A 144,179-nucleotide genomic window follows, 5' to 3' on the forward strand; every position below is an offset into this window, starting at 1 on the left:
TGATAGAAGGTTCCAGGCCGGTCAGACAACCTCCCCCCCCCCACAGGTTAGGACCCCTCAAAGAGGCAAAGGCGGATAAGCAGGTACAGGAACTGCTGGAAAAGGGACTGATCGAGCCTGCCAATGGAGCGTGGAGTTCTCCGGTCGTTATGGTAAGAAAGAAGGATGGTGGGTGGAGGTTTTGCATCGACTATCGACAGCTGAATGCCGTCACCCAACAAGAAGCATATCCCATTCCAAAGATCGACGAGAGTCTGGACGCCCTGGCTGGGAGTCGATTCTTCAGTACGCTGGATCTAACCAGTGGGTACTGGCAAGTATCGTTAGATCCAGAAGCCCAGGAAAGATATGCCTTGGCCACGAGAAGTGGATTGTAGAAGTGGAAGGTACTGCCCTTCAGGCTGACGTCGGCCCCTGCCACTTTCCAGAGACTGATGGAGTCTGTACTCCAGGGGCTAAACCCTTCTGTTGTACTTAGACGACATAATCCTCATAGCTCAGGACTTCGAGACCCACTTGGCCTGTTTGAGGGAGGTCTTTCAGAGGCTAACCGCTGCTCAGCTGAAACTGAAATCCTCTAAATGCGAGCTCCTCCAAGAGAATGTGCGGTATTTTGGTCATGTGGTGAGCCCAGAAGAAGTGTCCACGGACCCAGAGAAGGTAAAGGCAGTTGCCGAATAGCAGATTCTTCGAGACATAAAAGAACTGCAGGCCTTCCTGGGGACCACGGGGTACTACAGGCAATACCTGAAATATTACGCCACTGATGTCAAACCACTCACGCTCCTGACCAGCAAAGGAAAGCCATGGAAGTGGGGAGAGGAAGAAAAGCAGGCATTCGAGACCCTCCGACAAGGCCTGATCTCGGCACCCGTGTTGGGATATCCCAACCCAAAGAATAAATATATTCTGGACACCGATGCCAGTAATGTGGGAGTGGGGCCGTCCTGTCTCAGAACCAGGGAGGTAGGGAGACCGTGGTGGCCTATTACAGCAAGACTCTCAGCCAAGCAGAACAAAACTACTGCGTGATGCGTAAGGAGCTCCTGGCAGTGGTAAAGGCTGTCAAACACTTCCGGCCCTACCTGTATTGGCAACAGTTCGTGCTCCGCACGAACCATGCTTCCCTGAGGTAGTTGTGTAGGAAAAGGGAGCCGTCGGCTCAAGAGGCTCGGTGGCTGGAAATTCTGTCAGAATTCTCGTACCAACTAAAGTTCCGGCCAGGGGCCAAGCACGAGAATGCCGACGGTCTGAGTAGACAGGTCTGCCCAAACGACTGTCGGCAATGTATCTGAATAGAGGAACAAGACGGGGCCCCTAGCAAACAGGCATTGCTGAAAGGGGAATCTGACACCGTGGCAGCAATTAAGTTACCGGGGGAACGAAACTTTCGACAGTTGGTGCAGAGTCAAGTAGAAGGAACACAAGCCGTGGCTAGAATGTACTGGGCAATAAAAAATGACCAGGAACTACTGGAGGAGGAATTAACCTTAGGGAGTAATGAGCTCCGGATCCTACATAGAAGACGGGAAGCCATGAGGTTGTCAACTAACGGTGTCCTAGAAGTCAGGCTAGCGGCAAACGGCCACCCCAGATTGTGTACCCTATGCCCCCGGGCAGATCGGAACCAGGTGATTTGGGAGACGCACAGACTGGCCCATGCAGGGGTACACAAGACCGTAAAGAGGCTACTGTTAAATTGGTACTGGCCGGGACTGAATGCCGACGTAAGACGACTCATCAAGACGTGTGAGATCTGTCAGGTGGCAAAGACCAGCAGGAACCACGCGGCAAAGAGCAAACACCGACTATACGCCGGGCGACCCTGGCAAAAATTGGCGGTCGACCTGGTGGGCCTCATGCCAGAGACGGAAAGGAAAAACAAATGGATACTGGTGGTCAGCGACCATTTCTCCAGGTGGCAAGATGCCTTGGCCATTCCGGACGCGACCGCCCCGTTAGTGGCCACAGCCCTGGACAAGAGAATTTTCTGCTACTTCGGCCTGCCAGAAGAATTACACTCTGATCAAGGGGCCCAATTTGAGTCTAAGCTCATGGGCGAATTATGTGGTCTATGGAACATAAATAAAACTTGGACTACACCGTACCACCCCCAAGGAAATGGCGTCGTGGAAAGAAATAACCGGAGCCTAGGAGATTCCTTAAGGGCCCTGCTCCTGCGCCGTGGACCTACGGAGTGGGACTTGTTACTACTTCAGATAATGAGGGCCTTCCGAGGCACTCCCCACTCTGCCACGGGTGAAACTGCGAACTATATGATGATTGGCAGAGAACTGAGATTGCCGGACCAGCTCTCGGAACCCGTTGCAGTCGCTAGTCAGGCGGTACAGCCCTACGTACTGAGACTAGCCTGCCGGCTGGAAGAAACCTATGAAATCCTCAGGAAATGCCAGATGAAGGTCCGAGTGGAGAATGAAGAGGAGCTCCCGTTGGGAGACTTGATGCTGCTAGTCAATAAGAGACGTCGACGAGGGGAAAACCCCAAATTACAGCCCAAATATGTGGGACCATATACCGTCACCAGGTGTAACTCTAACAACACCTACCAAGTAGAGAGACAGGGCCAAGTATCCATACAAAACGAAGAGAGACTGAAACCATATTATGCGTGCCCGGAAGCCGATGGGAGGGCCCCGGCCACCAAGAAGCCTTCCAGGAGACCAAACATGAGAGGTGCCACTGGACGGAGGGAAAGGAGGCCGGAAGGCCTGGTAGAGATGTTGCCCACCTTGGAGTTCACTAGGAGGGAGCTCCCTCCGCCACCACAAGGGGAGATAAACCTTTCCCCCTGATATGGACAGTGACACATTCAGGAGACAACTCCTGGAGGTCCTGGCCAGGGAAGGAAGGCCTACTCTGGGAGGTCACGATCCTACCAAAAGGACCAGGGAGGCAACGGAGCAACCCGGTGTCACCAGCATGGAACCGGAGGAACCGAGTCTCGAGCCCTGTCCCGAGCCCTCGGTGGAGTCCCCCAGGCAAAACCTAATGGAAGAGGAGGCAGACAACACCCCAGTCAGTGAGACCTCCACCTCCGGGGCCACGGAGCAAGGGGATCTACTCCAACCTGACACCTCTAGACCAGCTCCAGCTGGAGAAGAGGTACGGGTAAACCCAGAACCAAGGGGAGCAGAAAGCAATATTGGAGGAAGGCGGGACGGGAGACTCCGATGAACGGTGGATCCACCCATCAGATACGGTCAGGCCAATAGCCATCGGATTGATCCTGAGGACGAAGGGTCGGAAGTAAGGGAAAGACAGGTCGAACTCATGGAACGATACCAGTCCACCAAAGTTATGGTGGAAAAACTGGAAACATTACTAGAGAGGGAAGACCTGAGGACGAATCAATAATTGATGTCCCAATACGCAATCCTAAAAGAATCGATCTCTAAACTGGAAGGGATGTTGGCCACGAATCAACACGTGGAAGAACAACCGGAATCAATTACGCTTGGTCGAAACATCTCGGAAAAAGAGGCGGAGGCTGAGGCGGACGGAAAAAATCGAAAGGTAGGAGAACAGTCCGGCATTGAATGCTTTCGGCAGAGGACTCCGGACAGCGAAATTTTTCAGGAACAAAGGCACGATGGGACCGGAAAGTGGCCATCTTTTGGAATTGACACTGCTTCCAATCATTTCACATGCAGTACGCTGACGAACAACAAGCTCCCTCTACCTCTGAAAACTTATATCACTAATATCAACATAAAACTGGCACAAGACGATACCGGAGTTATCGAGGATCGTGAACTGCAAGTACTATTGGCAGAACTGGATGGTATTCTGGAGGAAACGGAGGTACCAGCAGGAAGACAAGGAGTCGATCGAGAGAAAATATCCGTGAATAGCGAAACAAGGAGAAACGCAGTACCCAATGCTTATAAGGGAGAGTGACTGGGGGAACCGGTAGCAACCAACAATAGAGTGGTACAGTTGGTAGAAAACAGGGCGCCTCGGAACAAGGTCAAGTCAAACCAAGACAGGCCTAATTCCGGGGAACAGAGTTTTTGAGGCAGGAGCGGAGGTGAACCACCCAACGGTAGCCCTCCGCTAGCGACTAGACAGATACGCCAATCACACACTTCGCTAACAACGAACAAGAGCAGACCAGGGCCGATGCGGGCCTGCTCGATAAATCTACAAACAATTCCAGCCAACAAAACAAAAGAAGACGAATTGTTCGAGATAATAAAAGACCGAGAAACCGTTGAGGGAATATCAGAAGACATCTGGTACTTCCCCGCCTCCTACGAAAGGATGGAGGCCACCGAAGACCGCCAGAAAGGGGAATGCCGGCTCTGTGGTTTCCAAAATGAAGAAAGCCGTGTAGTTAGGAGGCACATACGGCAGCACTATTGGCGCTTCTGGTGCAAATGCCAAAAGAACTCCTCTTCATTCTTCAGCATATATAAACATCAGAAGAAAGCCAAAAATCCTCAACTACACCCCAGCGTCGTGTACCAGATAGACCAAGAGTGGTATGCTGATTTTTGCACATATATGAAATGGAAGGAATGCCCCTCGTTTGGAGCCTGCCTTCCAGTGAAGGATGGAAACGGATGGACACGAGGCAGGAGGGCTGGACAAAAATGGTCAAGGGCCGATTTACCGGAAGGGGAATTCAACCGCCAAGAGGACGGGAAGAGTGGCCAACCCGACCTCCGCGTTCATCTGAACCCCGAGAGTGAGTCAGAAGCAAACGATACCCATCAGTCGGAGGGTAGACTCATCACCTAAGGGAGCTCTCGCGGAAAGCCGAGAGGTAACAGGAGTAGGCGAGGCCACCCTAGAGATCCATGTCAACGCTGAAGACATCGCTGGGGTCTATTCTGAAACCGGTGCCAAGGCCCATGACCCTGTCAGCAGAAAGGCAGAGAGAACCAACAAGGACCCACGACTCTGACAGGAGGAATATACCCGCAGGGCAGAACGGGAAGAGGAACGCTACCAACGATATAGCCAAATGGCCGATGAGTGCCGTAAGGAGGCCCAACGATTGAGAGCCCACGCTCGACGCTACCAATAAACACTTCTTTAATTGTTCATCCCTAGGCCAAACAATTGCGCATGCAATTACGCACATATATATATCCTTACTAGCACTTGCCTGAATTTCCTGAACTTCCTTTCCATTATATAATCGTATTCCTGAACTGCCTTTTTATTATATAATCGTATTATTGAACTGCCTTTTTATTATATAATCGTATGTTTATCCTGTGTGCAAATCCTATTATATCCTGTGCATCCTTTGTGTTATAAATAGACTGGTGGGCAGCTAGACCGCTATATAGGTAAGTCAGCGCAGTGAGTACACAAGTTGTGCCTGGTATCACTCGATCTTGTGAACGCATGTTGTTAAAGCTATCATTAACAAAACTATTACATACTCGCAGGAACTGATTATATTGACGCCTGCCTGGTTGGCTCAACGATTACACAAGCAGGCTCATTGTAACCATCAGACGGAACTGCCAGGGTGGCTCTATAAGGCTAGGGATCGATCCCCGGCTTTGTCTAGACTTGATCGGGTGTGCCATGGCATAAGAAATCAAGTCCTAAGGCAAGCCGCTAGTGGATCCAGACTAGCCTGAGATAGAGATCCAGAGGGCAGGCCGAGGTTTGGTTTCGGAGCAAGCCTGACTACCAGGTTCTTGTCTTGGACTGACTTTACCGCTCTTGGTGGGTCAATCAGGCCTCGGACAAGGCAGGCCAGTAGCTCAGGTTGCGTCTTCCTTGTTAGGAAGTAAAGCTGACTCAGCTACCGGAGTCAGATCCTTTACAATATTCAAACTTGGTAGCATATGGAGAATAGAGTAATATGAAACTCACAAAGAAACCTTCCGAATACGACGCTGGCCCGTAGTAGTACTCGTAGGTCAAAGCATCAAGAACAAACTGCACGCCTCCAGGGCTGCCGGCTGAGTTGGTCAGTAAGCTGCCATCGGTATTGAGCTGGTAGCAGTAACCTGTAGTATAAGCTATGTATGGCATTTTCACAAAGCAACGAGGCACCAAGTCTTTTCTAATTCCTCAATTTACTCGCATTTAAATTCTTCAAACTCCAGATTTTTTTCAATTTTGCCTATGAAAACTAATTGATAAAATTATTTAGTAAAAGCAATATTATTTTCTATTATGTAGCAACCTGCATCTGTCTTTACTTGAACCAAAATCTGCCCGCAGTCGTGTAGCTTCCCTTTAATGAAGCAGAAAATGAATGTCTCACTCAGTCCATGCGCAAGCTGACGAAGGATCATCTCGGTCTCAGATCCTTGTAAGCTCAGCATCTGTGAGAGCACTGGAGAGCTCCAGTTGTATCTGTATTGAAACAAATGCTAGTTGTGATAAGAGCAGGACAATATCAATAAGGTGTATGGATGGTATGATATTAGTATAAAGTAACATAAACATCACATAACTTAAATATAAGAAATAAGTTGTAACTTTGAGCCGGCTAAAAAACTAAAGTATTCAGTTTCATCAATTTGATCCTTTGAAACTTTAAAGAATTTGCAGGTCAACTGAGTAGTCACATATTACCTATACAGCAACCTCTGATTAATTGGTTTGACTTGTGGATACCCTTTGCTTAAGGGTATGTGATTAAGGTAGACTGTCTTCCTTAATCATGTACCACAAGTTTTCATGTCTTTGAAAAGTTCAGATTCTGATCACATATCCATAACAATTTTAGGAAAATTATGACAGTTTGTGTATTGATTTGGATGCAGAAAAGTTCATGATGTCAGGTAGGATATGTTGAACAAGGGCATGATTAAAAGTTCAAACCCAAGATATTTATAATTATTTTAATATTTTTATGGTACGATAACTGAACGTTTGTTTTATAATGAATACATTCATCGCAAGTAAATTTGTTTTATAAGTTTGTTTTCGGTCTGCAATAGATTAATAATCGTATTAGTCATATATAGCTAAATATAATTGTGGAGAGGATAACTTCAAGGCTTGTTGAGGACTACATGACTGCTTAAGAAATATCCTTATTCAACAGGAGATATTTGTATAATTTCTTATGGGCATTAGTTTTCATTAACAAAGTGATGTTTTTCATTATACGCCAAAACAAAAATGTGAAGACAGAAATTATTAAGTGAAAAAGTGCTTAAAAAATTGGTAATTTAATAGTCATATATATATAGTAATTATATATTGTATTATTTTAGTATATTGTGAATTTATATTATATTATTAAATTATATGTTACAACTAGAAATTCCCCTGTCATACAGCTCATGACCAAAGTGATATTAGAAAAAAGAAAGGGTACTGTTGGTTGAGAAATGCAATATTAGCAGTCAAATGGCACTGCAGTGCAATAGGATAACTGCAATGGTAGTTGTAATGTACTGGGTGTGGGTGTTATTATGTACAACAAACAGAAGTAATGAAAGGAAAAGATTATATGTTTATATCTTTCCCCCGCAATAGGAGAAATGCAATATTAAAAGTAAAATGCACTGATATTAGAATAACCAATATTATTAATATAGTAATACAGTAATAATAGCAAACCAATGCACAATTTTGTTTACATTTCAAAACGTCATAGCTAACAATATCAAGAAGTTGTGATATTTATATAGATTTTTAGAAAATCTATTTGACAAAACTATTTAGAAAAAATAATAACAGTAACATATTGCCCATCATCGATGTTGTTAGTGTGACTATAACACATCAATAGTCATCCAAACTTATAATTAAATATTGTAATAATCTCATAGGAATCATTAAAAAAGTATCATCGTCATTTCCTTTACTTTCACTGCTTTGGACATCAGTTAGAATACCAAAGTACTCAAAAGTTTCCAAAATGTCAGTTACTTTGAAATTGGCAAAAAAGAAACGATTATATTTCAGCACTTCTCCGTTAATTACAGAAACCTTCGGCAATTCGACAATGCTATAGGCTGGTGAAATATGCACGTTATTTTTTCGCGAAATGCGCACGACTTAATTGTTCTATTCTCTGTCGCTCAGCGTTTCGTTTGCCGGTCTTAATTTTGATAAAAATAAGGCTTGGCAAGTTTTAATTACGATTTTCGGCCAAATTAGTCTGTCTATTTGTGTATAATCCGATCAGACGGGTAAGTTTTAGGATATTGCCAACAATTTACAAAGACTTGGTAACATATTTAAATAGGTTTTTATGTGTTTTGTATCGTTATTATACTTAAACGACTCTATTGTAAAATGGTTAAATTTTTTGATGAGATTTCGGAACAAGGGTTTGCGACGTTGTTGATGAATAATTTTCGTTAGTTGTGTGCGCATGCATTTATCATAAAACTCACAAACAATCACTCCGCTCGTGTTTGGTCGTGGGATTATATATTATTATATATGGCAATATTTATTTTACATTACATCACGCGCACCCATCTGATGTACATGATAGAAATCTGAAAGCATTTCAACTTATGCTCAGTTGTCAGATATGTTTTTGATCTGGCAGAGATTCTAAGCTGATATCCAACTTTTTCGATGGTCTCCTTTTAGAAAGCAATATTTTAAATCAATTTGGTATAACAAGAGTATTTCAAAGAAAACTACCAGTTACTCAGTTGAATTTCAGAAAAAATTATTCGATAGGAAATCAACAAATCTCTTAATCTGATACTATAAGAGCAGTAGTGAGTTATTGTACACTTTGGTAAGAATTTTTTTTTCTTACTTGTCAGGAGGTGGAGGCAGCTTTTTATGGGGTTCAAAGAGGTCAGACATGAGCTGCCGAGATATCTCCAGCATACCAGGAGTGGCTGAATAGACCTTTTCTGATTCTGATCTCTTCCAATTATTATGATTACAAATTGTCACAGTTGGAAACTGGAATGTAGAAGATAATCTAATATGTTACAGATGATGACATAGATAATATGTAAGCCATTCCTTTTCAACTAATGGAAAATAATATGAGCTTAAAGATAGCCTTCATGTAGTATATTTACCTTTACCTGTAAACGCAATATTAAAATAATTTATATTTGACAAAAGAAAAGTAAATCAAGGACAAAAGAAAAGTAAATCAAGCATTTTTATTCAAAACAAATGCACTCTTCTAATTACCAATCCAACATATTTAATTTAAATTACTGGTACATACAGTACTTTTCGGACTATAAACCGCACCCCTATATAAGACGCATATGCTTTATTTTCCAAAAACCGATAATAAAACAATACATAGGCCGCGCCTTTGTATAGGCTACAAAACACAGAACGGCGCTTTTTAACACAGCAGCAATTTTCCAGTTTAAAACGGAACAGGGCCTAACGGCACTGTTTCTTATTAACCGACGCTTTTTAATCTAGTGCCTAGTGGAACAGTACCGTTAGGCATTGTTTCATATTTTCTTTTACCGCTAGAGGTGCTCTAACCGGAGAATCTGGTTAATGCGCCCTAGCGATGAAAGAAAAAGCCACAGAATAACCTCACTCTTATATAAGCCACATGGCTCAAATCATCAGAAAAAAGTAGCGGCTAATAGTCCGAAAAGTACGGTATATATTGTATTTGTTACATCTTGTAGCAAGAAAGAAGCAATAAGCAATGTAACATTACAATTAGACAGCTTTATTAGCAACTGAACCACAGTTAACGCTAGCCAACTCAACACTGAACAAGGTCAGCTGACCAGCTGGTAAGTAAGACAAAAGATAGGTGGATGACTCATCCTAAGCTATTTATAGGGCCCCAGCTGCACCTGTCTGGACAGGAACTGAACTGAACTCTCAAGATAGTTCGTACCTATCGGTATTTAAGATCTCCTATGTTTTTATTTCATATTTTATCCAAACATTTAACCCTGGCAGTACAGTGTGCTGGGAGAGATAATCAGTTATGAGAATAACTATGAGATTAACTATGTTCACAGTTATTCTGAATACCAGAAAACTATAAAAAGGAAACTAATCGCTATGCCATTTACTGCCATATCGCTATTCTTCTGTGATAATTGCTTGTAATGTTTTGCATGTAAGCTGAGGTTGCCGTGTGGTGTTTGTTATGAAAGAGAGAGCCCATAGTTCCATTGAGCGCCTTCCTATTATATTTAATATATTCTAAGGTCTCATTGGTAACCATATAACATGGTTACGGATTAAAGCTTGAATTACTATTGTTAATGATAGCAGTGCCAGATATATAACAAACTTTGTGGTGTGAATTCAAAAGGTGAGTTTTAAAAAGCAAAAAGCAAAGAAAAAGATGTATATTAAGGTATATCATTTTCCTTTATAGTAAAAAACTTTTACTTGCTAAAAGTAGGTAAAAGAATCTTAATATGAAGACCTCATAATTGTTTCAAAGAGAGGTGAAGATAACTCCCAGTTTTGTTATATTCTATTTTTAGGTTTGCGTATATAAGGGTCGCCAAAATGAGCTGGTAGACTCCTAAAAAGAACTATAATCAAAATCAAAATAGCGTAATTTGCTTCCAAAAAAATGTTGAATAAGATCCATGTTTGCTTTCACCTAAATATCTGTATTTTCACTTCTATAAGCAAGCAGATGGACAAAAAAATACAAACTGGATAGTTTATATATACAGATAAAAAATAAACAGAGAATAGATAGATGTGTTATAATATGTTATTGTAACTATCGTTCTTTGTCTGGGTGAATAATGTAGTAAGATGGTTGTTAAATGCAGCTAGCAATTGCTATATACCGTTGCTATATCAATGTTATAGCAACGGTATATACCATCTATGGCTAAATGGCGAATATAAGTCCGGATCTGTGTAGCTTTTTTGTGGATCTTTCAAGTTAGCTTTCAAAAGAATTCGTTGTACCTTTTTCTTAGAGTTTTTATGTATAAAGTCAAGGTTTTCAGCAATGAATTTTGTGAAAAACAATCATAGGACAGACTCACAAATAGTCGTCTTCATAAACTTTAAGAGTCGCTAGAAATAGCAAAAAACCGCGTTTTGATAGTATTGTGCAGTCAAATCCTACTCATCATTTTTTCCACTGATATCAGACATATTTATTATACCATTCACTGATTTTTAGTCAAATACAAACAAAGTTTTTTTAAATCGTATTTGACGCCTTGTTTTAAGGTGTACACAAATAATCGCATGTTGATGTATGGTAAAAAAATGTACATTTTCAGCGCGTTTTGGATCTTTAATTTGTCCGATTTGGCTGTAACGAACCATGGCCAAAGTCATTTGGCTATCCCTGGTATATACCATCATTATCATATATAACTAGTAATGGTAATAACGCCAAATACCATTGTTATTTATGTATACATGTACATCTTCTGATAAAAGTTTGTAAGTTTGTTTTAATACTTATTCAGTAAAGTTAAGGAGAACCAACTATCTCTGATTATCAGCCAGTTCATAGCCTAAGAACTTTAATGTTACGCTTTATGACACGATCGTCTACACATGTAGGTTTTCTTCTAGAGTATCATATTGAAGTAACACATAAAGGTACCAAATGATACCTGTGATGGAAGGGCTAACAGTAGCCCGAGTACCAACAGATTTGTAGCCTTAAAGACAATAATTCTGATTTGCCAACTTACGTGGACCTTCACAAGACTAACCGTCAAATTGGAGGCATTTTTAATTTTAATCTTAGTTTTGACGACTTTCTTGGTATAATCATCTAAGAAGCGGTAGGTGGCGATGATAAAGTACACGAGGCACCCAAGAATCACGGCGCTCCAAATTATCCTGCAAAGAGTACAAAAGATTTGAAGTATTTGCAAAGGTCCTTCACTGAGGTGATTGGAGTCCAACTCCGGGGTGAACCTATTGAAACAAAGAGCATAGTCTCCTTCCAGGTCAGGACCTTGATCAATGTATTCTACTTGCTGGTCACTGAATAATTGATAGTGTAAAGGATATTGCCCGCTCCTTTACTTCTCACAAGACAGTCAAGCAACAAATAAACACACTGAGTATAATATAGCCTACTCACCAAAAATTATATACCGGTAGCTTAGCCCAAATACACATAAATTCAAATGTGAATGCAGCAATCATCAGTTATGCAGAGAGCCTGCGTTCCCAGGGTTGATACTCCCCCCCCCAAAAGGGCCCATTAGGCTCGGCCCAAAATCCCGTTTTAGGAGGGGTTTCAGTCCATGGGGCACTGTCAGTGAATTTGCTACGTTAGGGGGGGTTTCCACAGCCAAGCCAGTGAAAGGGCCCATGTTTGTCATAGCTTTCTTCAAACTGTTCAAGGGTGATTTTGAAGTCAAAAACAAGCTGAATTATTAAGTTTTGCTGAACAATTATTTCTTTCATTGATTGGCCTGATTAGGTGTTCCCTAGATGTATAGGGGATACATACGCTTTAGGCTTAGTGGAAATTATTTTTATAGCTTCTGAACCATATTGGATGGTTAGCGGAGTGTGGAACCTGAGCGCCCTTAGGAAACTCCCAGTGTTTAGGGAGTGTATTTCAAATTGACCAACCAGGTGGTTGGGGAGTACAATATTCAAGTCTGGGCCTAGCCAGGTAGGTGTTTCTTTCAGAGTATCAACTCTGGGCCTGCGCTGCTCTGCTGGAAAGATGGCATTAGGCTAGGATTAGGCTAGGCCAGAGCCGTATAGTTTCACAGAGTCTCGCGACCAACAGAAGCGTATGCCGGAGCCCGCTCGATTCCAAACAAACAGGCCACGCCTACTATTTTTATATAAGTTATAATGGAGAGGCTGCAACATTAATCAACAAAAACTACTCCCATTAGCAGTCGCTTTAAAATTGATTGTTGTATCATAAACCATTTGAAAGAAAACAAAATTCCCTGCAAGAAGTTACTAATAACGTTTTTGTAAAAACTTAAAGTAAATGCAAAAAAGAGCAGTATTGAGAGCAAGGTAGGAATATTCCATTAGAGATCAGTATGTTGATCGGGTTTGTTTGGAATCGGACGTTTTTGTTTCCGGCTTTGGTCACGAGACTTTGTAAAACCATATGACTCTGACAGTACAGAGCTGTATAATTCACATAGTTTCGCTGCTGACGGATGCGTATATCGGAGCTCGCACGGCTCCAAACAAACAAGCCGCGCCCACTATTGTTTTATATAATTTATAATGAAGAGGCCGCAACCCTAACCAACAAAAATTAATCCCACTGGCAGTCGCTCTAAAATTGATTGTTGTATTATACACCATTTAAAAAAGACAAAATTCCCTACAAGAAACTACAAATGATTTTTTGTAATGAAGTAAAGTAAATGCAAAAGAGTGAGATGTTGAGAGCGAGGTAAGAATATTCCATTAGAGATCAGTATGTCAATCGGGTTTGTTTGGAATCAAGCGTTTTTGTTTCCGGTTTTTGGTCACGAGGCTCTGTGAAACTATACTACACTGGGCTAGGCTAGGATTCGTTAGGCTCCGCCCACTTTTGTATTTGTTCATCTCTTGGATTTATGATTATTTACTCGATCATCCAAGTTTAGTTATCGGTAACCGAGCCTTCTCCGATGGCAAGAAGGCTCGGTCCAGTGACCACGGTGACCACGGTGACCACGGTGACCAGGGTGTCGGTCCCTATGGCTCTGATCATAGCGCTCTGTGGCAACACTAGTTCAACTGCTATTGCTATTTAAGAAATAATTGAGAAACAGGCCAATCAATACATGAAAGAGAAAATACATACTTCAGCCCAGGAGAATAGTTTTGATTTTTGTTGTTTTAATTTAGCTACTTGGTGGGAAATGCAGTTATGCAATACTGTGGAGGACGGGACTATTCTAAACCTAGTCACTTATGTATATTTCTTAACCTGTTAACATTATGCCTAGTCACTTATGTACATTTCTTAACCTGTTAACTGTTGACCATAACCTGTTGTATATGTCTTAACCTATTTCTATTTCTACTGTTATATAATATTACATTTTTGGGCCTGCTTCACAGGCCTGCTAGCACCCCATTATGCCTATTGTCTGGGCCTGCCTCACAGGCCTGATGTGAAACAATGAATGTTATATAATTGTGGGCGGAGCAAATAGTATAAAAGGAGAAGGCATAGGCCAACTCTTTGGGATTCTTCTTACGGATTTGATACTGTCAAGACAGAGTTGTACATGTGCTGAGATACGTTAAATACACTATATACTTATTCTTACAAACTGTCTGCGTTTGATGCCTGCCTGGTTGGCTGAATAAGGATCCTTCTGCCAGAACTGATCTGGCTTCAAGCACGAACTGCTTTAGGGAGACACCTAAGGAAGGCTAGGGGTTGGCTGCGTTACGATCGGACCTGATCAGAAATGCGATAGCATTGGAGATCAGGCCCTCCAGTAAGCTAGCCGGGACCTAAATTAGCCAAGATAGGGTCTCAGAGAGCAGGCCGTGCTAGCCTTCCAAGTGAGCCTGAACTGAGGACAGCCCGCCGCGGCCTGATCCGACCACTAGGTGTGTCAGGCAGGCCGACGAGGGGAAGGCCCAGTGTTCAGACTGCACTGCCTTGCTAGGGAAGTAAAGCTGGCTCAGCTACCGGGGCCAGACCTTTACAATACTTGGTATAGTTTACATAGTATGTTATAGTGTTTATATCTTATGTGTAATGTCTCACAAGAAGCAGCTGCCGGCAGCCATGTGCTGCATAGAAGGTCATAAAAGGTTTAGTAGTTTTATAAATTGAGAAGCAGAAGACAACAGCTGGTATGAGTCCTGGTGTTTAGTTTTTTTCCAGCTGTTTTAGTTCTTTTCTGCACAAACGATAGCAAATTCTACAAAAAATAGGTTTTATACTTCAATTACCTTTGTGACTTGTTAAGGATTCCAGCTTCAAGATGTTTAACAAAAAGTGCACTAATTACATATACATGTAATTTACTAGTAGTATTTTTACAGTCTGGTGTGTCGTAAGAGTGTCAGTTGTGTCAACCATAGATATAGTAAACCATTATAGTTTACTATATCTATGGTTTCGGGTTATAACCCCTATACTATATCTATCTTTGAATGATAGATATAGTATAGGGTTTACCATAATATCTATGGTGTCAACAAAGCGCAGAAAAATATCTATAGATACATTGTTTTTTATTGATTGCTTGATTTACAACAATGTTTACTATAATAAGAGCCGTGTCCGTCAGCCACGATTAAAAGTTGAAAGAAAAATGATTGCACCATACAGGGTTTGAACCCATGACATTCATCTTCGCCCCTGGCACACTACCACCGGCACTAATCTTCACCTTCCACGATGTTAGATTTATTGCGCACATAATGTACTTGTTCTCCGTGCTAGACAATATCTCGCGGCTCGCAAGATGCCCAGGCTGTTAGTATACATAGTTGAGTTGCTTCCAGTCTAAATGCAGATTTGTGGTTCAGAAAATAGCACAAACTCAATACATGTCCCACAAGCATATGTAGTCTTGTTGAATCAAAGAAATAATGTATATGGCTTCTTAAGAGCGAGGAGTACAACTTTAGTACAAAGGCTATCCTGCAGGGTTGTATTATATTGAGCTAATAATGGATAAAAAGTGTCCTAGTTTACATATCTTAGCATGTGCTCCAACGAACCTTAAAACTATGGGTTAAGGACTCACGGTTGTTCTTAAATCAAATAGACTGCTCATGAAAGACAGAACACCACAATTTCCAAAGTTAAAAGATCTTATCAAAAGTATTGTTAAAATAAAGGACAACGTATTTAATAAAAATATTCCGAGCCTAGGATGACAGCAAAAATGTAAAAAGATGTATGAAAAATAATCTGAAGGTACAGCATTTTTAGTCAATTTTACCAAAAAATTTGGCAGCAATCACTTTAAAAAAAGTTGCTAAGAGCAGCTGTGAAGGGCTCATATACCTGATAAAAAAGCAACTGTGAGATTAAGTCAGCAATACATTTCAAGTTGTTTTACTGATAGCATCTTGGAATTCCTTCAATGATTTTAACAAAAAGACTCTGTCTACTTGTTTTAGCTGTGGAATTACAGGACAAAGTGATGAATCATGGAACATCAGAATTCATGTCAGTGCTCATCTTAGACTCTCTCAAGATATGAGTTTCTGTGAGTTATCTCTACTAGTTGCATCTGCTCTAGGCAGAACACTTACATTTTTTTAACACGTAAGGTGTAGACCATCTTAGAAATCTAGGCATTCATTTGTCGTTGAAAGGCCTGATCTGCCTTTTTTTCAAAAAATCATGGATCAATGCAAATTGATGTGTTGAGAGCAAATCCTAACTTGAAATTTTTATTAATAGTAATTTTCTGCAAAGTCTTACAGAGAAAGTTCACTTCTTTTGCATAGACTAGACGAGTCTTTCTCAAACTTTTTCTCATTGCATAACTCCCATTTTCTTTTCGTCGCACTGTGTACCATCGGGCTCTAAAATAACTTATGTTGCTCAACTACTAGCATTTATTATACCATAACACGGATAAATAAACTAACTAATACAATTTAATGCGATAGATGTAACTTTGTCATTTGCACAAGCTCGTCTATTGAGCCATAACCTTACAAAACATTTTAAATCATGCTCAGACACTGTTAGGCAATTTCGGCGGTTAGATTTAACGACCTTTACAGCTGAGAACTCTTGCTCACATTCTCATGGGCGCCGAAAACCAGTAGCTGACAAACAAGAATTTCGGGTTGACGTTGGATAAGTGGAACCCACAATCAGCCAAAAATCTATGAGAGCATTCCTTGCACAGTTGAAGTTGATGCCACATTTTTGTTGTAAAATAACATGACTCATAGCAGTGACTCATGGCGGTGACTCACAGCAAAAACTCATAGCGGTGATTCATAGCAGTGACTCATATCAGTAACTCATAGCAGTGACTCATAGTAAAAACTCATAGGGGTGATTCATAGCAGTGACCCATAGCAATGACTCGTAGCAGTGACTCATAGCAGTGACTCGTAGCATTGACTCATAGTAGTGACTCACAGCAGAAACTCATAGCACTGACTCATAGCAGTGACTCATAGCAGTGACTCATAGCGGTGACTCATAGCAGTGACCCATAGCAGTGCTGAAACTTACAAACTTCTATTGCTTCTAATTGGTTTGTCACAACGATTTCGTGTTCCTTAAATTTATAAATTTTTAACTTGTTTGGGAATAGAAGTGAATAAATGGGACACAACTCTTGAATACATAGAGACTGTGGTAAAGCTGGTATGCTTTTCTGAGTCAAAAATGTTCTAACAAAGAACGCGTTGTAAAAAGGCATACTGTTATGATGTAACATCCGGATTTCTTTGATATGGAATGTCATCTGAAGCATCTATTTCTACAACTTTGCAATTACATTTATGTAGAAATGTCCATTGGCGGTCTGTGCTTTAGGGACATATTCTTTATAAATGATGCAGTTGCTATCAAAAAACCAGATGGGTATTGCCTTGACCTTTTTTGTTCGTGCTAGCTTTTGTAAGTTTACACGAGTTGGCGAAGTGCTATTTATGACTTTGCCATTTTGTTTTAGAGTCATACTAAGACATTCATAGTTCATCACTAGTAACAACATTAAAGAGGGACCTTACGATTACTATTAAGTTTTTCTAAGATCACAGTAAATGACTCTTTTGCTTTTGTTTTGTTCAAAAATGAGATTTTTTGGCTCAAACTTATCAGAAAATTTTCAAATCATTAAAACTTGGCAAACTGCCTTTTGGTTCAGCAATAAACCTCGTAGTAAAATGAGTGTTAAATTAAGCATGGTCTCCAAATTCTCTCAACACCCTCATCATTTCTCACAATGTTTCTCCTGATTGAGGTACATCTACAATAGTCTTACCTTTAGAAAATGCATTAAACCGCCTAAAATTTGTGTTTTTAGAGAAGCAGTTTTTTCGCATTCCTGCTGAATTGCTGGGTAAGTTTTAGAGAAAAACAAAAGCTTTTAAATACGTTTTCTCCGTCACAAAAAACACATGTTTATTACATGCTAAAGAATTTTGTTGCTCATTTCCAAATTTGGGCCCTCTTTATAAATGTCTCAGGTGCTGGTAAAGATTTTTTCAGTTGTTCATTAATTTTGAAAACTTCTTATTTTATAAACAGCCCACATAGCCTTAGATCCTTATGATAACATATATGTATATAAATGAAGAGGTAGTAAATCCAAACCTTCTTACTATAGAGATATTTTTGGTGTTTGCTTGTTTTAAGCCATGCATAGTTGTGTCTTCCGTAAACTTGTGCCAGCTTGGCTTTCGCTCCTTTTCAGAAGCAGACATCTCTCAGTTTTGCCTGGAAAAATTGTAATAATATAATATTATTATATCTGGAAATGTGTTGTGCATTAGCACTTATGGCAATGAGATCAAGATGTTCCTAGACTACAAGAAACAAGCGCAATTGGGTGAGTTGGTTGTTTAGGCTATGACAACAAATTCACCAATACCAATATAATGCAAGAGTACGTATAGATACATTTATCGAGATATATAAAAATATCCAGATAAAAGATTTATGCTATCTTTTAAATTACTACGCTGATTCGTGCTTGCACAGTTGTCAACAGAAATATATAGGCACCCTTTTTGATAAAATTTATTATAAAAAATATTTTTGGACACAGAAAAACAAACATTGAAAACTTCTAAATTTTTAAAGGAACAAATAGCTAAGATGTAGGTAGAGAACTTACCTGTATTACCTCGGGTTGCTACGCAAGGCAGGAGTACCCGCTGTGTAATTATATTAGCGAATGTTTATTCCCACCAGCTCCCCCAGCATCTTCTACGCTTTTCCAATGTTTAATTGCTTTTATTGTGCATGAATTGGCCTGGAGTGCAACGATCTTTATCCACAAATCGTCAAAGCGTACAATTGGGAGGCAAGAGATACTTGTGTCATTATATAAAATAAATTGGGTTATGAATGCAACACAATGAAGTCTAGTGCTGGTCAAGAAGTAGGTAGTTGCCTTCACATGCCCACAACTATTAATTTCACTTGAGTGCTTACATACAGGCTTTCCTGAGATCCGCTACAATTAGATTATTTCTGACTAAATTTGTCATCTCATATGGGACCTGGTGAAAATATGAAGCGTAGTGAAGTTAGGGTTCCTCTTCAATGCTTTTGTATAGACTATCTGAACTGTAGAATGAAGCAGGATCGGAATGAATGATAATACACAGCTTGCATTACAAAAGAACAAGAACACAGAACCACCCATAGAGTTATCTCCCCCCTAGAGTGATAACTGTGCCTTCAACAACACGAGCGTTTCCGGTGCCAACAAGGAGCGTTTAGGCCACGCCCCTTTTTTGAGCTAGTCAATCGTAGTGATTGACAGAACAAAAACATCAGCCATGAGAATGATCATGAATTTCCACAATTGAAATAGTAATTATTGCTCATATTAAAGAAATGATGATTATAGTTTATTACTCTAATATATGCTTATTATTTAAAGCAATTCAATACCTATATGACTTACAAAGGCACGGAATAGATAGTGTTAAGTGAGTTAATGCAATCAGTTACTCCAATGATATACAGCCCCCACACATGGGGGGCTGTATATCATTGATTACTCATAAATAAGATAGATAGTCATACTGGGGTTGTATTACATTGGTGTGATGGGAAGCTAATCGACTGCTGTCAACTGAAAGTATTGACATTGTATGGTGATAGAGTGATTCATTGACACCACAGTCCACAAACAGCCCTTGCATGTAATATTAGATTTCAATACATATCAATCAAATACATAGACTATCTTAACTGGAAATTCATGATCCTTGTTTAACCATTTTCATGGCTGATGTTATTGATCTAGTCAATCACTACGATTGACTAGATTGACAAAAAGGGGTGTGGCCTAAACGTTCCTTGTTGGCACCGGAAACGCTTATGTTGTTATCACTTTAGGGGGAGATAACTCTATGGAACAACCAGATCAACTCAACCTTTTGAAAATGAACCCTAACTACTTTACGTTGCGTTTAACGGAATGCATAACGTCAAGCCTTACCCAGTATAATGGAGAAGCGAGAAGCAATAAATGTCACATATACAATTAGTGTAAAAATTCTTCATACGTACAATATAAAATATTTCACATGAACAATCATAACTACAGATAGTATGTGGTTTTCGAGATTCAAAATTATTTCATCTAATTAATTGTGAATATGAAGTTGTCTACCTTATGTAGGAAACTGTTTTTACAGAATGGTGTTGTTATTGAAGACCTAGGACTTATTGCCCGGTATGCATACCACTAGCTGTGCTACCCGGCTTTGTCCAAGTAATAAAAAAGTCTTTGGAAAAAAATTAATTTGTATTTAACATATAACAACATCTGTCATACTAACTTTCAAACTACCCATCATGGAAAAAGTGTTTTGCGTAATTGAAATAAATTAAGAGAGAAAATAAAATCAATTGTAAAGGTTTTCAAACTTTGTCAAACAACTTCTAAACTTCACACCATGAGAAAAGTGTTTTGTGTAGGTCAAACCAATTAAGAAAAAAATGAAATGATTATAAAAAAGTTTAGATGAAAATGTGAAATAATTAGCAAGTAATAGCTAAATTAAATCGGTTTTGCTCCTATTACAATATAAGATGTTTTGGTAATGATACAATAATATAAACTGAGAAAACAAAATAAAATCCTGAATAGGCCTATTTAGAATTAATAATAACAATTCTTGCATAGAAGTGCGTGTGTGTGTGCGTGCGTGCGTGTGTGTGTGTGTGCGCGTGCGTGCGTGTAAAAAAGACTACTGTTCCAGCAAAAGCTACCCATCAAACCTTTTAATACGATGATACTGGTACCTTTCGACATTGGTACAAATGTAAAAATGAGATATCAGACTGTCTTTGTCTGATTGAACAGTGAGAGAATGTAGAGGCTCTTTCCACGGAGACGATACAATTGTCTGCGAGAGAAGAATTGGCCTTGATCCCAGATCTAGTCAGTAAACCTTATGGAAAATATTTTTTAACAGGGGCCCCGTAACGTGTGGCCCCATTGGTAATATAATCAGCGTGCGCTATAGATATAGTATAGCGCACGCTGATAATTCAATGCAGTTAGCTATAGCCAGAGTGACAGACAGATCCACATACACACACACATATATATATATATATATATATATATATATATATTCCAAAGTAGTGTGTTAAAGCTGCCAAATAGTGCTCAATGAGTGATCAGAGCTTAAATATAAAATTTATTCATGTAAAACCTTAGATAAAAACAACTTCATTACTATTAGTTTCATGTCTGTTACGCAGACAATCATACGCAGAAGGATGATTGTCTGCGTAACAGACATGAAACTAATAGTAATGAAGTTGTTTTTATCTAAGGTTTTACATGAATAAATTTTATATATATATATATATATATATATATAGTACTTTATTGGCAATAATTTCATTTCACAATTAGAAATGTTTTTCAAATTAGGCCATACAACAATAGTAAAACAAAAAAAACAAAAAAAAGGGAAAATAGCAACAGTTAGCCATTAAAATTGAATAAATAGTCTGACAAATAGTGTTTAAAATGCCTTTCTCTGCTAAGAGCACGGATATTTGGTGGAAGATTGTTAAAGCAGCTGGCAATGACATTTTCAAAATGATTGTTAGTGATTGTATGCAATTTGTTCACATCACTTAAGTTGAAATGAGTGTAAAACCTGTAACTGTCATGTAAAAAACGAGGACACAAACCATGAAAAATCTTGAAACATTGAATTGAAGTAAAATAAATATTTAGCATAGGCAGAGTAAGAAGACGCAGAAATTTGGAAAGATCATTCGTTGGAATAATATATGCAGGAATATGATGTAGATTTGCAATGAGTCGAAATGCTCTTTTTTGCAACAAAAATAAATCCTTAGTGACATATCTTGGAGCTAGATTATAATAAATGTGAATACCATAAATAATATGGCAAAATATAAACTGATAATAAAATGCAATAGCAGATTTTGAGTTCATGTATGGCCTGCAAAACTGGAGCAGAGTCAATGACTTTGTGACCTTACTACAAATAGTGTCGACATGATTATTCCAAGAGAGTCGATCTGTCAAAACAAATCCTAACAATGTTGTTTCATGTCTACAAGTGATGGATTGACTGTTAAACTTAAGATTAAAGCTATTTCGAAGGTTTTCATCAGTATTATAAAGAAGAAAGTGTGATTTTTGTAAATTGATTGTCATATGATTTGATGTACACCAGTTGCTGATAATTTTCATGATGAAATTGCAGTTCGTCTCAAGAAGTTGCACATCTTTGTGATAAGTAACAAAAACAGTATCATCAGCATAGGCAAAGCCTTTTGGAATAAGTCTAAGAAGATCATTTATATATATTAAAAATAATACTGGCGCAATAAGTGACCCCTGTGGAACGCCAACATCTATTTCTAGTGTCAATGATTCCTGGTCATTCATGACGACCTTTTGGCGCCTTTTGTGAAAATAGGGTTGAAGTATTTGCAACGATTTATTTTTAAAACTAGCAAGTTCTAGTTTATGATATAATAATTTGTGATTGACGCAGTCAAAACCTTTGCTGAAATCCAAAAACATCAAGCAAATCTTTTCACCTCTGGTTTTCAAATCCAAACAATCTGAGATTAGTTTATGAACAGCATCAGTGCATGAATGACTTTTTCTGAAACCACACTGATAAGGATGTAAAATATTATTTTTGGACAAATGAGAGTAGATGTGAATATTTAAGTGCTTTTCAAAAACTTTAGATAAAATAGGGAGTACTGAAATAGGGCGGAAATTTGATGGGCTGCTATTATCTCCTCCTTTAAACAATGGAGTAACTCGTGCATGTTTCCATGCTGAAGGAAAACAGCCATCAATCAATATTCTGTTAAACATATCAGTGATAATAGGTACAATGAATGGAAGAGTTGCTTTTATCATTTTTACAGAAATATTGTCTACGCCTGAGGCTTTGGAATTAGGTATGTTACTGATATATTTTACAATATCATGAGGAGTAAATTTTGGAAACTCATTAAATGTGGTCTTCGACTCAGTGTTTTGATAAGACAAATAAGGATTAGATGACGGCAAAATTGAATTTGAAAGTTTACTTGCAATAGACACAAAATGTGAGTTAAGTTCTGAAGCTGACAAACAAGTGTCACAGCTTTGAGGTTTCTTATTTTTTACATTCAAAGCTTGCCAAAGCTTACGTGTATCACCAAGCATTGACTGTTTAACAAGTTCGTCGATACATTTAGTTTTTTTTCTTTTAATGAGATTTGTGACAAAATTGCGATGCTTTTAGTAAGCAGTCTAATCTTTGCAGTTTTTCAGTTTTTCTCTCAACTTGATATTTTGCTGTACCTCTTTGTCAAGCCAGATAGGTAAAGATTCTGACTTGACTTTTCTAGTTTTAAGAGGTGCTAACTCATTGACAGCTATAGAAAACTTTTGATTAAATAGGTTAATCATGTCATTAGTGTTCTTTTCAATCAAAATATCATTCCAACAGATTAAGGAAAACTTATTTGAAATCTTGTCAGGAACGAATCTGGAGTAATCTCTATAAGTGATTTTCCGAGGAAATGATTTATGTGCAACACTAATTTTTCTCACAATAAATACTAAATTATGATCACTCATAGACAATTTAACTACTCCAGAAAACTTGGCGTGATGAGAAAAATTTGTACACACATGATCAATTAATGTCGAGGAGTTTACAGTTACTCTTGTGGGTTCGCCAATCAGCTGTTTTAAAGACAGCGAATTACATATTTTCCTGTTCCAATTGGAACTTTCTTTGGTGTTCAACAAATTGATATTGAAATCACCTAGTATCAAAATTTCTTCCGTGTTGCTGTAACACTCTTTCACGAAGTCTGAAAATTTTGTTATCCAATCTACTGTAGAATTTGGAGGTCTATAAACAAAACACACTATGTAAGGTCTCAAAATAACTGGAATGATTTTAATAGAAAGACTATCTGCAGCAATTTCGTTAATAGCAAATTCCCAACGCTTGAAGTTAATGGAGTTGTGAATATAGCACAATAAGCCATCGCCCTGGTTATAGCTCCTATCATTTCTTACCATATCGTAACCAGAAATTTTAAAGTAATCCTCACCATGTCTAGCTCTAAGAAATGTCTCAGAAAAACAAATAACTTTAAATTTATACTTAAAAATCAAATACTTAACTTCATCCATTTTGGAAGATAAACCTCTTATATTTAAATGGGCAATGGAAAATCCTTTAGAGAGATCCATCATTTAAGAGGTTCAGCATGACATAAACAATGAGTTGATGGTATACTTATTCCATGTGAGATGGCATTTCGGTAGAATAGGGAAGAGGAGAATTTCATCTTCAAGGACCTCAATCTTTTAGCATCTTTGAACAATCTTTCTATGAAGGCATCAGGGTCAGTATCTTTGATATCTTGATGTATTTTATTGTCATCTGCATCGAGTGGGACACTTTTAACAATAACTACATTCTCTTTAAGAGAATCTGGATCAATGGACAGTCTGCAAGATGATCCATCAAACAGATCAGATTTCCAACAATCTGTAACTCCTTTAGCGATGTCCCGGGATCGGAATCATAATTCTAGGATTGTTTGATTTGAAGTTGTAACGAGTAACGAGTTCATTGATGGTTGGCCAGTACTGACTGTTTATGGCTTTCCGTACCGTGTCTTGATTAAATGATTTATGGAGAGAAGAGTTTGGTCGAATTGAAACCACAATGTTGTTGTTTCCAACAAAAGCAGTCTTCTGTTGTTTAGATTGAGCTGGTTGCTTGACAGCTGTTGCTGGAATACGCTGATCAACATCCATTAGGGTAAGATTTGAAGCTGACGGCGTATTTTGTTTGTTGCACGATTTACTTTCTGGGTTTGCACACTGTAGCATTAGCTGAATGTTTCCTTAGCGGTTGATCTTGAAAATAAAGATTTTGCTTTGTTGTCTCAGCATAAGAACTTTGTTGTCTCAGCATAAGAACTTTGTTGTCTCAGCATAAGAATTTTGTTGTTCCTTGAGCTTATCAGATAATGATTTTTGCATAGCTAAAAGTTTGTTATCAAACCGATTTGATAACCATGATGAATACCTAATGAATTCATCCTAAAGATTTTCTGTAGAAATAGATGTTGATAGTAACTTGTCCATTTTTGTTTCCAAATCCGCAACTCTGGTGATTAAGAATTCTACTGTAGTACTCAATTTTGAGCAGTTTTTACATGTTTCCGTAGCTTTTTCGGAAGTAGTGTATGAAGCACTTGTTGAGGCTTCATGATTAATTGTAGACAGACACAAAGGTACTGATTGAATATATGATGGAGAATTAGATGAAGACTGCGTTGAAAGCTCACCAATGCACTTTGTTTTTATTTGCACATTAAGAGCCTTCTCTTGATCTTCTGTGAAGGTGGTTAATATCTGTTCATTGTGGGAAAAGAAGATGTCAAGATTTGTAAGGTTGTTCACAAGTGTTCTACTCGTAGTGTTGTAAAGATTTACAGTATACAAGGCTGAAACACTCGAGTGCACTACTAGACCAGAATGGTCTATATTCTCCTTGGTCGATTCCACTTTATAGTTAGCTGATAGGTGAACCACGAAACTACGTTTGAAAACCTCATAACCGGCAGCAGTACAATTTATTACTATCCGTGGGTTTTCAGGCTTACCCAGAATGTTGTAGGTAGTTTTAGTCCTTTCGGCATTATCTATTTTCTTGTGAAGAGATTTGATCCTGGACAAGATGTATGGCAGCTGATTGGATTTTAATACTCCACTTGTTTCTTCTTCAGAAGTCTGACTGTCCAGTTCGTCTATCTGCCCTTCTTTATTAGTTTCAGAAGATGGCTTTTTCCTCTTTTTTGACTTATTACCCATTGCTTTTCAGAATTATTTCAAATTTTAAAAAAGCAACAGAGAGAGCACAAATTTTGCAGCCTGTCGTGACGTTGCGCCCAAAGCAACTCAACCACATACTTTGAGAAATATATAATTACATAGATAGAGATGTATGTAGATATGTCAACTAGTAATTAAGCTTCTTTGGAATTATCATTTCTTGAATAATGGCTAAAAATTCAACGTAAATCTCTATATTACTGCTTTGTCATGGTAGTTCAATTCTCTTACTCACCTCCGTTATCTATTTTTCTACAAAATTTTTACATTTTCGATAAACCAGCCAACATCAATATGATTTTTAGCAGTCTTTTATTTCAATAATATCTGTCATCCATAATTACATAACATGTGGTCTGACCAATTACTTAAAGCTAAAGTAATCTCCACTAGTAGGTCGATGACTGGGTAGTCTGTGATTAAAGTAAATTTAATAGCTTTTGTTTAAGGATAGCTACCTGTTTTGTACAGCAACGTGATACCTTAACATACGAGCTTGATGCGTTCCAGGACTGAGCTCGTACATGTATGTCAATGTTCTCTATCTCAAAGCAGTATCTGCTATACAAAATACCTAAATACAAATTAATCTGTTATTATCCTCTGAAAAAACATCTAAAAACAAGATATCGCGATGGGAAACGTGTTTTAATTGTTCTAATTTACTAGCTATGCTCACAAAGTAGCAAATACTTATCCTATGGTTGTGATCTGCTATAAAATGTCACATTACTATGTACAATATAGCCTGTCTTGACAAGCTGTTGTTTTTGCGTAGTTGTCCCCCCGTCGAGCGGCGAGCAACAACAGCTTGTCACAAGACGTACTGCACCTGATGCATCAGCTGCACTTATAAGGAGTTGTTCTCTTCCGTCTACGCGGCTCGGCTGCGATGTTATTCCGGTCGCTCCATTGGTAATCATAACGGATTTTGCGCAAAAATTTATGTAGAAAAATTAAGATAAGAACGTTTAACTGGCGACCCCTCTCTGCAGTAAACTTTATTAGAATTTGAGAACTTAGGCAACAACAGCGACTAAACATGTCGTTATTTGTGCGCTCAGTAAGTTTTATTTCTATTTTTGTATCAGTCAGTTTTATTTGCTCTCATGGATTTTATTTTGAGTTTATTTTATTCTTAAGTTTTACTAAAGTTTATCACAAAAACTGGTCTTTGGTTAAACGTTGTAATCTTGTTTTTTTTTTCTACATAAATTTTTGCGTGAAATCCGTTATGATTACCAATGGAGCGACCGGAATAACATCGCAGCCGAGCCGCGTAGACGGAAGAGAACAACTCCTTATAAGTGCAGCTGATGCATCAGGTGCAGTACGTCTTGTGACAAGCTGTTGTTGCTCGCCGCTCGACGGGGGGGGGGGGGGGGACAACTACGCAAAAACAACAGCTTGTCAAGACAGGCTATGTACAATACTGTATGGAGTTCTCACCAGACAGATGGTAGTGGCTAACAGCGGGGGGAAAGAGACTTGATGGCGACACGTTTGGTACTCTAACATTTGTGACGCTACGTAAAATGATATAAACTTTAAATTTAACGTAAATTAATTTGGCTTACTAAACGCAGCATAAAACACGTTTTAAACTTACAATAAACTTAGTTCTAAATTGTTTCCATTTTAATTTTTTTATTATTCTCTCCTGGATTGCTTCTGTTTACTTCACTATTGGTTTGCTTTTATATTCGCCTTTAGCGAGCCTCTTTAAAACTTTTTTAAACTGATGCGCCGAGAAATGCCGAGCGTTGCTGTTCTAGCAAACAGTTTCCTGCATACTCGGCCACTGAGCGGCCACATCAAAAACCATCTCGTGTGTTTGTATCTCAAATTTGTATCGTATCTCAAAGCCAAACTGCTTAAAATTTTGCTTGTACCTGTAATTTCTAGGATGTTGAGGAACGACTGTACAATCTTATGACTTGCTTATTTTGAAGTGTCGCAAATGAATCTCTAAAATGCTTGGGTGTGTGGGTGATCTATGATTAAGGTGAATTGCTTGGGTGTGTGAGTGGTCTATGATTAAGGTAAATTCATTGGCTTTTTGTGTAAGGATAACTACCTATATTGTCGACTGCAATCTTTAAAGTGTTGAAAACAAAGCTTATGTTTTTTTAATGAAATTATTTTGTCTTGAGTTCATTAGCTACTAATTTAGATATGATTGCTTAATATGATGTTTAACTAAAATTTCAATAAACTTGATTAGTCAAATTTATTGAAAGTTGAATGTTGAAAATTAAAATTTGTTGAATGTTAAAATTTGATTACTCAAATTCGGTTACTCAAATTTGATTACTCAAATCAAACTCTTGACAGTTTCAACTACGTTAATTAAGCAAATTTTAAAAATTTAATTTAAGATGTTTAAGGCCTTGTAATCCTACATAAGATGCTGTAACACACAAACCTTTGAGATAGCAATCATGTAATCAGATGAAAGAATGTCATTATAATAAAGGAGTTTTTTCTATATGCTAAAGGAAAACAAAAAATAATAATTTGACTGGAAAAAGAATTGGTTAAAATTGATTGACAGCCTTGAATATTTGGAATTGACAGCCTGGCATTTTATCCATTTTAAAACTTCTAATAAATCACTCTTTTTGTTCTTTTAATGCATTTATTTCCAATCTGAAGTTTGGTATTCAGTTGATAATCAAGCACACATAATTCTTTACAACTTCAGCCTTGCTTTTGCCGACTTACATTCACAGACATTTTCAAGCTTATGTTTTATAGAGTTTGAAGTTGAAATCTGAGGTTTTATTTTTCTGTTCTACAAATAAATGCACCAATATACTGTACAAATATGATTGGTTATTCAGTTTTACCCAAATCCTTGGCAGGGGGTGTACCGCTGCAACTGTAAGCTAACAGCTCAGCAATAAAGCTGTTATCGTTAACAAGCTTTAAAGCGAGGAGAGCCTTTAATAAGCCATCAGCAAGCCTGCAAACTGTACAAAAGTGGTCTGTATACTACGTGAAACCTTTGCTTGAAGTTGGTATTCGCTGATGTTCTGGTTTGAACTTTTATCTGGTTGTCAAGGAAATGGCGTCGAAGTTTCACTTACTGCTCATTGCCAGGTATGTACTTGCGAACACAATAAATAGTTTTTACAGAATAGACTTAGGTTCATACTGTGGTAGTTATTATCGAAGGGAGGCGGAGGCATGCCCTAACACTGAGAGAAAAAAGTCTACCAACTACTTTATGGTTAGTTTAAGTAGTAGAGAGTTTGTCCAAATCAATTTTATTCCGTGTATAAGAATAAAAATTGATGGTACAGTGAAAATTACTATCTTTCAACAGCCTGTCAAAACCAAATGAAAGTATATATCCTGAGGGTGGCTATATAACAAATTAACAAGTTATAACAAGTTATAACAAATTAACGGCGTGTTACATCCAGAGCACAATTAAGTATAACTTGTAAATCTTTTACTTTATCATATCACTCATTTTTATTTGAGCAGTTAGTTTGATGCAAAATGTGAACTACAATGCATAAGGATGTAGTATTGTTTTTGCAGATTTTCTTCAGAGTTTGGTCATCTGTGTGTAGCACAAGCTTTCTACGAAAAAATTAAATTAAAAAAATTAAAGATACAACCGCCTTTTAGGTAGATTCATCTGGATAGTTCTTTCTCATATTTGACTATGAGAATGTTCACTAGTTTTGTAGAAGTGTCAGCCATTATCAAGCGAAACATTAAGTTATGAACAGTCTTCATATACTCTATGAAAAGTGATAACAGTAAGTAACTAGGCCATAGACTTAAGACTGAATCTTCCTTTTAAACCAATATTGATGTATTCCCAAACGACAGTTAGTTCAGCGGTGTCTGCATATTGTGGTGCATTTAGAGAAATAGGTCAAAATAAGTACGTGTTCTAGGGACAGGTCAAAATCGAGTGTTTTCATATATTCCTGTAATTTTTCGGCATTAATTTTATCTCTGTTGTTGACTGACTGACTGACTGACTGACTGACTGACTGACTGACTGACTGACTGACTGACTGACTGACTGACTGACTGACTGACTGACTGACATAGCGGTCGGTTCGAGATGTCTGCATAATCTCGGGCCACAATATAAAAGTCGAGCAATAATACGTATATTATATTAGAATATAGCGTGCATGGGTATAACCCCCATGTAGGCTGTTTAAGTGCCTCACTAAATTTGTTAAGTGAAAATGACACATGAAGTCAGTATTGTATTGTTACAGCTGTTGTGCATCACGTAAGCCAATTATTGGTGAAACACTTCATCTTAAATTGCGTTTTTGTAAAATTATGGATTTTAGCTGCTTGAGTAAAGAACATGAAGTTATAGTTAAAAGTGAATAGATGCCACATTATTTGGGAGTTGTAATTTTTTTTACCAGGAATCTTATCAAAGGTAGTGTAAAGATTACCTATGTAGTATTCTGCTCATTTCTCATAAACTCAACCATTGAAAGAGTTATATTTTCTCTTGTTCATCAATCACATTGCATCATCATTTCTAATGAGGATTTTCAGCGATCATGAGTTCAGGTTGCTTGACACGTGCATCAGTTTACAGCTTGCTAGGCCGTCTGTTGTTGTTATCGCATGATTGGCTGGTGCGAGTGGCCCATACTTGTTAGCCAGTGATATGCGATATCAGGGCTGGTCGTTGACCTGTGAACTCTGTTTTAGCAGACGAAAGCTGTACTCATTCAAAATGAACCGGTGCGCGATCTCTTGCAGCCGATCACGTATGTAATTACTAAAGTAATTCTTGCTACACAAGGTCTCCAAGTGATTGAGACTTAGTAATATCAGGCATAACTGATGTTACCTTTTACCAGGAGACAAAATGTGAATCACATTTTGTGATAGTTATGAACTTTTATATATTACATTTTTATCTGTTATGTTCTTGTTCTGTTGTTTGTCTATGTTATACTGTACGGGTAGGCCTACTGTACAAACCTGGTGATGTTGCTACTCATTCAACTAGTTTTAAACTTTTGTATTAATTACTTGTATTTGTTTTTAGACATGGCGGTGTTGTGGTTTAAAGTCAACGCTCAAATAAAGTTTATTACAATCATACACATCAGTCAAGTCCCAGCCTCTTGACAGATCAGTCCTAACTGTTTCCACATTGCTAAAGGTAGGTCAGGCTATTCATAGTTCCTGCCATTAGTTCTAGTGTACAGTATTCAGAGCATCTGTTAGTTTTAAGATGAATGGTTCAGCATGCTTTTAGTAGTGTAAATCTATGGAGAATTTAGACTAGCTTTCTATAGAAATGTCATAGGATTTTCAGAGGCAGCGGGCATTTGCTTTGACCACCAAGCGCTTTTGTGTTACGTTCACTTGTCAGCTAATGCAGTGAAAAGTGCTACCTAAGCTCTCTTCACAACACAGGTCCTGTAGGCTCTTTAAGCATTTAGTTTGTTAGTATTTCGCTTTCGCTCTGTTTTTTTACTACCATGTTAAATATGTCCTCTCATACTTATACTCGACCTTGGCCTTCTGTACAGCGGACCAGGTCGCATTTAGACTGGTGTTTTCTAAAAATCCTATGTGGACAACTTGAATTTGTCACCCATGAAATGTTAATTTTTAAAATTGCCATGTGATATCCAAATGACCATTTAAGGAATTGCTGCAGTGTTGAGGGTTTTTCTTGATTATTTAGACTTCAATAAATATTGTCGAAAAAATGAAGCCCAGGATGCAGATCGGTGATTGAATAGCATTCATCTGATTGCTCACGTGATTGAATAACTTTAACCGTTCACTGTCAGATGATGACAATTTTTCTTGTGTAACCAGTAATCTGTATGGGTCATTCCTTTTGCTGGTTAGTGTTCTGTATGGAGAGCCTTTAGTGTATTAAATTTTTTTCATGGGGCGCATCTGCTTTCCGAGAGAAAGCTACCCGAGACGAGGCAAAATTGTAGAGTAACTTTAGCATATGTGTTAAGATATGGCATAGGGTGTGACTTGTTATTTTTATTCATATTACGCTTAGGAACACTTTCGGCATTCAATGAGTAAGAGAAATGTTAGAGCGCATGAGAAGCAGTATTGACTTCCCTATATAGTTTCTAACGATATAATAGTCAAAAGTCAACTAGTGGCATTCCGGCATACTTAACAGCTAAGCTGTCGATTATACCGGAATGCCACTAGTCTTTGATAATAGGAATAGACTTAAGACACATAGACACACTTTGCTCGGACTACTCAACTGGTTAATTGCAATTATTACCATTGTCAAAAATCAATCCAAGCACACCTGTACAATAGCTCGAGAGCCGACTTCCTACTGGCTCTACTTTTTCCAACTAACATACCTTGTTTGTTACACACCTGCAGCAGCTTATGAAAAACAAGCCTCTAGTGAGTGAGGATTTTCAACCATCGACTTCTGACTCAGTTAAGCATAGTGATGCTGATACCAATATGTCATCTAAGAGTGACTATCCGGACTTGTCGAGCAGTTTGTGCCACACAGGCTACTTCTTGCTCTCTGACCAATACACAGCTAGGTTGTTACAACAACCTGTTGCCATAGCAACAGGTTGTTGTAACAACCGCAGCAGAGTGTTACAAGTCACACTAGCAAGCTTCCGTTTAACCTTCTTTAACTGCTTATGTAAGTCACATTTGTCAACCTTGAAACAATTGAGCATGGAATACAGCGACGAGCACCTTGGCATATATTTTATTAAACATGCCAAGGGCGGATTTACTGTGGTGCATATGGTGCAAATGCACCACCTCAAATATGACAAAAAAAATTAAAAAAAAGATTTAAAATCCATCAAGAAATGAGTGAATTACATTTCATTGAGAACTTTCTTTGGGAGGAAACAAACAAAAATAGCCTAGTAGGGCTCGTTATAACATCAAGTTTTAATAACTTCGACCTGAATTTGTTTACCTTATAAACAAATGAGGGTGGTCCCAATAGACATTCCTAATTGAGCCACAACTTTTTTGAAAGAAGTACAAGGAATTTTAAAAGCAAATTGTCGCAAGAGAAGGGCAAAAAACCAACTTTAGATTATTTCTTTCAACAAAACAATTCCAAAAAGTAGGCCTACTATGTCTGTTTTTTTAAGATGGTTGTCTAGCTAATAGCTAATTTTATTGCACAATTGTTTGTTAACTTTCTGTTTACATGTGGTCTTGATATACATAGTATAATAAACCTTATAAAACACCAATTTGATTAATCATATTTAATGTCAATTTTTACCTCTTAACTTGCTGTTTGCTGCAAACAAATGATTACACTTTTTGGACGCAAACACACCCCTTCATTCTAAGATGTCTAAATTTCAAAAAGTTCCGCCGGCGCGGGGCCAGGCGATTAACACAAAATTTTGCACCACCCACTTTTTTCTTAGATCCGCTCCTCCATGCTGTCAATACAAAATTGTATCAACGTTGAGTCGGCAATGTTTAGAGTTGCATCTCCTTTGTCACTCTTAACCGCATTGTTTGAAACAAGTTGGTTCTATTTTATTGTATTGTAAACAGGTATTTTATTGTTTGTACATTATAATGAAGAGTATTATTAGCCGTAAAGCTATGAAACAAAACGATATCTGCATTGCGATTTGTTTCCTATGTGCCACATTAAAATAGCGGTAATAACAAACACAACAATAGATATCCAACATCGGTATGGATGTCTCCAACGCACTACTGTTGTGCTATGTATCATTTCAACCAATATTGGTCTATAAGGTGTTCAATCTTCATTCCTAGAAGATTAGAGGGTGTGAAGGTATTACAATTTATAGCTGTATTGATAAAAAAGCAGCTGGGTACAAAATAAAAAGCTGCGATGATACGCATAAAATAATATGTATTGAGAGTACATGAACAACAACGGCAAGAACTGTATGTATGCCATATATGCCATAACCGATCATGTGTGTGTATATATACATATAGATATATACATATAGATATATACACATATGTGTATATATCTATATGCATATATATACATGTGATAACTGATCATACACATGTAAAAATATTTTTTATGTAAATCTGTCACTTCGTAGCAAATAAAATAAAAATGCATGGCTATAAGAGGAATCATAAACGTTAATGGAAAAAATGCATTAAATTTTAAAAATGCACAAAATATGCAAAATATGGTTTGATGATAATATAATTACAATGCTGATTCGTCTAGCAAGGTTGAATAATAAAATACATCATACGCCATAAAATAATATTGCAACAAAAGTTTTTATGTATACAGGTAGGCCCTATATGTAACGCAACTGATTGAATGATATGAAATTTTTCATAGTGTGACTTTCATCATTCCTGGATTTTCCATTCGGTAGCTAAAATATAGGAACAGGAAATATTAGCATCACTAAAAGGTAGTTCAGCAACTCTAAAGCGATATGTAGAGTACAGGAGATTATCAGTGATGAGTAAAGAGCAAACCTCGAGTGAAACAAAGCATGTAGTAAGTAAGACAACTTCTTGAAGTTTATACCCAAGCCTACTGTTAGACATCGAACACATTCATGGGAGGCTCCCACAGTATACATACACTAAGTTAGCTACAACAACTTCATTGCCAAATGAAATGAGAATATCTTAACCAGTGTTGGAGTATTAAACAAAAATAATTGGGTATCTGCAAACACATTTATTAACTATTGTTGGTTTATTACAGATATAGAAGATGGTTGCCAAGACCTGATTGTGAACATGAAGAGAAACTCGTCTGTATGTAAGGAATTTTAAAATATCAAAACTTTGCTGGACGGACTAGAGTAGTTATAATGATGTAAGTACGTACACTGCCCATGTCTGACAAAACACTATCTGATAAATTGCAAACTTTCGGTAAATGAGCAAAACGTGTTTAGCATCAGCCGCGGCCTACGGTTGCTCGAGTCTAGTAAAGTTATATACCATTCTATCCAGAAGAGTGCACTCTACTCACTGAGAATTTTTAAAATTTTGTCCAAACTCTTTTCTTGCAAAAAAATAATGATAAAGTGTTTTGCCCGACAATCACTAATTGCTGTACTTTATCCCCATTGTTTGACATAACAACGCATCACTCTGATGCAGTGTTTCTCCAGACAATTAGCTATTTATTAGATGATGAACATAACTGACACAACACTTTATATTTACATTTAATGGTTTGATGCAGCTTACTACAGACCAAATTCATGTACAACTATTTATTTTCAACAATTACGATGTAATATGAAATGACTTGTAATAAAAATAATAATAAAACACAAAAATAACTTGCAATTTTTGTTCTGCAGTTTGTCGTACAATGTGGTACAAAATCTAGTTGGTCATGCCACGTTGTGCACTTTTTTAAACTATGTTTTCAACAATCATCTAATGCATGTAGATCAGGGTGTGTCAGCAATTAGTCATCCCGTGAGATAAGATCGGGTACATCTGAAGCATTAAGGTTGGACCAAAATCTATGTCTATTCGTTGGCATCAGTAGGCAGAGTTTTGCAACAATGTCAGTTTTCTTCTCAGCAGTAATGCCCTTGGCCTCTCTCTCATCATTAGTGGTTCGTCAGTTAGACTGTGCTTTTTTTCAAGAAATCCAACTCTTGAAACTGAGATCGATCATGCGATTTCTTGAGCCAAACTGATGAGCTGTTCTTTTGAAACTGAATCACTCTGCATTCAGCTAGGCGGGGGCAATCTTTACTTGACTTTGTCCTCCGACAAAGCAACGAAAATCTTCATTGACAGGAACCAGCACTGATATTTTCGAAACCCTGCTCGCACCCTCTATGAAGTCATTAAAGTCGTATACATTTTTCACTGCCTTCATTTCTCTTTCTACACCAGCATGCACTGTTTCTGCTGACATGAAGATGTGCCCAGCCTCAAGGTACTTGAAGGTGACTGTGTCAGCTTGCGTCTTTCCAGAATTCATAAGAATTACCATCGCAGTTATTAAATTCCAATTTTTGTTTTGCGCAGCACAATTGTCCATAAAATGAACAATAGAATCATAATCACCATGCGATTGACGGTAGAGCGATATGCAAGGATTGTATGACCGTATATGTGATTTTATGCGCTCAACATCGCTATCAGTCAAAGCATGGTGAGGAGTGGTCTTGCCTCGCTTGTCGGGTGTTGGGGCCAACAGGTATGGATCTGATTTTGGGAGCTCTTGTATGACAGAGCTGGATGTAGGATAACCGAAAGTAGCTAAGAAAAAAGCTTTGCAAACTTGGACTTTACTTCCATTGTCGGCAATTAGGTTGTACTTCACATACCAAGATCTGGAGGTACTTGAACAGTTTGTAGGTTGACGATCTAGCAAGCTCTACAACACTCCTTTTCGGTCATTCTAGCATTTTGAGACACCACTTTGGGCTGTATCACTCAAAGATCGTTTGTGGTTTACAGATATATTTGAATATACCATGTTCATGAAGCTGTGTAGTTGACTACTCGAGCCACATTTACCAGCTGACGTGGTAGAGGAAAACATAAAATATTAGTATTGCGTGTTTCTAACAAGCTTCAAATTGACACCTGAAAATCTCTTCATCACCAGAATTGGTCTGTGGAATCTTGTATCGAACCAGTACGGGTAATCTTATTAGACCCTAACATGATAGTTCTAACTGAAAGCAGTTAACACAATCATAGTGAGTGCGTTAAGATGCATTGTTTTGTCAGACATAACGTCTTGACGCAACAGTGATGCATTGTTTCACCAGGGTTGAAGCTACCCTAATGAATGATTTTTGAGCCAAAATATTTTAGGGCAAGAGAGGGAACAGTATTTAGATGTGAAATATGTAAAAAAGTGAAAATTGAAAATTTTTGAGATACAGTGTTTTGCCAGACATGGGCAGTACAGCCAAATCTCTACATGAGAAGTTACTTCATTCCGATGTATGTTTTGTATGTAAAGTGCATTTTATAGAATGCAAGAAGCTATATTATATCCAACACTGAATTAATAAAGTAATATTCACTTATTAAAAAAGACTTTCGGAGATATTTTACTTGAAATTAAGTGTAAGCTAGGAAATGTGTAAGTTCAGAAGTAAAAGTGGCAAAGGACTTTTGAGACAGTTGGATATATCTTTATTATATTATTGTTTTATTGTTAATTTTTCACAGCTTTATCACTCATATGAAACTTTCGATGTTTAGAAAAACCAAATGCCATGTATTGGAAACTACTTAGGACGTAGAGTGACACGCTTTTTTAAATTCTAAATTAAAAATTAAATTTAAATGCTATATCTTATGTTGAAAACTTTGTGTACCGAGGTGAGGACAAGGAGAGTTTTAGTTGTATTGTTAGTCTTCCAGATTAGAAGTGATTTTAATAGGATGATCAGTCGGTGAGAACTAGCTAGCACACTCGATCAGCATGCAGCAGAAACAATCTTCAAGTTTTTATGTCAATAAATATCTATGTCATAAATGATATCATGACACCAATTATATTGAACAGATTTGATAATGCTTGATTTGCAACATCAGCGCATGCCAATGCTTTACATTAACACAACATGCTGAAAGACTAAATATTAGCTGCAAGCCACGACAAGCAACTAAAAACCACCGCTGCCACCATGTTGTGTTCAACAGTTGAAAGTTATTCACAAGGCCTGAGTTACATTTACAAAATTTCAAACTCAAGTCTAATCTTACATTCTATAAAATCATGTCATGAATTATTTCTTGTTTCATTGTTTTGTTTTACGCCACCAGATATGCGTGTATGCACATATATGAGCATAACATGTTGGTGTTCGCTTCTGGCAAAAATGATAGGAATGAACAAGAAGTTTCACAACACAACAAGGCGTTAATCCTCTCTCACCGCATGATCAGCTTTTGCGTCTGATTTTATGCCTGCATCAAATATTCACAGTAGATAATTTTCCAAAGTCCTCAACTTTTGCAATAACTTTCTCATTGGAGAAGTTAAGTACAGGGTTACAAATGCATAATACATTTATTGCAGCACTGTTAATGTGTTTGTATGATGTACAAAAGAGCTATGACAATTGTATACCTATTTGACAGTACATGAAATCTTATTTTAGAAATGTCAAGTAGAATAGTGCACCAAGGAAGCTAACATAACTCTCGTTCAAGAAGAAACTGGACTGAGGATGGAATGCTCACCATATTTTGTTTCTGATAAGAAAATTTTCAACAGCCTGCTTTATTCTGGAGACTCCATTTTTACTCCTGTTCCCACGTCCAGTTATAACATTTACGTACTTTCTCGTTCCTTCTGCAAACCAACCAATCAAGGTAAGGCAGCTAGCAAGTATTAGGCTTGCTAGCTTAAAAAATAGCATGAACAGCAAAAGTGGTTGGTTTGATCTCATTTCAAACTTCACAACGCCTAGTTGCAACAAGACGAACAGGAAATCTTTCAAATACTTGGTAATGCTTTAATATTGAGATGAAAGATGAAATGCCACTCACACTCCACTGATAAAAAATACAGATAAAGGAAGCACTTCTGAGTACATACCATTGCGTAAGGTTTTGATTATCTCACTGACAACTTGTACAGCTTCATCAGCATGCAGACCATGAAGATCTACCTCTTCTTTATTTCTACTTGCATTGCTGTGGTTAAATATTTGGGTCGCTGCTGCCAAATTAGCTTCTCTGTACTTCTGGTAGTGAAGCTCTGCCTGAATGCAATAACCACCAATGAGTATGACTAGGGGAAGACGTCCATCAGAGAGGCACTCTTGTCTTGGATTGACATGGGTGCCGGTATTGTATCATCGGTTAATTCGGTATCAGTAACGGATAAAGATCGGTCAATTCTTATCACTTCACAAATACAATTCTTCCTGCCTTTAGGTCAAAATGATTTCAACCAAAAACTCATAAAAATGATGTAAAATTGGTAACATGATGCTACAGTAAGGTTGCTTGCTCACATAGATATCTCAGGCCTGCAGCTTGTACTTAGTGAGTGATATTTATATTCCATAGCAGATGAGTTATTGGCATTAATTCACTTAAGAGTTGGCATACCTCGCTGATGCAAACGTCCAGCAACAACAGAACCTAATTTTTTTGCTGCCGAAATACAAAATGTGCAGATTGTTGAGCCTATATTGTATGCTCTTAGAACTATTTCATTCTTAGTGTGAATTTATTAAACGTTCCACATAAACCCCTACTATTACTCGTATAATCAAATATGACTGAATGGTTGATATTAAAATGAGAAAGAGTTGTGGAAAGACTGAAAGAAAATTGTACGTGAAGCAACATCGAGTGACCAAATATGGACAGAGATTTTTAACATGTGAGATATGCACAGAGGTTAGTTAACCAGATGACAGTATTCAAAGTTAAACTTTTTCAACTCTTCCCTTGTTCTTTTAGCGACTGATATTGAATTCAACTGGTAATCCCGATGTTTACAGACTAAAAGATATCGATGCAAAGCAACACAGAAAATTTAAGCATATGCTAGAAATTCCCCTGTCATACAGCCCACGACCAATGTAATATTGGAAAAAAGAAAGGGTACTGATGGTTGAGAAATGCAATATTAGTAGTCAATGGCGCTGCAGTGCAATAGGATAACTGCAATGGTAGCTGTAATGTAGTGGGTGTGGGTGTTATATGCAACAAACAGCAATAATGAAAGGAAAAGATTATATGTTTATATCTCTCCCCCTGCAATAGGAGAAATGCAATATTGGCCAATATTAGAAGTAAAATGCACTGATATTATTAATATAGTAATAATAGAAAACCAATGCACAATTTTGTTTACATTTCAAAACGTCATAGCTAACAATATCAAGAAGTTGTGATATTTATATAGATTTTTAGAAAATATATTTAACAAAACTATTTAGAAAAAATAATAACGTTAACATATTGCCCATCATCGATGTTGTTAGTGTGACTAACACTTCAATAGTCATCCAAACTTATAATTAAATATTGTAATAATCTCATAAGAATTGTTAGAAAAAAATATCATCGTCATTTCCTTTACTTTCACTGCTTTGGACATCAGTTAGAATACCAAAGTACTCAAAAGTTTCCAAAATGTCAGTAGTTACTTTGAAATCAGCAAAAAAGAAATGATTTCAGTACTCCTACGTTAATTACAGAAACCTTCGAAAATTCGCTAATGCGAATTGGTGAAATGTGCACGTTATTCTTTCGTGAAATGCACACGACTTAATGGTTCTATTCTCTGTCGCTCGGCGTTTCAATTGCCGGTCTTAATTTTGATAAAAGTAAGGCTTAGCAAGTTTTAATGATTTTCGGCCAAATTAATCTGTCTATTTGTGTATAATCCGTTCAGATGGGTAAGTTTTAAGAATATGTCGACACTTTTCAAAGACTTAGTAATATATTTAAATAGGTTTATATGTGTTTTGTATCGTTATTATACTTAATCCTTTGACCAGGTATAAGCCCCCTAAAAACAACCGAAACTCGTGTAATTTATTTTCGAAAATTCAATAAAATCGGTATTTTATGAACATGCATAGCTCAAATCTTAAATTTATTTCTATGAACAAAAATTTTTGTACGTAAAAATTCATTCACATATCTACTACTCAAACAAAATACAACCATGTGCAATTGTCCCTGTATGAAATGCTTGGAAGCATTTTTTTCGGTAGAGTCAAACACTATAACGTAGCCGTGCGAGCCACCATAACGATCGTTTTCTCTGTATATTCCCAAGTATATTAAAAGTCCAAAAAGTTTACATCACTTCTATCATTTGAATTATTTTTATTCTGATCAGACAAAAAATCACTAACGATCGCAGGATCAAATAATCTTTTATTTTACCGTTTTGAAAGTCGAGCCGATGTTGACTGGTTTTTCCAACTTTTATTCTTTTCCAAAGAGGCACGATTTGTTTAGCTTTTAGCACAAAGCAATGCCTCTCAGATAATCGTTTCATATTGTAAATCATCGACCGATATCTTGTTGATGATATTTAAAACTTACTAGTGTTTATATCCTTTGTTTAACGTTACTAGGCGACAGCTTTATAAACGTCTACCGAAATCGACATAAATGTCGTTTCCCCACGCAACTGGTAAACGACATTTTGGTCGTTTCCCCTGCCAAAGGGTTAAACGACTCCACAGAAAAATGGTTAAATTTGTTGATGAGATTTCGATACAAGGGTTTGCGACGTTGTTGATGAATAATTTTCATGAGTTGTGTGCGTATGCATTTATCATAAAAACTCTCAAATATTCGCTTCGCTCATTTGGTCGTGGGATTACAGGAGAAGTGTTAATTAAGCGTAACGCTATGAATTCTTTAGTTATACAAGAATACTACATGTATAAGCTTGGCAGGCTATAATTATTCTCTCTTCATAGAAGATAATTGGAAAGACTATATAGTTACTTCACACTAAACAGTAGCGAAAAAGTCTCCATTTGCTGATATAACGAGCGTTCAAAAGCAAGTACAAGAAGTCGTAGCCTTACGACTGCGTTTGGTTCCAGCTGGCCGATCGTAAGACGTATATTCTGTCGATTCTGATCTAACCTAAATGCATATTGGCTTACTAAACACATACTTGAAGGCAGTTTCAGTATGAATTTTTAGTAAACTTTCAACTAAGATTTTACCATTTATCTGTTTGCGAATCCGGTTTACCATAACGGATAACGCTGAATTCGCCATGACGAGCAACATATATCTCTTAATAACGTATATAATCAGTACACAAATCGCCAAATTTTAATTTCGAGAAAAATTATTGTTGATATTGTGTGGCAGTCAAAATTTGCCATAATGAAAAGAATGTGGAACGGCTTTTGCTATGCCTCACACTGAGCTGCCTGACCTTTCGACGGACATATTCGTAAACTCAGGAAGACGATGTCGCATAGATCATAAGGCTCATAAGATACTCACTGTATAAATTTTCATCACTTGTCAATGATTTGAACGGCATCATCAAAATTTACTACAATAAAGAGCTGAGCATGCCTGTCCATCTTTCTGAAGCCAGACACAGTCCTCCAATACGTGAGCCAATAGACCACCTTACCGCATTTTAGAATAATTGTGCACGGTACTAGATTTATATAAAGGGGAAAACACGCACCAAGCTGACTGTTTTCTTACACTGAGCGTTATTTTATATTCAAAGGAATTTAAAAAATGTCTGACACTCGAAGAATGAATGTCATCAATAGTGTTACCCAGTCTTTACTGAAGTAAGAGCTCTATCTGTCTGTCTGTCCGATACTATGCTAAGAGTGTTAGGAAAAAAGATTCCCTCGAAGGGCAATTGAACTTAGGCATCCAAGTTTTGCAGCCAAGCACACTACCAAAAAAGTCATTAGTAGTGAACCAAAGAATAATTTTGCACATAATTATTACATGTGCTGATATCTCTCAGCACCCAGGACTACTAGCATCCTAGTCATCGTAAAAAGCAGAGAGAAATGTGAGCCCAGCTAGTTTACCTGCTCTGCATAATAGCTGCCTACTGGGAACTTTCTTTTGCTGTTTGCTAATGCTGCCTTCTCCAGAAACTCCTTTCGCTGCTTCATGTGTAAGTTGGCTTCGGCTCTGTAGTCCACATAGTCAGCATTGCTTGCATACTCTTCCACATCAAACCACTAAAATAGTAGCGGTGCATGACAGAGTGATTGCTGCATTCCAAAGCCTTGCGCATGGCTTGATGCTTGACTGCATGTACTACTTGAACCAGCATTGCAGGGCTTCTCATTCCATGAAACACAAAAGTATCGTTGAATTGAAATTGCATAAACCAATAATTATAAAAGGAGCACGAAACAAAGATGAGTGGTTATCAGCTAACACATTTCTTAACTACTTTTTCTGTATAACAGATAATACGCTGGTTGACAAGACTGGATTGTCAATATGAAGAGAATTCCATTTGTATGTAAGTGATTTGAAATATTTAAACTTTGCTGGACAGTCTAAATGTAAGTATGATCGCAACTCCATATATGAAGTTAATTTGTTTCGAGATCCGTTTTGTATGTTAAACCTATCTTATGTTGAAGCAAGTATTCCCATAGCAATACACTATAAGCCCTTTAATTTGTTCAACAGCCCAAACACTTATGATACGTTTTTAATATATACACAGACAATTAGACAATGTATTAAAACAAGTGCATTATATAGAATTATGCAAAAGATTAGCAATTTTTTATTGAATGTTTTGGTAATGAAAAATGGAAATGGCATTCGCAAATGATGCACAAGAAAATGTCGTGCAAGCTACTCCATTTTGAACGTTCTTCCATACTTCAGCCGTTTCTAATTTGAAAGCATGCCGCTAACAGAGACAGGAGTGCGCCGCTATGACTTGTAGCATAGAATTCGTCATCTGTTTTAACAAAGTGCCAGCCTCAATCCGCAAAAAGTTAATGTCCTTCAAAACACTTCACTCAGTAAGTCAATGTGCGCACAACTCCAAATCTGTGTCATGGAAGCGTTGTGAATTAGCAGTGTGCTCTTTATGCTCCTGATGTCTATAATGACTGAACTGAATGCATTTGTTCACAGCTTGACTTAAATCAAAATGATCTCAGATTGATGCTTTGTGCGCTACGCAGAACTGAAGAATGGAAAGACTAACTTCTGCCCTCTAAATTCATAAAGATGCAATATACTACATCAAAACAACACTTTTATTTATGTCCATATATCACTGGTGCTATACAAGCAATCCAAGAGCAACGATATCATCTCAGCCTCTTCAGTGCTTCTGCCTTCCAGATATTAGTGTTAGCCTGAGCTCACCTGATCTTCATGCTCCGAGGATGACACGTCCCTCCCAGGGGTTGACTCCCTGCTACTCAGGGTACCATTAGACAAGACCCGAGGAGGGCTCTCATTTGACCTCCCTACTAGGTTGTACCTTCCTTTAGTTTCACTGGCTATGGCGGTGCTAGCCAAGGTTGGCCCTGCAACAGGAAATAGCAAATTGAAGGTGAGAGTGACATGAATAGCCATCAATCGTAAAGAAGCAGCAAAAAGAAAGGTGCAGACACTATCAGTTGGATAAGGAATAGGGAAACTGACAGAATTTCCTGTTTTTGTTGTATATATACTTAATAGTCTTAAAATAGTTTTATAAAAAAAATTATTTTGTATTACTAAAAAGCATTTACAGGGTGGTTAGCTTGTACTCTATGCGGCAGCATCATTTTAAAATCCTTGTTATCCTAGCAAGCATAAATAATTATATCAAAAAGCCAATATTTAAATACTAAAGATCTTAGCCATGTGATATACTAAAACAAATCCAGTTAGCGTTAGGGGTTAAAAAAATTACTCTGATAAAAAAATTTCAAACTGTCAGCAGGATGTCACTTGATAATTGCGGGTTTCATTAGCATACTGCGTGTAGAGGTAGGCTTACCTACTGCCCCTCAAACGACATTAGGGAGGTTAAGCCCTAGAGATATAATGCATCAACAAACAACTCACTAGAGCCCGTGTGAAGTACTCGTGACCTCAGTCAGATCTATGCAGCAGGGCTATAATAATAGTGGTGGTAGCAGTTCATTTACAACACTTAATAAAAAGTGGCTGGATGCCTGTATGAAATGCCACCCTACGCCATCAGAGACGGTCATGAATATGGTTTGAACTGCCGACTTCACAAACCTAAGCCCACAACCCACCCACCTGCACCATTTTGTCAGCAAATTTAGACTAGAGTGTCTTTCAGCAGACTCAACAGCGTAACCCATAGAATAAGTGTAAAAGATACGTGTTCCAAAAGCTCTAATAGTTGACTTTTAAAATAAAGCAGTAATAATCGTTATTAAATCTGAAACTAAAACATAAAACAACTTCTGCAATCACTGGTTGATTCTATTTCTTCATCGATTGACTTCTGTCAGCACGAATTTGACAATTTACATTACACATTACTAGTAGTTGTCTTGTTTTGAGACAGATTATTGAAAATTTCTTCAAAATTTAAATGATGTTCATTTTTAAACATAAGTAATTTTATTACAAGTCCTAAATTTGCATGAAATGTTCAATTATCAAGTCCTTATATAGCAACTGGATGATATATATATAGCAACTCACAGAAGAGAACACACAGAAGAGTTGTAAATCTACCTCTGTATTTAGTATATTCAATTATGTACAATTCATACACATGTATATAAGTAGGAACTAATTATATACATGTGTATGTAACAAAATCTTACAGCTAGCAGATATACATAAAACATGGCTAAAGCTTTAATATTTGTTAGTAAGACTGGTAGGGATCTGTAGTATACAAATAGAATTATTGGCTGCGCATGACAATATACTAATTAGGTGTGTGTGCGTGCGTGTCTGTGGTGTGTGTGTGTGCATGCATGTCTGTGGTGTGTGTGTGGGGTGTGTGTGTGTGTGTCTGTGGTGTGTGTGCGTGTGTGTGCGCGTGTGTGCGCGTGTGTGAGACACATCAACTTATGTTGTCCATCTACTTGGCTAAGTACACTATATGTATTGGATACATTTCGATAGATGTCTATACAACAGATTCCTATAGTGGCCATCTTAGATTATGAGAGGTCTATAAAACTCAGAACTATGGACGCTGACAAGATATAATTTAACAGCTCGTGGTTCTGTTTGTGCTAAATCTTATGCGCACATAAAACAAGAAATATCTTGTTACCTTGACCTTGATGGGCACTCAGGAATTCTACTGTCTGCTCCAGATTGTATCTAAAACAGACATGGCCACAGTAGGTTAGGTTTATAGAACTAAAGCTACAAGGTTTTGCTCACAGTTTGAATGTGATTTTCCTAAACACATAATTCTTAAAACCAACCATGTAGATACCTCAACTAATGACCTATATGTAAGATCCTTACATTACATTAAACTTAATTCTTATTTTGTTCCAATTTCAGTCTTTTACTTCTTTGCTTTCAGTTTGGTCCTTTTTGTCTCACTTTTTGACCCGTTTTCACCTTCACTTTTAGCCGACCTTTTTAAAACTTTTGAAACTGATCCAATGAAAAAGACCGAGTGATGCTGTTCTCGTAAACAGCCTCTCGCATACTCAGCCAGCTAGCAGCCGCATCAAAAACCATCTCGTGCTCTTATAGCTCAAATCAGTCTCGTATTTGATGGCAAAAATTTGCTCAGAATTTTCTTCATATCTCAAATTGCTCTTATGTTGGGACACTCAAATATCAAGGTATGACTCTATTGGTCAATGCTAAGTATGTGTCGCAGTTATTGCCACTATTTTTAGCCTGTTATGGAGATGCTAACCACTAGACCAGATACAGCTTACAGCACATTCTCTCGTTGAATTTCAAAAGGGCAAAACAGCTATTTGTAAGTATGAAGAAAAGTGAGGTAGTTGGTAGCCATTGGTTAATGTCAAATGGTAGCAATTCGTTTTTCGAAAACACAGAAAGAGTTACAAACTAACAACAAAAACACTGGTGGGGCAGGAGGTCAGTGCGCTGTGTGGTATGATATGGTCTGTCAGTTCAAGCTGTCTCTCGAGTGATTTATTCTTGCAGTATGACAAAGACATTTCGTTAGTAGATGTTTGGAACATAAAATTCTACTGGAAATTAAAAAACACAAGCCCTAGTGGCACACAGACTGCTACTAAACCTTGCCTCGAGTTAACACATAGATTGACCAATAAGGATTGGTCTCAGTCGTATGATGCCATAATACTCTTGCTGGATTTATCAGTGCTGTGGTTAAAGGTTAAAGGTTAAAGAATTGTGAGGATGTGTATTGTAACACGGATAATCAACGATTTGTGATAGCAACATCATTTGTGCAACTATTTGCATTGCTATAAGGCGCTCAAAGAAAAAATAAATGCTACACATTAAAGATAAAAACAGTAAAATATACAAGTATTATAAGTTAATGATATATAGACGTTAACCGATACAAAAAAAGATCTCAACATACTTAATTACGAAAAATATTATCTCAAAAGTTTCATAAACAACTTCAATCGATATAAATGGCTTTCGTACACATTTCGCAAGGGAAAATATATTTGTTCACATATAACAGTTGCTTGGGCGAAGTTCTGCTGTGACCATCGTTGAAAAGTTAATCTTGGTCGCAACTAGCAAGCGTTTGAAACTAATAAAATAAAACAGAGATCATTACAATCTACTATTTTAGCCAATCGCAGATGCAACAGTTTTATTTTTCCAAACGTAGAGCAACATGTTCGTTTTGACACGACGCATCAACAATGCATGGCCAAGACATGATCATCGAGTAAGCTATGTAAAAGGCATATTAGGTGTGAAGCCAGGTGTTTAGGCTTACACATTATAAATACTACCAAAAGAAAAGCCCTCATTTGTCCAAGATTTAGATTAAAATTCGAGTAACTTAAATTACAACTGTGAAAGATCCCACTAGTCTATTTCTCATCTGACTAGCGCTTGAGAGAATGTGAAACCACATCTGATGAGAGCTTGAGAGAATGTGAAACCACATCTGATGAGAGCTTGAGAGAATGTGAAACCACATCTGATGAGAGCTTGAGAGAATGTGAAACTACATCTGACAAGAGCTTGAGAGAATGTGAAACTACATCTGATGAGAGCTTGAGAGAATGTGAAACTACATCTGATGAGAGCTTGAGAGAATGTGAAACCACATCTGATGAGAGCTTGAGAGAATGTGAAACCACATCTGATGAGAGCTTGAGAGAATGTGAAACTACATCTGATGAGAGCTTGAGAGAATGTGAAACTACATCTGATGAGAGCTTGAGAGAATGTGAAACCACATCTGATGAGAGCTTGAGAGAATGTGAAACCACATCTGATGAGAGCTTGAGAGAATGTGAAACCACATCTGATGAGAGCTTGAGAGAATGTGAAACCACATCTGATGAGAGCTTGAGAGAATGTGAAACCACATCTGATGAGAGCTTGAGAGAATGTGAAACTACATCTGACAAGAGCTTGAGAGAATGTGAAACTACATCTGACAAGAGCTTGAGAGAATGTGAAACCACATCTGATGAGAGCTTGAGAGAATGTGAAACTATTTTCATATGAAAGAGCTAGGGCTGAAGCAGACTGGAGGCAGAATGTGCTGTGAAGTGCTGATACTATCATCCGCCATGCAGTATATCCTCTATAAAGCATACAGTAAGGATTAAACATAAATGTGAGTGTAATGTTTCTTTCTTGACTTTTATACAAATAAGTTTTATTATTTTCGAAGTATTTCTAATTCTGAATAATGCAGTATTTTAAGATCAACCAGTTTTTGTTAAAAGTCAAACTATTTCTATTTGGGTTCCATTTTGAAGCACACATTTTGACGATCCTCCACCCAATCATGACAACGCAGCAGGCATAAATATCAAGCACTCCTGATACACATGGTTATGCTAGTAGTGAACACTAGCATCAGCCGCAGCATCCACACCCGTTGCTTCGCTGTCGAATTTGCATGATATTTTTCAAATACGTTTCAGCCTTAGCGCTAAAAGTAGCAAAAACAACAGCAATTCCCATAGGGTGGCATGAAAAGGTCGCTTACCTACAGCTCTTGAAGACCTCATCCACGAAGGCCTTGTCAACACCAGCAAACATCTCGTGAAGTTTCTGAAGTTTAAGCTTTGCGGAGAGATTTGGCTTGTGCTGTTTTGATACTTCCTCTGCCATCAGAGAGCGGGCATACTGCTCGTCAGCTATAATGGCAAGCTTCTGCTTGGACGTTGATTGGCTGGCCTTAATGACATCCATCAAGTCTTCAGTCTGCAACCTACGAGCCAGCTCCTCATCTGCGAGGAACATTCCAAAACATTCGATAGGTTCGCTTTTAGGAATATTTAATGTTGCAAAGTTTTCAAACAGCCATAGTGTAACAATGGTGGCACCAGTGCCGAGGCACTACTTTAGGCTAACAAGCAAATCATGTTTCCATAGGGCGCTATAGTAGAGCAATGGTTGTGCGACGCCCTATGTCAAGGTTTAAGAGGTCAAAGACAAAACAAACCATGGATTTTCAAAAAAAAAGCAAGACCTATGCATAAGTGTGACGTCGTTTTCATAGCACAAAGATGGAGTATTTCATGGATGTTTCGCTTTTAAATAGCGACATTGAATCACGACAAAATGATAGCGACACGGTTGTTTCCATGAAGGTATTGCAGCACGACATGGAGGTGTGTTGCTATGCTGTATCCCTGCATGGAAACTTAGTATACGCATGTAGCTTGAATAACTAAATACGATTGAACTAATGATGGGCACACTAAACAACTTAAATTAACGTTCTGATGATGAAAATAACCACGTATTTATTGATTAATATAATTATCGCTCTTGCCTGGTCTTGCTAGTAAGAACAGAGTTAAAATATACAGTAGACACTCCAATAACGTACACATTTTAAAACGTAAATTCCAAATAACGTAAAAAATTTATGCAAAGTTTTTCGTACTACTTAAAAAATTTCATATAACGTAACGTGTCAAGTAGGGGCAACTTCATAAATTCGATTTGAAAGGCAACGTATCTTACTGCACTTGTGAGAGAAAAAATGACATACGTATAGCGTTACACGTGTTATATATACAACTTCCACGACATTCTAGTTCGTCGTGATAGATCGTCAGATGTTTTGACAAAACGGAGAATAGGTAGCTGCGCATTTGTAAGAAATATTTGAAGGCAATCGATTGGTGTATGTGTTACAGCGTCGGTCTACCAATCTGTTGTCATTAGTTGGGAGTATTGCCGAAAGTTATCTTTTATCCTAACGATAACCCCTAGATACAAAAAGACGACTGACAGGTAGACACCGCTCTTTTTATAGTAAAAATATCTTTTTGTTTTGCTTTATTGTAGGCGTTTAAAATATTTGTTATTAGTATTACTTTGCAGAATAGACTTTGCTGTCTAGAAAGATGAACAAACCGGCATATATGAATGGCGAAAATGTGCGCTCCCCATAAACTTATTGTAAAATTACGCAATCAGAGTCTATAAAACCAGTGAAATTGATCAGAAAAAGGAGACAAGTTGTTGATGCAAACTAATAATGCTGCAGTGCAGCCAACAAATTAAAAAGTCAAGTCTAGTTTTTTTTGTATGGCCAAAGGTGTGAGTTTAAAAAATCTTCGAACGGATTAGGCAATTTACATTAGTTTACTGTTTGTATAACCTAAAATCCCTACAACATAAACGTTCCTGGAACGGATTATTTAGGTTGTAGGAGCGTCTACTGTATATGGATTCACACAGCACAAGGTATAAACGACTCTCAATTTCATTGTAGCTCAAGATTCAACAGGTTGAGCTTCACAGTGGGTCCTCCATAAAACTTTTCTCATTGCGGATACTAACTGTACAGATGGCTGTTAATGACATGTATTTTCCGTGCAGCTGTAGAGAAAGAGTCTATCGTATGTTCTGCGAGCCTATGATCTACGGCAACAATAATTTTACTCAGTTCACAGGCTAGTTATGTAATGAATTATTTATATTTGCCTGCAGATCCAAAGTCTATCAACTCACCCTCCTGCGCATAAGCCGGAGGAGCATCAACATTGTCCACAATGGTCCAATCAGCACCTAAAGAATTGATGATGTCACCAGTAACCAAACCGACCGGCCCTCTAGAAGCCTCAAGACCATTAGCTTGGTGAACTTGAGCATCAACAGAGACGTGCGTATGTTGGGCACCTTGCTGTGTGCGTAGTGATGCTTTGGGGCTCAAACGTCTCTTCCTCTGACGCCGAGGTGGTCTAACAGGGAGCACAGGCCGAGCTGTGGTTAAGAAGAAAATAGCCCATGAATATTATAAACAAACCAGCTATCAGGTTCACAGGCTAGCTGGAACTGTTAACAGAATTTTAGCATTAGTACGATCATGTCAACCCATTAGTTTTATAAATTGGTAACAGCACCTTTCAAGGAACTGGGCAATAAAAATTAGATGCCCTAGTTATAGGATGGGCAGTTTGAATACTATACGTATACACTGTACACTGCATGATATCTAGAAATACCCTTGAAATATAAGTATATAAGTATAATAATATATAATATCAGTATCGCTGTACGATTCAAGATTCTGAAATATGTAGTGGTATAAGCACTCTGTGATATAGGTTGGTGATATTAACCTAAAAAACATTTTCTTCGTGTAATTACCTTCTCTTGACTTTGATTTGATCTTAACTTTCTTTCACTGGCCAATGCTGCCAATGCTGCCAAAAGTGAATCAGACTGCGAAACTAATAAAAATAAACAGTAATTTAAAAAGAAACTCATATGATACAAGGACGCTCTACATATATAAAAATTTGAGAATTCAATGGCATTTAAAAAGAATTCTCATTGATATAGGGATGTTCTAAATATAGGATGGACAAGATGCTTGTCTAGTGTCCTCCACTGCAATTGTTTGCAGGGTTTAGCTATCACATGGTTAGTTAGGTATACGGGATAGTGTGTTAGGGTACTTTTGACAGCAGAAATTCAGAAATATCGAAAGTTTATTGAACCGAGGATCTCCGAACATTGGTCACAATTCTCTTTTTCATCTGACCGGATGTAGTATTATTTTTTTTGAAGAAAAGATTTTCACTAAGAAACGATAACAGCCATTTGAGACGTAATAATTTTTGCTTGTTTGATGGGGAAGATTAAAAGAATCTACAAACTACGAGTATAAATGAACCATTTTAGCTAAAGAGCTAATGAAGCTAAAAACATACACAATGTTTGGAGTATACTATATGCTTCAACTTATATTATATTTGATTAAAGAACATATTTATAGTGAAGAAAAATGGAGTGATTAAACTCATTGTATGTAAAATTATCGTTGTGCGCTTATTTGTGTGCTTTAACAACAGCAGGGCGTAAATTATTCACTGATCATTTTCAAGCTTTCTCATCAGGGTTAATATTTTGTGTGTATATTAAATATACATTAATATTTCCCCAATAATATACTCTTATGTATATATTTAAATATATACATAAGAATATCTACTCTTATCCTTGTGAATAACAATATTCCTATTGTTTTACACAAGGATAAGTAAACCTAGGACTAGAACCATCTCTTCTCGCAATGGCTGTAATTATCTGCTCTTTACAAGAATAGAATGTAATGTAGGTTTGATTTCGTTTGTTTTGTAAGTGATGAGACGGAATCTATTGGCTAGCCGCAGTGATTTGTTATGTTCTCGATTTTGCAATGTAAGCATTTCTTTTCTGTTAACACTTTCTGATGAGTATACTTTTCTCTACCTAAACATACCCTTACATAGACATTTCTTACATAGATAAGTCCTTACATAGACATTTCTTACATAGATAAGTCCTTACATAGACATTTCTTATATAGATAGGTCCTTACATAGACATTTCTTATATAGATAAGTCCTTACATAAACATTTCTTATATAGATAGGTCCTTACATAGACATTGCTTACATAAGTCCTTACATAGACAGGCCATTAAACAGACGTATATGTAACAGACGTTTAAAGACATGCCATTATATAAACATCACATTTTAAAGATATTGTCATAAGCCAGCATCCCCTTACTGAGAGAATCCCTGGCATATACTTTCCTTTACATAGACATTCCCTAGTACACATTTTATACATAGACAGTGAGATGTTTTTTGCATGATTGTGGTATATAATACAGAAACACACAAACAGATACAGATAGTCGTGGCAGATAGACATACAGACTATACAGACAGGCGTAGTCTAAATCTGCTGCATTCTCACCTGATGGAACTGTCACCTTATCAGGGCCTTCAGCAAGAATTTGGTCAGTCATACATCTGTATATCTTATGAGCAATCCATCTAGGCACATCAACAGTCACATCTCCTGCAATGGGATATATATACCTCAGTGTTTGTCCGCCAATCGCCTGTCCGGTTATAGCGTTAAAGTTTTAGCAATGAAAAATCCCCTTCGTACTAAATTTTAACTCACGAAACTCAAATCGCAAGTCTACTAACAACTAATCAACTACTAACAACTAGTCTGTAACCACAAGACTAAACTGTTCTTACCACACCTATAGCTCTTACCATATACTGTATATCCTTTTGCACCTTCCGCTAATGTGCACTTTTTATTGTTAATTAATACAGTGTGCCTTCGGGTTACGATGCTTCTGTTATATGATTTTTTTGCCTTACAAAATGGGGCATGATGTTTCCCGACCGCTCCATATGAGGACAAATATTTTTTCGGCTGTTTTCCACCATACAATATCGACACAAAACTTTCTCAAAATTAAAATTTGGCAGTTGATTACATCGAAATAACAAATATGCCAATATGCAAGTCGCCAAAATCCTTCTCGCGACGCCTGTAAGAAATACAATGCTCGCTCTCTATCTCAGTTCAGCGTTATTCATTATAAGTTATAGTGAAAACGAACCCGAAGACAGATAAATGATAAAATTTCAGCTGATGACAAAGTCTAAGTTTAGTAAAATACACAATGAAATGTAGCTTCAAGTATGTGTTTAGTAAACTAAATTCATTTAAAGGTTGACTTGCAACAAAATTCACATTAGAGTTATTTGGTATCAAAAGATTCACCATGTCTTACTATGCTGCGTTGTAGGTGCAAATTATGTGCAAATATGACTACAAGCTCTTAAACGTTCAAAAACGAACAATTAATCACAGCCATCACGAGTACGCCGTAGGTTGGATCAATTTACTTTGATGACGTACTCAAACATTGTGGTTTTTGTTTTGACACGTGATGTTATCATGTGGATTGAAAGGCCAATAAAAAGCTCGATATAAAGCGTCTCGAAGCATTAGTTTATGACAAGCACTTCGGGTTCCACAGAAAAACATGTATCAAATATAGATGCTCGCTACTTTACAGTTTTGTTTTGGCTTGGTCTAATCGTCTAGTCGTAATCTGATCATGTGACCCATACTTCCTGCCAAACAGCGCAAATAATTTCTGCAGCATTTTTCGACTATCACAGGTGACCAACAGGCTTATCATGTTTATCAGAGGATGATATGCACTCCTTCAAGCTAAGGTTAAAAAATTAAACAAATTTTTACGGTAAGTTTTGGGATATCAGCTGTACTCAAAGTGACAGCATTACAATGATGATGAAATAGACGCGTATGGACAATAGACATGGTTTAAGCGAATGCGTGAAGTATATTTGAGAAAATATTTTGACGAATGAGGTTGCATGAAAGTGTAAACAGAAGCTATCGTGTTCAACTACGTCACATTTAAGCCATTTTGGAAAGAGAATCCAAACTACGGCGCTTTCGTGATGGCTGCGGTGAACTGTTCATTTTTGAGCTTTTAAGAGCTTGTAATCACATTTCCACATATTTGGCACCTACAACACAGCAGAGTAAGACATGGTGAATATTTTGGTACTAAATAACTGTAATGTGAATTTTGTTGCAAGTCAACCTTCAAGTTAAATTCAAGGTTTATGTTATACGTCTGTCTCAAAGGTAAACACTCCCTATGATCCGTACTGCGCATAGTACATTATAATGTTACATTTTCTTCCTGATAATAGCTACTAAATACACTAAGGTTATAGTAGGTAACTACAGTTACTAAAGTTAATATACTATTGTACATTACATTACTATTGTACATTATATACTATATACATATATATGTATATATATGTATATATATATATACATATATATGTATATATATGTATATATATATATATATATATATGTATATATATGTATATATATACATATATATATATATACATATATATACATATATATATACATATATATACATATATATGTATATATATATGTATATATATGTATATATATATATATATATATAATAATTTAAAAGAAGATAAAAATTTTGACTATTATATTTACACTACTAATAGTTTCGTGTTAAAAACACTCATCAGACCTGATGAGTGTTTTTAACACGAAACTATTAGTAGTGTAAATATAATAGTCAAAATTTTTATCTTCTTTTAAATTATTTTAAATTATTCTATATGCACTGCCTTTATGGCATTGAGCACTTTTTAGTCAGAAGATTTCCACTAGATATATTAGTATATATATATATATATATATATATATAATAGATAAGTTGTCAGGCTAACTGCTAACAGCACTCTACGCTCTACGCTCTACGCTCTACACTCTACGCTCTCACATATATATATATATATATATATATATATATCTATGTATATATATGTATATATATATATCTATGTATATATATGTATATATATATATATATATCTATGTATATATATATATATATATATATGTATATATATGTATATATATACTGTGTATACACTATGCACACAACATATAAATATTTACAAATATACTAGGTGAATACCCGGCGTTGCTCGGGTAATAAAAATATCTTTGAATGGAAAATTTATTCTCATTTAACATACACAACATTTACCATTCTAACTTTAAAACTCTACACAGTACAGAAGGACATACCCACAAACAAATGAAAGCCGTATATATACGTGTAAATGTATATACTAAAAGGATATAGAAAAGGTATATGCGAATCATTACCATTGAGAAAAGATGATGGCAGCTCAACACCCCGTCCAAAAGCAGTGTGAAGGTCGGTAGCCTGCTGCTGAGTTAGACTGAGAGTAACATTATCTTGTGTGAGCGGGTGAAGGGGTGTGTCCATCTTGCCGAGACAACTTGTCACTGGCACTATAGCTCTATTGAAGCGTTCAACGATAGAACCCTTGCCAGACCTGCCCTTGTGTATCAAACCTATTCAATAGAGCCAATTCATAGGATGGAGTTTGACATGGCTTATCAAATAGATATTTACATTTAGGATTAACTGTAGTTTCCTTAGCTACATAGCAATGTACCTTCAGACCATTGTTGTCATTGATACATAACAATATATACCTTCTGATCACTGTTGTCATTGCTACATAGCAATAGACCTTCAAATCATTGTTGTCATTGCTACATAGCAATAACCCATGCTACAAACGGCGTTAAAGTGTAGCCATAAATGTAGAAAGTAATCACTACGAAATATATGATTCATAAAATAAATAATTTATAAAATATATAATATATATTTTGTAAAATGCATAATTTATAAAAGTTGATTTAAACTAAATAATAAAGCAAAAGTCTTAAAATAGACAACAACTATGAAAACAAAAGCATTTTCGCGTGAAGTTGTCTGTCCACATAATCGCACATAAACAGCTTTAGCGAATTGCAAGAGCTGCTAGATGATACTACCAGTTATTCCTTGCTTTTGATTGGCTATGATGCATTTATAAGCTATAGTATGGTTAGCACAGAAAAAAAGTTGGCCACACCCCTACAACCAGCCATTAAAAACAAGAAAGACAACTTCCTATTTATTATGCGCAATATACGTTAACAGACACGCGCGTCTAAACTTCATATAATTTCTATAGAAATAAATTAAATACTTTCTGTACATTTATGCCATTTCACTTTAAAAGCTATAGATCAGATACAATCTGATTAGCAAGCCGACTCCTCACGAGGGTGCAGTCTGCAGAAACTAGGCCTAGTTCTACTCACGCTTGTTTAGTCCAGCAATACTCAGCGCCGCAGCAGCTCTTTTACTCTTCTTAACCAGGGAGACTTTGTTAGAGTCTAACAGAAGGTTGGTGGCCCATGTCTCATCCCCCTTGCAGAGATCTAGAAACTCTGACAGTTGATGCTTGGTCAGCTGCAAAAAGCATATAGGAATCCATGAACTTATAATAACTGTTAGTATTGGGTCGCTGCTGACACGGAGAACAGGTTGATATTAGGTTACATGGCATCACTTTGGTTGAATCTATAGGTTTTATTAAAGTATTCCCCGAGATGGGATTTCTCTTGGATGGGATTGCCAAATCATGCCATCTTGATTCAAATGTGACTTTCCCTTCGAGTGAAACCTTAGGTTATGTAGAATACTTGTGTCACATACAACACGAGTCATGACAACTCAGCGGTGATGTCATCAGCCTACAAAATGCATAAAGCAGGCACAGATACTAGAGAAAGCGACTCGCCTGGGGGAAGCAGCTGTGAAGCCGGTCAAGTTTAGCTTCAGCAGAGAGGTCCTGGGAGGAAGGCATGTCGAGAGGTATGTCATCCTCCCCTATTGCAGTACCTTTGTCTACAAGAGAACATGGCTTATTCTCGCTAGAAGACAGCAATCAACAGCAGCTATTGACTCATACGAACTTACAGAAGCTGATCGAGAAAGCCACTATACTGCTACTACAGTATTTTTACAGAGTAAAGCTGCATTCGCACCAGCTGATTTACAAACAGAATTTTTGTGTCTGATCTCTGATAGGTTGTACGAGTGTTATCTGCACAAAAATTCCAGCTCCCACCAGAACGAGTTTGGACCAAGAGTGGGTGATCTTGTCATTGTTTATTTGCAGGGTCAGATAACTTTAGCTGATATTTGTTTAGAGAGTTAAGCTTAATGTTTTGTTGACTGTTCTCCGCGAAGTTTCTCGTGAACATTTTTAGCAAGTTTACAATTACTTTGCACTGTCTAGTTCATCACTAACAATAGATAACTATAGTGAGGACGACCTTTAACTATAACTATAGTGAATATGGTTTTTGCTAATAACAGCTGCTTCAATTATTATAGCAGTGGGATAATAATTGAAGCAGTTATTTCAATTATCATCCCATTGCTATAATAATTGCACCCGAGCAATGCTTTTCTCGATAAGATTATTGCTCGGTCGATTAATTAAAACTATCGACAAAATTATTGCTTATTGCGACATAATTATCACTTATTATTAATTATTGATTGGGTTCAAACACTAGTAATAATTCTGTTGATAGCGCCCTTTCAGTGAGCTATTAACAGAATTATTACTAGTCTTTGAAACCATGACAAAAAATGTGGAAACAAATATGTCATTCACTTTAAATGACAATGTGTGATTCGCTGTGAAGAGTGATTTTATTGGCTACTCAAATTAAAAATAAGTCTAGAATCGTCCATCAATCAGGCAAAGCCCAATAAAATTTATCTCTGGAAAAAGATAGCCACGGGCTCGCTCACTCGTTTTCACATGAGGCGATTCTTGGTCAGTGGGTCAAATGGTCCAGACAATCGGCATGAAATCGTCTGGTTAAGCGATGCCGAATGTGAGCCAATTGTGAAGTATTTTTAAACCCAAGAAAAAATTGAAGCTCTATGACAGCTTCTTTATACAGTTGAAGAGCTCATCCCTCTGTACAGCAATGTACAGGTCTTAAAAGCCTAACCCGGCCTTAATACAGTTTATTTACAGATAATTGAGTCTAGCTATGGTAAGACTGCTATAATAACCTATGGTAAGACTGCTATCATAACCTATGGTAAGACTGCTATAATAACCTATGTAAAACATTAATTTACTATTCTTGCATGTATATATGTACTATAAGACTGTACAAATATTCTACCAGTAAAAACAAGAGCATCCACTCTACAAATCTACAATTAAATTATGCTTCTCTGAACTAGTTATATCACATGTAAAATTGTCTCTTCTATAACTCTCATTTCGTGCTTTGACAACATCTAATCATGTAAAAAATTTAAAAGACTGAATCTTGTTGAAAAGGCTGTTACGCTCCTCAGACGTCCCCACCATAATATAGATAACTGGCAATGTACAGGCAGCTTGGTTATATAGAGATGTATAACATACCGTGTGTTATGACAGAGGAGTAAGGAATGGAGGCTGGTAAAGGATACGGGTCTTTTGAATGGCCTGATATCTTCACCCAACCTACAAAAGACCGATGTTATTCAGAATCTCTGTGTGATATAATAAAGGATATATATATAATATATATATATATACAGTCAAACATGGATAACTCGAACTTCACGGGACCGAGCGAAAGTGTTCGAATTATCAGAGCGTTCAAGTTATCAGAGCACTGCCACAAGTCCATGTATTTACTTATTTATTAGTAGATACATGTACATATACAAACTATAATATAAATAAAAAGCACAAATGGCTTGTTTCAAATTAAATGCTTCTAATGTAAAGTTTAAAACGTTTTTATCAAAAAGTATAGAGATTTTTCTATCACTTGAGATTGGTTTGTTGTTTGAGGTGATGTTATTGCCAGGACGTTTTTTAGATTGACATTGGCAAAACTTGATCGTTGTTGAAATGCTCAAAAGAAAAGACATCATTTTCTTTTGAGCGTTTTACCCACGATCAATTTTGCCAATTTTTCTTGAAGTTTATGCAAAGATTACCTCACTTTACCTTGCTTCCGAAGGGCAATCGCTAAGTGGATGTTTGGTATAAACCAAATTTCACCAAACCTTTAGAAAAGTCGTTGACAAAAATATTTTGCCGATGGTGGTAATAACGACGCTTATGAATTACGAAAAGTTGAGGTTTACCTTTATGGCTTGCAATAAAGTGATTTTCTAAAGCAATAACAACCGTTTCGGAAGCCGTTGGGCAAAAAACAGTTCGAGTTAACAGTGTTGAGTTCGAGTTATCTATAGCAATTTATGATTACGTGGGAACGGACCAAAGAAACCGTTCGAGTTAACCATGTGTTCGAGCTATCCGTGGGCGAGTTATCCATGTTTGACTGTATATATAATATACATATAATATACATATATAATATATATAACATTATAATATATACATACAATATTATAATATATATGTATATATTGTATATACATATATGTATATATTATAATATTATATATAATACATATATTATATATACATATAATACTATAATATATATATATGTATATATTATAATATGCACATATAATATTATAGTATATATATGTATATATAATATATATATGTATATATAAATTATATATATATACATATATATATATATAATATATATACATATTATATATATGTATATAGTATATATGTATATGTTATATATGTGCATATATATATATATATATATATATATTATATATACATATATATAATATATAGGCCTACATATATATAATATATATGTATATATATTATATATATATATGCATATATATATTATATGTATATATATAATATATACATATATATTATATATGTGTATATATTATATTTATACATATATATGTATATATATTATATGTATATATAATATATATGCATATGTATATTATATATATCCATATATATACATATATATATTATATATATGTATATATATGATATATATACATATATACATTTAGTATATGTATATATATCACATATATATATATGTATATATATATACATATATATATTATATATATATACATGTATATAGAAAGGCAAAATTCAATCTTTAAAGGTCTGAGAGTTCATGGCAGACCTCATCAGACCTGTCAGCAGACCTCATCAGACCTGTCAGCAGACCTCATCAGACCTGTCAGCAGTCAATCTGTCTGGAAGATAAGTGTCACACCTACAGGTACATGTCTAACCACGCTGACTGTAGCACAGTGGATTAGTAACAAATCTAATGGATAAGGTTACACGTTGTAAAGACTTGTCTCACTGGGATAGACGAGGAATGGTGTACGGAGCACTCCTGTTAGAGAAACCAAACTCTATGTCGGTGATGTTGAGTGCCCTTCACACTAGGCTGTCTAACGTGAAATGACTATTGTGAAATGATTAGACAATCTGCAGCGGGTGCCTCCACCCCTCCCTACTTAACAACCTGCAACTGCTCAGTGCACACACTATGTTGGAAGTATTCTTACATGGTTGAGTAGAGCTTCCTGCAAAGATGGCATAGAAAAACACAAATAGAGTAACACTGGCTGTTAAATTTGTGACAAACACCTCATACACAGCTATATAGTAAATATTCAAAACTTCATTGCATGGTTACGATTATATATCCATGACAACCCTCTACAGTGGTAAACTAACACAACCTTTGTTTCCAATTAGGTGAGACAGATATTCGACAGACATATGACAGATATTTGACAGACTCATGACAGATATTCGACAGACTCATGACAGATATTCGACAGACTCATGACAGATATTCGACAGACTCATGACAGATACTCGACAGACTCATGACAGATACTCGACAGATTCATGACAGATATTCAACAGACTCATGACAGATATTCGACAGACTCATGACAGATATTCGACAGACTTATGACAGATATTCGACAGACATATGATAGAGCGTTTCAGGATGATTAAATACACATGATAAATCTTAGTATAATTATAGAGAAAGGATCATTGATGAAACCTCTATTTAAAGTGTGTAAGAAACATGTACATTGGTGCAGGAGAAGGATTCATAACTTCTCCTGCACCTGAATGGTACCTGCACCTGAATGGTACCTGCACTTGAAGAGTTAAGAGAAGATAGCCTATAGGATTGACTAACTCAGTATCCTACAATTACACTTCTACAGGGTACACCTCTGTAAAGTCTACACAGTTCAATATCTGTATGTTTTCAGCCAATGATTCTTTAGCTGTTATGTTACTAACAGCCACTTGATTGACTGCCTTTAAGAGATCAAGCCCGCCCCCACCCCCCTCCCAAACGTGAGCCATAAAGATATAGTGACATACCCTCAGGTAACTGATGGTTGTATTGCATGGCCTTGTACGCCATAGCGTAGTCACTTGGCTCAGTCAGTGTCCAGCTCTCCTTAGTCTTCACAAAGTTGTGACAGCTTACAACAGGTGCCCTTTCACTGCTTTCACTCTCATCGTATGGAGGAGGAGGCTCTCTGAGTTCGCCTGCTGTCAATATTGCTGCACTTGCTGATGATGCCATAATATCTAGTGATGACGTCACAGTGGTTGATGTCGGTAGAGCGGCGTTGGCTGATGTGATAGAATTGGCTGATGCTAGGCTAGAGGTCATCGCATTGGTTGTAGACGCTGGGGATGCAGTAGGAACTGGGGCAAAGCTAACGACTGAGGCAGAGGACTGAACAGATGTAGAGGGATATGGTGGTGCAGCCCAGTCATTGGACAACCATCTGAAAAGGTAATATTAAAGCTAGGACAGCAACAATACACTGACTTATCATAGCATTAGATGAAGTAAGAACAATAACGAAATGAATACCATTTGTCATCTTACAAGCAAACGCACCTGGGGAAATAATACAACCTGAATCTCTAACTTTATTTCTTTCCTGTAGTAAATTTTAAGCAAATACAACAAATAAATAAAAAAACAAATCTATAAATAGGAGAAACAAATAATACAGAAAGTTTATTAGTGTTTTTTAATGATTAAGCCAAGTCAAGGATTATAAATACTTTGTTTTTAATATATTCAGGATAGAACTTCCTTGCACCATAATATTTGTTGTCTATTCTCAGCAGCCTGTACTATTACGAAATCTTATTTGGCCTCATTTTCATTCACAAAAATGTCTTGTGTGGCTCTAACGTCCCTCACGGTAGTGGCCCAAATAATGCCCTTACAGGTAGTCACCCAAATAATGCCCCTTACGGGTAGAAAGCAAAATAATGCCCCTTACAGTTAGTGGTTCAAAAACATCTAGACCTAAAACCAGGCGGAGTATCAGAGAAAACCGCATGCAAAATTTCAGACTGTTCTGTTATCAAGAACTTGGTTTCTGTCATAGATATACATGTATAAACCTAGATTGGCCAATAGGGAAAAAGCCTGTCAGACTTAAATAGCATGAAGTTTTGTCATTGAATTGTACCTAATGCTTGACTGCACTGTTGTTAACAATGGAGCTAATGAGGAGAAGGTGACAAAATCACATTTATTTCCGCATAAAAACCTTCTTGGATACATAATCCATTAAACTAAAGCGTTTCTGTGATAATATCTGATAACCACCATAGATTAAAACTATAAAAGTTTTGAAATGTTGCACACAAATCATGAGCAATCAGGGCTTTATTTGCCCCGCTCTCCTATCCCCCTTCTCTCTTTTCCCCTTCCCCCTTCTCCTAAGAAGAAGTTGGAAGGGAGAACGGAAAAAGAGAGAAGGGGGAAAGGAGAGGGGGCAAATAGCCCACCCACCCGAAGAGCCAGACCCTGGCTAGGTAAAAGACTAATATCATGCTGAACTAAACATGACTAAATATGATGAGCCTATGAAGTTTTGATCTGATCAGGGAAGTGGAATCAGTGGCTTTCTTAGCTTCATAATGTGCCTATTCGAAATATATCTCTTTGCTATCTCACGAGCTCGGCTACTAGCAAGATGATTATACTTAAACAGTAGCATGATGTTGAACCTCGGCAACCCTTCCATGGTGGCAATTAGTGCTAGCCTGGGAAAGTTTGTCACCAATCCAGCACTACTAAGCAACACTCTCATCGCTTTCTCACTGGTTGCAAACCTCAATCACCACAGGTGAAGACAAAGTCAAGGCACCACGATTCTTAAAGGTTGACTTGCAACAAAATTCACATTACAGTTATTTGATATCAAAAGATTCTCCATGTCTTACTCTGTTGTGTTGTAGGTGCAAAATATGTGGAAATGTGATTACAAGCTCTTAAAAGCTCAAAAACGAACAGTTAATCGCAGCCATCACAAAACTGCCGTAGATTAGAATATCTTTCTAAATCGGCTCAAATGGGATGTAGTTGAACAATATGGCTTCTGTTTACACTTTCACGCAACCTCATTCATCGAAATATTTTCACAAATATACAGTGCTGGACAAAAGTTTGGACTCATTCTTAAATTTCTCAAGGGCCTAACGTGCATTAGTTCAAATTGTCATATACAGATCAATTTTTATTCTATAAAGGCCATTTTCGGTTCAAAATGATGCTGAACTCTTGCTGATTACACAATGAATATTAAATAATAATATACATATTACATAATATGATTAAAGTATTAAAAGATTAAATGACTATTTTATCCAATTTCTCGCAAAAATTGGCTTTATTAAACACTCCATGAAACCGAAATCCAATCGTGATGAGATTTTTCTTTTTATTGTTTATTGAATTTGAGGAATGTTTGGCATTTTAACAAAGAATGTGCAACATACAAAGCCTTCCATAGCATATAAAGGTTGCATCAAACAGTGGACTTCACACATACACTAATTTTCTGTTACTTTATACACTACATGTACACATCAGGCCCGCCATACTTTCTGAAGCTAAACAAGGAGTTATTCTGCACTTGCACACAAAAAAGATGTCTGCTAAAAAGATAGCCCAAAAAGTTGGATGAAGTGTGAAAAGGGTAAGATCAACTGTGAAGTGCTGGAATGAGACTAAAAACCCTAAAGCACGTTCCAGATCAGGAAGACCTCAAAAATCATCTGAGCGCTATGACAGAGCACTTGTCAGGCTGTCTTTTGCTGATCGTCGTAAAACCAGCCAAGAATTGGCTAAGAACTGGAAGGAGAGAACAAGTGGTAATGTTGCCACTTGAACAGTCAGAAAGAGACTTTTAGCCAGTGGTCTTAGGGAATGCAAAGCAAAGAGAAAACCTTTGCTGACACAAAACCATCAATAAAGAGTTTGGAGTGGGCTAAGTTGCACTTGTTCTGAACACATGCTCAGTGGAAGAGAGTTTTGTTTTTTGATGAATCAACTTTCACTACACAGAACCATGCAAGTAACGATCTTGTGCGTCGAAGACCAGGAGAGGAGTACCAACCAGAATGTATCTTCCCAACAGTCGAGCACCCAATATCAGCGATGGTTTAGGGACGCATGAGTGCATCAGGAGTAGGACAATTGAAAGTCTGTGATGGTATGATGAATGGAGCAAAATACATTTCAGTGTTTGAAAATGCTAACATGTGCTCGAGACATCTTTACTGAATGAGAATTGTGGTGGTTCCAAGATGACAATGCGCCCTGACACCAAGCAGAAAAAGTCAAAGAATGGATGGAAAACAACAGAGTGTGTTCCATCAACTGGCCTGGACAAAGTCCAGATTTAAACTCCCTAGAAAATCTATGGCAGAGGATTGGGACAATTATCAGAAAGACAAGCCTTCAAGCAAAAGTGAGCTGATAAAAAAGATAGTGATAGCCTGGAACCATGTCATCACTGTAGAAGAATTGGACAAACTTGTTAAAACCATGCCAAAACGGTGTCAAATGGTTATCGAAGCCAAAGGCGGTGCTATTAAATACTAAACCCATTCAAAACAACCCCAAGGGCTCTTTTCAGGACCACCAACCTATAAAAGAGTTAATTTTTAATCATATCTTTGTCACATACCAAGTCTTTGATCAAAATTAATGTTGCAAAACTTAAGTCAGAATAGACGATTTTCATTGATGACATATATGATTGCAGAAATCCTTCTTGATCACCTTTGATATGTTTATAATAAAATTGAAACCTATTTCATTGTATAGCCAGCATGTTTCTGAACAGTTTAATATATAATTTGCCATGGTTTGAAGAAAATTAAAACCAATAACCTCTAACACATTTGCAAAATAGTCAATAATGCGTGATGAGTCCAAACTTTTGTCCAGCACTGTACTTCACGCATTCAATAAAACCATGTATATTGTTCTTACGCATCTATTTTATCGTCATTGTAATGCTGTCACTTTCAGCACTGATATCTTATAACCTACTGTGAAAATTGGTTTAATTTTTTAACCTTAGCTCGGAGGAGTAAATATCATTGTCTGATAAACATGATGAGCCTGTTGGTCACCTGTGATAATCGAAAAAGGCTGCACAGATTATTCACGAAGTATGGGTCACATGATCAGGTTATGACTAGATGATTAGATCAAGCCGAAACAAAACTGTAAAGTAGCGAGCATCTATATTTGATACAGGGTCTTCAATAAAACCCAGTGTTTGTCATAAACTAGTGCTACGAGAAGTTTTATATTGAGCCTTTTAATGGCCTTTCAATTTACGTGAGAACATGACCTGTCAAAACAATAACCAAATATAATGACTACGTCAGAGAAATAAACTGATTCCGATCTACGGCGGTTTCATGATGGCTGCGATCAACTGTTCATTTTTGAGCTTTTAAGAGCTTGTAATATTTTTGCACCATATTTTGCACCTACAACACAGCAGAGTAAGACATGGTGAATCTTTTGATACCAAATAACTGCAATGTGAATTTTGTTGCAAGTCAACCTTTAACTGTGATTAGGGAATTCGTTGCTTGGTTGACATCATAGTTGGTAACATCCACGATGCTAGTAATACAATCATTACACTTCAGCTTTAGTGACCGAGATACATGGCCAGCTGTAAAATAATCATTCTGTCTCATTTTTGACTTGAGACATACTTGCATACTCATTATTTTTAGTCATGTTTAGTTCAGCATGATATTAGTCTATTTACCTAGCCAGGGTCTGGCTCTTTGGGTGGGTGGGCTATTTGCCCCCCCCCCTCTCTTTTCCCCCTTCTCTCTTTTTCCCTTCTCCCTTCCCACTTCTTCTTGGGAGAAGGGGAAAAGAGAGAAGGGAGATAGGAGAGCGGGGCAAATAAAGCCCTGATGACTCATGATTTTTGTGCAACATTTCATAGCTTTTATAGTTTTAATATATGGTGGTTATCAGATATTATCACAGAATTGCTTTAGTTTACTGGATTATGTATCCAAGAAGGTTTTTATGTGAAAATAAATGTGATTTTGTGACCTTCTCCTCATTAGCTCCATTGTTTACAACAGTGCAGTCAAGCATTAGGTACAATTCAATGACATAACGTCATGCTATTCAAGTCTGACAGGGCAACCAATGGGAATAGCTATTATTGGCCAATCTAGGTTTATATATCTATGGTTTCTGTAAAGAACATACCTCCAAACATAAATGAAATTTCACTTTTATATATAAAGATATAGAACTTATGATGCCAAAAAGCAGTTCATAAAAAAACAATGATGATTTGTGAATAAGCAGATGTAAATGCAAAATAGAATCACACAATCTGCTGTTTGAAGTATGATGTGCTGGGACGAGCATGGGGAGATGAGATCTTTGACTCAAGCTTCAATGGTTTTTATACAAACAAATGGTGGATCACATCAGGATTTTTTTTTACATTAAGAAAATTGTCAACTCGGGCCCTGCACCTTGATTAGCCCTGCTACTGTGCACGTGGGCCTTAAAACTCCCTATTGTATTATGATTGTTTATTCATATATGCATATTTATTTAGTTTATGTCTCTGTGTGCATCTGTTTTTATGATGAAAATAAACTAACATAACAACATAACATAACATCACCCATCTCCTTATCTACTCCCTTTGTAATGAACAAACAGAACTGTCCACTTCCTACTAAAAACTACGGCCACCCATCTTCCCATCTGCTCTTAAAGAATAGACAACCACCTCTCCATCTGTTCCACAAACACTAAGGGCCACCCACCTCTCCATCTGCTCCACAAACACAAACAAAGACTAAGGGCCACCCACCTCTCTATCTATTCCACAAACAAAGACTAAGGGCCACCCACCTCTCCATCTGCTCCACATCAGCATTCAGTATGCTTGTACTTGTCGACCTTTTGGAACTAATTTTACTTCTTGACTTGCCTTTGCACCGTGGCAATGAGGCAGTTTGTGCTGGAAGCAGCATCTGTTCTCGATCTCCCATGGTAAAAGAATGAGACAGCGTCGTTGCACCCCTTACCTCGACACCCGATTCTGTACTGTCACTTATTATTGATTGGTCCTTTTGATGGGTACTAACAACGAGGTGGTCCTTGTTAGACTCGCTCAAACCGGTATCCACCGAAACAGACTTGTCAATTATGGAAGCTGGTGATGGAGTAGCAAGGGGTGGAGTAGCAAGGGGTGTGACCACAAGTTTTGGCTCTTTAGTCATTGATTTTTCCACGACATCTCTTGCATTTTTTGCCAAGCTGGATCGATTCTCAGACTTTTCTGTCTTCTTACTCGGCAACTGATGTTTTTCCATTGCAATTTCCTTCTCATTACCTCGACTCGACAGGTCATCAGCCATATTGGAAGCACCGGCAATGCCTGCATGAAACTCCATAGATATTTGAGTTGAGTCTTCAGGTTTGGTTTCATCAGTTTTAGGTTTAGTTTCACGGGCTTTAGATTTAGCTTCATGGGATTTAGGTTTGGAATCATGAGTCTTAGGTTTGGCTCCGTTAGCTTTAGTCTTTTCACGGTTAAGAACTTTTAATGTTGAGCTCTTTTTCAGCATACTGAGAGTCGCTGCACTCGGGTACATGATTTCAGTTTCTCCCTGACCATCCTCTTGCTCGATTTCCTGCTTCTTGGGAAGGTCGACGGTGAGCTCCATCTAGCCATAAGGAATTATACAGATAGATATCATTTATGTTAACAGCTCAACTTAATAAGATGGAGTTACACAGCTAGATATCATCCATGTTAACAACTCAACTTAACAAGATGAAGTTACACAGCTAGATATCATCCATGTTAACAACTCAACTTAACAAGATGGAGTTACAGAGCTAGATATCATCCATGTTAACAACTCAACTTAACAAGATGAAATTACACAGCTACATATCATCCATGTTAACAACTCAACTTAACAAGATGAAGTTACACAGCTAGATATCATCCATGTTAACAACTCAAGTTAACAAGATGGAGTTACACAGCTAGATATCATCTATGTTAGCAGCTCAACCTAACAAAATGGATTTACACAGCTAGATATCATCTATGTTAGCAGCTCAACCTAACAAAATGGATTTACACAGCTAGATATCATCTATGTTAGCAGCTCAACCTAACAAGATGAAATTACACAGCTAGATATCATCTATGTTAGCAGCTCAACCTAACAAAATGGAGTTACACAGCTAGATATCATCTATGTTAGCAGCTCAACCTAACAAAATGGAGTTACACAGCTAGATATCATCTATGTTAGCAGCTCAACCTAACAAGATGGAGTTACACAGCTAGATATCATCTATGTTAGCAGCTCAACCTAACAAAATGGAGTTACACAGCTAGATATCATCCATGTTAACAACTCAACCTAACAAAATGGAGTTACACAGCTAGATATCATCCATGTTAACAACTCAAGTTAACAAGATGGAGTTACACAGCTAGATATCATCCATGTTAACAGCTCAACCTAACAAGATGGAGTTACACAGCTAGATATCATCTATGTTAGCAGCTCAACCTAACAAGATGAAGTTACACAGCTAGATATCATCTATGTTAGCAGCTCAACCTAACAAGATGGAGTTACACAGCTAGATATCATCTATGTTAGCAGCTCAACCTAACAAGATGGAGTTACACAGCTAGATATCATCCATGTTAACAACTCAACCTAACAAGATGGAGTTACACAGCTACATATCATCTATGTTAGCAGCTCAACCTAACAAGATGAAGTTACACAGCTAGATATCATCTATGTTAGCAGCTCAACCTAACAAGATGAAGTTACACAGCTAGATATCATCTATGTTAGCAGCTCAACCTAACAAGATGGAGTTACACAGCTAGATATCATCTATGTTAGCAGCTCAACCTAACAAGATGGAGTTACACAGCTAGATATCATCCATGTTAACAGCTCAACCTAACAAGATGGAGTTACACAGCTAGATATCATCTATGTTAGCAGCTCAACCTAACAAGATGAAGTTACACAGCTAGATATCATCTATGTTAGCAGCTCAACCTAACAAGATGGAGTTACACAGCTAGATATCATCTATGTTAGCAGCTCAACCTAACAAGATGGAGTTACACAGCTAGATATCATCCATGTTAACAACTCAACCTAACAAGATGGAGTTACACAGCTAGATATCATCCATGTTAACAACTCAACTTAACAAGATGGAGTTACACAGCTACATATCATCCATGTTAACAACTCAACCTAACAAGATGGAGTTACACAGCTAGATATCATCCATGTTAACAACTCAACCTAACAAGATGGAGTTACACAGCTAGATATCATCTATGTTAACAACTCAACTTAACAAGATGAAGTTACACAGCTAGATATCATCTATGTTAACAACTCAAGTTAACAAAATGGAGTTACACAGCTAGATATCATCCATGTTAACAACTCAAGTTAACAAGATGGAGTTACACAGCTAGATATCATCCATGTTAACAGCTCAACCTAACAAGATGGAGTTACACAGCTAGATATCATCCATGTTAACAACTCAAGTTAACAAGATGGAGTTACACAGCTAGATATCATCCATGTTAACAGCTCAACCTAACAAGATGGAGTTACACAGCTAGATATCATCTATGTTAGCAGCTCAACCTAACAAGATGAAGTTACACAGCTAGATATCATCTATGTTAGCAGCTCAACCTAACAAAATGGAGTTACACAGCTAGATATCATCCATGTTAACAACTCAACCTAACAAGATGGAGTTACACAGCTAGATATCATCCATGTTAACAACTCAAGTTAACAAGATGGAGTTACACAGCTAGATATCATCCATGTTAACAGCTCAACCTAACAAGATGGAGTTACACAGCTAGATATCATCCATGTTAACAACTCAAGTTAACAAGATGGAGTTACACAGCTAGATATCATCCATGTTAACAGCTCAACCTAACAAGATGGAGTTACACAGCTAGATATCATCTATGTTAGCAGCTCAACCTAACAAGATGGAGTTACACAGCTAGATATCATCCATGTTAACAACTCAAGTTAACAAGATGGAGTTACACAGCTAGATATCATCCATGTTAACAGCTCAACCTAACAAGATGGAGTTACACAGCTAGATATCATCTATGTTAGCAGCTCAACCTAACAAGATGAAGTTACACAGCTAGATATCATCTATGTTAGCAGCTCAACCTAACAAAATGGAGTTACACAGCTAGATATCATCCATGTTAACAACTCAACCTAACAAGATGAAGTTACACAGCTAGATATCATCTATGTTAACAACTCAACTTAACAAGATGGAGTTACACAGCTAGATATCATCCATGTTAACAACTCAAGTTAACAAGATGGAGTTACACAGCTAGATATCATCCATGTTAACAGCTCAACCTAACAAGATGGAGTTACACAGCTAGATATCATCTATGTTAGCAGCTCAACCTAACAAGATGGAGTTACACAGCTAGATATCATCTATGTTAGCAGCTCAACCTAACAAAATGGAGTTACACAGCTAGATATCATCCATGTTAACAACTCAACCTAACAAGATGGAGTTACACAGCTACATATCATCCATGTTAACAACTCAACCTAACAAAATGGAGTTACACAGCTAGATATCATCCATGTTAACAACTCAACCTAACAAAATGGAGTTACACAGCTAGATATCATCCATGTTAACAACTCAACCTAACAAGATGGAGTTACACAGCTAGATATCATCTATGTTAACAACTCAACTTAACAAGATGAAGTTACACAGCTAGATATCATCTATGTTAGCAGCTCAACCTAACAAAATGGAGTTACACAGCTAGATATCATCCATGTTAACAACTCAACCTAACAAAATGGAGTTACACAGCTAGATATCATCCATGTTAACAACTCAAGTTAACAAGATGAAGTTACACAGCTAGATATCATCCATGTTAACAGCTCAACCTAACAAGATGGAGTTACACAGCTAGATATCATCTATGTTAGCAGCTCAACCTAACAAAATGGAGTTACACAGCTAGATATCATCCAAGTTAACAACTCAACCTAACAAGATGGAGTTACACAGCTAGATATCATCTATGTTAGCAGCTCAACCTAACAAAATGGAGTTACACAGCTAGATATCATCCATGTTAACAACTCAACCTAACAAAATGGAGTTACACAGCTAGATATCATCCATGTTAACAACTCAAGTTAACAAGATGAAGTTACACAGCTAGATATCATCCATGTTAACAGCTCAACCTAACAAGATGGAGTTACACAGCTAGATATCATCCATGTTAACAACTCAACCTAACAAGATGGAGTTACACAGCTAGATATCATCCATGTTAACAACTCAACCTAACAAAATGAAGTTACACAGCTAGATATCATCCATGTTAACAACTCAACCTAACAAGATGGAGTTACACAGCTAGATATCATCCATGTTAACAGCTCAACCTAACAAGATGGAGTTACACAGCTAGATATCATCTATGTTAGCAGCTCAACCTAACAAAATGGAGTTACACAGCTAGATATCATCCATGTTAACAACTCAACCTAACAAAATGGAGTTACACAGCTAGATATCATCCATGTTAACAGCTCAACCTAACAAGATGGAGTTACACAGCTAGATATCATCTATGTTAGCAGCTCAACCTAACAAAATGGAGTTACACAGCTAGATATCATCCATGTTAACAACTCAACCTAACAAGATGGAGTTACACAGCTAGATATCATCCATGTTAACAGCTCAACCTAACAAGATGGAGTTACACAGCTAGATATCATCTATGTTAGCAGCTCAACCTAACAAAATGGAGTTACACAGCTAGATATCATCCATGTTAACAACTCAAGTTAACAAGATGGAGTTACACAGCTAGATATCATCCATGTTAACAGCTCAACCTAACAAGATGGAGTTACACAGCTAGATATCATCCATGTTAACAGCTCAACCTAACAAGATGGAGTTACACAGCTAGATATCATCTATGTTAGCAGCTCAACCTAACAAAATGGAGTTACACAGCTAGATATCATCCATGTTAACAACTCAACCTAACAAGATGGAGTTACACAGCTAGATATCATCCATGTTAACAACTCAACCTAACAAAATGAAGTTACACAGCTAGATATCATCCATGTTAACAACTCAACCTAACAAGATGGAGTTACACAGCTACATATCATCCATGTTAACAACTCAACCTAACAAAATGGAGTTACACAGCTAGATATCATCCATGTTAACAACTCAAGTTAACAAGATGGAGTTACACAGCTAGATATCATCCATGTTAACAGCTCAACCTAACAAGATGGAGTTACACAGCTAGATATCATCTATGTTAGCAGCTCAACCTAACAAGATGAAGTTACACAGCTAGATATCATCTATGTTAGCAGCTCAACCTAACAAAATGGAGTTACACAGCTAGATATCATCCATGTTAACAACTCAACCTAACAAGATGGAGTTACACAGCTACATATCATCCATGTTAACAACTCAAGTTAACAAGATGAAGTTACACAGCTAGATATCATTTATGTTAGCAGCTCAACCTAACAAGATGAAGTTACACAGCTAGATATCATCTATGTTAGCAGCTCAACCTAACAAGATGGATTTACACAGCTAGATATCATCTATGTTAGCAGCTCAACCTAACAAAATGGATTTACACAGCTAGATATCATCAATGCGATTACTAGTTGTGCACTATCAAGCTCAGTGACTGTTTTAAAAATGTTAAATTTAACAAATGTGCATAAGGGAAATTATGAGCTTCAACCAACTTTTATAGTTGGACCCTTATTTTCATCACTCACTAATCACCTAGTGTGAAAATACTTGGAACTAAAAGCAAACCTACCTTCTTATCCTTGAACTTTTCTACAGTGTCCTCCTGCTTATTCCTCTTGATTGTCTTTGAGGTTGGCTTTTTGCGGGAGAGCTTGGAAGGAGCGGAGCCTGACTTTACCGGCTCAGCCATAGTCTGAAGATGTGGATCTTTACTAGAAAATATTCATGACAAGACGTCTATAAATAGACCGCATTATACGCCCGTACTAACTGGTTAGCAAAAAAATCATTAGAGCTCCCAGAGGCTTGATCATCCCCACTAGAGAGGCTCTTCAGCAGACGTGCTACACTCGATGATAATAGAAGTGTTATTGCTTGAGCACCTCATGTATCAGATACACCAACGTGCAATTTGTACAACAACATAACAGACACGCTTGGTATACTCTGGGTGAACTGACTACAAGAGCTATTTCGCTGCCCAGTATATTTCATAGTGTGGAACTATAGTAGTGCTGTCAGGCAAGTCTCGGGAGAGTCTGTAAAATTGAATCACATGACGTATTAACAGTGGAAATAAGGCTATGTTTTCTACTACTCAAGGGGCATGGCCTGTTTGTACTGGAGTTTTGTCTAATTAGCGAGTCCAATAAACTAGATTGAAACTGCGGTCTCCGCCTGGACTTTCACCGAAAGCCTTGACATACGAGGAACTAGTCATTAATGTGTGTTTAGAACGGCATTAAAGTTTCCCTTAAAAACGATCTCTTCCCAAATTTTAGTAGATTTTATGAGAAAATATTGGAATTTTTTATCATTCGCGATTGTTTTTAATGTTTGAGATGATTTGACTGCCGAAATGTTTCAAGTTTGCAATCGAAAAAATTTGATCGTGATTAAAACACTCAAATCAAGCAAAAATTCACTTATGATGTCTATGATGTTTATGATGTCTATGATGTCTATGATGTTTATGATGTTTATGATGTCTATGATGTCTATGATGTCTATGATGTCTATGATGTCTATGATGTCTATAGTTGTAAAGAAACCGGACAGAATAGAGACACATAACGCTACAACATGAATGCAATAGCTGATATCAATTATACATAGCAACGAGTGATGCCATTTCACACATATTTTTCTGAGCGTTTTAACTGCGATCAAGTTTTGTTGTTTTTAATCTGGAAACATCTTGGCAGTCAGATCATCTCAAACATTAAAAACAGTCACAAATGATAGAAGAAAAAAACAAATACCTTCTGATAGAACCTAGTAAAATTTTGTGCAAGTTCATCTTTCATTGCTTCCAAAGTATTTGATTAACAATCCGCATTAGAACCACAAAGAAGTTGTCCATCCCATACAGTGCAAGGTAGCATTGAGTGGTAATGCCCTGAGGTTCAAGGTTGGCCACACAGTCTCTAAGATTACATAATGAGATCGATTTGTAGGAATAAGCAAGGCTAAAAATGGCCTCTTGATATCCAAAAATTAACTTTTAAAAAATGTCCACTTGGATTACAAATCATTTCTTGAGGAAAAACACTGAGGCCTAGCTCTACCCATCTATCACATGAACACAATGACTTCTCCTTTATTAAAACAAAGGCAAGGTAAAAGATGCGACGAATGCTCCGATGAAAGCACTCCTCGCATCTTAAGTTCACTAAAAGTGAACTTAAGTCTCTTGGAAGCCTGTCTTCTTCAATGAGACGGGCTCCCAAGAGACCCACCCTCAACATGTGCAGGGTATCTACAGCAATTCAATATAATAACATACCTGCTGACCCTCTCTATAAGCTGCGCTACGGTTATTTTATGTTCAAACCTCTCCAGCATCAACTTTATCTTGGCAAGGGGCACATGATGGGTGTTCTTCCTACAAGACGCACCCATGTAAACACTAGCCTGTACACACATGTAAACACTAGCCTGTGGTTATTCTAGACAACAGGCTTCCCATCCCTTTCTCTTAGTTTGATAATATCTTAACCACACAAAACATATTCATTTGTTCGTTGTTCATTGGCATTTACTGCTACAGCCAGGTCAAAGGTGATAAACCTTCTCCGAACTGCCTCAAAGATCTCCTACAAACATCTCCACCCTATATCTACAAATATCTGTATTAAACATTTAGTAAAAATAGCCTCATCTCACATTTACAAAAAATGTCCATCTCACATCCCGTCCCATCTTATTTCCTTCAACTATTCCCAGATCACATCTTCTACAAGTATCCTCAGGCCACATCTTGACGAGCTTATTTTGTTCCACGCAAATCTGGCAGTTTTAAACATGATAAAAACTGTCACGAAAGTTGCCAGGCAAACACAGTCCGCCATATACATGTCTTAATTTGGATCTAACAATCACAGATTTAACATTGTAATCTCAGCTTTTCATGAAAATAATGATAATGATAAGAACTATAATACATTCTCTTCTCATCGTTCAATCACTTTATAACACTGAAACTCATGAGACATTCTAATCCTACTTAAAACTGTATTCAATGTAAAACTTAAATTAATAGCTTAAGTTTCCAAAATAGTTAAGTGAGCCAAGCCACAAACTTAGTCTAGACAAGGAATTCTTGAGCCTCAGGCCAAGAAAAGTGTCAAGAGTGAGGGGGTATATAAATGTCAAGTATTATAAACAATCTGCAAAACTTATTACAACAGAACCAAAGCATGCCCGTAACTGGAGTAGTAACTGGCTCTAACATATGCATTCTTCAAAAAACAATCAGAATTTCAACATGTGAAGTTAATTTGTACTGATATTTGTGTCATATTTGGTGACCACTGTATGTTGGATCACATAATCTTATAAGACTATATTGTATTTTGTTCAATTCATTCTAGAGCCTAAAAGACATCTATGAATATTTCAAATAATTATTTATAGCGCTAACACAAATGCACTAAATAAAACTATGTTAAAAATAAAGGCAAAACTTCAGCTGTGTGTAAAAACTATATATCAATAATGTGGTAATCAGTAATACGAGGTGTGTATTTTTAGAGTCATGTGAAGGTAAGCGTTGGCTTGCCAGTACATAGGGTGGCTAGTAGCATGGGTAATGGAAAACTCATTATGACTCACACTAGATATACCTACATTTAACTTCATTTATATGTAGTTTGATTGTTTTTTGTTTCATTTTTAATTTTTACAAGTATTTTTTATTTACAAAACTGTAATGATCCATAAAATTTTTAATGAAATATGTTTAAAATGGCATCGAAGAAAATACTTGCTTAAATTTTATGTTGTACGCCAAAAAAATTGTAGTAGAGATCACGGTAAGTCGAGGTTACATAAACGCAGCTCAGAGTCTTATGATGACTTAGATGAGCCAAGGGGTTTCCATCTCTGCTATGTGGTAACGCAAAATGAGCCAATACAAAATGTTACTGAGGATTAAATAAGTCAGAAAGAGTGTTGTTCACTAGAAAGAATGTTTCTCCAATACAGTAAGTCGTTGACTTACGACCTATGCGACATATGTCCACCCGACTTTATGACCACATCTGTGGGAAAGTCAAGCAGCTCAGTGCGAGGCGTAGTAAAAACCATTCATCGTAATTTTTGATAAGCTTTTTCGTTATTTTTTCTGCTACACGATATCAACTATAATTACTCTCAAAACTAACATTAAGCGATTTGTGTACTGATTACATACGTTATTGAGAGATATATGTTGCACCCCATGGCGAGTTCAGCGTTATCCATTTTGATAAAAACGGATTCGCAAACAGATAAACTCTTAGTTAAAAGTTTGAAGTTTACTAAAACACATACTAAAACTTCCTTTGAGTGTGTGTTTAGTAAGTTAAATTCATTTAAGTTAGACCAGAATATACAGAATCGACTATCGTCCAATTCGTCTTACGACCGGCCAGAACCAAATGCGGCCGTAAGTCGGCGACTTGCTGTACTGTAAGAAACTGACTTAGATACACACACAACTACACGCTGTTGATCGCCTAAGCTTGTACATATTGCAGAGTCTATGCTAACCTGTAGCAATATGATGTGTATATAGGATTACCAGGTTCGAACTGATCTACAGGTCCGGAGGCTCCTCCGCGAAAAAAAGAGTGTACAAGCGAGTAGTGATATAGTCAGCTGCTCAACAGCGTCTGTGTGAGAGTTGTCACGCTGAACATGTGTCGGTGCTGACACGACAGCGTGAGATTTCATAATACTATATAATCAATACTCTCTACAATTTGCATAAAGCCGCAGTATCATCTCTTTTCAAGGCATAGAAATAAGAAAAGGCATGGCTCTGAATTTCAAAGATCAAGAAAAGAAATTTTCTATCAGCAAAGAGACACTGGCAACAACTCACCTTCATGAACAGATGAACGCTTGAGCTGAGTAACGGGGCCATGAATATGTCTTAAGCCAATACTAATCAGATTACCAGTACTCACACGTGCAGCTTGATAACCTCGCAAGGCTAGCTAGCGTGTGGCGTCGTGAACAGCGATTGAAAACATACTTAGCCAGTTGCTAACCAGCTGTGAGATGCTAACATATGATGTAGAATTAAACATTTGCTGTATAACAACTACATGTATGTTGTTCTACAATAAATGCTCGAGGTATAGCAACAATAGTTTTGCACCGGGGATCCAGTACGAAAAAGTTGTCACAAAAAAGCATGCAGCAAACAGACAATGTGGTGGGAGAAATAACTGGAACCTTGGTTGAAAAACTGAATTTCTCATTGCTCATTAGTCAACAGTCATAAATTATATTATTAAATTAATCCGTATTTTGTCCTGATTTTAAATATGTAAAAAGACTGTAAAATTAAGTTTTTGAATTTCAAGTCTTCAAGTCACCTACAGTATGACTTAAAATGACTTAAAATGAGCAAATAAAAATGTATGTGGTGTGATTATATCTGTACAGATTGTTATCTTCAACCATTAAAGACTAAGTGTTCAAAATTTAACCTAAATAATTATTTAAAAGCATAATCCTACAGTTGTTTTGTTTACAAATTTGAAATCACAACAAAATGAGGATTTAATATATAATTTATGGCTTTTGACTAAATTCACTATGAGTAACAGTATTGTAAATGAGAATTTCAGTTGTCCAACTAAGGGGTTCAGTTCAATTCGCACACCAATGTAGGTGACTGAACATAAAAATGAAATCTTTGGAGTTGCCCTACAATCTGATAGAAAACTTTTCACGGATACGGGTTTCTCAATGTATCAATGCTACTAAATCTACTCATCCGTGTGTAATTATTTGTTGCCTACTTAACTTGTTTAGTAGTAAACTTCCAGAAATATTTTACAAGCACTTGTGGATTAGGATAGTCTATTTACAATCTCAAAATACATACAACTGAATTGTACAGGTTCTTGAGATATTGTCAGTTGTCCTCGGGACACAAAATAAAAAAGGAAAAAAAACGTCATTTGAGTTTTTTGCTGCAACAAAAAAAGGAAATAAAAAAGAGAATTGCAAACCTGCAACAGTATTATTGCAAAAATCAATATTGTATTATTAGGTTCAATAATCTCATCACATTTCAAGTGACTATTATTTGATCAAAAAATTACAAGCTGAATACCTATATGTAAGAAGCAAATAAACTCAACGTTCTTTCCTAGTAGAAGTTCATTAGTTCAACATGGCTGCCAAACCATGGACACCGCAGACCAAAGTTGTGATCTTCAGCAAAAAGGAAACAAATAAAAAGCTGACACCCAACATACAAGTTGTATAAACATTATGTGATATTTTCCATAATAATAAGCAAGCTTCCCTTCTTTCTGTCTGTAGGAACTGTAAAAGTTGAAATGTGGTAACCAGACCGATTTCTACCAACTATGGCAAGGTCTTGGAGTTATATAATCACCTCAAAGCCTGACAGTCTGGCAGCCAGAGAGAATTGTCCAACTGATCTATTGCTACTTGGCCTCTATTTGCAATTACTACAGTGAGTCCTTTAACGATCTTATATAAATCCTTCTTGAACTTGCGCTTTCCTAGCTAGACATCAAATTGAGTGACAATGACCTCGGTGGAAGTACTATCATCTAGTTTATATATTGTTACATTTAGTGCCTAATTACTGCATACACCTTTTAACTATTTGTTAATAGGTCTAATTAGACCTACTAACAATACTATTAAAGTATATTTAATAGGTCTATGGATTGCTGTTTAGAAATTTAAAAAAATAATCCTTCAGAGCCGCTAAAACGTCGCTTACATAAAAACTGAAGACAAAATATTTCAACGATTGTGAATGGAAACTCCTATCTAACACGAGATCTTTACTGAAACTACACAATAATTTATAAAGTGTCGCCACTTTCACATTTTCGTTGAAACTGTGTTCCTGTGTTGAACATACTGCATAGCAACACGACATAATTACACAGTATGGAAAACAAAGTACATTCGGTGATCTCACGCTACACAATCTCACATTCCAAATATACCGTTCTGAATAGACCATATAGAAAGTCACCAGTAAACAATTTAAAACGTATTGTTTCCACTTTAATGCTCAGTAACTTCCAAACTACCACTAGCAACCTTAGGCACCTTCCTTTATATACAAGCATAACTTTCAGCTAGTGGATACCATTCTTTAAAAGTTATCCTACATGTTGGCATATTGTCTACAGAGAGTAATGGGGACCTAATGGGAATACCTTTATATAATAACGGAGGACTGCATTTCTTTGCTACAAAAGTGAGTATGAGGGAAACCCGCAACACTCTTTGACAGGTCTTAGTCGGAGTAGCAACAGTTGATCTGAGAACAGATGCGTTTCCTGTCACAACGAGTGGCCTTTTCAGAAATCGAACCAAACCTGTTGTTACCAAGTCAGGCGCTCTAGGTGGTTGTGCCAAGGCTGCCTCCATGACAGTGATTATAAGAATAACAAGTTTAAGTATTATTAGCTTATTAGCAAAAAAGTTTTTAAATGCTTTAAATGTTTTTAGCATCAGTAATTGATAACTTACTTTTATATTAATTTATCAGCTGCCTTCCTGATGAATGAACAGTAATCAGCATAACTATATATTATATACTAGGTGAATGTCTGGCGTTGCACAGATAATAAAAATGTTTTTGCATAGGAAATTTATTTTCAATTGGCCAAGTATACTTTAATGCGAGCTGTGTTCATCCCTCTGAAGCCCGCATTAGGAAAAAGATTGCATCATGATCTCTTACGCAATCATGATCTTTAAGCATTGCAGATGAAGCGTGAAGCGTGCTATCTTATCCGATCAGCATTAAATATTTGCAGGTGCATAGGCATGTTCACAATTATTTCACACCAATGCTATTTGGATGCGTAGTGTAGGGGTTAGCTCGTCTGTCTGCAGAACTGGAGGTTCTGAGTTCAATTCCATAGTGAAGCAGATTTTTGTTGCAAGATTTTATCGCTATAACTCGACATTACGAATGACAGATGACAGACACTCGCATATATATATATATATATACAGTCATACTTCGACTTACGAGCTTAATGCGTTCCGAGACTGAGCTCGTATGTCAATTTACTCGCATGTTGGTGCAATTTTTTATATATAGAACAATTAAATATATATTGATTGGTTTCCATACTCTAAAAAATTCAAATAAAACACTCAAAACAAGATATTGTAACAGAAAGAACGTGTTGGTTATTGTCCTAACTTAGCACATGCTTTCAAAAAACAACAAATAAAAAATAATGCAAGGAAATGTGATTAATTAAAATGTAAAATTAAATACCTACAATAGCAGCTAACGCTAGAATTTGCCAGAGAGGGCGATATAAGTTATCCTTCATTACAACAGTTGACTTTGATAAATTTGGATTTAATCAAAGTCTTAAAAGACAAACTTAGAAGCAAACCTAAAAGCAAACTTTCATTTTTAACTTAACGTAATTAAAATTTCTTCGGCATTCATAGTTTTAAGTTGCTCGCTAGTTAGCTAATTTTTCCTTTGTTTCGCTTTCACGACTAGTCGGCCGTTTTAAGATAAACTTATCTAAGGACGTTTGTTTTTGTCGCCCTTTCAACATGTTGCGATTAGGGCAAACACAGGTGTCGTCACAAAGGGTTAATGCACGACCACTAGCCAACTTGCCCGAATGTCTATTTTTAGTTTTGATAGATAGCACCGGCCTTTTCACATAGCATCGTTTCAGTTACGTTGTTACCATTTATCATTTATCCAATGCTTGAGCAGTCCCTCCATCAGCGGTCGTGAAGATCGCTGCGCCGTTTAGAAACTATGGTTAGTCCTTTTGCGAACTAAATGCCCTGAATATAATCCTCCCGTTTGATCATTGTGGATATATTTCGGTCACATTGCTGAGCTAGCTCAATCATGCATACACATTTCACATATTTTTCAATAATTTTCCGTTTAATATCAATTGTTATCACTTGCTTTTTTCTGCATTATCTTTCATTTTACTGGCAAACTTTCGGTCTACGCACAGTACTTTTAATTCACATACTTCTGCACTGAAAATCGCACACAAAAACACGGTACAAACGTATTATAACCTGAGCAATTAAAAAATACGGAGTGATGCTGTTCTCATAAAACACCTCTGGCATACTTGGCAACTGACTCACGTGCTCGTATCTTAAACATGGCTCGTATGTTAGTGCTAAAACTTGCTTAAAAGCTGGCTTGTATCTCAAGTTTCTCGTACGTTGGAGCACTCGTAAGTTGAAGTATTACTGTAGTTGATCATAACTATTTGTGAATATATAAGCATAACTATCTATCATATATAAGCATTACTATCAGTAATATATAAGCATAACTATCATAAAACCTCTATTTGAATGTCCCTTGTATTTGAGCCACTTCTGATAGAACGCCACTATAGCAGAATAATTGAATGCCATCTCTATTTGCCTGCCACTTCGACATTCTTTGATCTTTACGAACCCATAATAAAAATTGATCAGTAGAAAAGTGTCCCCAAAATGGTACTAATAATGATTCAATTACATCAATAAAAATTAACCATTTCATTGTTGCTGTAGTGGTTGCCAAGATGTTAGTGAATGTGTACCTGAGAAAATTGATCGTCTCAATCATCAGAACTACAGTGTGATTCGAAGTCACTAAGGTTTAAATCTTATCCATTTTTTCAGAGTCGTCCATAATATGGTTTACAATTTCACCTGTAAACTTTAAAGTGTTTTGATGAACCATGAGAATACTCTTCAGGAACATCGTATGACATAATAGCAGCCAGTATTATGGCGTATTCTAACATTAAAATATTAAAAACGTCTTCACAACTTGAGAGCGTTGTCGTTTTTTAACTCCAAAGCTCTGCGGTTTTTCTTAAAAACTTTGAAAGCATCAAAACATCAAACATCAAAAACATCAAAATAATCAATAATGGTCTCCTGCTAATATTTTATAATCCAAGTAGTTCCTTGTTTAACTCGGTCCGATACTTCAACGTATATGATCATTGGTTTGGCAAAAATGCTTAGACCGATGGTATTAACGTTGATGCGCTGGAATGAGAGAATAAAATATAGGCAACATTAGCATCGCTCCGCTTGTAAAAGGGTTTTACAAAGGGTAAATTTATCTTCTCAAAATTCTGACGAGTTGAAAAATGCAGAGCCCCCTCTTTTTGAATGTCACCTCTAATAAACGCCCCTGTAGAGGAAGGGTTGACAAATATAAGGCCATGACATTCAAATAGAGGTTATACCGTATCTGCAATATTTAATCTATAACAGGTGGAAAATAGTCAACCTTTGACTTCTTGTATATACTCCATTAATATCTAGCGATACTATGCTGCAATCTTATTCAAATCCTTTGGTGACAGCAACACTTCACAGACAAGCTTTAACTATTGTCACAACTAGAAACTTTGCCTACATGCTATGATATTAAGGCTTTGAGAACACAAGAGAGCTTTCGTTATGACATGATATCAGCTTCATGTTCATTGCTTGCACAGGAGTGTATTCTTTGACATAATAAACCTTCTGTAAATTTTTCTGTGGCATAAAAAAGGGATGTTTTCACCTCTCTACTGCGCGTAGAAGACTTACCCATAATTCATTCCTTTTAACCCAGGAATATGAGAACAAGATATCGTTTAGTACTTTTACAAAAAGAATAACTATAAGTTCATATGTGGAGTTGCCTCTTCCCTATGAAAACTAACTGCGGACATCTACAGCAAAGGTGAAACTGCAAACAGATGAAATTATGATTTGCCCTGTTTTATAAAAGAGCTCATGGATTCCTCGACAACGCTAATCATTTTTTTCATGACTGGTTAAGTTTTGCTGAAAAACTGAAAATTATTCTACTTACTTGTACAACTCTTTAGCCTTGTATCTCCATGGAGTGTTGGGTTCAGCCAGCATGGGGCGATAGGCATGTTGCAGGCAGAGTTTAATGCAAGGCTCGAGTTCCCAGCTTTGCAAATGAGTGTTATCAACCACGATGGGGGTCAGACCAGCCTCACAAGCCTTTTGTACTGCAAATAAAATGAAAGGTGAATCCATATCCTTAGCTGTTTTCTAAAGCATGCACAGAAGCTAACAAAAGTATTGGAAAACAATTCCACGAATCTTGACTGAAAACATAAGCATCTTTTAATTTATGTAATTAAATTAAGATTTGCCTCTCTTGACTTGCCATTTGCTCAATAAATTCTAGTGATACCATTTTACTGCTGTTCATGCAATAGTTCATATGGATCTCCATGGAAAAATTTTAACGGGCTGCTTTCATATTTTTGGTCTGCTAAAAATGGGCAATTCTACATTTACTTGCACAATACTTAACCCTAAAAATGGGCAATTCTACATTTACTTGCACAATACTTAACCCTAAAAGCCCAGGGTTGCTTCTTTAGAAAATAATATCAAAAACCTTGTAATCTTTTGGAAAGAGCAAACAATTGCTACAAAAGACAGTAAATTTAAATTGTCGGGAGTCAGCATACCACAATTCAGTGGTAGCACCAATAATTATTTTATACGATTTTACATCTCTAATGCAGATTAAGAAGATACAAAAACATATAATCTGTAAATATAGCCATGGAGTGTCGGACAATGCAAACAATTTTTAATTGAAGCAGACTATAACTTCAATGACCTGGAACAGTCAGTTTAATTTAAGTCCTGATAAAGTTTTAGCAACAAAAAACTTTTGTATTGGATTTGAACTTGTGACATTTAACTAACAAGTTAACTTGTTAGTTAACTAACAAGTTAACTAACAAGTTAACTAACCAGGGCGTGTAACCGCAAGACTAAGCTGTTCTTATCATTCCCATTGCTCTTACCATCTACTGAATATCCTTTTCACGGTTGCGTACGCTAAATGTGCATTTTTTTATTATTAATGAATATTATCTTTTGCATTTGACATTTTTTGAAATTCTTTTAAAGAAGTTTAAAAAATTTTTAAATTTTTTTTTTTTTAATTTGTAATTTTCAAATGTGCCGTTACACTCATATTTCCAGTTTCGATAAATCTGTAAAATCTAAATGCTTTTCACCTAGGGAATGATGTTATTTGGAGTAGGAATTGTCTCCACATTCTTTCTCCATTCGGTCAAACAAAGTATCAGACAAAGAATGTTCAATATTTAGTTTTTATGTTTGTACCAGTATCGAGAGGTACCAGTATCGTCCATTGAAACTGTAAATACAAGCTTCTGCTGCAACAGTAACCTTTTAATACAAACACTTCCATGTAATCATTGCTTATTTTTTATTTTAAATTGTTTGAACCGCAAAAAAGCACTTTTCTCATGTTTAAAGCTAAAACGGTAAATGTTGTAGATGCTAAATAAAAATAAATTTTCTATAAAAAAGTAACCTTTTTTATACACACAATTCCGTGTACTCATTGTATATTTTTCTATTAATTTATTAGAACTGCACAAAAACACTTTTTTTCAGGACATGAAATTTAAAAGTTAGAATGGCTAATGTTGTATATGTTAAAAACAAATAAGTTTTCTGAGCCTACGACTTTTTTATTACCTGAGCAATGCCAAGATTCACCTAGTTATATATACAAATTGAATCGTAGTAAATCTAGTTTTTTCAAAGAATACATATCGGTTTTGTATGCATTGCGTTATAATTAAAAAATGAATTTGTCTAGCATGAAAGGATTTGTTGTCATGACTATTAGATGCCTGCTATTCAGCTTATGAGCGCATCAGTAAAAATGTTCACTATATTTTTATACTGTGTAATTTCTTGATAATACCTCGACTTCTATTCCATGCGTGCGCCTCTTGTAACTTGACAGGATCCCAACTATACTGTCCATTGCTATCTGTGAAAAAATCATCACCACTAAATATCTGACCTTCGCTCTTTCCTATCAGTGACCTACAACAGCCAAATGAAGATGTCACAAGCTGCTGGATGGTTTAGGTATGTAGTAGACAGAGGACAGGGTTATTATAAGAGTGTTGCTGGATGGTTTAGGTATGTAGTAGACAGAGGATAGGGTTATTGTAAGAGTGTTGCTGGATGGTTTAGGTATGTAGTAGACAGAGGACAGGGTTGTTGTAAGAGTGTTGCTGGATGGTTTAGGTATGTAGTAGACAGAAGACAGGGTTATTGTAAGAGTGTTGCTGGATGGTTTAGGTATGTAGTAGACAGAGGACAGGGTTATTGTAAGAGTGTTGCTGGATGGTTTAGGTACGTAGTAGACAGAGGACAGGGTTATTGTAAGAGTGTTGCTGGATGGTTTAGGTATGCAGTAGACAGAGGACAGGGTTATTGTAAGAGTGTTGCTGGATAGTTTAGGTATGCAGTAGACAGAGGACAGGATTATTATAAGCATGTTGCTGGATGGTTTAGGTATGTAGTAGACAGAGGATAGGGTTATTGTAAGCGTGTTGCATGTAAGGAGCATCAGCAAGAATATATGTAAGAGGGTTGGTGTTCCATAGAGGTGGAACGAGACAGGTTTTTTAGGTTCGAGACGAGACTCGAGACACTGTCTTGTAAAAATTCGAGACACGAGACAGTAAAATAATGAGCATTTGGTGATGATTTCACTACACAAGTACTAGCGTACTTGGTAGATATAAAATTGATAAACCTCTTTTTAAATTTAATTTTCACCTGGTGTAAACGATTTAAATACAACATTTTAATAGTGATATGCATGTAGATTTGTAAACAAAAGTGACACAAACAGCTCTAAAATACCGAAGTTATATATTTCTAAGAATTTTGAGCTTGATTGATAACAATTATTACAAACATATTGCTTTGTACATGTATATTTTTACCATCTATTGAATAGGTCTTACTTTTTAATGTAATGTGTAATGAAACCGATAGCCGTCGCTCTACAAAGAAATACCGCAACTAAAAGAACACACGATAACACTTTCATTCTTATCGTTTCATTAATGTTAAGTTTTGTTTGTGTATTAATTGTAGTATGTAAATTATATTTAAATTGTACTCATGAAATTATATGAATTACTGTGTACATGTACATTCTTATATTGAACTAACAATAACGTCATTGTTAACCGAACACGGACTATGGTCGACACGGTCTTTTGTTCGTTTCACCGTGTCCGGGCAAGTTTTACCCGCAATTGGTAGTATGTAAAAGAGGCCCGAATTTTATGAAGGGCAGTTGGTGTTTAGACACGATACGATAAAATACAGACATTTTACCCGCAATAGTCTTATTTATTAAATTGGATTATCCGGAGGGTAATTGGATACGACCCGGTATCTGTTTTAAGGACACAGAACCGAACTACAATATATTAACAGGGCCGTTGTCCGGACTACATGATTAGACTCGGTGGCCAACATAATCAATAGCAACAGGTAGTAACGGGACGGGTATAACTTTAAAGGCAGTTGCCCGCAATCCATTACAATATATGGAGTTGTTGCTACCGCAAGAAGCCATGTTTTAACAACCGTGCACAGGCGCTTTAGTTCTATTTCCTGTCTCGAGTTTGGCAATAGTTAAGTCGAGACGAGACCGATACGAGACAGGTCGATACTCGAGACGTCTTGTGTCTCGTTCCACCTCTAGTGTTCCATTCATTCTCCTGATTGGCAGTTGCATATCAAATATTGAATGAATGGCGTGAGGAAGAGAAGAATAATACAAATGAAGAAGGCGGCAAGCCTCCGGTGTCATCACTAAGAGCATAAAGACAAACCAAACAGATGCTGCCAGTAAGTTTAAGCAAGAGATCTGACTGGAACAAAAAGTTATTTTCACAAACATGTACATTATTCTCGCATTGATGGCATTTCTTTTGTTGGGTTAAACCTGGCCCCGCAGAGATCTGTCTTACAGCGAGTACAGCACTGATTTTTTAAAGGATCGTTTGTGGTAGAATGCTTGCCCATATACAGCATGTTGCTTGCGGTAGAATGCTTGCCCGTATACAGCATGTTGTTTGTGGTAGAATGCTTGCCCGTATACAGCATGTTGTTTGTAGCAGAATGCTTGCCCATATATAGCATGTTGTTTGTGGTAGAATGCTTGCCCGTATACAGCATGTTGTTTGTGGTAGAATGCTTGCTCATATACAGCATGTTGTTTGTGATAGAATGCTTGCCCATATATAGCATGTTGTTTGTGGTAGAATGCTTGCCCATATACAGCATGTTGTTTGTGGTAGAATGCTTGCTCATATACAGCATGTTGTTTGTGGTGTTGAAAGTAAATTTTAATTAGTTTTATAAGTTGTTATTTTGGTGACATTTATTTGCAACTCATCCAACTGCCAGACATCATGGACTTCAATAAATGAAGAATGGCACACTATTATTCTATATATATATATAAATCTCAATATTTGTCTGTCTATTCTTCCGTCTGTCTAGCAACAGCGACAAAGCTTTAAGAATGAAAAATCCGCTGCGAACTGGATTTAAACACCAGTTCTGTGGACATATATTTATCCTATACACTAAACTGTCCAGCTTGCTATACCATGGAATAAATTTGGCACATACTTGGAATACATGCCGATCTTTTATGGCTACACGTTAAGCACTGCAGCTAGCGCTATGGGTAAAGCCATACTAAAATGATCCGTGAAACCAAACCAGAAAAAATGAATGCCCAGAAGTGAAGAAAAATGTGTAAACTCGTATAGCCAACAAGACTATTGCGATCAGTACTGATTGCAATAGTAGGCACTGCAGCCGGTACGGTATGAATTACACAGGAATAAACACAGTAAACATATAATTTATGGTACAGCTCTAAGTTATGAGTCATAGAAATAGAAGTCATAGAAATAAACACTTTCATTTAAAAGTGAGAATGGTAAATGTTGATGTTGAACATGTTGATTAGAAGTAAACTTTCTGTAGAAAAACTTTTTATTATGCGTGCAACTCCGGGCATTCATCTAGTCATTTATAAAGGCAGCGCTGCTGTTCTACAGTTCATTTACATCGGCTAATAGTCTAAAGCATAGCATTCTCTTTATACAATGTACTCGCAGAAACGACGAAATACTAGTCCCGCAGCAACTGTCATGGAGGAAAGTATAGATAAAGACATCCCTGACAGTCATGCATCATCACCAAAGTGGTGAACATTGCGCGGGTGATCTAGTGTAAACCATCCATTAACTATTAGTCAAAGTTATTCAAGAACTACCAGATAACCACCAAAAATCAACCTACAATAACACATCAGCGATTGGAGTTACACTTTCTGAAAGAGAATCTCTGACACTTCTACGGTTTAAAAACATTAAGCTGTAGGTTTAGCCATGAACTTCACCTGCCCAAGGTTGATTTTCCGGAGCCAGGTGCGCCTCTCAGAATAAACATCACTTTTTCTCCTTCAGCAGCAGAGGCAGCAATTTCCATGATAGCTCTCATTTCATCAGCCTCACTGGCAGCTGGCTTTGATGGTGCTTTAGGTTTCTTGGGTCTAGCGCTTTCGAATGCTGTCGGGACAGCAGTACCAGAGCCAAGGAGCCCGTCATACGGGTAAGGCTTCTCCTACAGAAGGCGATAGTAAACTAGACATGAACACAGTACAGCTACTGTAAACATCAACTAAGGGTTTGCAGCTTGTTTCATGAAAGATTCCATACTTATGGAAAAGATGCGCTACTGCCGATCACCAATGGCATTGTCGAGGCTAGCCCCCTGCTAAATCGTAAACTAGCATATGAGTAAGGACAGCTCACACATAGACAGGTTTAAAGACTTTATATATAATTGTTCCCTATTTGTACTGATCGCATTATCAATAGTATAACTTGGATTTGTGTGCACCTGTATAGACTGGCCCATATCTTACAGAGCATGCTACAGAGATAAGTGGGCAGTGAAATCACCAATTTATGACTTAATTTGTGTTGGAAAGCATTCACTCTCAACAAATAAAGTTTAATAGACATTGTAATAACTTCTCGCTTCTTCTGAGCAAAATCCTTGCCAATCTTTAAGAATTATCTAACAAACCCTGACTGGGACTGGATGTGGCTGTGACAATCAAGATGCAAAGAAAACGGTCCTAGTATTTTACCTTGCTACTGGCTGTAGACAACATCTTGCCGTATGCTGCAGTAGAGCTATGTCTCTCCGTCAAACTGTAATACAAATACTGTCAATCAAGTCCATGGGTGAATAATAGATATATCAATGGAATCAAATAGTATCCAGCACAAATCTTAGGCTAACAAAATGAGTAAATAAAGGTGCGTAAAATTATGGTCACTTCCACTTGTTTTGCCCATATAAATCATATCTGACTATCTCTAACCTAAGAATCTCATCAAGCATTTTGAGGTTCTAAACACTTTCTGTCTATCTAATTCAGCTTAAATATGTAGTTACTGCTTTTTGTATCATCAAAAGAGTGAATACCCTGTAAGGTAAAACTTCAGTTCTGGCCCGTTACCCTCAGTACACATCAACACACCTTTTTCAGGACCATCAACATGTGTAAAAACGTTCAGTTCCCAAGTATTCATTACTTTGTAAAAAAAATTGATGTTACAGATGAGTGGTGATTGTTTCATAAGCAAGGAAGCTAAAAAAAATTGCACAAGGACTCATATTATACAGATGATATGTTAAGCATACATATCAGTGTTTCTGACAGACTCTGACAGGTTTTCGAAAAGAATAGCAAATGTAGCTTTGCATAAAGATTCTAAGTCTATGTACAGCTACTGATAATAAACTTCAAGGTATTTAAATATTAAAAGGTCGTCATAATGTAATGCCCTGCTGTACATGTGATGGTAAATATACAGCGCATAGTCGCCAGGTATAAATGATAACATAAAAGATAAAAACATATCCAGCCAATAATATATAACTGGTGACCAACCTCTAGTCAGAAAGTAAGTACAGTAGACACTCCTATAATGTGATTTCCAGATAACGTAAAAAATTTAAGTGAAGTTTTTGTTTCACACTGCGTAAAAGATTCCTTATAACATCAAGTGTCAAGTCAGGCGAGTTCTCAAGTTCGATTTGAATGTTAGTCTATCTCGCCGCACCAGAAGAAAAAACGACATGCGTAGAGAGTTATATCTATTATATATACAACTTTCGCAACATTCTAGTTCGTTGTAATAGATCGCCAAATGTGTCGACAAACCAGAGAATAGGATAGACGCACAATCGTTCATAAATACAAAGGTGGTCGATTGGTGAAGGTGTTACGGCGTCGGTATACCAATCTGAATGTCACGAGTTGGACTATCGTCGAATGTTCTCTTTTATCTTAACTTTGGCCCTTGGGTACAGATAAACGACAGGCAGGTAGAACCACTTTTTATAGTAAAGATTTTATTGTTTTGCCTTATTGTAGTAGTATTTGTTATTAGTTTTACTTTGCAGAATAGATTTTGCTGTTTAGAAAAAATAAGCAAATCATTGTAAATGAACGTCAAAGATGTGCAGTCCCTATAAACTTAATGTATAACTACTGCAATCACGGTCTATAAAATCAGTGAGATTGATCATAAAGAGGAGACAAGTTGTCGATGCAAACTAATAATACTATAGTTACGATACAGCCCACAAATTAAAAGAGCTACATCAAGTTTTTCCTTTTTGCATGGCCAAAGCGGAAATATCTTGGAACAGATCTTGGCAATTTACATGCATATTACTGGTCTTATAACGTAATCGTTCCTGGACCGATTATTTACGTTGTAGAATCGCCTACTGTAATAATAATCAGTGTGTAATCAGTTTTAACAGTTGACAGTCGTACCCATTGCTAGCTTCAGAGTTACTTGAAGCTTTGTCTTGCCCCGTAGCTCCATCAGACAAACTAGAGTCATCGTTAGCTAGACTGGCAGCACCATTAGACAGAGGGGTGGCACCATTGAACAGGGAGTGTTGCAGAGGTGATTCAACAGCGAGAGCAGAATCCCCTATCCTCCAGCTACAAGCGAGGCAGAATTAACAATGTTACAGAGTACACAGTAAATTTCTGATCTCCATAAATAGGTTTGAGATCGATGTAGTCGAGATTGATCTTTGTAAAATCGCTTAGAAGCTAGCTAAACTTCTGAAACAATATAGAGTTTTCTCCTCACAAAAATAAATCTACAAAGAGGAAACAAATCCATACAGGAAATTAAACCTGACAATATCAGGGGTTGCGCCGCCGAGGGTTATGTTGAGAAGCTTATCCAGCGTAACTAATTCCTTTAAAACAGAGGCTATGATTTCGAACACTGCTCCAATAAAGTTGACTTTCAAAAGACAACCAAATACACGGTCTAATCTCCCTGCCATAATTTTTAGAACAGTAAACAAAATGCCAATGATTGACCCAGAGTTTCCAGACTACATAAAGCAATGACATTATTCGCAAATCTGTGAATTTTTTTGAGTACTTAATAAATTGGTTCTAGTGCTGCAGAATAAGTTGAGGTGGAATTTGTGAAAAATGGTCATATTGAGAGGTATCTTATTGCCTGGGAGCAATGATCACACATCATCATTAAAAAAGCATTGCTTGGTCCTGTGAAACTTCAATTTTTTTCCAGACTTTGTTGGGCAGACAGAACAGTACAGGAAAAAAAGAAGAATTCTTCATGTATTGTAAGCTTACTCAGTTCTTGCAGCAGGAGCTTTAGCCTGTGCGTCAGAAATGCCTATTTCAGGATCTTCATCGGTAGTAAGCTGGGTGGTAAGAGAGCTAATGGCCTGGCTGTAGTCAGATATTGAGGCGCTTTGCGGCATCACGGCTACAATCAAATATGACTCCCCATTATAGAATAGCCTGGTAGAAGTACACAATCCTAAGCCTTCTCACTACCAGCCAATCATAGACCTCAGTTGTTAACGCGTCTTGAAAGACAAACTATTAGTGAATAGAAACCCAAAGAACAGGGATTTCACAAATCTAGTTTAAAGTTGGAAAATTGAGAAAAAAAACTGCAAATATAAGAAGCAATGTTCAATATCGATATCATCGACTAAGGATAAAATGAAAGTATATGCGAAGGCATAAAATATAGGAATTGATAAAATATTAACTCGCGAGCTCTAGAGAATACCGATGTCTAGGGTGTGCATGCCTGTAGCCAATCAAATCTGTGAAATAATTAATACTGCTAGAACATCTATAAATAGCGGAAAGTAGAAATGTGGATTGAAATGCAAGAAGTAGCCAGCGCAAGCAACAGTGCCCTTTAATGCTACAGAATCACAGAATCACCACATGCAGCTGAGATTGATACGTATGAGTAACAATGCTTCACAAGAAAATTTGATAAACCTTGACCCTAAACCCCGACCATAGCTTATAGTCAATCTTAGTTTAAACCCTGAATTATGGTATATTGAGATACATTACCAGAATTTTATAATAAAAATTTTTTTATCAGTTATAGAGATACTAGTAAGTTAGCAATGACTGACCCCTGCATTTTGTCAACCAAGGAGTCAATCAGCATATGATAATACCCAATGTGAACCGCTGTGACACCATCCCATAATTTCAATTTTATGAGGCAGATGAATCCCCTCTAAATGAGGTCAAACTTAAGCCTGGTACACGCTGTATCACAGTATGTCTGAGTTGTCCTTTCAGCGATTATTCGTAGTCCATTTGAACGCATTAACAATGGCATCACCGAGGCAACATAGACATTTCAGGAAATATTGGAGTTGTCAAACTTTGTTGATATTTTGCTGTGCATCGTCGACAGTCTGCGCAATGCGCATGACTTCGACAATGGTGATTGGCTGTCACAGACTGTGTGACAGCCAATCACGATATTTCCCCTTATTATATCTGCTGCAGGACTAGTATCACAGCGCATGTATTGTATGATGAGAACACGAGATGACAAAATATTCACTGATTTAAATGCAAATGGGTTTGTGATAGCGTGAACAATATTATTAAGGATGATCATCAAAGTAGTGTGAGATTACCACCGACATACTGTGATACAGCGCGTACCGTGTTTAAAAAAAGTAAATGTTTTACATCCCTCTTTTCTCTGTTATGTTATCAGTTACCAAGCAAAAGATCATTTACAAAAAAAGGCTAAACACAAACCTAAGTAAATGAACATAGAGATGAACAAATATGGCACATTCTGACAAAAGAAAGCTGATGTTTTGGCGTCTCTGCCAAAAACAAATGAGTGACATCCTATAAGATGCAGTTCAATAAGTTAAATTGTATCACAAACCCAATGACATCTCTAACACAACCAACTTTACCTGCATTTACCTGTATGTGTTGCAGGGGTTAACTCGGCCTGGGGAGTCGTGGCATCGCCATTTAACAGACTATCATATGTGCCTTTTTCTAACACAATATCCCCATGATCGAGGGGAATAAGCAATGACTCTATCGTGCCTAGACAAAGATAGTACAACTGCAACACGCGGCACACATAAGACAGATTAGTGAAAGAACAAACCTATGCAAATATAAACAGCAGACAAGCCACAAAGCTAATGGGGGTGCAAGAAGCAAGCGGAGCGGATGTAAAGAGAAGCAATTATAAACAATGAAACTCGAAATTCTAGTTTTCCTACTATATCAAATAATTTCGTAACTTGCATTCCAATTTCAGCAAAATGGTTTTCACATGAGAATGATAATTTTCTAGTTTATATTTAGAACATGGCTTTGTCTATGTCATTCCGTTACAATATTTAATTGCCTCGGCGAATTCTCGACAAAGATACCCATAATTCTTAGCAGAGAAAGATGAGATCCTGAGAAGCGGGTCAAGTATGGAGCTTAGCATATGCCTTGATTAATAGATCAATTATGTTCATGCTTTACCAAGTAGTAGTATAAGCAAAAGTTGTCTCACCCTGCAAGGGGACAACGCGTATACCTGAACTCGCTCCAACAGTGTTGCCACCATCAACTTGGTCTCTAGCGGTACTCAGTAGTAAGGCTGATGACTCAGCACTGGAGATGTCGTGCAAGGACATTGACTTGTCGAAGTTGGTCTTCTTGGGTGTGTCCACCGAAGCACTAGCATAGGTTATTCCCGGAGCTGGCAAGCACAAAGTGTGAGTGGAGAGCGAGCAGCGTTGAGCTAGGCATTGCTCAGCGATAGCATTAAATCAATGGCAACAGATTACAAGGGCTTGTGAGAAGCAACGCGAAAAAGTCAAGTAATTGGCTACTGTTTTTCAAAGGAAGATATGTAAGCCTCAAAATTTTTATAGCTGCAGGGGAGATGACCTCAATCGTTTGGCTGTGGGTGCAGGAAGGATGGCCCTCGGCACTTCAATAAGTCATTTAAAAGTTCAATCTATAGTAACAGTGAGAAGCTCACAAAACAAGTTGTGCTACATGTATGTCAAAGCTATATAGATCAAATGGAAAAATCTAGAATAATATGAGGTTAGTCGGTGTTAATTACAAAATCGAAAGGTTGGATGGCCTTTTTAATCTACTTTTGTTTTATTCATGTAATTGCGAATGATCAGAAATATTTGAGCTGCTTTCATATTTCTAAAAAAATGCTAAAATGAGAAAATATAACTACACCTTTAATATAAAATGCATTTTGGCAAGCCTTAAATGTTGCTGCATGCTGAGAGATGTGCTTTTAAGAGAATGATGCCACATCAAGGATGGTACTCTAGAACAGGAGAAGATAACCCCTAAAAATTTTCTGTTAATAAAAAGTTAATCTTTTTTTATTACAGGTAAATCTACATTTTGCATAATTATGATTCATCAAGACATCCAAAAAATACCAGTAATTGTGTGACAAACAATCGGGGCATATGACTTATGCAATAGTGTCTCTAACCAAGGTTCGGTCAAGCAGGAAGAGGGGTTACAGACTTATAGAAATAAACCAGTGAAAGTTTTTTGAGGTAGAATTTGCAGTTTTATAACTGGTTTTCGCTGATTAGTTGGAAATAATAAAGTAGGTGAGGTAGAGATTCTATGGCTTACGGTCCTGTCCAAAGAGTGATCGGTTAGACTCGAGTGATTCTGTTGAGCCAAGTGATATGTTCTTAACTGTTAAATTTCCATTCCTGACTAATGTCCGAGGAGTTGTTGCTCTTGATCTAGCCAGCCGCTGCCTGTCCAAGTCGTTGATGTCATCTGCAAAACAACAGCAAGGTCAAAGGGTCACATGGAAAATATGTGGCTGGCAACTGGACTAAATTACGTTCTTTCGTGGATGTTGCAGTGGCATGGTGAAAGCAACAAGTAAATACAGCAAGAAGTAAACCAATAGGAGTGCCAAGAAATGTTCATAACCTGTCATTGACAGTCCAAACCAGACTAACTGTAGCAACAAAAAAGTTATGACAGCTTCCTCTTTCTCCGCTCACTCACGCCTCTCTCCTATTTCTCTCCTTTTTCACACTCACACCTCTCGCCCTCATTTTTCTCTTCTCTCTCACTCACATCGCTCTCCCTCCTTTTTCTGTCATCTCCCTCACACCTCCCTCCCTCCCTCCTTTTACTCTCCTCTCTCTCACTCACACCTCCCTCCCTCCTTTTGCTCTCCTCTCTCTGGCTCACATTTCTTGCTCGCCTTCACGCTTATTCACTTTATCTTCTCTTTCTCTCCTCTTTTCTCTCTCCCCACCTCTCCCTCTCCTGTTCCATCTATCTATCTCTGCTTCTTCACCCTCCCCTCTCTCCTCTCCCTCTCCCTCTTCCTCTCTCTCTCTCTCTCTCTCTCACTCCAACATGGTATTCATGCACTTTTTCGCAAACTTAGTAGTTTCAAATTTTGCAATTGCAAACCATTTGCTGGCAGGAACACTCTCACTTGCAATGACAAGTTTGACGAATAATAAGATAAAAAAAATTAACGATATCAGCTACCTACATGAAAGAAAACGCATCTATAAAAGCTAACCTAGAAATATCATTAGCACACCCTGATACGAAGCAGAACGGGTAAATGCATCACCTCAAAAGGGATGCTATACCGCTTTGTGTTACCTTGTGTTACTCCGAGTGAAATGAGAGAAAACTACACTTCCTCTATCCTTATTTTGTTCTTATCAAACTAGCGACAAGAAAAGTCCACCAACATACCACCGTCACCTTCACTACCACCGCCATCATCTCCACCATCACCACCATACCACTAAACTAATACTATTGATTTGCTTCAAGTAAACATAGGCATATCTGTGCATTCTGCCTCTACACATTGCAAGTTACAGATAATTTAATTGTAGTATTTATATAGAATAGTGTGAGCCTCAGTTTCAGTAAAGACTTATACACATCTTCATAAATTGACTTGCAAAAGCAGAGAATGGTTGCTTTCCAAGATGTGTAAAAATTTGAATAATTAAGGAATTATTTTCTCTTCAATTTATAAAAGCATGTGATAAAACAACTCCTGTAGCTAACAACAATGGCCAACAGTATGAGAAATTGGTAAGCTACATGCAAATATATGCCTATCGAGCAGACTCCGAAAATTGGTTCCAAAAGGATCATTCATAAATAGGAATAGACAAAATGAGAAATATGAATTGCATTAACAACATCTGACAAAAACACAAATCTGGAGGGCTAACTTACAAAGACAATGAGTTTCTACTTCAGTGTGAAATAGAAACTGTGTTACGCCACATACAAGAAAAAGGCTGGTCTGGTGATTTGGTAAGTATGACATAATTACAGCTGACCACAAACAACATACGACTAGTTTGCACTCAGTCTATTTCCTCACTTATCTGTTTATCTTATCTCAATGATTTTTACAAGACTATTTGAATGCAAAATGTCAGTTAGCTCCCGTAACATGACTGTTCTTTTAAAATGCCGAGAAAAATGTCATTAGTTTTTGCTCCCTGATATTTAAACATAATAACACAAGTCTGTACTGAACTGCAGTAGCTTTTGTGTTAGTGTAACAAGCATTCCATCTCAAGAGCTAACTTTCCAGCATTTGAGCAACAAATCAATAATTTCCAAAAGGTTTTCTAATCATCAATAACCAGTGCAAATCGCAACAAATCAACGTCTCGTGTAATGGGAAGAAGTTCAGATCATCAACCAACTAGAAAAGTGAATGAAATTTTTATTGTTTGCAATATGATTCGTCAAATGATTCAACTTTTTAATCTTGTCAGATTTATTCTCATTGTGTGTGAGTTAAACATTACATCAATTACTAGGCGCATCTCGTGGACCCACGACAAACTAGAAATGCAGCCAAAGGTTTACCACTATCAAGCCGAGTTCCCTAAAGCACAGCTTAGCAACAGGCTCTGATAATAGAAAACATTCTCACTCACTGCTTGTAGTCTTGAGGGAAAAAAGGTTAGAAAGAAAGGGAGTGGATGACTCATCACGATTGACAGAAGCAAGGGAGTCTTTAACAAAGTCAGTGATAATCGTTAAAGGTTGACTTGCAACCAAATTCACATTACAGTTGTTTGGTATCAAAAGATTCACCATGTCTTACTCTGCTGTGTTGCAGTTGCAAAATATGTGGGAATGTGATTACAAGCTCTTAAAAGCTCAAAAATGAACAGATAATCACAGTATCACGAAACCGCCGTAGATCGGAATCAGTTTATTTCTCTGACATAGTCATTACATTTAGTTATTGTTTTGTCACGTGATGTTCTCACGTAAACTGAAAGGCTCAATATAAAACTTCTCGTAGCACTAGTTTATGACAGACACTTCGGGTTTTACCGAAGAGCCCGTATCAAATATTGATGCTCGCTACTTTACAGTTTTGTTTTGGCTTGGTCTAATCGTCTAGTCGTAATCTGATCATGTGACCCGTACTTCCTGCCAAACTGCGCGGGCCATTTCTGCAGCATTTTTCGATTATCACAGGTGACCAACAGGCTCGTCATGTTTATCAGAGAATGATGTGTACTCCTTCGAGCTGAGGTTAAAAAATTAAACAAATTTTCACGGTAGGTTATAAGATATCAGTGCTGAAAGTGACAGCATTACAATGATGATAAAATAGATGTGCAAGGACAATAGACATGGTTTTATTGAATGCGTGAAAAATATTTGTAAAAAATATTGCGACGAATGAGGTTGCATGAAAGTGTAAACAGAAGCCATCTTGTTCAACTACGTCCCATTTGAGCCATTTTGGAAAGAGGTTCTAATCTATGGCGGTTTCGTGATGGCGGCGATTAACTGTTCGTTTTTGAGCTTTAAAGAGCTTGTAATCACATTTCCACATATTTTGCACCTACAACACATCAGAGTAAGACATGGTGAATCTTTTGATACCAAACAACTGTAATGTGAATTTTGTTGCAAGTCAACCTTTAAGGAGTGGCCAGAAGGCAGCTCAATTGTAGCTTTTTTGTCTAGGAAGCTTCAGTAGAAAGACGCAGCTAAAAGCAACTGAGCAGCTTTGGTCATTTTCAATTTGGTTAAGTCAGGTAAAACTCCAGCTCGTGTTTGATTGGACAACAAAATATTATCGATTCAAATATGCACTTTATTTCATCACAAACATCTGAATCAAAACACTACAAATGGAATTGCTAGCCCATGTGACAGGAAATAGTTGTAACAGCGTTAATCTTTTGAGGTTGCTTCTGACCTCACTTGACCTCATTCTGACCTCATTCTGACCTACAAACTTCTGCCATTTAAGTTGAGATACGCCCAATTCCGTTGTCATTAGACAACCCTTAACAGCAATGACGACACTAATTGCTCACTACAAACCTGATCCTTTCAAAAATGAATTAATGTTATACATAACCTGACCTACAGAACAAAGGTCAAAGTACAACTGGAACCGCAGCAGCCATAATTTGATAGCTATAAGTAAACCATCTGTCAGAATAATGTGTTGTGAAACCACTAATGATTATAGAGGGAAAATAAAGTTAATCCGAAAAGGTCAGGTTAGGTTATCTAAGGAAAGCTATAAACCATCGAAGACAGCTGCTAAAAAACTGGTCAGCATGCAAGGAAATGGAGTGTAAACCTTTCACAAGAAGCCTGACGAACGAACAGCAAGCAACAAATGAAGGCAGTGTCAAGAAAATGGCAGAGAGTATGGCAGGTGCTGAAGAAGGAAGATAGATCAAAGGGTTTGGGGAAACAACCTGACTTGTATGAGGAACTAAGCAGCTAAAACTGACATCGGTATGCTGACAAAGTAGTCAGTTGCAAGAAACAGCAATCAGCTGGCAGCAGTGATGACCTCAGTTGACATTAGGGGAAAGGCAGACTGGCCATGTGACAAAAAAAATGCTTCTGGAAAACTCCTTGAGCCAGCCAAGCAAATTGCTCACACTCGAACATGTGCTCTGTTCTTGTGCTACTCGATGTTAAAAAGATAAGAAAAGCTTCTTAACCACCGCTCACCAGTTTTGTTTGTAAACTGGATCGAAAGGCCAGTTTTTCAGTAATCAAAAGAAATAATATAAACAGCAACGCTACATTATCACAATAAAAACAGACTAAAGCATATCCATCCCAAAGACTTGAGATTAACAAATAAAAATTAAGTCTATGACATTTGTATGGATCACTTAAAATATCAATAGCGGCCTATGTCAAATAATTAGTGAGACAGCCATGGATTGGCTAGTTCACGGAGCCTTGAATTGACTCGTAACGATGTCACCAAGTGTTGTCAAGTTTAGCTGTAATAAATAGACTAAGAATTTTATTAGATGTATTTTTAGCTTTTATTAGCAATTTTAATATTTATAGTATTAAAAGGTATTTGCTGCCAAAACATAAACAAGTGGTGCCAAGTAACATACAAATACCTTGTAAACTGAAGTTGTATGCTGCAATGCTATTAATACCCAGTCTTGGCTATAAATGAAGGAAACAGATTCGGAATGTTACCATTACAGCGTGATAGCCTGTGGCTGAGAAAGACTCACCACCATTTCGAAGCATGTCAGCCACTTGAGAAAGGTTGCGCTGGGTCAAGTTTCGACAATATTCCATCCCATACTCATCAAGAGAGGTGATGCTTGAGGAGTAGGAGAGGGTAGGCGCTGTCGGCGTGAGGTTGTGGTCAGGGGTCAAGGTCATAGCTGCTTCAAATCCTGCATCACACCATAAATACATGGAAACGCAAGTTCCGAATCATCCCAAAGCATCCGGAAAGATAGTGACTTGTGGTGCATTTTGAAAGCACAAAACACACCACTCCCACAAATTGTAAAGAACATTCGACAGGTGCCACATCCGCTAGTCTTAGGAAAGTCAACACTAACAACTTCGTTTTAATGATTAGTAATGTCCTTGTTGAACGACTGATCAGCATCCTGAAGGCTGGCAACAAGCAACTGTTCAGCTCAGTGAAAAATGCAAAGGATTGTGGTTGTTGTATCTGTGATAGATTCTCCACACAACTAAAAAGTTTTATGTTATTAGCGGCGCATTATTCCAAGAATGAGTTCTTTTGCTTAAAACTTTTGCGTAACTTTATTTAAGATAGCCTAAAATTCATCATAAAACTACCTACTGACAATATATGGCAGCAGGCATACTGCATATCATGTTTTAAGTACATATTGCTAAGGTTTAAAAAACAAGCATAATGAATGCAACTGTCTATGAATAGAAGCAGTTTTGTATCGCTATAGCAACAGCGCAAAGTAGCAAATTTTAATATTGTTCTAAGTTGACTTTATTAAGGTGGCCTAAATATTACCAAAATTGTAATATTTAAGCCTGTATTTTAGTTGGAAATTGTATTTTAGTTATGTAAACTTTAGTTGGAAAATTTTATTTTCCAGTTTTATAACTGGCTAAAACCAGTTATAAAACTGCAATTTCTACCTCAAAATCAAACTTCAGCTGTGTTATTTCTGCAAGTCTGTAACCCCTCTTCCTGCTTGACCGAACCTTAGTTAAAGACACACCATTGCATAAATCATATGCCCCGATTGTGCCTGATAACATTACTGAAGCAACATTAAAGAAAAGAACACAACAAACTATTCAAAATCTTTGCTATATACACTCATACGAAGAACTACATAGGCAACAGTAAAAGCACAGTCTAGCAGTCATCCAGTACCACCTTATGAAAGCTGACTGCCAGATGCAAACCTATGTTGTTTGACATATATTGAGATTTGAAAGCCATAGCTGAGTAGAGTTTTGAAAATTCTCATCCGCCAACTGCAGAGCTATAGTGAGATGAGGCATAGACTATCTGTTCATGCATATGAGACATCAAGAATGACAGTCATGATCTGTATTAATGAAATCTAGTGTCATGATTGAAACTACATTCAAAGTTCTATGTTATTATATTCTATAGAGGCTGTGTGTTGTATGTACACTTAGAATATTCCATGTTTATTCAAATTCCAGTACTTTAACTACTGTTTGACGATGTACTGAACAAGACCTTAACATGACTAGCTAGTACTATAACTACTGTATGAGTATGTACTGAACAAGACCTGAACAAGACCTGAACAAGACTAGCTAGTACTATAACTACTGTATGAGTATGTACTGAACAATACCTTAACAAGACTAGCTAGTACTATAACTACTGTATGAGTATGTACTGAACAATACCTTAACAAGACTAGCTAGTACTATAACTACTGTATGAGTATGTACTGAACAAGACCTAAACATGACTAGCTAGTACTATAACTACTGTATGAGTATGTACTGAACAATACCTTAACAAGACTAGCTAGTACTATAACTACTGTATGAATATGTACTGAACAATACCTTAACAAGACTAGCTAGTACTATAACTACTGTATGAGTATGTACTGAACAATACCTTAACAAGACTAGCTAGTACTATAACTACTGTATGAGTATGTACTGAACAAGACCTTAACAAGACTAGCTAGTACTATAACTACTGTATGAGTATGTACTGAACAAGACCTTAACAAGACTAGCTAGTACTATAACTACTGTAGGAGTATGTACTGAACAATACCTTAACAAGACTAGCTAGTACTATAACTACTGTATGAGTATGTACTGAACAATACCTTAACATGACTAGCTAGTACTATAACTACTGTATGAGTATGTACTGAACAATACCTTAACAAGACTAGCTAGTACTATAACTACTGTATGAGTATGTACTGAACAATACCTTAACAAGACTAGCTAGTACTATAACTACTGTATGAGTATGTACTGAACAATACCTTAACAAGGCTAGCTAGCACTATAACTACTGTATGAGTATATACTGAACAATACCTTAACAAGACTAGCTAGTACTATAACTACTGTATGAGTATGTACTGAACAATACCTTAACAAGACTAGCTAGTACTATAACTACTGTATGAGTATGTACTGAACAATACCTTAACAAGACTAGCTAGCACTATAACTACTGTATGAGTATGTACTGAACAAGACCTTAACAAGACTAGCTAGTATTATAACTACTGTATGAGTATGTACTGAACAATACCTTAACAAGACTAGCTAGTACTATAACTACTGTATGAGTATATACTGAACAAGACCTTAACAAGACTAGCTAGTACTATAACTACTGTATGAGTATGTACTGAACAAGACCTTAACAAGACTAGCTAGTACTATAACTACTGTATGAGTATGTACTGAACAATACCTTAACAAGACTAGCTAGTACTATAACTGCTGTATGAGTATGTACTGAACAATACCATAACAAGACTAGCTAGCACTATAACTACTGTATGAATATGTACTGAACAATACCTTAACAAGGCTAGTCAAAAATCCCTAAGTTTTTGAGAGATTAGCAACAACCAACTTTTCGACAACTTATGTGTAAACACACTAGCCTGAAGATTACTAGGATTGAACCGTGGTAGGTCAATTTTTTGGCAGGTCAATTAAAAAATGCTATATGGTAGATGGGCAAGAGAGGCGTGATTGAGTGTCTAAACCAGTCAAAGAAGAAATACTATGAGCTTTCATTAACAAAAGTTAACTCAATGAAAGTGCATTAGTTTAGTTATTTCACTCTGTAGTATTTTTCATCCGAAAGAACATTTTATGGCAAGAATAGTTAGTTGTTAGGATACTGCTGTATCCGTATAACTTATGACCTTGAAGCAGAGTTCACCAGAGTAAGCTTTACGTACACTAGCTGATGTGTCACTATGTTGTATCTAATTTTAGTCAATGCCAATTTGCTTCGAAAACGATTACATTGAATAGTCTACACTAGTGATTAATATTACTGATGGAAATGAATTCGTCATTCTTATTGTTTCTTAGCACGCGAGCTTCTTCTGAGTCAGAAAATAAAGCTACACTTTATCTGCCCTGATTGGTTGTTTCGTCTGTACGATCGCTTGTAAATTGAGTAAATTCAAACTGCAGTTCAACCAAACTTTTTAACTTCTTTTAGTCCACAGAAATGAGTTTTTCGAAATTTATTAGTCAATCACCATTCTTTTCAAAATTTGTCTGATTATCGCAACGTACACTCAGCTCAAGCTCAGAATAAAGGCCAGATATGCATACCGGACGCCGAGAAGCCAGATGACTGAGAGCTCTCTTCCGGGGCTATCTGAGACAGTGTATCCAGTGCCTCATTTTCTACAAGTTAAATATAGGAAGTTGAGGGGTGTTATGTTCATAACCTTACTGCCAGCATTCTATAATCATATAACGTATACATGTATATACATTTGTGATAAAAATGTTTCGATTTAATTCCTGTGTGAGGTAGCACAGACCTTTTGGGGAAAAGTTTGTTAGTCTATGAGCATGCTATCTTCGTAATTCATACAAAATTTATTCTCTTAACAAACGTATCAGGCTTTTTCTGTCAGGTACAGAAGTTATATTATATTTTATGATACAGTGAGGTTATATTTGCTAGTTCGATAATACGGATGAGCTACATTCTCTTTTTTATCACGTAGAGAGGTTACACTATGTTTCCCCGTCAAGCAGACAGGTTAAATTCTCATTTTTTTCTGCAATGCAAGAAATTGTAGGAAAATGCAACCTAAGCAATGATGGCATAGTAAAAGGGTGAAATGAGTGAAAGGTTGAAGTTAAGAACAATGTCAGCAAACAGCGATGATAAATCTGTGTAGAACAAGTCAATTTCTAAACTGCACCAGGGCACACAGAGAACTTCCAGAACGAAGTTGGGATGCTGAGCACTGAAAAAGTATTTCATCAGAAAATTATCAGTTATACACTGCCTCTTTGTATTGAAATGCTACTATATGACAGAGACTAACTCAGCTATATACACTGCCTGTTTGTATTGAGATGTTACTATATGACAGCGACAAGCTCAGCTATATACACTGTCCGTTTGTATTGAGATGTTACGATATGACAGAGACAAGCTCAGCTATATAAACTGCCTGTTTGTATAGAGATGTTATTACATGACAGAGACTAACTCAGCTATACTGTCCATACTGTGTGTTGAGATCTTGAGAAAGCCATTACTACCTCTACTCTTCATTCCTGCTTATGTAAAGAACATGACATGGGCTTGCAACCTCAGGACTATAAAAGACAGCTGGCTACTGAGAAAAGAAAGCAAAGTTGGTGGCAATTGGCATGAGCTAAGGTGTAGTTTACTGCTGACTTTGGCAGCAACCATTAGTACTGATTAAAAGAGAGCAAGACACGGCTGTTATTCTAACTTATAATAAGACCATGGGCTATAAGGGAGTATGAGAGAAAGATAGACCAGACTGCATACAAATGATCCATGTTTGTATTCACATAACCTCAAATTAGCCTGAGGTTTTACAATAACTCTTCGACGAATTGAGAGTGGAAATAAGATGATATCCTGAAGATGATGATCGTTCCTTCTTGTTTGGTGACAAGAGTCTATGGTTGGCAAAAAGAGAAAGCTTTGCTGTGAGCAGCTACCTAATGGCATTGAGGACTCATGAAATCTTGTGATAAAGTAAAGAATGTCTATTTTCTGGGATTGTTTTGCCAAGTTCCTGTGAATATTATATGTTCAACCATCCGACACAAGGGTTTACTTTTCAAAGATGTATTATAACACCAATTAAAGGATGTGCAACTGTAGCTTTCATCAGAGAAAATGTTAAGTTTACAGAACCTACTCCAATTCTTTACAAACAATTCTAATTACTGACTGAATCAATGTTATAGTATAATTAATGCAGCCTTAATAAGTCAACATCTGCACTGGGGTCTCCATTGTCGACTAACCAATCAACATTCTTTTATATTTGCTTACAACAGATAACAGAGAACCTGAGCAAAAAAAAGTTTAGCAACAAACTGCTTTGGGACATAATTAGATGATAAACTAAGTGGCTGAGTGTATCAGTGTACCATCAATTTGCTTATTATGCTCATAACTAACACTATCAAAGGACAAAGCCCAAACAACAAATAAAGCTATACTAAATTATAATTTTAACCAAACAGTAACAAACAATGATTTGCATCGATATAGGCCCATGAACGCTAAACAGATCGCTTTGACGAGAGACTACCGATATTGCAATAATTATTAGGGAATGGAAAGGCAGCGGCGAGAACTGCATAAGTGATACGTGAGTAAAATGCAAATGATGGCCCATTATGTATGCTGAAAGACAATGCCATGGCAACAAACGTACAGTGTATATAGCTGAGCTGGTCTCTGTCATATAGTAACATCTCAACACAAACAGACAGTGTATATAGCTGAGCTGGTCTCTGTCATATAGTAACATCTCAACACAAACAGACAGTGTATATAGCTGAGCTGGTCTCTGTCATATAGTAACATCTCAACACAAACAGACAGTGTATATAGCTGAGCTGGTCTCTGTCATATAGTAACATCTCAACACAAACAGACAGTGTATATAGCTGAGCTTGTCACTGTCATATAGTAATATCTCTATACAAACAGACAGTGTATATAGCTGAGCTTGTCACTGTCACATAGTAACATCTCAATACAAACAGACAGTGTATATAGCTGAGCTTGTCACTGTCATATAGTAATATCTCTATACAAATAGACAGTGTATATAGCTGAGCTTGTCACTGTCACATAGTAACATCTCAATACAAACAGACAGTGTATATAGCTGAGCTTGTCTCTGTCATATAGTAATATCTCTATACAAACAGACAGTGTATATAGCTGAGCTGGTCACTATCATATAGTAACATCTCAATACAAACAGACAGTGTATATAGCTGAGCTTGTCACAGTCATATCGTAACATCTCAATACAAACAGACAGTGTATATAGCTGAGCTGGTCACTATCATATAGTAACATCTCAATACAAACAGACAGTGTATATAGCTGAGCTTGTCACAGTCATATCGTAACATCTCAATACAAACATACAGTGTATATAGCTGAGCTGGTCACTATCATATAGTAACGTCTCAACACAAATAGTTACCTCCTCCCAAACCCTGATAATTTGCTGTGATAGTGTGTCAGACACAGAGAGGTAAAGAATAGAATTAGACAGCATGATAAGTGAAACAATAGAGAGCCATAGAGCAATACAATATAACAGAAAGTTAGAACAATCACTAAACTGTCATGGAACAACTGGTACATCAAAATTCGGTTAGTCGTTGTATGGAAATGAGTTTTCGTGATAACGAATGCCGTAGACATACAATATTCCTTCAAAGAACTACCCTGATCAATCTTATCTCTGTCATCTGTATATAAAAGTATGTCTAGAGACCCATCATAGACAAAATAATTAACCGAGTTACGCCACGCCTATAAGTTTTCTCTTATACAAAATGAGCCAGGAATCGAAATCGTGATGCTATTGAGTGTTGTTTAAACCATAACTGTCACGAACAACTTTTATCATATTTACTAGGTAAATCAGACACGCTGATTCCGATTTTGTACTCAAAATAAAGATTAGTCCACTAACCTTCAAAGTCATTTAGGCTTTTTTAAAGCGTTTCAATATCCGTTTCGAAAACAATACAATCGGCATTACAAGCTCCGCCCATAAATATGTGACGAAACCTAGCTTTTTCAGAAACGGAAGTTAGGAATGTTTAGTCCGATTTAGAATAATAGAGTTGGGTGTCTTAAAACCCATTATTATCTAAATCCAGCCTGTAAAATAATTTCAGTTTTTTATGAAAGGGGTATAAACTATTTAAAATTGCTCGCAGCTTGTAACATGACGTTTAAATGGGCTGGACGCCGAGAAAAATGAGCTCAAAAAGCGCGGTTTTATCACAAGCTAGCGTTGTTATCGCGCTTTTTAAATATGCAATGCTAAATAGCTTATCTACCTTTCAGAAAAGACTGATATTATTTTTAAGGCTGAATTTAGATATTAATGGATTTTAAAACACCCATCTCTATTATTCTAAATCGGTCTAAACATCCCTACGTAACTTCTGTTCCTAAAAAACTAGGTTACGTCACGTATTTATGGGTGGAGCTTGTTATACCGATCGTGTTGTTTTCGAGACCGATATTAAAACGCTATAAAAAATCCTTCATTACGCTGAAAGTTAGTGGCCTAATCTTTATTTTGATTACAAAATCGGAATCAGCGTGTCTGATTTACCTAGTAAATACGATAAAAGTTGTTCGTGGCAGTTATAGTTTAAGCTTTGATCAACTGTAGAGCAATATTTGTGTTGATAGAAAATATGACATTGAAAAGATGTGGCATATGATGAAGTGGCTTACAAACCCATTCTCGTTTCATTTCCATCACTGATATACAACTATGAACGCGGAAAGTGGTTTAGAGCTATAGTTGACGCGATTGACCAATATAGAAGACTAGCTGTGCTACCCGGCGTCGCCCGAGTAATAAAAAAGTCTTTGGACAGAAAATTGATTTGTATTTAACATATAACAACATTTCCCATTCTAACTTTCAAATTACATATCATGAGAGAAGTGTTCTGTGTAGTTGAAATAAATTAACAGAAAAATAAAAACAACTGTAAAGGTTGTCAAACTTTGTCAAACAACTGTAACTTTCAAGCTGTTAGCCAGGCACATTGCCAATGGAAAATTCCAGTAAGCTGCGTAATAAGCTAGGCTTCTAATGGTGGTAAGACATTGCGTCTGCATTGTTGTCCAACTACAGCTATTCTAACTATGCTATAGCCGAACAATCAAACCTACAAATACACACACGGACAAACTGTAAGAAATATATATACAGATAACTCTACGAGAACAGTTTTAGTAAAACCTGAAGAGAAGAGACCTATTTGAATATATTATAATGTATATATATATATATTATAATATACTACTGAACATTAAAAAAAACATTAAATGAGACAAGAGATGAAAATTTTACACACTTGAAGAGTTTTTCATATTTTAATTCAAGTTAAACCAATTTTCGATTCGGTTTCCTCAGCCAGCCGATTATGAGATGATGCATTCGAATGCCGCCATTTACATATTTTACTGCAGCCTAAGTAATCAATCAAATAAATGAAGGTGAAAGAGTGAAAACATCAGTTGTTTCTGTATTTTTATAATTGCTAAAAATGAAAGATTTTGTGCGAAATGCTTTTGTAGGAGTTAAACAAATTTGATGAAAACAAAAACACAATCGAGTTGCGTTATACTTTACTGACTCTCGAGCAGTAACAATAGTAACAATAACGATATATTACTGCTCATATTGATAGACAATTGCAAACTATAGACCTAAATCCTTTAAAAATTTGTATGCAAGAAATTAGTATGATAACAATGCACCTACAAGTGTTTTTGTAGTAGAATTTGTTCGGGTGGACAATATTAGGCTATCCTTGACAAGGTTAAAACCCATAAACATAAGGAAAATACATTACATGACAGTAATAGTGTTGCATCAAGTTCTTCTACGCAGGAGAGGAGATAGATTGTATAACAATGACAACAATTACCGTGTTTGTCATAAACCTGTGTCAATAGATGTGAATAAGATTTGTCAGTTTCATAATGGGTTTCCCATAGTGCATAGTGAAACTGTCAGATATTGTAAAACAGGAAGCATCCACGTTGCCTAAAGGTTGTAGTTTTCCATAAGGTTACAAGGAAATGACTCGACGAGGTGTATTAACAAGCAGAGTAGTCAGTATAGCATTTTAAACAAGTCAGAGTGTATTAACGATAATCACGACTCTGTCCTCTAAGTCTGTGGTCTGACTGTCTCAGTTGCAACTGTCAAAGTAACCCTTACTTGAGAAGTTATGATCTTTCCTCCATCAAAAATAATCCAAGTTGAAAAAATAGCTTATTGCCAAAACTAGCAAATCGAGAAACAAGGGCACATATTAGGAGATGTGAACTTACAGTGGTGATCATAATAATGGGACCGCCATTTTAAGTTCATAATAATCTTTTTCATTTATGACATAAACTCCCTTTCCCTATAATCTCAGACCATAAATATTATACATATTTGAAAAGCAACTTTTCTAGACATTTTGTCTACCACCAAAGGTGCACTCTAGTAATAAAATCTGTTTAATGGGCACCCATTATATCCTATCAGGTCAGTCTAGGCTTTTGGTGTCATATCAAATACTAGGGTGCTAGAAATACTCTAAAGGAACTTAAAAACACCCCCAATTAATTTTTATAGAGCTACGCTCTAAAATTATGACAAATTAAGTTGCGTTTTCCACAAATTTAAGCATTTGTTTTGGATTTTTGTACCGCTTTATGCCGAAAATGGCATATTGTACTAAAATCCAACTAATAAAGCAAATATCAGTTAGTTTTACATAATATTCTTATCCAGTACATTCTGAGCTATCCATTAATGTGCATTTTGTCATAATTCCCATAATACCGACGAAACAGTGTATGAATTAACAACAAAAAAGGTGTTTATTTTAAAAGGTCCCATAGTTACGATCACCACTGTAGTGAGTACCTAGAGAAGTAAAGTTAACTCAGGTCTCACCATTCCAGTCAACGTCGTGTAGCACCATGTTTATCACTGTCACATCCACACGCCCCTTAAACATCTCCTCAAACACTTTTCTGATCGTCTCACGATCTTTCTGACTGTTTGTGTTTGTTGGAGTTGTCTCTTCAGGATTAGGAGTGACCTCAATAGAAGACGCCTTAGAAGAATGTGTCGTGGAAGTGGCTGCCTTGGCATAACTGCTGTACCCGTAGTTACGCTGCTTTTGCGCCTGCCAGGCATCCGTGTTGAGACTAGTACGCGCTCTAAGGGGATGGGCAGCTCTCGAGGTCAAAGGAGAGTTGGTCTGTGGGGAGTGGTTAGAAGCGCTAGCGGTGGTGCTAGGAGCGGTGAAGTAAGGTTTCGGTGTGTACCTATTAAATGATGTAAAGAACTGCTTCATCACCATGCAGATTAATGATATTAATACGGAAGATTCACAGACATAGATTTAACTAAAGGGTGGTTCACATTGTATCGCCGTATCACTGTATCGGCGTTGATGCCCCAATATCTCGGTGATCATCTATGATAATAATGTTTAACTATCACAAATTTCTCTGCGTTTGCATCAGCAAATACTCTGTGATGTAGTGTTTTTATTTTTCTTTTGAAATTGTCACGAAGAAGCCTATTGGTTTTCGCGTGGTTGAATCAAATACTAGTCTCGCAGCAACTATCATAAACAGAAATAAATAAATCACGCCATCCACAACCGTGAATTACTATCGCCGAAATGGTTCGCATTGAAAAGGCAGTCGTCAATGCTCGGCGAATTATCGGGAAAGTTTGACAGCTGCAAACTTTCCCAACATATTTGCCATCAGTTTACCATTCACATTTTCGACGAGGAACGCCGAAAGTTAAATGGTGTCATACGGCGATATAGTGTGAACCAGCCTTTAATAAAACAGCAAAGCCAGGTTCATATCCATCTATGTTCACACGCAAAACTGAAAGAAAACTGACACCTTATGAATGTGAAAAATGACTTATCTATCATAAAAAGTGTATGGTACAAGTAGAGATTTTAGAATAATTAAACCTATTTGTCTGACCTGGTCAATGTGAACCACTGTAGCGAGTGCATTTCTATGTGAACTGTGATTTAGCCTAAAAACACTTCGCTTGCGGTCCTTGACTCTGACCTACCTGTAGTCAAACTTAAACTCTGTGGTTGTAGCATCCTTAGTCTTTTTCTTTTTAGGCATGGTCAAAGGTCAGCCTAAAAGAAATGCAACAACCTTCAGAGATAGATGATCGGAAATTTGAATACTGAACAGTCCATAGTGAAGTAAACCGGGTTTGAAGAGCAAATTCAATGTGCATATTTACAAGTGACTATCTTGCCTCTCTACGATTTTTATGTGACCTCGCAAGCAGTCATTGACTCAAACTATTAATCGTTTAATCTATTAGAAATTAAATTTAAACCAAAATGTTTGTTTATTATAGCTCTTCTGCTGGTTTGTGATGAGTTTGTCGCAGTCTTAAGCAAAGTAGAGATCTAATCAAGTCTACTGCCACAAGCAATGTTTTCATGCTTTGTATAGGTTCAGAGCTGGTTCCACTTCAAATCATAGAAATGGTAAAATTCGAATGCATGCAACGCCATTTCTCATCGCTAAATTGCTATGCAAGCATTCGCTCTGAGAGTCCTAATCGACATTATAGAAACGCCCACTATAATACTCTGCTACGCTCTCCCCAGTGGAGGTAAATAATTTCCTCCTAGACTTGACTCGCCTAGCTTCAAAAAAATTCCTTACTAAAAGTAACTGTCGTTCATGCAACTACTGAAATAAGACCAGTCTGTATACTGAGTAGTAAATTCTGTTGATATCTTGTAATATGAAACACATCAGTAAGGAACGCAAAAATAATTTGCAATCAGGTATCTTGGCTTAGTGCAAATAGTTGACATGAATTGAAAAATGACTCCAAAGTGTTTCTTTTGAAATATAATCTGTTTTGAAGGATACATCGCCATTTTGGAAAATCTATAAAGCATCACTCAGAATTATTGAAACAGTAGACTGCGAATTCGTCGGCAGCGGGCAACTCAGAACCCATAGAAACACAGAGAATAACAAAATATCAGCCGCAAACATGATGTCTAGACCTATTTAGTTCTCAAAAATATATTCATTACACCCATCTCAGGAGAAATAAACTTGCTATATCTATACATAGTTCACCTGTCAAAATAATTAATATAGTAAAAATGGTTCAAGTTTGTTAAATTGCAAAGGAGTTTTTGAACATAGCTTGCTGTAGATAGCTAGTTCAAATTGTAAATGGCAAGCAGTCACACCGAGCCAAATAGGCATGAGCCAAAATTTAGTAACCGACGTTGGTCCATTGTATGATTTCAATATTACATGGGCATTTATTACAACAAAAATGAAGCCAATATGTCAAACGGATTGAATCAACTGACACTCAATGCAGCAGTCATTGCTGGTAGCATTTACGCTTAATCAAAGGAATTAAGCATTTACTCCTGTTCTAATGACCAGACAACCTAGCATACAGAAGTGTTGTGCAAGATCTATAATAACATATATTCATAATTAATCTAAAAATTGAAAAACCTAAGGCTATGAACCAAAGACAGTTTAATTAAAAGCAAGAAATTCATGGCTTGTAAATATGAAAAATCAGGTTTTTTACTCAATATAACCAGGCTATAAACTTCATACAAAATAGAAATTGATACAGAAAAATGAAGTGTTACAAATGCCGTTTTTTTTGCATACAGGCCAAATTCTATGAAAAAAAATCAAAGTAGCTAATTGACGAGGTTGCTAAGACAGAAAAAGTGTTCCGCCGCCTGACAGTCTAAGCATACCTCTGTTATGAAGTCTAATTTTTAACAACGCAAAATTTATGTAATTATTGCCATCAGTTACCGTAAGTTTGCTCACTAGCAATTCATCTTTGTAGCTGACAGTTGATCTTACAAACTCTCATTTTAAGATCAGTTCGATTCAATGCTTCACAAAAAAAGCTCAGCTTTCGTTTGCTTTATTTCAAAACGTAAAATTGGATAGTTGAAAATTAATCTAATTTGTGATTTGCTGTCCCACACATCCTCGTAAAGTATAGTAACAGCAGTAACTAGAAATAAGTGCAGCTGATGGTACGTAACGGTCCCCACGTAATGCTAAGAATTAGAGAGCGAACATACCTGCCAACTCTCACGCATTGGGCGTGAGACTCACGCAATCACCCCAAAGAAAAAATGAAAATGCGTTAGAAATGCATGAGATTTTTGCCCCAATTTCCACAATTTTATATATACTATCATTGATACATCAATTGCCCCTAAACCAAATCTCACGCATTGCCCCACTCTTGGGTTGGCAGGCCTGAGAGCGAAGAACTTTTAACCTCTACAAATCATCAGTTTTTTTAAGTAGAAAAGTTAACATGAGTATTTTTAAAGCAGTAACAATTGCCTTACCGAGTTTAAATACATAAAAAGCAAAACAGTACTCAAACAACAACCATTATCCTTGGGTGCGTATGGCACAAAAAACTTATTACCGTAATGAAATCCAAAACAAGATAATTCCCACAAATGTAAGATTGTAGCGTTATTTTGTAATTGTACTAAATCGTAATAGATAAAACTTAAATTACACAAAAACTATAACAAGTTAGAGCCGCACGTTTAGGTTTGGAAACCACAAGACGAGCTAATTTTCCCAAAATACAACATCCAATACGATGTTAGTTTGGATTCTACGTCTCTTTATAAATGAGTTTAAACTATCCGAAACTGTTACAGTGACTCCGTGATCATAAGCTAAACATTCGCGAGCCAATGAGTAATCGGTTAATTTCACGTTATGGCTGGAGTAGTTTTCTCTTGTTCGTTCATTACATACATTGTTTGGAGTTGTCTGTAACTTCTGCCGACAACCACGGCATATACACTTGGGCTCCATAAATAAAAACCGTCTAATCAATTGGCATGGTGTAGTTTTAAATGTGTGGGCGTGTTTGGGTCTTAACTTAAGTTTGTTGAAAACTGCAAAGTTTACTATAAATTACCCACTGACTATTCTTTGTGGGAGAAAAATAACATTTTGCACAGTTTCTGGTGTTTTTGGAACCATTTTGGCAAAAAGTCATTTCCTCATAGAACAGTTCATTATTTTTTGGAATATTCTATTTAAGTTAATAAAATCTCTCAAAATTAATATGTGCTTTTATTGTGTTCATTAATTTATAAAGAGGTGGCGGTGAGAAAAATTTACTTATTTTGTAAATTCAGTTACAGAAAGAGACAATTATATTTTATTTTAGACTTTCTTCATGAAATACAATTTAATCTGAGAGCAGCCTAGTTAAATGGTTAGGGCGCTAGCTTATAATCAATAGGTCAGTGGTTCGAGTCACATAAGGACCACTGGTAGTGTTAGGAAAAGCATGCAGCCACTATTTCCAATTCTGGTCTGGTCACGGGCTCCTTTATTTGTTTTGCTAGTGTGAATGAGAAGGATGGCGAGCAATCCTGCAGGATAAAAAAACAAAACCAGATAAACGGTGGAGGAGCTCCTCGGTAAGCCAATTGTCAGCTAACTAGAGATGGTGTCTCAAGAAAAACACACAACAGAAGGCAATGGCAAACTACTGTTGAAACCTGACAAGAAACTTCATAGTTATAGGAAATTGGGAGAACCATGATTGCCCACATTCTCACGGGACATGGGAAAGGGAGAGAGACGGTAATGCATTTGGCTTGCACATAAAGCCATAGGCCATATTAATGGTATAAACCAATCAAAGTTAATTTCAGCTGACCATCAACTCGATTATTTGATAAACAATAATTATGTATTATTACCACATGTTCATATTCAAAGCATTTATAGAACCTTGTTATTGTTCCCAAACAAAAATTTTTTGTTTAACCGGTATTATTATATTATTATGTTTGTATTATAATCAATAAATATTTATAAAACTTGATGATGAATTTGTGTTATTATAAAAGCCATGTAAAACATTTTGACAACCAGCAAAGTTAATTGCCATGGTTTTAGCAAAATTGCCTAAATATTCTCAACTAAATATTCAACTCTAAACTAATTTGTGCAAAGTTGTATATAAATTATTGTATAGTAAAGCTGTGCAGTTAGCAGCATTTGAATGTACATTCCTCAGAGGACAGCTCATAGACAGAAAATACCTATTTAATCTTTAAACTAATTCAACTACCGTACGAAAACCTTGTACGCGTAGAGTTTGTAAAATTCTTCTGGTTCTATTTGGAGCTTGAGAAACTTTAAAATAGCTTGTCAGCTTGCATATTTGAGCTTTATAAAATGTAGTTTCAAAAAGCGCTAAAAGTACAAAATACAAAATCCTCAATAGCTGATGAATCTAAATTAATTATTAATTAATTAGTCTAAATTAATTATTCTTTTACCTATTACTTACATCCTTACTTACTATGGTACATACATCTTTACTTACTATGGTACATACATCTTTACTTACTATGGTACATACATCTCTACTTACTATGGTACATACATCTTTACTTACTATGGTACATACATCTTTACTTACTATGGTACATACATCTTTACTTACTATGGTACATACATCTTTACTTACTATGGTACATACATCTGTACTTACTATGGTACATACATCTTTACTTACTATGGTACATACATCTTTACTTACTATGGTACATACATATTTACTTACTATGGTACATACATCTTTACTTACTATGGTACATACATCTTTCCTTACTATGGTACATACATCTTTACTTACTATGGTACATACATCTTTACTTACTATGATACATACATCTTTACTTACTATGGTACATACATCTTTACTTACTATGGTACTTACATCCTTACTTACTAGGGTACATACATCTTTACTTACTATGGTACATACATCTTTACTTACTATGGTACATACATCTTTACTTACTATGGTACATACATCTTTACTTACTATGGTACATACATCTTTACTTACTATGGTACTTACATCTTTACTTACTATGGTACTTTCTTATTTATAAACATGAAGAATGTTTAACTACTAATCCATTGATTAACAACTAAAAACATTTTATATTTCATATTATAGTATATAAATATCTATAGATGTATACATAGTATATATTATGTGTATAGGTATATATATACATAATATATTATGTACAGTATATACATATACATGTATATACATATATATATATGGAGATTCCTAGCGGAGATTTGGGAGCTTGAGCACACGCCTCCGGATCTTATCCGTTCCCGTCAGCTGACTTCGGTTTATTGTTGCCGATGTTTGAGAAAGCCACATTAGATGTACAGGTGTAAGAGCACCCAAAGCTCTAATGACTACTGAAATTACGGTTGTTCTTATATGCCAGCATTTCTTCCTCTTGCTTTTTCTCGCACTCTCTCTCTTTCGCTCTTTCTGTCCACCACGACGATATCTGACTGGTTTACCATATATGGTTGTATCTCCAGATCTAGATGTTCTAGAATAGCTTGGCGTGGTTATTCTCATTGACCAGTTTTGCGGTTTATTGATGCCAAACTCATAGCGTAGGCTTCTGTACACTACAACCACGACATGATTTATTGATTATGCCGCTCAGTGTATGCATTGCCTGCTAGCTGCTTGCATCAACTGGATGGTCTCTATATGTATATATATATATATATATATATATATATATATATAGTTGAAACTATCTTAACCATTTTAATAGTAAATACTGTACGTACATTTAACTGAAAGTAACTCTTACAATAGGGCTATAGTGTCAACCATAGATATAGTAAACCCATATAGGGTTTACTATATCTATGATGTCAACAACCTCTTGGAGTTGTGAGTACCTGATAATTTATAACAGACTGGCCTTTGGTGTACCACGTGTACGTGTTTGTATCTCAACAAGGTTTTTATGCCTCTTCTATTTACGTTATCCTCGTATATAAATTCGTTTTTGCCAATGTGCGTACCGACAAACGAATCCTACGCGCTATGATTTAAGTCGTCTACAATCCGAAATCCTTCTTTTCCGGTTCCGCTGAAAGGCAAGTGAGAATATTTGATATTATAATGGATATATTTAATCAGACAAATCTGCATTCAGGTTGTGGGATCGGCATACAATTATGCGACTGCTGATCTTTAAGCAAGCTCAAGATGCTGTTCTTTTATAATTTATATTATCACTGGCGAGATCTCTTACAAAAATTGAGCCTCAATGTGCTTCTATTTGTCCAAGCTACTCTTATGCATCTCTTAATTTCAGCATAGCCGATCGAATATCAAATGACTTAAATACACCTAATTTTGTTTATAAATTAAATCAACAGATTAAGTTGTAAATGAGAACAATCACTTGGATTTTTATGGCATATTTTCTATTGCGTCGTCGATAATTAACCTAGTCATTTCCTTCGTAGACGCGACATGAAGACGATACACTGTCAGCAGACGGTCGATGTCCCAGCCAACTGTTCTGTCAGAGTGAAGTCTAGGGTCGTCACAGTTAAGGGACCTCGAGGTGTTCTCACACGAAATTTCAAGCATCTACAGATTGATATTGAATTAATCAGCAAGAATCAGATTAAAGTTGAGAAATGGTTCAGTAACAGAAAGGAGCTGGCTGCTGTGAATACTGTGTGTTCTCACATACAAAACATGTTTACTGGTGTAATAAAGGTAAGTTATCGATTAAGTTGACCAAGTTTGTCATCTTTAATGGTTTAAGAATGATGTGATTTTTATCTAAATTATTGTGGGTTGTAGAGTTACTGTTTTGACCGTCATATGTCGATATTTTAGAAAGTCACCTTATGAGAACTATATGTATACTAAATACATATAGTTCTTTTTAGGCAACTTTCTAAAATTATATCTTAAACTTAGAATATTTTCCGAGTATTCGGTAAAGGTATTTTTATAACACTTAAAGAAAATTTTCTTAAAATAAACTATAAAATGCAGTAAACACAGGTTACCAAAGTTACAATTAGCTAGGTGTAATCCCAAGGCTGATACTCTGAAAGAAACACCCACCTGCTAGGCCCAGACTTGGATATTGTACCCCCAATCACCTGGTTGGCCAATTTGAAATACACCCCCTAAACACTGGGAGTTCCCTAGAGGGCACCCAGGTTTCACGCCCCACTAAACATCCAATATGATTCATGCATTAATAAAGCAGAAAAAAGCTACAAACAAAATTCCAAATTTTATTTAAATACGTTTTTATTTCGGATTTTTCGTTTGTTCAGTATTGCAAAAACGATCGTTTTTTCTTCTGCGAACGGATTATTTTTTTGTTGCTAACAGAGGCCAATATATTTTAATTTACTATTGGTAAAAAAATTAAACAAAAAAGGCAATTAGCTAACCATAAATCTATTTATAAAAACCGTTCGTGTGGCGGCATAATAGTCGCTCTGCCCACTAACGTCAGTAATCGCAAAATGTCGCTATGCCGGCAAAAGGGTTAATAAAACTTATTCCAAGCATCAACCATCGGAATATCATTTTCATTTACAAAGGAAAACAGAATGAATAACAATGAAATAAGTTTATCATCCATTCTGAGTATTTTGCTAAAGGGTTGCTAAGATGATGCAGTGTCGACTGTCTCTTTTACCTTCCTTTCCCGTCAGCAAGCAAGCAACAGCAATCTGCATTATAATTAAGACTGGATTTTCGGTGCAATTTCTTGGTATTACTTTGACTGAATAAAACCTTAATGATCATGGGCCCTTTTACTGGCTTGGCTGTGGAAACCCCCCCCCCCCCCCCTAAAGTAGCAAATTCACTGACAGTGCCCCATGGTCTGAAAACCCCCCCTAAAACGTGATTTTGGGCCGAACCTAATGGGCCTTTTAGGAGGGAGTATCAGCCCTGGGGGTTTAATCCTCTTGCTGCTGATGATCAGATGATCATCAGCAGCATCTGATGATCAGATCATCTGCTCTCGAACCAAAGCTGCATCTTGGATGATCAGATGCAGCTTTGGTTAATCTGCCAATGGTTCGTGCAGTATAAGAAATGTCAGCCTGATTTATTAACCCTTTCACTGCCGTCCTTGTACAAATTTAGCTATCGGCCAACTACCAGCCATTTTACCAAAAATTACCAATATTGGTTCATGATATGTATACAATATTTTTTTGATTTCAAACTCTATCTAGAACTTTTTTTTTCATATTTTGTTTTGCCAACATATCACCAACGCTGTTATGCAAAAGATTCAATGTATCTATACTTTGTGCAATCATGAAGCTATGTGAAGCTATGATCGCAATGAAATTAAATGTTTCTTACTCTTACAAAGCTATTACTTTCACCACTATCAGAGTCAGTGCTGCTACTTTAATTATCTCTATAATCACGAAAATCTAAATCTGAATTGGCTATAATGTCATTAACATAAGTAGTTATCTGTTTTTAGACTGGCGCGCGGTACTTACACAAAAAGCGTTCGTTTTTAGGTTGGAAATTCCTAATCAAAAATTTTAAATTGCTCCGTTACTTTAGGCTATTTTTATAGAAAAATCTTTTCGGACAACACTGTCAATATCATAACAGTCTTAAAGACAGTGGGTTATAATGTCAACGAATAATAAAATTAAGTTACTACGCAATTGCTGGGAAAGTCGCAAAAATGCGTCTACGGCACTCGACCCTAGATAATGCATAAATGTGTCTTTGGCAGCTAATGGATTAAGTAGCAAACAAATTACTGCTTCAAATTACTTACAATTTACTTTTTAGTTTCTTAACATATTGAAAGGTCTTATAGTAAAATTCTAATTTGTTATCATAGAGGTGGAGCGCGCTAATTGCATGGCCGCATGGTTGACATATGGATTCACCTTCATCAGTATTTTATAACAACCGCTTACCTTGAAGAAATAAATTTTACACTAATCCAGTTTTTTAACTAAAAAATAATTTAACTGAAACCGGCCATCGACAGTAATCAAAGCTTCTTTTTTGCAAATTACTAAAAATTTGGCAAGTCTTCAGTCGAATTACCCTATTTAATTTATGTAGAATGAAAACATGCTATTCAAACTTTGTGAAACATCTTAGATCCGGTTTTGTTTGTTTCAAGAAAATTACTCGAGTTTAATGCCAGTCTAGCCTAATAAAGTAATTATCAAAGAGGTTTATTCATTTCTATTTCAACTAAATATTACTAGAATAGTATACTAACAGAGGTAATTATCTCATGAAATGTTCTCGTGAAATGTTGGTGAGCAATAACAAAGGTGTGCACTGACGTTTAGTGCATCATGGTTAATAGCAAATGTTGGAAAGTTAGCGTAATTTTTTTTACGCATCGTCTCTGAATCGTGTCAACAGTAGAAGTAATTGATAATTTAGAAGTGCTGGTTTAGCGATTTCAGCAGAAAGTTGAAGATTGACTGCCGCTTCCTTTCATGTGATTCAGAGTTTTATCTTAAGTTTGCTGCTGTCCGGTAGTTGCCCGTTTATTTGTTTATAATTGCATCATAACTGTGCTACATATTGGTGTTAACCCAATATTTTCCATTTTTCATTAAATAGGAATGTTGTTACAACAGCTTCTTTTGTACTATAAGCTTGTGTTGGCTGTGTGAAAAGTCTGTCAGCAAAGTAATTTTACATTAAAGTAAACGAAAACACACGCAAACCAATCTAAAGATATAAATATTTCGGTCAGTTTTGTAAAGGGTTTGCTGCCCTAACTGGTCGTCAAACCATAATTGTATGCGTAAACCCTACCCTAGGACACTTATGTATTCGCGTCATCTAACTTTCGCCTTTTCGCAGAGTCATCCTCTCGCGAAAATTTCATGAGCGAAATTAAACTATCATAACGAGCGAAAACGCGAAATTAAATAGCTTTGTTCATTGATATCCACAATAAAATCGTCATATTAGAAATGCAGGTAACCTTTGTGTGTGGTTGGACTCAGTGGGCAATTTCTGCTAAACTCATTATAGCTAATACGCCGACTGAGCAGCGTGGCAAAGCAAATTGAGATGACAAGTTTTTTGGAAAAGCCAAGACAAATGAGAAAGATGATGATATTAGTTTAGTCACTGAATTTGTAACTGATGAGGATGAAAGTCTGGTAGGGAAAGTCATAAAATTGAATAATAATTATTGTAGCGATGAATTTTATTACCAACCAAAAACAATAACAACATTGAGCCATGACCACCGCGTGCTATAAATACTTGAGATCTAATATTGGTACCACATCAGTCACGGCGGCAAGGACCTAGACGTCATTGATAGTCCAAGAAATAAATAGCAGCAAGCGATCAAGTTGCATTGTCGATCTCGCCCACACATTTCTACCCACGGTTCACAAATACAAACTAGTCCCAAATTGAAAAAAAAATTTTACTAGTGAACTGGACCTGAGGAATCTAATTATGTTTGTTCCACTGCATTTATTTTCACATCACTATATTTTTGCACTCATCAGATCCGCGAAATTAAGTTGCAGCGAAATTTTACTCTGTATGCTACTCACGAAACTAAATACTAGCGAAATATAAGTGTCCTAGGGTGGGTACCTTTCTTTACCTGCTGTAATCGCCAATCGCTATCTCCTCTGTTATGACACTTGTGGGTAACCAATAGCTAATTTAGTTTTGGTGATGACACGTTTCTCGTAGTATTAAGATGTTTCATACGTATTTACCAAACATTAATTTATTTTTACTGTTCTCTGTATTGACTGCGATTGACTGTCTTATATCCTATCAATCATTGAATCTTCAACACTGTTTACTACATGTCAAATCCATGTAATGTTTTGCATAGCATAAAGTATTTCTTGATTGTAGTTTTATTCTTCATTTTAACCAATTTCATTCATAGTATGCTTTCTTTGCAAGAAACCTCAGAGTTCATGCTTGACAATTTTTGGCTGTCATATAGTGACTTGGCTTAACTAAGCTGGATGTGCTAGGGTTCCATTATTGCACTACCTCTTTAGGGATATCGATACAAAATGAAAAGTGTGTACGCCCACTTCCCTATCAACATTGCCATCAGTGAGCAAGGCAAGAAGGTTGAGATCCGTAACTTTTTGGGTGAGAAGTACACTAGGGTTGTGATGATGCCTGATGGTGTGACAGCAGCCAGCAGCGGCCTCAAGGATGAATACCAGATTGATGGCAATGACATCGAAGCTGTGTCACAAGCAGGTTAGCTCGTTCTGTCCACATTTTGGAGTAATAATCCTGTCAATATTCATCAGACATTTGTTCATGCAATAGGTTGTCACACTGTAAACATTTACTATAGATTTTTGTACTTCTGATATTTATTATTTTGATGGGCTTTTTGTTGTTGGCGTTGTGAATGAGCCAAAAACACTTGCGACAAGGCTGTAGGTTTGTTTCAAATTAACACAAGTAAATTTTAGAGATATGTATTGGCTGTAACGGGTTAGAAGTGTTTCAATGGTCTTAAACGGATAGCGACACTGACCCAATGTACACATCCTACAGCAATCATTAAAAACCAATTGAGAGTTGGTATCATTGTGGCTATGTAATTCCATTACTGGTTACGATGGAATTATAGACGGAAACTTTATGCCAATTGGAAATCCATTATTGCTCTTATATAATAGAGCTTATAATCAATGCTTTTGTAAAAGGTTATTTAGAATAAATATAATATTGAAGGTGCGCATTGCTAAGGAATCCGTGTCGCTATTTTTAAGTATTACAATTGCTGTTGTACTATTTTTTGGAGAGTCAAGTCTAAAATTATTGAATTTTTAGTTCTGAGCTCATCAAATATCTCTCATTTGCGACTCATTTCAGGTACAAAAATCGCTCCAACTTTTTGCTATACAGTAGACGCTCCTATAACGCACACCTCCTATAACGGAAATTCCAGATAACTTAAAAGAGTAATGTGAAGTTTTTCCTTCCTACTATGTAAAAAATTTCATATAATGTAAAGTGTCAAGTTGGGTGTGTTTCAAAATCGATTTGAATGTTAGTTTATTTCGTCGTATTTGCGGAAGAAGAAACGTGGTGTATTTAGCGTTATATCTATTATATAATTTTTGCAACATTCTAGTTCGTCGTAATATATCGTTAAATGTGTCGACTAAAAGGCGAATAGGATAGCTGCGCAATTGTTCATGAATACAAAGCCAATCGGTTGGTACAGGATTTACAGCATCACTCTATCAATCGAAATGTCACGAGTTGGATTGTCATCGAAAATTGGCTTTATACTAACCTTGACCACCGGATAGTGATTGACGACGAACAGGTAGAACTGCTTTTTTGTAGTTGAAGATTTTGTTGTCTTGCCTTATTGTAGACGTACAAAATATTTGTTATTAGCTTGACTTTGCAGAGATAACTTTGCTGTTTAGAAAAATGAGCAAATCGTTGTAAATGAACATTGAAAATGTGCAGCTCCTATCAACTTGTAAATTTACTGCAATCATGGTCTATAAAACCAGTGAGTGATCATAAAAAGGAGAAAAGTCGTCGATGCAAACCAACAATTCTGTAGTTACAGTACAGCTCGCAATTTGAAAGAGTTAAGTTTTTGCATAGCCAAAGGGAAAGTTCTTGAAACGGATTAGGCAATTTACATGTATTTTACTTTTACAACGTGAATTATCTATAACATAAACATTCCTGGAACTGATTATTTAATTTATAGGATCGTCTACTGTACAGTCAAGTCTCTATTCACTATGGCCTTGACATGAATTATTTAACATGGACCTTACAATTCGAGCAAGTTTTCGCCCATATACCTGAAGTAATTTCGTGAAACATTTCCACTTTTGTAAATGAAAGTGGAGAGGCTAATAAAAATTGTAAAAAAAGAATACAATGGATGAGCTAAAGGTTTTATATAAGTGAGATCATCGCTATCACCACTTCTTATCATCAAATTTATGTATTGTCGGGTCTTCGCATTTGTAGGACTCGAAAGTTAGATAGCAGTAAAATTTGTTTTTAACATAGAGTTTAATTGACAGCGTTTTAAAATTGTATGTATTTATAACAATAGAATCGTGATATTTCATTTTTTGGGATGATTTTGATGTATGTAAAACCGAAAAGGCAACAAACACAGCCGTGAAGCAAGCGGCAAGCTGTGCCATAAAGAGCTCATTTGCTGGGTGAAACAATGTCAATGATAAGCCAATGCGTGATCACGAGACAAAAATATTTCTCTTGCCCGCTATTTTGACGCATTTTCCCATCCAGTCAACACGCTACATTACCGTTATGACTGCCCAACATGGCAGATGGTTATAATGTCGGGTCAAAACATATTCTGCAAATGCTGCACCGTGTTTATATTTTAGAGCAGTGGTTATAGAATTACACCAATCGGCTTGTGTGTCTCATCTTGTGTGGTGCACTAGCAAAAGCATCTTTGAATTGAAAATTTTAAAATAGTCTGCAAGAATTAGTTATTCTTGCACACTGTTTAGCTAAAAAAAGAATGCTTTGCTTTCATGAATAAGAAATTTTTAAATGGAAATTTTTCGATCTAGCTTTTAAGTGATTCAAATATAAATAATCAGTGTCGCTGCTGTTTTCGGTTGATATTTTGATGAGACTGAAATCTTTCCGTCTATTTTCCTGACCTGAAAATGTTGATAAAACCTGATATTTGGTCGAGTACGCACAAAAATATTCTGCAAAAATATACTGCATTGCAAATCTGCACCCCGATCTGCAATGTTATCCGCTACTGTTAATGTAATAATATTTTGTGCTATCAGTTAGCCTTCAACTTTATAAATTTAGTTTAACAATTATATAGTAACCCATAGATTTTGTCAAAGGTGTCTGAGCTAAACACAGATTCTGGTATATTCTCATCAGTACCATAAAATGTCATACAAGAATAATTCGTTAGGGTGGTGCTTAAAGTGTGTCAGTCATCTGGTCCATACACAAATAGGCACGCGGCTAGTGGACTGTTATTTGAGAAAATAATGGTGCATGATGTTGCTTTTTAGTTCATAAGGCAGTTTTGTTGACGACTTACCATTTTAGTTCATAATCAACACTACATGTATATTTTAGGAATCCAAAGACATAATAAAATAAATACGCAATACGATTACAAATTTTACAATAGTAAATGAGTAGAGGATAACACCACATCACTCACATGACCTGGCTAAAATTGTGTGGGGTTTGGCATCTTAGTTCTCAGTTTACGATAACCTTGTTGTACAATTTTTTCGTCCTGCTGCGTACAACACACTGATTTTTCGCCCTCCATATAAAATCAACAAAAAATTCTCTTAAATTCAAAATTGGCAGTCAGCGATTACGTCTGATTACAGTGCTGATTACGTCGAAATAACAAATATGCCGATGTGATATTTGTTGAAATTTCTCTAACAATGAATAAAAGAGATACAATGCTCACTCCTGTCGGTGTTGTTAGTTGATGTGAAAACCAAACCGGAAACAGATAGGTGATGAAATTTTAGTGATGAAAAAGTTGCAGTTCAGTAAAATAGTTAAAAGTACGTAGTTATTCTTCATTAGTATATATATATATATATGGGTACTCTATAAATGTTGGAATAATCTGTTCTGGGAACGTTTACGCTACAGGTATTTTACTCTATATGAATGTAAAATACATGCAATATGTTTAATCTGTTTTAAGATATTCCCAAACTCACCCCTTTGCTCTTTGAAAAAGAAAAAAACTAGACTTCATTTTTTAATACGACTACAGCAACTGCAGTATTATTGGTTTGTATCGGCAACTTTTCTCCTTTTTCTTTTCACTTTCATTCAGTTTATCATTCGTTTATTATTACCGTGATTTCACAATAAGGGGAATGTCACACTTTCAATTTTAATTTACATCGATTTTTTCCATTCTTGTTCTAGATGGCAATGTCTATTCTTCAACGGAAAACTAATAAAAAACATTTTGTGTTGAAAAGAAAGTGAAAAATATAGCTGTGTTATAATGAAAGCTCTGTCTGTCTGTCTATCCGTTGCCAGGTTAGAGGTTAGGATAAAAACAATTTTATCAAAGCAAAAACTACATAAATTCTTTAGGTTATTTGGAATTTACGTTATAGGGCTGTCTACTGTATTCCATTTATTGCAAAAATGCCTCCATTTCTTGTAGTTAATTCAGTTTGTAAATTATTGAATACTTGAGTGACATTTGCGTTATAAACCAGCATTTGTTTATCACAGTGGTTCCCAACTACCTTGGAGCCATGGACCCCCTGAGCTCCTTATCTAAAACTCACGGACCCCTTTATAAACATCATAATATATGGTGTTGATAACAATGCATTGTAAATTGAAATGTTCTATTTTCCATGGATCTTAGTATATCGCTGAAATTGAAGAGGGTGGTGAACAGTGTTTGCCGGTTAGAGGTTTTGTTGTTTTGTACTACTAACCGATAATCAGGTACTATCCATCGATTGATGCACATAGGTGGTAAAAGTCTGGACCCAAAAACCTAACAAGACAACGGGACCACCCCGCGGGAATTTCATTAGCCCCGAAACCCAGGCTAGCGCAATCCCAACAGAACTCGATCATTAAACCCCACCCATATGATAGCCTTCGCCTATCTTTTTAAGGTTTTATGTCATTGATCCAATCACTGCAAGACAGAAATAGCTGTAAATAACTAGCTAGAAAAACCAATACTGGCATCAGCCTGTGGACCCTCTCAAAACCTCCTGTGGACCCCTAGGGGTCCATGGACCACCAGTTGGGAACCACTGGTTTATCACAATTGATACATAAACCATAACTCCGATTTAGTGTTGGTTTTCCTAATGTTAAGTCATGCAGCGAATAAAATATTAGCTATATGGAGCAGCTCAAGAATTAATTCAGCTGTAATGTAGCTCACGAGCCAAAAATACCAAGTGAGTGATACAAATTTTCATCTTTTTATAGCTGCAAGAATCCAACAAAGTACATCAGTGAAGAAGAAGGATATCCGAAAGTTTCTGGATGGTGTATACGTCTCTGAGAAACTGAACATTGAGGTTGCTACCGAGGACTGAGTCTGAATCGCTTACAGTGCTGCTTGTGTTGTCCTCTGTTACCATCTAATTTTTTATTTGGCTCTCTGTGAGATCAATAAATGATAAAAACCTGCATTTGCCTTTTTCTTCTGTTTGGTAAGTCATCCCATTGCCATGGTTTGTAGTTCGCTGTGCCCACTTGGTTGATTTATATATATTCAAAATCGTTACCTGGTTTTATGACTTGAAATTTTTAACCTAATCACACAAATGGTATCAAACTAACTTTGCTTGAGCCATTGCCAAAACTGGTATTTAGATTCCCTATCGTAAGAAGTAATTTATAAAGAGCAGATCTAACCAGCTGCCTCTACCCAGTAAAATGAATATAGTTCACCTTAGGGTTCTCATCCATTTCAGAGGGCTGTATTGCAAAGCAATTCGTTCAAAATCTGAAAGTTTTCTTATTACGAATGATGTAATAAGAAAATCTCTGCATGCAACTATTTGCATGCAGAGGTGACTAAGGACTTATTTTTGTTTTACATGGTGGCATACTATACAAGTAATTTTAAGGGAGTGGGTAATATACATATATACTACCCAAGTTGCTTTCATATATTCTATAGAGTATGCTGAGCTGGTAAAATATTGGTGTCTTTAGCAGCTCTTGTTTCAACTTATTGAACTAGCATAAAATAAAACAGTCTAAACAGCTTGTTTATTTATTACGCTTCAAGATGTCTTATCTGAATATCTCAAACACTTCAAATAATAATATTTTCCTGTAGAGTTATGACTTACTAAGCTAGAAACCAGTTTTGTGGACTGAAGATAAAACTTGCAATAGGGATATGTGTTATCTGACCTTCCTCTGCTGTGGAGCTGTATAATGAGTGGCATTGTGTTCACGGTGTGTCAATAGAATGCTGACAGCCAAAAGGTTATCATTACATGTTCAAGCCAATAATTTACAATTGTGCAGAAGCCAACCTTTTTGTGAATACTAGTTGTACATCCATGTTGCGCTAAGCTGATGTTCACATAAAGCAGTGTTTGAATGTATTATTTGTAACAGGCTTGTACTACCTCAAAGCGCTTGAAGACGCTGATGATACAGCAAATTATAATCATATTAGTAGAGCTAATTTTAAAGTAACAAAAGGAATGAATTAACATATGATGTTATATCATTATAGCAGCCAACTGTATCATGTTGGATTTATGTTGGATTCACTTAACTATCTGTAACTAGCTTTACCTGGTTAGAAAAAACACTCCAATGCTCCAAAGCCACAAATCAAGCGTGTTCTTTTCACAACTTGTTACTTATATAATTGATATGAGATCTGAAGGTGTTTTATTACTAGGACACTAATACACATGTGCCTAAAAATTTTTTTAAAAGCTTTTGATCTTGTAAGGCAGGCGTACAAGCCGTACTTGACCATTCCAAGACAAATCATACATTATGATTTCATGTATATTTTCATAATTATGTGAAGGGCTTGTTCCAAATTGGAACATAGGTTGTTCTGTTGTCAATTTCTGCAAAACTAGACCAAAAATTATAAGTTTGCGCAACCTGTCTGGAAAAAAAACGCACTATGTCCCTTCATTACAACAACAATTATTTTGGACATTGGCCTTGTCTGTGTTTACAGCTGGCTCAGATTTCACTTTCTGTTAGGTGCTAATGATTCAGCTGATGTAGTGACCTCAAGGTATGTGGAATAACAACTTATATACATGTAAGTCATTTGTTGGTGGTAAGTAAAGGTACATTCTCTCTAACATCACAAGCTTTATTTTGGTGTTTGCTTTACTGTACCTCCTTGCTCAAGAGCCACCTTTTACGTGTGTTACAATGTATATAGCTTGCTGCAACAACAGGTTAATGTATGGACAACGGCAGCGTGGTTTGGGTTTCTGTTTATGAATGGTTGAGCAGAGAAGTTTCAGCCATTTTGTTATTCTATTGTCACAAACACATTAGCATTTAGCTTCCAGAACCTTCTGCTAAAAGACTTATTTGCATAGCATAACCTTTAACAAGCAATGAATACTTATCATTATGCCTGCTGTACATCCTGATGTATTGTGTTGCCTTAGATATTGGTGCTTTCCAGTCTTAGATACCAATGCTTTCCAGTTTGGTGGTAACAGTGCTTTAGGATGCTACAATTATCAAAGCAGCACATCTTCGTTGATCTGTTTTTAAACCTTCTCTTGCACTTTCAAGCTTTATAATAGTTTATATAGTAATAACTCTACCACAGTTTTGTAGATCTCTTGCTGTTTTAAAAAATAGTTTCATTTTCACATTAAACTACCGTCCCTATTTCTAAAGCGCTGCAACACATTCACGCTAGCCTGAGATCTTTTGCTCATGTAAAACTACAGAAGGGGTCGGCTTCTCGGAAATGCAGGCTCCTTCAAGCTACTTATTAATACTTAATAACTCTAATACGAAAGCTGGGATGGTAATCTTTATCCAGCTGTGCAAACGACGTGAAATTTACTTGTTCCTTTCTCTCTTGTCAGAACGGTTTGTGTCACGCTCACACTGTGATACCATCCGAGTAAATCGCAAGTTTTTCGCTGAAGCCGAGTTCGTGAGGCAGGATGAGCCGCTCCTTCCGACAGATCCCTCTTGTTAGCAAGTGGGCTATCATGAAGGAAGTCAAACCTATTGGTGAGTAGCTGTGAGCTGTTAATAGGGCTGCATGCAGTGAGGGTCTCTACAAATATTTTTCAACTTTGTGAATAGAGAGATTTCTAGTAATGTCAGGAGCAGTGAAATATAAAAGAGACCATGTTTTCAAACCGCATGTCAACTTTTTTTGATGCCTAGGCAGTTTAGCTCATAAGTTTGCGTAGTATGAGCTTTGTGTGACAGCGTTTGGGAAATTTGTGCCACAATAGCAAAAAATAACAGTGCAATGGTCAATCAAGCATGTCACGGTCTAGCTGTCTGAAATCAGTAGCATTTGACCTGTATTTTCCAAAAGTTATTTATTGCCTTTTCAGTGGTTCTTAACCTGGCGTCAATTGAACCTTACTTGTGTGGTAAGTCAGTCTCAGGGTATGGTGGAGGTCTGTCAAAGGCAACAGCAGAACTCACACCTATTTGCAAGGTTATCTCTATCAAAAGATATGCAATTTGTTGGGTTCATGCATTGTATTGGTTGTGTTTTGTGAACGTAGTGATGCTACTGCGTAGAGCAGCCACCGTGGCTCAGTGGTTAGGGCGCTGGCTTATGATCAATAGGTCAGTAGTTGGAGTCGCATTAGGACCATTGGTGGTGTTCCAGACCCTCCAGACCCTTCAGACCCTCCAGACCCCTCATACCCTTCATACCCTTCATTTATATACCCTAAATGAAGGGTATCTAACCACAACTGCTTCTGTGTCAAATCTGGTCCGGTCATCGGCCACTAAATCGGCTTTCCTAGCTGCGCTCCAGCGAGGATGAAGAGGGTGGCTAACAATCCTGCAGGACTAAAACAAAATCTGACAAAGGGAGTTGGCTCCTCTGTGAGCTAATGGCCAGCTAGCTAAAGCTGGTGTTTCAATAGAAACACCTAACAGAAGGCAATGGCAAACCACTGTTGAAACCTGCCAAAAAAAGGCATGGTTATAGGGTTATAGGTTATGGTCATCTACATTCTTACAGGACGTGGTACATCGATAGATGAATGATAATGCACAGTTCATTTTGTGTACTAGTAAAATGTGTATTCGTCTTGAAAGCGAAAAAAATCATTTGTTTTGCAATAAAAACTAGTTCAGTGAAAGTGCATATAAAACTGGTGGGGTTTGGTATGTCCAACAAGGTAAGAACCACTGCTCTAAATCAAAGGAAGTTAACCTGATTATCAGGTCTGAACCTGGTACTGGTCCATGTTTGGGTCTTCTAGTCAGAAAAAGAGCAAAATTGATGTTACAGGGAATCTGTCTATGAATCAACTCCACAGAGTAAAACCCAAATGGCTGAAGAACTTAGGCAAAGTAGTAAGGTATTCGTCTAAGGAGAGGATAGTAGAGGTTAGTAAGAGGCTGTTAAAAGATGCTACGAATGTGCATTAGTACCTGATATAACTCTCAGCTTCATCTGCTTCATTCTCTATCAAAAATGTAAATACTTTTTACTCATTTGATAATGGCTGAACATTTGTATTGCTACTCAAGATGATGGTTCCTATGTAGTCTCTACTACTAAGGTACCATCACCAGTAATGATAAGAAGAATCATCTACTTTTCTGTAATACATAAAACATGCAAATAAATTTCTGTGGGTCTAGTCTGAGATTTATGGCTTGCATAAAGCTGTTGTCAACATGCACATTTTGGAGTTGTTCTCTATAAGTTTGGTTTGTTAGGTCAAGCTTAGTAAATAGCACTATAATCATTTTTTATGCTGTTCATGAATGCTAGAACATTCTACACTAATTTGTCCTTTTGCTAAGGAGTTATCTCGCCATTTTCAGCTGAGTTTTATTTTAGATATACAATCCTAAGGATATTGAAGCCCTACTGCGTGCTGATGGGAAATGCCCTTTTAGGCCAGTGCTGCCTCTGCTCGACCTCGCTATCAAGCGTGGTCACCTTCAACCCAGCATCAGCCACACGTGAGGCAAATTTTGCTTGTCTATTAGAGAGCTTATCTTATGTCTGATTAAATCGACTGCAGACTAAAAATCCTGCTGTAGCTCTGGCATGAATCGTAAACCAAACCAGAGAACCCTGTGTATATTTCTTTGTCATACAGATTCTCTTGCATGTGAGTAACCACCTTAAGCAGGTCAACTTTGGAGTTTGTATATCAGTCGTGATCATGAAATGAAAAATTTTAAACTTGCAACAACAAGATGGGGTTCATTTACCGGAAATGTCGTTGTTGGTGACAGAAAGGTCATCTGACCCAGGATGCTCTTTCTGGTGAACCAACAGAGCTGCTTAGTTTGCAATTTGAGAAGCATTTGTCTCAGTTGAATCTAGAGAAAGCAAGAAAGGCTTCCTGCGTTAATAGTTATTTCATATCATATTAGTATTCCATAGGGTTATACTTTTCTGTAAAGTTTACTCACTTGAAGCAGGTTTGCATGGGCATATTAGCCATCACACCATTTGCTTACAATATCTCAGGAACACTTTTTGGCTGCCAAACAACGAGGTTGTATTACTTTATATATATTATATATATATTATAAGTTATATTACAAAGTTATATTATATTAAGTTATATTATTATATTAAGTTATATTATTATATTAAGTTATTATTATTAAAAATATTAAGTTAAATATTTTTCTATTTCTCATTAGACCTCACAATTTTTAAAAGAAAAGGTGAAAGGTTGGCTGTATCAGTTACTTATTATACTACCAGGTGGAAACTGTCACAATCTAAAATGGGTGTTACTTACCCATTTTTCTAATAACTCAATCCACAATATCAGAGGTGGAATATTAAAAAAACCAGCTTTCTTGTAAATTTTGTTCAAGTGTGTTACAGCACTGAAAAACAAAGTGTGTGACAAATTGCGAATACCACTAATGTATATCAAGTTGCCTAAATAGTTGAAGTACATGTATTTATGTAAAGAATATTGACAAGTGGTTGAAGTCCACTGGTAAAATTTAAACTCAACTTTTATACTGTACATAATTTGGTCCCTGAGGCCTTGGTCCGATATAATTTGGGGAGTTGTTTTCTCATATGATCCTGGGTTCGAGTAAACGCAGCTGGGTAGTTCTGCACTTCCAGTTTACGTATGATTACGAAATTGTTGTTGCTTTGCTCGTGATATGTTTTGAATTCTGAATTCAAGTTTCCAAATTGCTAAGTTTCGAGTCGATTTGTCCAGTTAGTCCTTGAGATACCGCAAAAAATACCGAGGTTACTTCTAACTAGCAGAGAAATGAAAAATGGCTGCTGACAGAACATTAGTTTTCAATAACACACCGATTGACATTCTTATTAATGAAGAGTCCAAAATAGACACAGCTAAAAAGCTTCTTCTTCTCAGCAACAAGAGTTTGACACTAAAACTATTTGCTTTTAATTCATAACAAACATACGCACTCTATCAGACTCGATGTACTACAATCATTGTTTCTTCAGTTAGCTCTATAACATCACTTATTCGGAAGATTGTGAAAAAAACTAATTACTCTAGTTGTTTGTTTTTTATGGAGCTGTGCAAGTTTGAGCTTCAATATGATATTCAGTTAAACAAGGAATCCTTCCTTTTTTCGTGACGTCATTCTATCGTTGTCTGCCATCTTTATGGACAACTTTTATTGTTGAAAACACGAAGCTTCTGCAATTAATTATTGCAAACAATGCTTTTGTTTGCAAATTTTTTATTTTAGTATCAAAACAACACCGAAAAATACTATTATTCAAGAGAATGACGATCGTTTTCTACAAAGATTTCGTTTTTCATACATGTTTTTGATCATACATGATACATCATTTTTCGTGGACGAGCGCATGTGCAAACAGGGTGATGACATCAAAAAACGATGGATTGGGCTATTTTAAGTGCATCCACAGTTGATGGGTACAGCCTGAGATACACAGTTTATGGGTACAGCCTGAGATCCACAGCTGATGGGTATACAGACTAAGATCCACAGTTGATGGGTACAGCCTGAGATCCACAGTTAATGGGTATAGCCTGAGATCCACAGCTGATGGGTATACAGACTAAGATCCACAGTTGATGGGTACAGCCTGAGATCCACAGTTAATGGGTACAGCCTGAGATCCACAGTTGATGGGTACCGCCTGAGATCCACAGTTGATGGGTACAGTTTGAGATCTACAGTTGATGGGTACAGTCTGAGATCTACAGTTGATGGGTACAGTCTGAGATCCACAGTTGATGGGTACAGCCTGAGATCCACAGTTGATGGGTACAGTTTGAGATCTACAGTTGATGGGTACAGTTTGAGATCTACAGTTGATGGGTACAGTCTGAGATCTACAGTTGATGGGTACAGTCTGAGATCCACAGTTGAAGGGTACAGCCTGAGATCCACAGTTGATGGGTACAGCCTGAGATCCACAGTTGATGGGTACAGCCTGAGATCCACAGTTGATGGGTTCCGCCTAAGATCCACAGTTGAAGGGTACAGCCTGAGATCCACAGTTGATGGGTACAGCCTGAGATCCACAGTTGATGGGTATAGCCTGAGATCCACAGTTGATGGGTACCACATGAGATCAAGGCTTGTATCTTGCTTGTATATGGAAGATTAGGCTTGATAGTGTCAACAAGTATGGATATAATAGGTCATATCTACTGTAATCTTATGGTATATACAGTGCATTGTACTTGTTTAGTCGTAGACATATCATAAATTATGAATTACCTCCACATGCTGTTTTTAAGCATCTGTGATCAACATGATAGTTACTCTTTTGAAGACCTGTGATTAGATACTATTAAATATTTTAGCAACTTGATTTAATGCAATAGTTCAGTTATCGTATCCTGAAAACAGTCTAATATTTGTAAAGATCTTAGGCTATGGCTTTTAGCTATGCGTTGACATGCATGTCTCTATCTACTGCCAACATAGCTTACCTTACTTGGTTACCATGTACTCTCATACCATCAATCGAAGCAAAAATCTACTGTAAAACCCCAAAAATTGTAAGAGCTACGCGGTTGAAATCAATTCACTTCACATGTACCGATCTGCATTTCACTTACATATAATATATATATATATATTATATGATAATCGGAAAGCATGCTACGCCTAAAATTAGAGCATTATGGCGGTCTCTCAAATGGACTTGACATAATATTATTAAGGGTTTGACACAATATTAGGGGTTTGACACCTCTGGCAAGTGTATAAAACATGGTTCTAAACCTGGTGTCATACACCCAGGCATTAATGATTGTTAAGCTCAATGATTGTTTCAGCTGATGCAGGCAAATGATGAGTTGCTCTTGGCTTCTGTCAATGGCTGGTGTATAATTTTAGCAATGGTCATGCGTGGGCTGAAGTTCGTAAGAAAATGCAAAAGATATTTCTTGGCCAGTCTGCTGCCAGCCAGTTTTTTAGCCAGCAGCTGAGCGTGTGTGAGGCGTTCACCCAAGTGCTAGGCAGCGAGCAGGAGAGAGAAGGGAGAGTGCATGATTTCAGAGCTTGGGCATGCAGATTCGCTGCCGAGTGTAAGTTTTTAGCAACAACTTACATGTAGTTGAAATTAAGAAATTGAAATTAAAAAATTGAACTGAAATACCAAAAGCTGTTTCATTCAGTTGTACAATAGCAGGTCAGAAAGCTTTCATTTCACTATAGAAAGTCAGAAAGCTTTCATTTCACTATAGCAAGTCAGAAAGCTTTCATTTCACCATAGCAAGTCAAAAGGCTTTCATTTCACTGTAGCAAGTCAAAAGGCTTTCATTTCACTGTAGCAAGTCAAAAGGCTTTCATTTCACTGTAGCAAGTCAAAAAGCAGTTTTATTGTAGCGTAGCAATTCAAAAAACTCTTTATTCTAATTACAGGTCAACAAACATTTTTTGTTGATTTTAGAAGGACAAGTGGAATCAATATTGAAACTAAATGTTTTTGTTCTAGCCTACCCGCACTTTTGATGAAAAGACTACCAGTGGTTGCGTAGCTCACATTTGTATTAGTTTCAGTTTTCACTTTCTTTAGAACTTAAACTATTCACTCTTAACTTTTACTGAGAGGATGATAAATCGTAAACTCGGAACTTGTTCACTCATTAAATAATGTAAAATCGTAGAAAAGACAACTCTTAACCAGCAATTGCAGACGATTTGTTGTCATAAAATCCTAACAATAGCAAACGAGTACGAACGCAACATTTCTTACTAGCTGTAGGAAAGGTTTTACTGGGTGTGGAGATGGGCAGTTTCACTTCTGACACCGACTCCCCTGGTAATAGACTATGCAAGACTATGGATAAGTTGTTTACTCTGACCGCTGAGGGCTTTGCGCAGCCCCCCTGGAGTGGATGGTTTGAGACTCGGCTATACAAAGAGTGGATACACCATCATCAAGTTAGCAAACTGTAAGTAAACAGCCTACTTATACCAGTTACTCTACATGTATTTACAGGGTAGAATTCTAGTAGCTGATAAAACATAAATTCTAGTAGCTGATGCTTTGGAAACGCTAATGTGAATAGCCTCGGCAGTTTTAAAATCTTTGGTTTCCTGTGTGTATGGCACATGTTGGGGCTACACGCAGTGGCATGGGCTAACATGGCGTCTTGAGAAGGCGATGTTTTTATAGTAAAGACCTGGTTGCAATGACAGCCAGTCCCGCACTCATTCTTGAACTACGAAAACTAAAAAATGAATGGCTTAATGAGGGAGTGATCTCATAATCACGAGATTATTCAATTCAAATAAGAATCTGTGATCTCATAGCTTTCAGTGTTTGTGATAATTTGAATTATCAGCTTGACACTAGATGCGTTGAATGGAGAGCTAATGAGTTGATCGCTAATCACAACTGTTAGTCTTTACGTTTCCTTGTCCAACTTTTCATGAGTGTGGCTAGACTTTCAGATTATACATACGAATGATCTTTCATTCGTATCATTCTTGAAGAGCGGACAACTCCTTTTGTTTATATTGGGTTGATATTTGTTTGAACAATTACTCTTTCAATTATTTGGTAAAAAAGTCAAGAATTTTCATATATATAGTGTGTCTATCAACAGCTTGTATGATTTTTCTGGTAATATGATCTGGTAGCCAAAAAATTAACCACTACTACTCTATTCATTTGCTCTGTGCTTCCACTAGCTTTCTAACTATTCAACAAGAAAGCAATGCTCATATCATGTTATTCTTTTTACCATGTCTGTATTTTCTGTAGACCAGTGTTTAATTATTGCGTACGGCTAAAAAACTTTTTTATTCAATTTTGTAGACTCGTTGAAGAATTGATATCACTATATGGATTCCAGGCAGTTAAGAGCGTGAATAATCCATCAATAGAGAGTACAAGAGCATCTGAAGGTTATGTTATGTTGAATTTATTGGTAGATAGATTCTATGCAAGTTATTTCACTGTATGGCTGTTTACATTTTCACCAATGTTTTCAGCTCAAATGTTTTCGTGTAGATAATCCCATGCATGCAGATACCTAAGGAACAACCTGTACAGAGCAGCGTCTATTTGTATTCAGACCGTAGAGAAAAGCAAACTTTCCTCAAAATTAGTGAAGCGCCCTGAGAGATTGTAGTTCCATTACAAGTGATTTGTGTGGTAGTAGATCTGCTACCAGTGACTCGTCTAGTAATACTATAGCTCTTCAATTGTGACTCATCCGGCTCCATCTTAGTTGACTCATTTGGTAGCAGTATAATATACTATACTAGATGTGCTACTCGGTGTTGCCCAGGTATCAAAAATCAGTTTGTAAACGATGAGAGATAATGAGGGTTGCCTGCCACTTGCTATTAACCTTGCACATTACCAATGGATAATTTGAGTAAGATTACTAATAAGAGCTACCACTTCTCATGGCGTTAAGCCATAACTTTGTGTTGTGACAGAAAGTGGTAGCGTATTTGCTCCTGTATAGCGACGTGTATTGCCTAATGAATTCATCGAGCTCTTGTGGCTGAATTGGTAAAGCATTGGACTGTAGAACCGGAGCATCCGAGATCACAATTTTTGCGATTTGGATTCTTTATTCCAATGTTTTATTAGCTACAGCTCAAACTTCACACATACCCACAAACTTTGAGAAATATATATATATATATATATATATATATATATATATATATATATATATATATATATATATATATATATATATATATATATATATATATGGAAGTTCTGAGTGTCATACAGTTATACAGCTTCACATAGCCAGATATGTGTTATATTTATTATTCAGAAAGAGATGGCGAATCACCATCTCATTGTTTTTTCACGGAACTCCTGGCTAGAAAAGATATCAGTGAGAAGGAAGCAGTAGACTTCGCTGAAGAGTTATTTATTGCTGGAGTAGAATCAGTATGTAATGATAAGTTATCTTTCTTTACCGGTTGTGAATTGTCTTCTCATGTTCCATTCATATAGCTTTATCTATTCTTTTTATTTTTTTCCTACTTTTTTACTTGTGGTCACAAGTTAATTACATGTTTTAAAGAAAGCTTCATTTGAAAATTGAAAGGCACAACAAATTAAAAAAGGGAAATATGTTAATATTTTTTCGCTAAAAGACAATAATCGACTGTAAAAGTAAACAGCTCATATGGTAAACTGTTTGCTCAACTAAGGTCTGACCAAACTGAAGCTGAGACTTCCAAAGAATTAAGATTGTGACAGATGAAATTTACGATCTATTCTCTGTTTAATATAAGGAAGTTGTTAAAAATCATGAACCGTCATTATGCCTAATTTTAGCAACTTACAATAAACAACGGTAACTATGTTTGTCTTAACAACAACAATAGTAAAAATCGCTAAATTCCTACTGAAAGCCATTTTATAACTGGACATCATTCAAGAAGATCAATTCTAGCACTAACTCATTTCACAGAACACTAGATATTTTTAGCCAACAAGAGTCACAAACAACTTGAAGAATTTTTTTTTATTCATTCAAATTTCAGACTGGCAATGCTCTAACCTTTCTCATGTACCACCTGGCCAAAAATCCTGTCAGTCAAGACAAACTATATGAGGATATACGAAGTTGTCTGCTCGGTGATGGAGAAATAACTCTCGACTCTTTTAAAAACTTGCCTTACCTCAGAGCATGCATGAAAGAATCCATGAGGTAATAGATGGTTCTCTATGGTGCGTTCTTTCAACTGGAAGCCAGTTCATTTTCTCAAGTCTTACAGTCTCTATTGGCATGTCTCTATTAGTTGATGTAAGCGTAGAATAATAACTTCTATGTTTCAGGCGCCTAGGCGCTTTAGACAACCTCGTCGTTGCTCAAAGGTTTGAAGTCACTTGCTTGTTTTATAGTTTTGTTAGTATTTTGATGAAGCCCATTAAACTGACTCATATGCAGCAACAATGGATTATGTTAACTCGTCTCCATTGCAAGTTATTCGTGAAGTTGCAGATCTGTTACCTGTGACTCGTCTAGTAATAGCTAGTTCTCTTGTAGTAGCTCCACTACAGGTGACTCATTTGGTAGCAGCATAATATATTATACATTATGCAGCTGACTCGAGAAATTTTAGTCATAAAATCTGTCTAGTTTTGATATACTCAACTCTTATAGAGTTCACCGTTTTCTTTTTTAACTTGATTAGGTTTCAACGACAATTAAATAACCTGTTTATATATTATACTATAGTTTGTCTCATTATAGATTATCTCCTCCAGTTACTGGCACAGCACGAATTACTAGGCGAGATGTCACTTTAGGAGACTACAGCATACCATCTGGGGTAAAGTTTGTAAAAAACATAACTGACAAACTTTTAATATTTGCAAAACAAAGTATGAATATACATGTAGTTGTCTTATGTTGGGCATGGTAACAAGAGACAGCATGTAAGTTATCATGGCACTTGCAGACGATTGTGAACACAGGAAGTGATGTGATTTGCCACGAAGAAGCATATTTTCCCAAACCCTTAGAGTTTGATCCTGAGAGATGGCTGGGAAGCAGACGAGAGAACATTCCACCATTTGCATACCTACCATTTGGATACGGGGCTAGGATGTGCATTGGCAGACGGTTCGCTGAACAAGAATTGATGCTGGCTGCTCTACTAGTATGTATTACTTACTCTGTTACATAATGTAGCAATGTAATTTTAGATGACAAGGTCAAGGTTAGATGGCAACATCAATACAAGAGTTTGATTGGTGAACTATTTACAGAACGTGTGATGCGTCAAAGTGAAAGATTTGCTTTGCCAATTATTTGATTTAGAAGACTTGAGGTGTCAATGCCTGTAAAAAATGCCTGTATTAAGCAGGACTCAAACCGCCAACCCCATAGTTGATAGTCAAAGACACTACCACTAGGCCAACCCTACACCATGCAAATATGATTTTTATGAATGCTTTATTTTAATAAAACCCCCGCAGAACTGACTATGATTTGGGCTGGTTATGGAGCAATTGCACTAGAGTGTATTTTTTCATGGTTCTGTTTATGAAAAAAAGTCGGCAAAAGAGAGTATTTTCAACTGTCTGGTTTTTCTTAGAAGTAGCCAAAAACTTTTCAATTCCATTTTAATTTAAATCGATTTTATGTTGCAGCTGGTGAAGGAGTATGAGATAAGGTTAGTCAACCCTCGACTTGAGACAAACAGCATTCACAAAGTATTCTATGCTCCTGATAAAGTCATCGGTCTCGTACTGAAGAGGCGATGAGAGTGTTTGACCTGCCATATCCCTTTGCACCAGAGTGAGAAAACGAGACGAAGCTTGAGTAAAAAAAAATTGAGATTAACGATGCTGACCTCTTTCTTATCGCTGGCTTGTAGTAAATCAAGCGACTAGTGTGTAAGCATTGAGTCACACTTACAAGAAACTAAGTTTGCTGAGTAAATATCAAATTTAGCTCGTTAATCAGCTTTCTAATTTATGTTCCGGATTTTAACCTCACTTTTGGAAACAGGCATACTTAGATAACTTACCTTGTGTTTATGTGATACATCTGAGCTTCTTTATGCTGACAATTGTTTATACTGAGTTGCAAATAAAGTTTGTTTTCTAATCACATTTACTGGAGTTTGAGGTTGCTTGAGATCGTTGGCCTTTCGATGACCGATCGATGACCTTTCAGGCTTGGAATGTGTCAAGTTACAGAACAGTATATAGCGCAGTGTCTAAAGTAACAGTTACAATATCTAATGTATACGGAACAACACAAATCTTCTGAACTGTACAAAACAAGACTTACCTCTAGCTTTTCTGGCATTGAGTCACATTACACCATCCACCTGTATGAGCTCATACAAGTCTGGGTACTTGGAACATACTTTGCACTTCTAGGTATTTGGACTTGTATGAGATCATACATAGATCATAAAATATATATGTATGATCTCTGTATATATATACACACAGTATATATATACTGGGTGTGTATACATATATAGGTATACTGTGTATATGTATATACACACACAGTATACATATACTGGGCATGTAGATGTATATATACATATATATATATATATATATATATATATATAAGTACAAAGATGGAAAAAGATTTTAGCAACAGTTTATTACTTAAAGTTTCATGATGCAAAATGATGTTAAGTTTACACCAATCGTCAGATAAAAAATTGCATGACACAAACACAAAACCAAGAATACACTAAGAACACAAAAAAAAATATATATATATATACATATATATATATATATATATATATATATATATATATATATATATATATATATATATATATATATATATATATACATGTATGTGTATATATATATATATATATATATATATATACATGTATGTGTATATATACATGTATGTGTATATATACAGTATATGTATATATATATACATGTATGTGTATATATACAGTATATGTATATATATATGTGTATATACAGTATATGTATATATACGCAAGTGCAACATGCATAAATGATGGGTCCAAAAAAGCCAAAGGGCTTTTGACTTTTTTGGACTTGAAAGCCAAAAAATACTGCATCAATTAGTTCAAAAATTTTTATGATGGGAGCAAATGTGCTTGTGTAGTTGGCATCAAATAACTCTAAATGTCAAATTATTATTTAAGGACATGCCTAACTTGAACATGGACATCACAACTTGAAAAAAAGAGTATCTCCACTAATGCCGCCTTATAGGCCAACGTCCCATATTGGTACAGTTTTGTATCGTTTTTATAATAAAAACAGTATAAATCGACATTTAATGCTGTTTGAGGCTGGAAAACGAGCTTACATTGGAAGAAGTTATGTTTGCATATTACCAAGTAGGTTCAATGAATAGTGGTCAATGCTTAGCAATATAACACTCCAAGCTATTTCGAACACCACACTTCGACAAAAGTAACGCCAGAGAGTGCCAATGTTTAAATGTCTCAAACACTGCAAAGCAAATTCAAATGACAAAGCTATAGCTAAGCTGTGTTTCACATCCTAATTATATTTTCAACACGCTCACCAGTTCTATTTCTCCCATTTTCATCCAAATATGTAAAACACTTAGTTGTCTCGCTAAACTGTTGAAAAACGTCAATGGTTTGTTGAGGCGCCGTATGCACTTGTTCACATAAGTCACACGGCCAGTGTCTATTTATGGTGAAAGTTAGGTAGTCAGCGTCATACAGCTTCCTCCATTTGTGGTATTCATGAAATTGCTCTGAGTCTGAAGAAATCTCTCTCAAATAGTCGGCTAAATGCTCTGGAGTGAGAAAGGAGCCAGCGTGGATGTATGAGTGCGGAGGAGCAAACCTTTTATAATCTGCTCGATGTCCTCTAACAATCGGGATCATTCCAAGATGGAGGCTTCTCCAGAATTTTTCAGTAATATAATCTTCACAATCAGAATTTTCAAACGCAATGTAGAATTTGTAATGTTTAGCTATATTTTTCATATATCGGCTGTAATCTAAGGATACTTTTTTTCCACAATTCCCAAAGACATCCACTTGGATGTATTTCTGTAATTGCTCAACATATTTCTCTCGTCTGCTGCTCGTTATACAATTACTAACCAACCAAGCCACCATTTTGTTTTTACCTTTCATATAGTTTATTGGCGGTCTCCGCTTACGATATTCGGTTAGATTCCAATAGCCACCGTAAGGAATAGAGACGTCTGCAGTAGATTGAAAGGTCATGGTCAAGTTGAACATATCGTTAAGGAGTTTTAACTGAGCAGGATAGTAGAATGCAGGGGGCTCTCTTATCATCAGAACCCATTTCTGGTTGACATTCCTCCGAGCCGGTAACTCGCTGAGCACAAAATCTTTATTATCCAGGTTGTTATACAAATGAAACACTACGGCATCACTTTTGTTTAGGTCTTTTGTTGCAGAAGACCACATACACTTGTATTTACATGGCGCAAAACTCTGTAATTTTTTGTTGCCTCCATATTCCGGCAAATTTTGTCCGTAAAAACTTGTGTATGCTAAAACTAGTTTTATGTCTCTCTCTTCTCTTTCAGATTTATACACAGCGTCTAGTGCTCCCTGTAGAGGAGAATTTACCTCCACTTGTCCTGTTTTAGTAGCCTGTACGCTCGAATGCTTTCTGGATTCTTTGAC

At 36.7% G+C, this 144,179-nt stretch overlaps 3 protein-coding genes across 4 annotated transcripts; 2 read left to right on the forward strand and 1 right to left on the reverse strand.

The window, feature by feature from the left end:
- Nucleotides 1-34,170: 34,170 nt before the first annotated feature.
- Nucleotides 34,171-112,078, reverse strand: LOC137402769 (NEDD4-binding protein 2-like). Its single transcript, XM_068089277.1, has 31 exons — nt 112,011-112,078; nt 110,856-111,232; nt 104,472-104,523; nt 103,866-103,882; nt 100,860-101,027; nt 95,947-96,099; nt 94,865-95,029; nt 94,236-94,374; nt 92,611-92,730; nt 91,762-91,935; nt 90,058-90,121; nt 89,302-89,525; nt 85,774-85,898; nt 83,854-84,019; nt 75,274-75,372; nt 73,558-73,699; nt 67,482-68,299; nt 61,625-62,040; nt 58,721-58,801; nt 57,062-57,168; nt 56,580-56,730; nt 55,563-55,775; nt 52,743-52,847; nt 50,502-50,753; nt 48,520-48,763; nt 45,643-45,692; nt 43,752-43,915; nt 42,437-42,592; nt 38,476-38,641; nt 38,118-38,229; nt 34,171-34,300 (listed from the first exon to the last, which is right to left on the reverse strand). Exons 1-31 carry the CDS (start codon nt 112,067-112,069, stop codon nt 34,258-34,260), a joined length of 5,322 nt encoding a protein of 1,773 aa, XP_067945378.1. The 5' UTR covers nt 112,070-112,078; the 3' UTR covers nt 34,171-34,257.
- A 5,846-nt stretch (nt 112,079-117,924) lies between these two features.
- Nucleotides 117,925-128,050, forward strand: LOC137401496 (large ribosomal subunit protein uL6-like). Of its 2 annotated transcripts, none has more exons than XM_068087875.1 (4): nt 117,925-117,956; nt 118,328-118,586; nt 122,888-123,098; nt 127,845-128,050. In XM_068087875.1, exons 2-4 carry the CDS (start codon nt 118,335-118,337, stop codon nt 127,952-127,954), a joined length of 573 nt encoding a protein of 190 aa, XP_067943976.1. In that variant the 5' UTR covers nt 117,925-117,956; nt 118,328-118,334; the 3' UTR covers nt 127,955-128,050. The 2 variants fall into 2 exon arrangements, with proteins under 2 accessions (XP_067943976.1, XP_067943977.1); XM_068087876.1 differs by having other exon boundaries at nt 117,932-117,952.
- A 3,337-nt stretch (nt 128,051-131,387) lies between these two features.
- LOC137402770 (1,25-dihydroxyvitamin D(3) 24-hydroxylase, mitochondrial-like) lies at nt 131,388-141,409 on the forward strand. Its single transcript, XM_068089278.1, has 9 exons — nt 131,388-131,453; nt 132,424-132,548; nt 135,924-136,114; nt 136,789-136,851; nt 138,836-138,954; nt 139,557-139,723; nt 140,270-140,348; nt 140,478-140,678; nt 141,172-141,409. The coding sequence occupies exons 1-9, from the start codon at nt 131,388-131,390 to the stop codon at nt 141,283-141,285; spliced, it is 1,125 nt and encodes a 374-aa protein (XP_067945379.1). The 3' UTR covers nt 141,286-141,409.
- The last annotated feature ends 2,770 nt before the right edge of the window (nt 141,410-144,179 follow it).

The sequence above is a fragment of the Watersipora subatra genome, chromosome 8 (assembly GCF_963576615.1).
Source record: "Watersipora subatra chromosome 8, tzWatSuba1.1, whole genome shotgun sequence".
NCBI classification, from domain to species: Eukaryota; Metazoa; Bryozoa; class Gymnolaemata; order Cheilostomatida; family Watersiporidae; genus Watersipora; species Watersipora subatra.

Coding starts and splice junctions, on each gene's coding strand:
- LOC137402769 (XM_068089277.1), bottom strand. CDS start 112,069: ATGCCTAAAAAGAAAAAGACTAAGGATGCTACAACCACAGAGTTTAAG. Junction 68,300..73,557: donor AAAAGTTCAAGGATAAGAAG/GTAGGTTTGCTT, acceptor CCTTATGGCTAG/ATGGAGCTCACCGTCGACCT. Junction 57,169..58,720: donor CTCCTCTGTCATAACACACG/GTATGTTATACA, acceptor GTTCTCTTGTAG/ACAAAGGTACTGCAATAGGG.
- LOC137401496 (XM_068087875.1), top strand. CDS start 118,335: ATGAAGACGATACACTGTCAGCAGACGGTCGATGTCCCAGCCAACTGT. Junction 118,587..122,887: donor TGTTTACTGGTGTAATAAAG/GTAAGTTATCGA, acceptor CTACCTCTTTAG/GGATATCGATACAAAATGAA. Junction 123,099..127,844: donor CGAAGCTGTGTCACAAGCAG/GTTAGCTCGTTC, acceptor ATCTTTTTATAG/CTGCAAGAATCCAACAAAGT.
- LOC137402770 (XM_068089278.1), top strand. CDS start 131,388: ATGAAGAGGGTGGCTAACAATCCTGCAGGACTAAAACAAAATCTGACA. Junction 136,115..136,788: donor ATGCAGATTCGCTGCCGAGT/GTAAGTTTTTAG, acceptor ATTTCTTACTAG/CTGTAGGAAAGGTTTTACTG. Junction 138,955..139,556: donor TTATTGCTGGAGTAGAATCA/GTATGTAATGAT, acceptor TTCAAATTTCAG/ACTGGCAATGCTCTAACCTT.